The following is a 144,179-nucleotide window of genomic DNA, read 5'->3' on the forward strand; positions in this document are numbered from 1 at the left end:
CTGTAATTGATCCCATGGCTGTTGGTGATATTTTCCACTCCTGTCCTTGCTGAAGGGTATGGACACTAGCACTACCTACAAATTTGCTATTGATCATAATCACAGAACATAGTAAAATGATTACAGGCATACTCTTTCCTCTGTAGGGTAAAATCTGATGTCCACTTAGCAATCCGGGCAGCCAAAACAACAGCACGTTTTTGCTTATCAATTCAAAGGCAGGAGGAGCGAAAAATCACCAAGGAGGAGTCATTCTATTAAAAAGGCAACATTCCTCCCTATGGGAGGAAAACATCTGGGCCAGTCAAACAATCGAGAAGAGCACAGGAGCAATAATTGTGGGTCATGAGGGTAATAAGTTTGCAAGTGGTGCCAGACTCATTTGGAGAACAGAGCCACAAACTAAAGACCTTTCTGTGTCTTAAGGTACAATGTGATTTGTCTCATTAGGCTCTAGGCTTACCGAAGACATTCACTTGTCCATCGTTCCCACGATTCCCTTCTGAAACAGAGCTTCATGTTCTGTGTCTATCCCTCCACTGTCTCCTGGAAGTACACACTGACTCGCATTTCAGTTCTGCCAGTGAAAATTTGACCTGTGATATATCCCACCTCATACCTAATGTGGACAATATCCAGATGAATATCTGACTCTGAAACTGAGACAGAAATGAAGACTTCTGAGGGTTAGGGGAGGGAATTAAATATGACTTATATTTGCGAAGGATGTGGGTTATGGGAAAATGCTTTGTACTATCTGTGCTGCCCTCAAAATCCCTATATTGAAACCACAGGCTTCCTTATGCCGCTGCTTGGACGTGCTGCATCTGGGGCATAATTACGTCATCAGTCTATAACACTAATGTCTTAGCTATGGTTTCTATTGCTATGAAGAAACACCCTGACCATGGCAACTCACAAAGGAAAGCACTTATTAGGGCTGCCTTACAGTTCAGAGGTTTAGTTCATTGTCATCATTGAGAAACATGGTGAGACACAGGCAGACATGGTGCTGGAAAAGCAGCTAAGATCCAGATAGGCAAACAGCAGGAAGAGAGTGAGACACTGGGCCTGGTTTGAGTATCAAAGTCCAACCCCACACTTCCTCCAACAAGGCCACACCTCCTAATACTGCCTTTCCCTACTGGTTTATGGGAGCCAGTTTTTTTATCCAATCCACCAGGCTCTAAGAAGAGACTTGAAATGTTCTCCCCACAAAGTGAGAACACAGCAAGATGGAAGGAGTAAAAGAACTTTCATAAGCAATGAAAAGAAGTCATAATTCATTACTGGTTTAACATTTTGATTCTGTTGTAAAAAAGAATGAGCATTGCTAACAAAATACCACTCAGTACTGGAGTTCAGTACTTTCTTACGCAATGTGTGGCAGGCTGGGTTGGAACTCACGACTACTAGTTCTGAAAACAATCTGCTCTTGCAAATACATAGCCTCATGTCAACGGTCTATGCTTGCCAGGCCAGAGAATGAACACAACGGTTATAAAACGGAAGCTTTTTTCATGGGACAAAACCGGTCTCGCTGAACATAATGGACAATGAGGACTACTGAGAACTGAAGAACAATGGCAATGGGTTCTTGATCCTATTGCATGTAATGGCTTTGTGGGAGCCCAGGTAGTTTGGATGCTCACCTTAATAGACCTGGATGGAGGTGGGTGGTCCTTGGACCTCCCACAGGGCAGAGAAACCTGCTTACTCTTTGGGCTGAGGAGGAAGGAAGACTTGATTGGGGGAGGGGGAGGGAATGGGAGGTGGTGGCGGGGAAGAGGCAGAAATCTTTAATAATTAAATTAATTAATTAATAAAAAAAATTTAAAAAAAAAAACGGAAGCTTTTATTAGTTGGGTTTCTTACTGTTCAGACAACTTTCTCTCTACCTTTTAAAGATACCTGTATCTCTGACAAAGGTCTTCAGCATCTTCTCAGACCAGATGGCAGCAGCAGATAATGGATTACCCCAGATGGCAGAAGCAGATGATGGGATAAAACACACACATACACGCTCTCTATCACTTTATAAATACTTTATAAATAGGACACAAGTAGAAGGTCAATCTGTGTCTTGATCAGCATGAAGCAAAAGTTAACTTTGATGATACTGAGGTAGTATGTAGAATTAATGCTAAACACCCAACACCATGAAAGGGTAGTGGATGGTCACTGGCTACAGAAACAATAAGAGCTTCTTAATACTAAAGAGTCTTGTAAGTTCACAGTCAGCGTTTACTTCTCTGCCTCCTCCACCTCCAGTGAGAAGAGACTTGATCAAAGTCTGCTAAGTCCACAGAGCTGGGGCTCGACCTGACTAGAGTGAGAAGGAATGAAAAAGGGGCAGACACACAGAGAAGGGATCATAGGGTGGGCTATACTTGCTCTGGGGGAGCAGCAGCAACTATAACATAATCTAGACCCTCAGCACGTTTATCATGTATAACAGACGGAGGGGATGGCTAGGAAGGCTTTAGCATTAACTTTCGCCTCACCCTGGGGGAAGGCTTTGCTACTCTCATGGGTCTGAGACACTGGGATCCGTGACACGGTGGTGCCCATGTTAAACAATACACATTCGCTGGGAGTATGTCTTCCAATCTTGATATATTCGCTCAAGGCTTCCTTGACTTCCACAAAAGCTTGCCTGGAACTTTGTGTTCCATCACGGTGGGTACACAGTAAGGGTTGACATAACCTATAGAGACTAAATCAGTGCACACTGTATATGTCTATGTATATGGATGGATGTCCCACATCCTAATACTCCTCTTAGCTAGGAGATCAATGGCCAATAAAAAACATAATTGAGCAGAGGAGATCTTCTGATTCCTGCTAAGATGAAACTGGAACAACAATCACAGTCAAGATTATAGTACTGACGAATCATGAACAATTACAAATTTTTCTTCAGAAGTTTACTATGGGTATACAGAAATACCCATAGTTGGGCTTATTATTACTTACAGTTCAGTAAAGACAAGAGAATTTGATCAATCCACACGAATGCATCAATATAGATGTTAATACCACCACAGAAAAATAAGCGATGGAAAATTTGAATTGCAAAAACATTAAGTAGTTACAAATACACCATTTCTTGTATTAAAAAAATAGAAACCGTATCCCTCTGTATCTTGGGGCTTGTTCCCGGAACCACTCTCCCTCAAAAAGTCCCAGATACTCAAATCACTCACAGATGGCACAGTATTTGCATATAGCCTCGTCAGTGCCTCCCACTTTGAGCACCTCCTATCTCATGCTATGTCAACAGTACATCTGCAACAGGTGTACTGTACTATTTAGGGGACGATGAGAGAAGGCCTGCACCACTCAGAACAAATATTTCTTTAAATTATATCCTATTCATAGTTGGCTGAATCTAGATAAAGAACAAGTACCTAGAAAAAGAAGGCTGACTACATTAAAATTAAGTAAAAGCAGGTATGGTAGTGCACACCTACAATCTCAGTTCTCCAGTAACTGATGCAGGAGGACCTTAAGTTCTTGGCCAGTCTGTGGGCATGTAGGACACACCCTGTTCTAGGCTCTGTTTCCTTCTTCCATTTTTATGTTCTCAACCAACTTTGGTTGGGGTGTTATGAATTCAATTCATGAAACACACAAGTCAGAATTAGCATTATTCCTCCAGAATGAGCCCAATCAGCATCTAGATATATCTTCCCCTTTACATCTACCATTTATATGAATAAACTGAACATGATTATGCTGCTATGGATATGCAAAATAGCACCAAGCTGGAAATCAGCTAATCGCCTATTAATCATCTAAACTATTAAAAACATTTACTTTAGCATTTGATTCTAGTAGTTAAAAGCAAAAGTACTCATCTCATACAAAGACCATCTTTCTAATATTTAAGTTAAAAAGTAAGTAGGTCACTAGAACCCTGAGTTATGTACATACAGATAAACAGTATGGAATATGGGGTTGTCAAGATGGCTCAAGACTGTAAAGAGCTCGTCACTAAATCAGACAACCAGAGTTTGACACCCTGGGCCTACAGGGTGGAAGGAAAGAATCAACTCCTAAAGTTTCTCTGACTTCCACGCATGCTACCTCAACACAAAATAAAACGCAATAAAGTATATACAGTATTATAACTCTTGTTATGTGGCATGGCTTAAAGATTTACTATCATGGAATAAAATAAACAATTGTATTTCCCTAAACATTACCAACTATGCTCCAAAATAAAACTCAGAGCAACTAAAATGTGTGTGTACTCTGATGAAATTATACATAGCAACCAAAGGCGGCACTAAGTACAAGAGCTTCACCATTAGAAAAGGCATTCTCTAATCTCTCATCCCAGAGATGGCATAACTCCGCAGAAATTCAAAACCTCAGAAATTTGTCAATCTCAGTTGCCAAGTCTTTTTAATAAGAAAAATGAAGTGCTGACCTCCATCTAAGACTGAATTACCTCTTAAGAGGTTACAATTCTATGAAAAATACAGAAATATCAGCCAGCAACCATAAATCATGAATGAGGCAAATGAGGTAAACGGAATGCATTATTCATATCCTATACGTGAGCATCAAATTTTAATTCCGCCAAATACAAAGGATGCAGAAAGCCAACACTCATCCCTTTCCAGGTGATAACAACCTTCCCCCACTTAGGCCAATGTATCTGAGCACTGAGTGCAGTGCCCAGACTGTCACTCAATATTGAAATCTTCCATAGCATGCAGAGGAGGCAGGAGGAGCAGGTACCCAAGGCCATCCTTAGCTACACGCAGAACTCAAGGTGAACCGGAACTACATGACATAACACACTGGCTCAAGAAAAAAAAATAAATTTAAAAAGTAGAAGCTCCATTTTCTCCAATTGCATGGCTTCTTTTATGATCCCTCCTTCCTGTTGCTTGAAGAAGGTTGTTTAAATTAGTAACACCCATTGAACAGCAAGTGAATTGCCTCTTGTTTCTGACGGAGAGGTAGAGAAGGAACAACAGTGATGTTCTCATCATGAGCAGAGCAGCAACACAGAAAAACTAACCTCACACACTGAAGGGTATCGGAAAAGCAAGACTGGTAATAGAAAAAGAACCATTCACTGCTCTTCGGCTACTGTAGTTTTCCAATACTTGGCTGAAAAGCAGACAGACAGAGTGTGCAAACAGCAATCTCCTGGCCGCTTGCCTTGTTTCCCCGCCAGAAAGATATGCAATAAAGGCTTGAACAGAACTGTCAGTTGTATTATCGCAAACCAAAACCAACTGTCTCTCCAGCCGCACTCTCTGACTACGAAGACTAGTGTGGTGCTGAGGGGTCCGTCTGGAATGCGGCTGAGGATGTCCACAGTGATGAGTATGTTACTGTCTCTGTGGCCGACATCTAAGGGAAGCTGCTTGCCTCTTTTAGTACTTTCTTGACTATGTGCTGTTGAGTTTGATTGGATTCAATCAAACTGGAGACTTCTATTGCTGAGTTGTGTGATTTTTTTTTTCCCAGCACCGTATTTCACAGAAAATGAACCTGGTAAGACTGGCTTCTGACAGCTAATGACAACTAATGATGTTTCTGTATCAGAATTGTTTCCCATTGCGATGGAATATAAAGGCCAGTACTTTAGCATAGACAAAAGGCACTTTCAGTTTGTCACAAAGCATAAGTCAACATAGGGCTAATCTTGGAGACTCCAGAGAGAATGTGAGTCTCACATGCAAGCTTGCTGTGTATTCAAGAAAGAGCAGACATGCAGGAACCTCAGGCGCACCAAAACAACCACTAAGAAAGTTAACTCACAGCCATGGATGTGACTTAGTTGGGAGAATACATGCTCAGTGTTAAAAGCCCGAAGTCTGCGTCTCAACACTATATAAACTGGACCTGGTGCTATACATCTGTCATTTCAGCAACTGGGAGGTGGAGAAAGAATAGGAGCTCAAGGTTATCCTCAGGTTATATAGCAATCTGGAAGTCAACCTGAGATGCATGAGATCCTTGCATGAGTAGAAAAGAAAAGGAGGAAAAGGAAAAAGAAAAAAAATAAAAGAAAGTTGAATTAAAATATAAACCATTGAGAAGCTATGGAAAATAACACCAATAGGGTAAAAGTGGTATGGCAAAATTATGCAATTTACACACAGGTTCCTACAGTATTCCCATTCTTAAAATCCATTCTGTGAGATCTTTTCAACCCTTATAACTTTTAAAACTGTATTTATGAAACTTCAACTCAGAAATCCCTCAGACATAACCGCTTTAATCAGTACAGTTGAGCCAACAAACAGCACATCTGATTATTTACTTATGCCTGATTCACCTTGAAAAGACACCACCACAAAAACTTTATTAAAATAGAGCTAAAAATGCTCTTAGAATGTATTGCATTTATTTATTTGTGTGTATATATAGGTGAGGGTGGAGGCACATATGGATCAGGGGACCACTTAGGAGACTTTCCTCTATCCACCCTAAGGGCGCTAGGTTTACAACTCACAAACTAATAGACTTGGAGGCAAGCACCATTAACCCATGGAGCTATCTTACCAGCTCCTAAAATGCTTTTCGCAATGTAAAAGTAAACCATCGGCACAAAACCAAGCTCCTATTTATTTCATTAAATACAAGCCTGAAGTGTTAAGTAGACAGAGCAATCTCAAGAAATTATAGTTTCAACTTCCAAAATATCGTATTGGTGCTTTGACAAGTCAAACAAGGTTTTAAAGGATTTTTTTTTTAATTCTTGATGAGGAGGGGGTGACAATTTAGGAATACAAAATAAGTAAATCCCAAAACTCACAAGCATATTTGGAAATTCTGAATCCCTAAGGCAGCTGTAAACAGTTTGTCTCTAAGAGTTCGTAGCTTAAAGGAATGTGAGTATCACATTTGGACCGAATCTGTGGAAGCCCCCCCGCAATGTTACACAGTCGTTTCGTGTTTCCATAGTCCAGTCCTCACATTACCAGTACTGTCAGTAGCTAGCAAGGCTCCCTCCTGCGCATTGCTCTTAACTGGTCCATTCTGCACGGCTAAGTTCAGCCCGTAAGATTTCTGCTGACTTTCAAGATCAGCTGCAGTTGGCTTCCTTGGCGTCTCCTTCTTACTACTTGTTGAAACAGGCTTTTCAACATTCCGGCTGCTTTTGGGAAGTGTGCTGCAAGCATCACTGCTGTCTTGTTGCGGTGGGTTGTACTGTCTCTCTCTATAGGCTAAATAAGCCCTCCGACTCCTCGAGTGTCCTTCATTGTTTCCTGACCGGCTCTTAGGTAAGCCATTCTGCATACTTCCTTCCACGCTCGTTGGGACGTCGTAGGCGTACTCTCGCAGGACTGTGAGTCTGCTGGCCCGGTGTCCTTTACTTCGGTTTTTATGGTGGCGGTTTGGGTGCATGTTTGTTCGAAACTGCACGTCTAAAGGAGCCACATGCATTTTAATGTCATTATCCATCGAGTGTTCTGTCAGACTGTTATCCAGCTGGGGTGCGGCATTCACAGGTAAGGCATTGCTGTGGTACTGCGCTGCGGCAGCCTGCAAGTTCGTTAGTTTGCAGCCCTGGGAAGAGTTTTTGAAGCTGGATGCACTTTTGTTGGTGCATGAAGACTCTGCACTGCTATTGGTGCACTTGGGTGCCTCTCCATTAGGACCGCTTGAGTTGGGGGGCTGGACGTTGACTTGCACTGAGTATGAGCTCCGCCCTGGGCAGCACATCATGATCCAGGCAAGTCTCACATCCTCCCTGTTGACGCAATGGTGCACCATGATAAAGGCACTGAAGCTTAAACACGTGGCTCCAAAAAAGAAGCTGAAAACCAAGTCCAAAGGGTAATACAAAGAAACAGCCATGGCCCCAAACATCCACAAGGCCACATACAAGAGCAAAGTAAGGCTGGCTCCCAAAAGCTGAGCCTGAAAACTGTGCTCATTTTCCAACGTGGATGTCGAGATGAGAGACAAAGACATGGAGTCCTGATGATTTAGTTCACCATTTTCGTTGGCTGCCAATCTCTGCTGCTCCTCTGTGGGCTCCTTGAGCTCATATTTGCGCTCAGGGTGTCTTTTTAACTGAATAAATATGCTGAGAAAGTACATACAGTTTACAAAAGTAATGAAACTGGCAGGTCCATAGAAGGCTCCCAGGGACGGTTCCCAGGCCATCCAGCAACTAGGAGAGAACATGGGGAATGAGTTTAGACACTCTGTATTTCAAGGCACTTAGGAGCTGCCACCAACTGCGGTGCCTACAAACTGCTCAAGAAGCAGTGGGCTCGGGCGTACAGAGAACACAGTACTCACTAGGGTGCACCAGGCCGGCTGCCGTAGTTCTTGATGTTCGCTGCTGCTGTGATGCCACACACTATGATGGGGATCCCTCCACCAATCAGGTAGAACCTAGGAGGGACAGTGGCTCATTATCCTGTCTATAAGGCACACAAACTTAGTACGACATCGAAACACTTCACAGGTCATTCTGTGGAGGCTAATGTTCCTCTCATTCCAGGAACACACTGCAACAACTTTCAGTAATTGCTTTTTTAAGTGACCTCCCTTTTGACATTTTTGTTCTGCCATGCTTTTTTTGTTGACTTGTTTCTTTTGCAAAAAGGCTCTAAGCTGAAGAAAGCTGGTCAGCTGCTGCCCCCCTGTGGCCACACAGAAGAACACTTGGGTCTAGGTAAGGCTTTAGCTGGTACTATTTTCAGGGAAAGAGGCTTCCACTAAATTCAGTTGCTGAACCAAAAATGTGAGTCTATGCCACGGCAACTTTTAAGAGTCACACACATAAAATATGGCGATGTGTTAGAGCTTGGTTCGTGCTCAACCAGATCTCTACCACAAACTGAGAATAGGGAGGGCATCAGGACCCCAGAAGCTTCCAGAGTACAAAAGCCTGTCTCTTTCCCCATGGAGCAAACAGTTGAAAATAAAAACAAGAAAAGGTGGAGAGAACACTCTTTTGATAAAGAGTCTGTCTTCTAAGTAGAAGAGGCTACGTTTGATCCCTGGCACGCATGTAAAAGCTGAGCATGGTGGCACACACTTCTAATTCCCATGCTGTTGAGTTGGAAGCAGAGATCCAGATCCCTTGGTATCCTGGCAAGTTAGTGTAGCCTTATTCCTGAGGATGACACTCACAGCTGTCCTCTGGCCTCTACACACACCGACACGCACACTCAAACATATAAACACAATCATAAATTAGTTTCGTTTAAGGAACTGTGGTAGATAGGCACCGATAATCCTGCCAAGGAAAGCTTTGTTAGTTGCTAGGGCATCTGAAGTCTCCAACCCACTAAAAAGGCTTTGCTGTTCCAGGTCGAGATCACCCAAGACAGCCAGAAGCCTGTATTACCCGTTCCTGAAAAGCTGCTCTAAATCATGAGTGGCCCACATGAAAAGCCTGTCTGAAACATTTTCTTCATCATACTCAGTTACAAGTATCTCAAATAGGACGCCAGTTTGCTGAAGTCACGAGCTGCCCTGGAAGTCTGGAACTATGCCTTCCACGTTTCATTTACAGTGAATGCCAAGAACTGTGGCCCTCCTATTCTTGCCACACCAATTCCCACCGGCTTTCCTTGAAAACAGTCTTCCTTTTGCATTTGCTTTGCCTCACTACCCGCCCTGCAATGTCCTGTTAACAGTCCCTCACTTGCAGCTATGGGTCTTCAGGCCTTCTTCACTGTCTCTTCTGCTCTGCTTATACACATGCTCAAGTGTCTCCATCTTCTGTCTCTTCCTGCCTGAACTACTTTCTACTGTCTTTCTCTGTCACACCCATGGACGCAGGTACCATCACATGCTTCATTTCCTGCTTACAGTGATGCACCAGCTGCCCCTGCATGCAGCAGCACCGCGATGCACCAGCTGACCCTCCGTGCAGCAGCACTGTAATGCACCAGCTGCCCCTGCATGCAGCAGCACCGCGATGCACCAGCTGACCCTCCGTGCAGCAGCACTGTGATGCACCAACTGATCCTCCGTGCAGCAGCACTGTGATGCACCAACTGATCCTCCGTGCAGCAGCACTGTGATGCACCAGCTGCCCTTGCATGCAGCCTTAACTAAGCCCAAGACTCAGAGCCAGGGGAGCAAGCAGCAGCCTTCCATGCAGGAAGCAGAGGGAATGCTTGTTGGCCATTGCAGGGGCAGGGTGTCCTAGGGTTTGGATCTCATGGTGCTTTTCCTTAAAGCTTCATGCTTTTCTTAGAACCCAGCGGAAGACCGGCAGAGGATGGGATTTGCCGGACTCTCACTCAGCAAAGTCAACATTCTTCACACAATGACAGGTACCTGTTCTCATCCTTTGGTGACTCTGCAGGCTGACTGAGCAAACTGATAGGCTCTGGAGTTATCTAACCTGCCTGGTGTTTTCTTCCATTTCTTCCCCAGCCCACCCAGTGAAAACAGATGCGGCCCAGGATCACTACACTTCTAACTCCTCCCTAGACCTTGTTCACTATCAGGGCTTCGCTGCCAGCAGCAAGTGGAGATGAACTGGGTTGAGTACTGGTAAGCCTCCCTTATGCTTACTCCCATACCCACCACAGCTACTTTTCCTGCAGCATTTGCAGCTGAAGGAAATGCCACCTGCAGAGATGGCCAACTCACCGGAGCCATCCAGACTCCTTCAACTTTCTGACCCTCACAGTGTTCAGTCCAACCCCAACTCATCGCCAGTCCCATAGAAGCTGCCTCACACATCTGGCTCACACTCCCTGGCTTCAGCCCTCTCAGGGCCAACCCCAGTGACTCATTGACATTCCTATTTTCAAGCATCCCAATTTATACTCCACACTCATGCCACACTGTGGTAAAATGACACCGTAAGGCCACCTCCTGAGCTAAAGATTTCCTGCAGCCATCCATATTTTAACATGACTTATTCACCATGAAGCTCTTTGCTCTGTATTGCAACAATCCATCCCTGGAAGAGGCAGGCATCAGATGCATGACATCCTCAAGAATATACAAAACTCATAAAGTTTACACAACTTACACAACTCAGGGGTAAGATCCCTGAGGTACGACAGGCAGTAAGGGATCCCTAAAGCAGAGCGAACTCTCCAGTAAGTAGCCGCCTGCCAGTTCCACATGAATTCAATCACGTAGCTTTCCAATGCTGGGGAGGGACAGTTGTGACACTGCTATCCAAGTCACCCACGCTCATGCACGTAAATCTAACAAATGCACTAGTTCCCCCAGGATGGACTTAAGTCATTTATTTGGTTTCTCACTAACTTCTATCTGATGTAAATTAAAAAAAAAAAAAAAGACTCACTAGGACAATTAACCTCAAAGCCCCCCACCAGACTACTACCGCCCGAATTCCTGCTCCTGCAGGCCACAGACTCTAGGCTCAGCAATCTATAGGTCTCGGCTTCCTCTGTTATTTACAGGAGACCTCTACCACTATATTAACCCCAAAGCCAGGCTCATGCTAGTGGCTCGGCATGTGCCCTCCTCCCACACGAGTGGCTTTTCTTTGTATGTGCAATTCTCTACTTTCAAGAGGCCTAAGCGGATATTCCACCATCCACAGCCAGTTCTGCAGACTCAGGGGCAGGGGGTGTTGTCAGCCTTCTGTGAACCCACTCACTGCTGATAGTTTTGCTCACCTAGCACCATCAATCCATTCACAACTCTTCTTATTATAATGGGCAGGAAGGATATATAACTCCAAACTCATTTTGTCTTTTGTAAGGGAGAAGAAATTAATTCTTGAGATTAAAATCAATGACACATGACCTCAAAAAATTCAAAAAGCTAATATTCCACAGAACTGACAATAGAGCTAATCCCACCTCTGTGCTCTGCAAGCAACCCACAGTGGAGACGTAGATACTGATAACACTCACGGCCAGTCAGTCCGGCTTATAAGTCCTTCCTTTGACCCCTAAAAGCCACACCAATGGTTCTTGCTGTTACAACTTACGATTGTGCTTCAACTAAAGCAAACACAATACTTAATGAACACTTGAGATACAACAAAAGTTCAGGATACCTGAGCATTGGTCGTGGAGGAGCAGGTGGCTCATCAGGATCCTGGCATCTCTTAGCTTTCTTAGTGACTTGTTTATAGATGTTTCTAGCAGTGACTCCAACCCACAACACCGTGGCAAGGGTAGAATAATGAAGAATGATCCCAACCTATAAGGAAGATTGGATGACATATGAAAATTAAAAGGAGAACTGTTTTCTCAAGTCTGATTAAAAAGCATATGAAGGTATATTGTAATCGACTCCTCTTCATGCTCACAAAGAAATTAAGGCTGTTAACAGATAATGCAATTTATCAGTTCATCTTTTAACCATTACAGAAAGAAGGAGCCGAGAAGACGGAGGCAACAGGAACACAATAGCACATAGTATGTTCTTGAAAAAGATACCTGGCTCTGACTGGGAGCCAGGAATTCACCAACAAACAGCACTGGAGACCGAATGGGCACAAAGCCCAGGGCACAGTGGGCACCTGACAGTGTAACTGCAGTGTAGCACATGACACGGATTAAACTCATTTGCTAGTGATGACAGGAAGTATGCTGATCACATGACCTGTTGCATCACCTCTTGCTGAGGATGAAATTCTAGATCATGATGAAAGGGGACACAAGGCTTGGAACATTTTTTTTTTTAAGAAAAAAAAAACACTCTATATCACCAGAGCAAGGACATAGAACGTTTTCTTTTATGGGATGGGAGTAGGGTGCCAGACTAAGACTCAATCTGTAACCCAGAGTGGCCTATATAACTCACTATGTAACCCATATTAGTCTTGAACTTGCAGCAATCCTCCTGGCTCAGCTTTCAGAGTGCTAGATTTATAAACATGACATCATGGCTAGCTTTCTTAACTAATGACTTGTTATCTTTTCCAATGGTTGTTGTTCTTGCTTCTTTGCTTCTTTTGGAGACAGGATGTCAAGATCTCCAGGCTAACTTCAGCATCACTGTGAGGTGGAAGATGACTGTGAACTCCTACAACCCCCTCGACCTCCTGGGTTCCAAAGCACACGGCGTTTCACCACACATGGTTTTACTGAATCCCGGACCAGTACTTTCCTTCCCACTGTTACTACAGGTAAAGTTCTAGAACTGGAAAACATCAAGAAAAATCTAAACCACGCTGACACTGCCAAACCCACCCAGGTCAGCAACAAAAGAACAAGAGCTGATCTGCAGCTAAATCCCAGGAGCACAAAAGTCCAAATGGCTCTTAACCAGGAGAGTCTCTGCCCAGAATAAACCCTGCAGACTGGAAGTGCCAGGACAGGGCATCCCGATGAGCTGAATTAGAAAAGTCAGAAGTCATGGAGATCTCCGAGGGACAGAAATAGCTCCTTGGTTCCCATCAGTTTTGCTGACTTGTTAGGAAAGCCAAGTTCATAGATTAAAAATGACATACCCCTTTGTGCCACCCGAAGTCACACTAAGCACCTTAAGTAAAAATAGCATAAGTAAATTTGCTGCATAGAAACCAGTATATTCAAGGGGAATCACTGAGCTTTTACTCAAAATGATAGGGTTTTTTATTGCTGGAAAAGCAAAACTGTTAAATACAGTAAGTGGTAAACATTTCAAAACAGGGGCAAGGCAGAAACTTCTTCTAAGGAGAAAAAAAGAAAGAGTCTCTGTTTTCTATAGCAATTCTAAATTTCTACAAAAGTGTTCGTTCTTCAGAATAACTTACACTAAAACAATTATGAAAAGAGAAACTCCTGGCTGTGTGGTACTTTTCATTCAACACTTGGGCAGTGCATAAAATACAATCCAAATACTTCAGAGCCGGGAAATTTTCTAAGCAGCTTAGAAAGAAGTAATCCACAGGGCTCATTAAAAGTAACATGTCATTACTGAAGAACATTACCTTGGACCAGAGAGAAACACTACTGTGAAAGTTTGAGGACCAAGTTTAGATCTCCAGAACCCAAAAGAAAGCTGGGTGGGCACGGCAGTCACCTGTGCTCCCAGCACTCAGGAGATAGGTGATCCATAGAATAAGCGAGTTAGATGGACCAAGGAGCCATGTCAGGGAGCTTCAGGCTCTGAGAGAGACCCTATCTTAATAATAATAATAATAATAAGTAAAACAGGAAGACAATATCAACTTTGCGCCTCTTCACACAGGGGGACAATGTTCACACACACAAGCAATTTTGGAGGGGGTGGAGAAGAACAGTTATTTCCATACTACATATGGGTATAAAAGTATGAGCCTCAGGGCTGGAAGCTGAATACTGCTCTTGCACAGGAACCAGGGTCTCTTCCCGGCACCCACGTTGAGTGGTTGATTCACAACTGTCTATAACTCAGTTTTAGGGGACCCAAAAACTCTGGCCCCTGTGGGCATCAGCCTCATACGCACATTCCCCGAAACACACATCCATGCAGACACATAATTCAAAATGTAGTTAAATCTTACATAAGAAGGAGAGGAGTAAGCCCCACTTACGGTACTTATGTAGTAATATATACACTGAAATACGTAAGCCGCTTTTTAAACTAAGTTACTGTAGCATACAGTGTAGCAGACACAAAAATCACCACTATGATGAATATAACCATATGTGAACAGGCAGAAATTAAAAAAAACAGCTTCTGGGCTGTGGTGTACACCTTTAATTCAAGTGGATCTCTGGGAGTTTGAAGCCAGTCTGGTCTCCAGAGGGAGTTCCAGGATAGAAATTACACAGAGCAACCCTGTCTTGAAGAACAACAACAACAAAGAAAAAAAGAAAAAGAAAAAGGAAGGAAGAATGAAAGAAAGGATAAAATAGAATAAAATAAATAGCTTCCAGTAGTGATAGTCATATGGCCACAAATAAATTTCTGTAAGCTATCTGACTTATGGCTCCTGGCATCACTTTGAGGTCAGCATTACTAACCTGAAGCGGCAGGAACAAGGTCCCCTGAAGCCAACAGGCTCTTCACACTAGGTCTACAATGCCCCAGGCCTTAGCAGAGCACAGTAATGGAGGTGGGGAGATCAGATCAAACGATTCGGCATTTAGTTAGGCTCTGCTGTGACACACCTCTAGTGAGTGATCTGGGGCACTTTATTTCTATACAATTTGGTTTGCACACTTACATAACAGGCAGAAAAAGCCTCCTAGGGTTAATAGAAAAGTTAAAGACACAGGTGCAAGTAGACAGCTCTTCCTGTTTCCTGATTAGATTTTCCCTTCTGGCTCTCCCAGGCCAGCACAGCACTTCTCCAGATAACAGATATAAAAGGACACTGGAAAAGGGCAGCTGGCACTGTATTTGTAGATAATCATGGAACAGTAGAACAACCAAACAAGGTCCATCCCTTAACACAAAGCTAAGAAAACCAAAGGCAGAAAATGAACAAGCAAGCAATGACCCAGTGGTACATGGTGAACTAGAACACAGATTCCTCTCAACTCTAGGACAACCTCCCTCTTTGCTTCCTCCAGCTCATTCTGAAAATCAGTAAAAGGCAGCAGAAAACTGGAACTGATCTAGGAAGCCAGCAGCTGGCACTTCTAAGACTCTCTACTAATCTCTGTGGGACAGAATTGTAGGCACCACCATCCCACGGGTAAAGAGGGAAAAAAGAGCTGCGTAAATTATGTGCATATGCAAAACGACACCTAAAAATGAACACATGAGGGCTCAGTGACTGGGTGGTTGGTCCACTCTGAGACTGTCAGGTAAGTCCAAAGGAAAATGGCTAACTGGGATACCTTTAGCATCCTCAAGGCCATGCTGGCCTGTTGGCATTCTCAGTGCCACAGCTACCTGCGGCTCTTCTCACCTGATCCTCTACTCTAAGCTTCTCCAGCTGGTGAGCATCCCGTCCCCCATCTTCTTATTCCTATATAACCCAGTCACCTCTGCCAAGAGCTCTCCTAGTGCTCTCTTTAGTCTCCCTCTCTTGGCTGCCTGCGCTGGCACGCTCTTCCTCTTCCCCTCCCACGCTCCCCTTCTCTCTCTCCTCACCTCTCCTGGCCAAGCACAGTCTGTGGCCATGCTCAGTATTCTTTCTCTCTCTCCTTTGGACTTTTCCTTCATATCTACAGTAAAAACCCTCTCCTCAACCACACCTTGGAGGAGTCATGCTCTTAGTTTATACATCTGGTGCCCAAACACTCAGTTTATACAGAGACAGGGTCTCACTGTGCTGGCCTGGAGCTCACTGCAGACTAGCTTGGCCTTGAACTCAAGAGACTTATTCACCTCTCCTTCCCAGGCGCTTAGATGGAAGGCATGCCTAGCAGGATTTTAGAGTTGGAAGAACATAAGGGCCATGCTAATTCAGCCAGCCTGACCCATATTTTACAAGAGAAATACAGAAGCCTCAGCTAGGGTGAGAGACTAGTACCAGTGGATGAGGCAGGCACAGAACGACTCCCTCCCCACCAGGACCTGAACTCTCACCCTGTTCTGCACTCCTCACGCTCCTCCCAGACCAATCAACGGAATCCTGTTACAATGCAAGAGTAAGCAAGGAGCCTTGAGTCATGAGTCCCAGACAAATGCTGCCTCGACTGCTATACACTGAAAGCGTTCTTTATAAACCTTTAACTGGAGCATTTGTTCTGAGGTAAGTCCATGCAATCCCTCTCATTTTCATTGTAGAGAGATAGTAAAACACCATTTGGTCATTTTTACAATGGTCTCTTCCTATTCATTTCCTTAATGAATAAATTAACGTGTCTGCTTCAGGAAACCAAGAAGCACTTGGGGATGAAACTGAGGATAGTTGAATCAATGTGTGTGGCCAGTTCTACTTACAGGAAATATGCTCCACAAGGCCGGGGGCTTAATTTCTATCCTCTAACACAGGCTGCTGCTTCTTCTTCTTCTTCTTCTTTGTTTTTTAAAGTAATTGTAGAGCACCTACTATGGGTCAGATCCTAGATAAATGTGGACGAACCAAACTGATACAATTCTCACCTAGGGGAAAGTTAAGAATCCAGTGGCAGCTTAGAGCCCAGAGAAAAGAGAACGTCATTAGGCACTGTAGGATTATAGCAAGCCCTGATCATGGGACATGAGGGACAGTATCTCTAAAACTGTTACTGACAGTGCCTTCCATGTAAGCCAGAAGCAGTGGCATGAATAGGGAAGGAGCAAGAACAAAGAAGCTGTCTTCTGTCTGTGCACTGTGCTGATCCCAGGCTGATTACCCGAAAATACGCTTTCAAGGGCAGAGGAATGGCTGACACAAACACATCACACCGCCAAGATGTGACTGTGTCAACAACACAGGCAGCAGCACTCGAAACACTTACTGAGAAGTCAGTACAAGACTGCTGCCAGCACTAAAACTCAGACACAGAGTCTTCGCGGCAATTCTTACAAACACTCAAATACCGTAAGCTAGTTCTCAGGAATGCCATGATGGATTGATCACCCACAGGCCATAACACAACATGACTGGACCAAGCATGGCCTCTGTCTGTGTTAATCAATTTGTTCATCATGTAATAATCATCCAAAAGTCCACCAGTAAGATGAAATGCAGACTTGACACCAACCCGATCTAACCACATAACCCCCATTCAAGGTACCATCACCCCCCCTCTGTTCTTACTCTTCCATTTTCTTCCAGCTGCCTATCCTTGTTGAAAGTAGGTTACATTTATCATTTTTATCATAATAAGAAGAGCTATCAGTGTGGATATGAATTCTCAGCCTGTTTTTACCTAAGCCTCGCTGGCTGTGTTCTTCGCTATTCACTGCAGGCCTAAGTTTCCCACTGTCTGTGACAGGCACTCATTCAGTTCCTCCAAGGCTCCTGCTACTGAATATAACACTCCATGAATATTCATGCCCATGTGTATACTCCCACCCACATGAGCAAGGTCATTAAACCTAAGGTGAAACTGCAGGCTCCAGTGGTTTGCAAACCTTTTTCCTTCCCAAGGTAAAGCCTCACAGGTTATGTCTACTCACATTCGAACCAACAGCGTACGCAGGATCCTAGGATCCCCATGTCCATCAGTCATACCTGTGGATTAGATGTATGCTCTCGGACTGAGAGCAGAGAGAAGGAGCAGGCAGGACATGGCCAGAGCTATCTGGGAGATAAGAGAGTATAGCAAAGGTGGGGGAGGAAAACCTTGCCTTTATCAATGGGGCAGAGGAACTGAAATAACCTGGGGGAGGTGACCAGGGCCAGGAGGCATGCATGGGGGCTTGGAAGTGTCTAACAGTTACTTGTGAATAAGGACTGAAGGGTCTAGAGACCAGCATGGGCTGGATATGCCACCTTATATATATGTCATTGTTGAACCGTGTGTCCCTTCTGCCAGAGACAAGGAAAATGATTCCTTTTGGCAGCCGGGAAACTGTTTCGTAAGTTCCTGAGGAATGCTGGCTTTTATCTAACCACGAGAAGTCCTTCTAGTCCATCTTGAGCTGATTTTTCTGGACATATGTCCTTCTTGAGACTTAACCTACTCATCTCCAATGCCATGCCCACACAGCTGCCATGCCCACACAGCTGTCATGCTGGTACAGAAAGCTCCATATTCAATGTTTGCTCTTACAGAGATGCCTTGGTCATGATGGTTTTTTTGAGGGGGAGGGCTGGCCTTGAACTCACAGAGATCTGCCTGCCTCTACCTCCTAAGTGCTAGCATTAAAGGTGTGAGCTGCTATGCCCAACTAGTCATACTGTCTTAAGACAGTAATAAGAAAGTGACCAAGACATCATGTCTGCATACTGGCATGAGATTGTGGTACATTAAGGTCATCCTTAGTCTTTCCTAAACTTTCATGCCATTTCTAGTAATATGTGTGTGAATTATTTTTGTTTTTTAACATATACAGTCACATCACCCAACAATTCAATTATCACCTCAGTTTTCAGGTAATAAAATAGACAGACGCACTGACTATGGGAATCAGGATTTCAAACTGATATTTATATTCTATGTTCACTGCAGCTTTACAATAGCCAAAAGGGTAGAAACGGTTCCTAAGTGCTTATAATGAATACAAAAAGGTCCTAAAATGGAATATTATTCGACAATAATAAAGAAGGAAACTGTATGATATTCAACAACATAAACTTTAAGGACATTATACAGTGGTAGCACGTTCCATAACCCTGGTAGTCAAAGACCATGAAGCGAGAGAAGGGAGGGATGACTGCTAGCTTTTGGAGCAACAAGAACACAGGAGCCGCTGTTGGGTGGGTACAGAAGGGACACTCCCAGAGTTACACAAAACAGGAAGTTTCCAACAGAAGACAGAAGATGCAGGGGTAGTACTGTAGTACAGCACACCTGTGGACTATGCACTGGGGGCAGATTTCACATGCTGTGTTTTATGTCGCAATTTCAAAACAGGCCAACAAACTGCCTCCACAACACAGTCAACAAGTGGTAGAACTGAGATGCAAATCCACATAGTCTGACTCGCCATTATTCTTAGGTAAGCAATGTACAAATAAAGAAATAAAACTATATTATGTCCTATTCCTATGTGGAGGAGAATAAGGTAACAATACCATACCCGAAGGCAAGAGGTAACAATTTAAATGCAAGAGTTGACTACTTAATTCTTTACATTTACCAAACCTAATGGGTTTCTTTGTGTTGCCCAATTCCTCTTGTTTTCATCAGTGGATTAAGCTATTTAAAATCTACAGTCAGAAAAAAAATGCCATTTATCTTTCTTACTCAAAGGGACTTTATAAACTTTTAAATGAACCATTAAGCACTGCAAAGGGTTTGACAGATAACAGGCAATTGCCAAGGACAGAAACAAGCTTTTAGAGCTAGTCATTAGGCTGGGAATAGGTACTCAAAACCTCAAGAACCTCAGTAGATTGCTTAGTGGGCAGACATTAGGCTGGGCTGCAGGTAAAGGGAAGTCTCCAGGGAAACAAGTTTTTTGTTTTACAGTTAATGAAAGTTATTTTCTAGAATCATATTTTTCCACCCTAAAACCTTTCAAGTTTGACTTACTGCTTGACAGACACTGGCATTTCTGGTCTGGGTTATTCCTCCCACGAAGACCACACAGGTCAGGAAAATATGAAAACACAAGTTCACGAGCATGTGCCAGCTCTTGAGACTGATCCGAATCAAGCTGTTGGGAAAGAGAGGAAGGTGAACAGTGGGTCTGTGGCGCTGGCAGCAGGGTTCTGACAGCACCGGGAGGTTAAGTCCAGCTGCACAACAGGGAATATGGAAACACCTTAAATTTAAAAACCTTACTTACGGAACATGTACTATAAATACACATACACACAAACAATATGAGGACCCATTTAACTTAACACTGTTTCTTAACGTTCAGCTTTATGTATTAAAAAGACACTATGGGATCACAGCGCCTACTAAAGCTATGCAAATTCTCCCCCGCTGGAAGATGGACAACTGGCACTGATACTGTCTCAGAAGACTGGATCATGTGCTCGGCTCTGTGGAGACGTCTGCAGTGTGCCCACGGGTTTGCGTCCTGACAGAGGAGGCTAGCACACACAGCCTAAATGCCCAACGCCTTTCCTCCTGGCCTTTTGTAATGAAATGTTGAAGTCTTTCTTTCTTTTTCCTTTCTTTTTTTTTTTTTTAATACAACAAAATCACCTTTTGTTTCCAAAGCAAATGTCAAGAAATGCCAGGCATGTCCAGCTTAAATAGGAAAATACGTTCTAGCAGAATCTTTTGTGAAGCGAGTTTCCTGTTTCACAAATCCTTTTAGTTCATTACTTCCAATCAGAAAGTAAGTTTCCATAGCCGTGCCGCCAATTAACAGAATCCCAATCCTCTGCTAAAATGTCACCAACTTTCTTAAAAGTGCCATCTTTAAAGCTATCACAGCATCGCAAAAGCTGTCAAAGACAAGTGCAGACAGTCTACGACCTAGAGACCCCTGCAGGGACCGTACAGATGACAGATCCACTCTCCTTCAGGCCCTCCTGGAGTAACCTGGAGCAACCTGCACCCGCCACTCCAACAACATGCCTCTATTTTCTTTCGGGTACCCCTGCAAACTGGAAAGGGGACCATGTCTTCAACAGAGGAGAGTGCGAATGAGAAAATTCCTCAGAAGAGCTCTGGAGTCCCAGATTTCACATCCCAGATGGGCATGGAATGAAGACTTGTGTGCAGTCTATGGTAAGTATCCTTACTTTGTAAGGGTACCATTGACGCCACAATACAGCCCCCCCATCCAAGTGCACAGATCTGCAATGGTCAGGCACACTGTCTTACCTGTGGTGGTACATGTAACTGATGATAACGGCCAGGAGACATAAGAGGAGAATGATAGCCGTAGTATAAATCACAGGATGCAGGAGACTGGCTGCTGGGGTGTACAGTTCTGACCCTGTCAGATCCTACGGGGACAAAAACAGTTTACAGACTGTTATGGATATTTAGCTACTAGAAGTTTCCTGAATGTCTGAAATATGTCATTGGCTAAAACCTCTGGTCCTGACATCTGTCTCTGTGTATCAATCCAAGGATGAATGTCCCTTGCTATACTTTTTTATTTTCCTTAGAAAGGAAGAATTCATCTAGGTTCTCAGTTTCTGAGGACAAGAGTCCATCGTGGCTGGGAAGGCATGGCATGGCCATAGGAGCAGGCATCTGGCAGATCACACTTCCTCCACACACAGGAAGCAGAGAAAACCAGTACGAAGTGAGGCAAGGATATAAGTGCTCAGTGCCTGCCCCAGTGACGACCCCCTCCACCAATGCTCTACCTCCTAAAAGTTTTATACCTTCCAAACAATGCCATCAACAAGGTACCCAGGGATCAAATACATAAACTTAGGAAGCCACTTCTCATTCAAACCATCATGCCATCTATGGTTCATATCATATGGACTTGTGATGTTCAGCCAGTCACCAGAACCTAAGCCTCGTTTCTGTGCTTAAAAAAACAGGACAAATACCGCATACACTAAGTAACCTCTGGTAACTAACCGAAAGAATACACAATGGTATCCCATAATTTTTTTTTTTTTTTTTTTTTTTGAGACGATTTCTCTGTAGCTTTGGTGCCTGTCCCGGAACTAGCTCTTGTAGACCAGGTTGGCCTCGAACTCACAGAGATCCGCCTGCCTCTGTCTCCCGAGTGCTGGGATTAAAGGCGTGCGCCAGCACCTCCCGGCGGGATTTTAATGACGCTTTTATTATGAAACACATTAACCAGCTTCCTGAAACAGTGACCAAAACAGCTACGATAAATCGTCTTACAAAGAGAAAAGTTTTCTCTGTCTAATGATTTCAGCACTAACCACTTGCTTCTCTATTGGGTCTAGGGTAGCATATCATAGTAGAATTACTCAGTAGATAAAAGATGCTTGCCTAATGTGGGCTAGGGTACAAAGGGGACATGAGGATCCTAACGTCCTTCACAGGGGCCCTTCAGTCACATATTGGTCTCCCTGCTCCAACCCACTCTTCACCAGTTCTTCCATCTAGAGTGGACAAGCTACTAACCCAAACCCTACAAGGCAGACCTTTGGGGGACAGTTGTCTACACTGTGCTTTTGTCATTTATTCTCTTAAGAGTTCATACATGTATACAATGTATCCTGATCATATTCACACCCTACTCCTGTCTATCAAACTCCCCCACCCACCGTCTTCACCAACACAGTTCTTTCCCAAGTTTATATCCTTTAAAAGAATAACCTGCGGAGTCCAACAGTCATGTTCAACACTGGACTATGTCCTTACTAGTGCTCCACTGTGAGCAGGGTCCCACAGGAGGTGATGGCATAAAAGTATAGACTCCACCCTCCTTAATGCCTTTCACCACTTAAAACTCTCACAGTCACCAGCTGAGGCAACATGGCAGATGACAGTGTCTCCAAACCAACAAAAACATCAGATATTAGGTTCAAGTTCCAAAAAAACAAACAGACCAGATACAATGCAAGATGTGGTTTCTGCCCTTGCAGGTCATACCCATGGGGGGCGGGGGATGGGAACAGAGTCAGTCACCAATGGCAGCAAGCCACTTCACACACACACACACAGACACACACACGTGTCTCAAGCATAATACGGACACTCTTTTGCTCATAAAGAACAGGCATCGTAACCCTGCCTCCCTCAGACAAGACACCTACACCCTTGATTGTATGCCACAGGGGTCAATCTGTAGACCCCCCAGGTCTCCCTATTATATTCTCCTTCAACAATGATTCCTGGGGGTACGAAATGGTGGCTGGATGTAGGAAGGAGTTAATAGTAATGTATCCATAAACCAGAAAGCTCTTGATAATATCTAAAGGAAGAAAAGCTATATGGAAAAGGATGGGACAGTGGACAAATACACAAGACAAGTGGACAGTATCCTCAACAGAGCAGGAAGGGAAGGGGCATCACCAGCAGAGCATTGGGGGTTACCCTCAACAGAGCAGGAAGTAGAGGAGTGAGCATCTTCAGCAGAGCAGGGAGCAAAGGCGGGGACACCCTGAATAGGGCAGGGAGAGAAACAGAAAATTCTCTACAGATGAAGTGGAAACTAAGAATAGGAAGCTGTAGCTTTAACAAGACAGTATCAGATCATCTTAAACCCAAAATCTTAACGACAGAAAAGTTAATGCCATCAAACAAACCAGCTAATGGGAAGCTACAGGGGAAACAAAGGAAACTGAGTTCCAACCTTAGAATTCACTGCACCATGATAAGCTCCTGCAGGCGACTCTTCCATTTACCTGACATCCATGAACTGGAGGCTCACCACAGACAGGCACAGTGCTGAGCAGATATGCAGCCAAAAGAGAGCAGTCACTGGCCTCAGAGCACACGGGGTGAAATTGGTACACAGAAGGAAACAGACAGACGCATCGCCAGTTCCTGGCCTCAGAGCACACGGGGTGAACTTGGTACACAGAAGGAAACAGAGGCCTCACCGATTAGCCTACAGTGTACCCTTGTAAGGGGCCCACAATATGGGTCTACAGAGTATGAACTCAAGAATGATGCCCAGTGAGAGGGAGAATCTTTAAAGCATGGGTAATGAACATCAGTTAGATGCCCTGAGGAACAGACATGACCGCCGCTCAGTTTATAGGAGAAGTAGCCATACTGGCATAGAAGTTAAGAGCTGGGGATAGAATTTCAGTATCTTGACAGCCACCACACTCTGTTCAGGCACTAGTGGCTTCTGGATCTACTGAGCAACTGTAGGAATTGGGGCTGTTTTCTCCTATAAGACAGAGAGACACCATCATCTCACAGGGCACAGGGATGGACTGAAGAAGGATACGCAAAGACACCTCTTACAGTCCTGGGCAGAGCATGATACACGGTCACAGAAGCAGGATAATAGCTACAGAATCTCAAAGCACCAAATTTTGCTCACAAAAGAAAACTGAGGAACAGCGAATGCTAGAACCTCTGCTCCACCACGGTAGATGCTGCTCAGGGACCTGTCCAAATGCAAAGAAAATCCAGTGGATAGGAAACCCAGAAGAATGTTCAGAGGGCAAACAGTAGATATGTCAGGATCTGCAGGGTGTGCTGTGGGAACTTACTAACTATTCAACACAGAATCATCCGCACCATAAAATCACCCTTAGATTTTCAACATTTATGGGGAAGGCAGAGGAAAGCAGCTTGCTGGACTAAGTATTATTAGATAATATAAGAACCAGAGGCCACTGAAAAGGTTAGGTTAGTAGGAGAGGGGAAAAGCTAAAGATCAACAAGCAAAAGAGAAATACGAGTGAAGTTATTATGAATTACATGTTATAATAATACAGATTATAAAATAAAAATATGCTTATTACAATGTATAAAACCAGCACTAGGAGGAGAAAAAGCAAAACTATCATTCCTGTTAGTAACACTGTTACAGAGGACTGAAACCCTTGAGCTTGGATCAATACTATTTCCATGTGTGATATGCCCACCCCTAACCACCATGGTTGCTACTCCAGCATGTACAAGCCCCATGTTTTTTTCTCCCACCTTTCTAACATGCTGTGCCCTGGGCAAGAAGTGACTGGGCTCACATTCCACACTCGGCAAGCATGGCACTGCTTTGCGCATCTGCTCTCTCGCCCATCATTACATTGGAAAAGGTTCTCTCTGTGTGTAGCACAGCTGTGTGCAGCCCATGGAGAACTGTTATACTGATAATGGGCATTTGGTTACTGAGTGGAAGTTGATCTTGACGAATCGTATGTTTACTTTTGATTGGCTATACATTCTCAGGAGTGGAGACCAGGACTGTAAACCATTCCCTTACTCAGCTTCAGTACTAACGTCCACAGCTGACCAATCATTGCTACCAGTTTCATTTCAGTTGTTGGGATGTTTCTCAGTTGCTCCTCGTCCTCTTAACCGTTGGTATCAGCAGTCTTTGCTGGTAGTGGTTTCACTCAGTCTGTGTCTTACACCACAGGGCTCTAGTGCTCACTTATACTCTGGTGACTGAGATCTTGAGCCTGTGTATGGATTCTTACGGACAGCTGGTGAAGGCAGAGCCCAGCCTGAGTGTGCCTGGGCATTATGAAAGGAACAAGGAAGTGGCACTGGTCCTTACAAATAGAACCATCGTTTTCAACCTTCCTAATGCTGCAACCATTTAATACAGTTCCTCGTGTTGGCATGACCCCTCACCACACAATTATTTTCATTACTATTTCGTAACTGTCATTTTACTACTGTTATGAATCACACTGTAAATATCTGATATGCAGGACATGTGACATGAGACCCCTGTGAAAGGGTCATTCAATCCCCAAAGGGGTCATGACCCACAGGTTGAGAACCAATGACCTAGATGATGCCAGTAACAAAAGCATAGCAGGTTTAGTGAGCACTTTGCCCTCGCAACTATTATTGAATGAGCTACTAATGTCCTACCTAGTGTCTACTCATATTTGCTCTTATTGCCCAGCGCTCCTTTGATTCTTTCTAACCCCACTGGCTAGTTCTGACATCAACCCAGCAATCCTAACTTCCGCTGATTTTCGCCCCTCAGGCTCTGGACAGCTTCTCTATAACTAAGTGTACCAGGCTGATGAAAACCAACCAGGCTATCATCTACTCTAGACAGAGCAGCAAAAACATGTCTGCATCTCACTCTTTAAAGCACAGTTCTCAAACGGGATCATAAAAAGGAAGCACATGGCTTATCTCCCAAGACAGAAGGGCACTGAGACTTCCCGTAAGGACAGAAGAGGACAGCATGGAAGAAAGGCAGGATGGCATTTATGACTCAATGAAAGTTTACAAGAAAACAAGCAACTTCGAGGCATTACCTCTGTCTTAACTGATATTACTGTAGGAGAGGCCCAATTTTCTGTTGTAGTTCAGATAATGGACCCAAAGGCTTCATACATGCTAAATAAGCGCTCAGAGATATGCCTACAGCCTTAAGCGGGTCTGATTCTATTACATGCCTGTAGGATGGATGAAGATGCAACTCTGAATTTTCCACCCTCTACTGTAACTTTACAACTTTGTCAGCAATCCATGATGCGCTTCCATTTTCTGCCTCTAGGTGGCAGTTACATCTCATAAAACAAGATACCAGAAAATAGGGGGAAAGATCTTAGCAGTCTTTGAAAAACTGTGTTTTACATTTTCTAAAAGATTAAAAGTCTGAAAGATAAAAGAATAGCTTATTCCTTCTAGAAAAGGATTATACTAATTTAAATAGTTTAGAAGAACAGTTAGGAAGTTCAAAAATAGAAGCTTTCAACTCGTATTGGATTAAACAAAAACAAAGGTTTCACATAGTGCAGTATCACAGTGAAGCTTAAAAATGCAGTATTTTTTGTGTTTCACTTATTTTGCTCAACTTCTGATTAGTACTATATACATTTCAGACAACCTTGTATTTCCTGCTGTTTCTCCTTCAAACGTTATCCTCAAGATGTGAGTGGAAGAAAAAAAATTTTAAGCCCAAACCAGTCAAAATGCAGAATTGTGGAACCAAGTCTCAACTGACACACCTACCACACAACTCTTGCTACCAGGGCTCTGGGATCATCAAGGAAGAAGAGATGGAAAAGATTTTAAGAGTCAAAGGAACAGGGAGCTTGCTGGGAGATTGTGTGTCTTGGCAATGTCAGAAGCTCCACCCACAAAGTCTCACTACCATTGAGGCCCAAACATGAGCTGAACCAGGAGGTCACAGCAACTAATGTGAAGGGGAAGGAAAGGCACCAAGTCCCAACCTGACGCACAAACTGCAGGCAACTACGAAATGCTGCAAGGTGGAGAAATAATTTTCTCCAGAAGAGCATACCAATAGGTTGGCTATCGAGTACCAAATGGTCAGTCCTTAAAACAAACACACAAGTAACACTATACAGCCTGAGCAGGTTGTATTTCTGTATTTAGAAGCGTGTATGCATGCAGACATACACAAATAACAATAATTAAGGGAAAAGAAGTTGCAAATTTGAAAGAAAGCAGGAAGAGGTATATGAAAGCATTTGAAGGAATGATATGATTGCATTAAAATCTAAAAAAAAAAAAATGGGAGTTGTCTCAAACTTTAATTAATGCCAGTCCAGGGGATGGGGGATTACTTTTTACTTAGGTATCTTGCATGCATATGGGCGGGGGGAGTTGAATGCCATATGGCATGAGTAGGGGTCAAAGGATAACTGGAGCCAGTTCTCTTCTTCCACCATGTATGAGTTCCTAAGCTTGGCAACAGTCACTTTATCCACTGAGCCAGACCAAAAGCCCGCTACTGCTTTAAGTAAAAGACAGTTACAAAACAGTGAAATGTGAACTTACAGAAACCAGACACCACATGAAGAAAATCATTAGCTAACAACACTAACTTAAAGCAAAAAAGGATAAATATAATAATAATAAAAGTTGGTTCTAAAGATACACACCCAACCACCATCAAAGGTCCCAAGAGTAGGCACGCTGGAGTATGGGTATGTTGGATATGGTTCAAGTGCACTGTTACAGCTGTGTGCAAAGACTCATGTGCCACTGACAATCCTATCCATCTTGCTGCCTCCTCTGCCAGAGAACCAGGACAGGCATTAGAACAAAGTAGAAGAAGGAAAATTAAGGAAACATTGAGGAAGATTATTATAATCTGGGCTTGCCCTAAGATCATTTCTAGAGATAATTGGTACCATACTAAAAAAAATTCAGCAAATATAAAATAAACCATGTTTCAAGATCACTTATACTTGGATAAAACACTGTCTAGATACCAGATTCACAGTTGAAGCTAAATAAAACAGGGAAGCCTTGTTCATTTCTGAGCTATGTCTCTCAGACCGGCAGTGATTCCTGTCTGCTCTATACACACAACCAAGATGTTAGCACCATGTAACAACTGCGAAACAGTCAGCTATAGCAGCAACTAAGAGGAGTCATTTCAGCGTGATATGCTCAGGAGGGAGAAGACCGAAGCAAGCACCTCGGCTTTTAAGAGACCTGATCCCATGCATTAAGAGAAATTAACTTTACAACTAACGGGCAACAGCAATAGTGAATAGTGGGCAGAATAGGGCTGACTGCCAAGCAAAGAGAAGACCCTGATTTGATACCGTTCATGCAGTCACAAAAGTCATTACCATTCAGTCCAATGTTCGTCCTCATCTCAAAAGGTCAGCACTATTGGTGTGTGGTCAGAAAGCCAGGAATAGGAAAAGCAGTACAGCGATCTTTTGATACCCACAGTGCGTCCTATGGCAAATGAATTGCCCTAAGTCGAACACGTTGAACTGCATAAACAAACCCAAGGTATCTCCATATTTTGAGGTCTGAGCCTAGCTAATCTGATTCCTTACAGGGTTCACCAGCACACACCCCAAAAAACACGGTCTCGTTCATTTCACTTGGTAGTAACTCAATTTCCCTTGAAATCCAGAATCACCTCTCCCATAATTAACGGGAGCCATTTATGTTAAGTTAAAAAGTAAATTCTACATCTGAGCTTAATTATGCATAGAGAACCATTAGAATATTTAGTATTTATGCATCAAGCTAACAACGGCCACACCATTAGCACAGCGTAGTTGCCCAGGGAGCCGCACTGAATGGTGGTGATGTTCTCATCCGAGTAGAGTATACAGCACCCGTCTGACTTCCAGCCTCCTTGTCCGTTCAGCAAATCAAAGTCCCACTGCGCGGCAACAGCATCTGCTCCATGCGCGATTCGTCGCAGCGTCACATTAACAGGGATGTGCTGGGTATCCACAGTCATGCCATCTGGAGAAAATGGGGAAGCACGGTATTTCTCAAACCAGCTTCATAAACAATTAGATGCCAACTTACACACCGATGGGCACTCTGCAAGATCTTTTCTCACCAGTGACTCGTTAAAACAACAGAGAACAAAAATAAGCTTTTTAAAGGAAGAGCAACCAATAAAGCCATGGTGCCCCGCCACTGTCGGTGACCATCTGCCACACAGACCTATTTTTGTGAGGATCACAGGGGTCACGACTGTCCGCCGCTTGCCATCATCGGCCAACTTGGTGGAGTTTCCAGTGGCTGGAAAAAGCTTCCCGTTGCGGAACGCAATGAGTTGAAGCTTATAGAGCGAGTCATCGGTTGCTCTGACTTCTCGCTTTTGTTTTGATGAGAAAAGGGAAGAAGGAAGCTGAATAGAGGCCTCCATGATGGTATTCTGAGAAAAAAAAGACAAAAAACAAAACCATGGTTCAGCATATTAATATATCAAAACCTAAACGATGTCAGGTAGCTGTGAAAATGTTCAAGTTATATGCTAAACATTCTAAAGGTGTATATAAAAAATTAACATTTAAAACAACTGGCAAGTTCAACAACAACGAAAAAAGTCTGAGCAACATAGTATGGCTTAGAACAAAAATATAATACACAGAAAAATCCAAGGAATTCATCCAAGCGTTTAAGGATAAGAAAATTGCTAATTTTCCTATGACAGCACACACAGCCCCAGCAGAGAGCATTAAACAGACCAAGGATTTCAGAGGCCACTCACCTTTACAATGGTCAAGAGCAATTAGGAGGGACAAACACAGCCAGGTTCACACAACAAAAGAACAGAATTTTAGAAACAAAATAGGCGTTTACATTCAACACATTCTTATTTCAGCGTCCGTTTCCTCGAGACTAAGGAAACCAGTGCTCGGTAAAACAGAAGAAGCCCAAAGTGCTGGTGGCCGTAGAACGCATCCGTATTTCTTCACACTTGATCTCAGCCAAAGAGCAAAGCAGCAACCCTTTCTGTGTTTGCTGCACATTTTAAGTTGCTCAACAAAAACAATGAGATCTATACATTCAAGAGCTAACAGTTAACTAACTTGAAAATATTTACTAATTGGAGAATTTATCACAAAGTCATTTTCTTGGCCGACAACCACGCTTCACTCAAAGCCAATCTTCAGGGCACCACACGATTTTTTTTCTTGAAGGACAGAGGTAACTCTTATTTTACTTTAATAACACGTTGGTTCTGAGCTATCTAGAGAAGACTGTACCAGATCCTAAGTCCCCACATAATTGTCCTGCCATGCTTGAAGCAACACGAGCTCCACAGCAGGAGTCCTCTGGCCTCCACACTCCTCATGCTGGGCAAACAGGGCCCTAGCTACCATGCCCCGCAATTCTGTTGCCTGGCAAACTCTTGAATCTATCCATTCGTCTTGCTATTAACAAGGTAATTCTGTTGACAATGGGAAAGGCACATGGCTAGAGGCCAAGAGAAAGACTTTACACAAGGTTGGAGCATCATGCTCTTTGGTGGCAGTCTTTCGGCTAGCCTTCCTAGGTGCTTTCCCCTCTTCTGGACAGCGTGCACACCTGTGTCACACAACTAAAGCAGGCAGCTTCCACACATGCCTCACCCTCTGCTCATTAGCGAGACAGGAAGGAATTGGGGCTGCAAATAACATTATTCATTTTTTATCACCTATGGACTACTTCCTGTCACTTTCATTCACTGAAAATAGCTCACTGTTAATACATTTAACAAAGTCAACATGGCAAGTTTACTGAAAAAGAAACTTTCAAGGTTCTACTGAAGCAAATGACTGACTTTATAATGGCTTAAGTGCTCTGCTTACAATGAAGGCACAGCCGATATCTGACAATCATCTGTTGGGTGTTATTTGAGAAATTTACATATTGCTCTAAAATTAAAGATATCATGAAAAATATCTGTGAGAATTATTGTCTAAGAAAAACCATGGAAAGATTTCCACTGCTCTTAAAACTATAGGATGAAACAAATCCCCTCCCCCAGAGCTCAGGGAATCCCACCGAGGAGAGGAAGCAGAAAGAGTATGAGAGCCTGAGGGGACAGAGGACACCAAGAGATCAAGGCCATCTAAATCAACGGAGCAAGGCTCACAGGAGCTCAGAGAGAACAACATGGGTCTGCACTGGGTCCTCTGCAGAATTATTTTAACTATTAGCTTAATATTTTTATGGGACTCCTAAGCTTGAGAGGGGTCTCTGACTCTTGTGTCTGCTCTTGGGAGTCTCTTCGTCCTGTTGGGATGTCCTGACCAACTTCCATATGATGGTTGTTATCTCTTAGGAATCTGTTCTTTTCTAATGAGAGAAAGAAAGTTGACTTGGGGGTTGAAGGAGCTGGGAGGTGTAGAGGGAGGGGTAACCATAATCAGGATATATTGTATGAGAAAAGAACCTATGTTCAATAAAGGGAAAAAATGAAAAAATGTAAGATGACATAAAACAAAGTTTACTATAAATCCACTTATTTATTAACCTAGTAAATTTCTATAAAATACATAAATTTATCTTGAGTCTATAAGAAGGTACCTAAAGATGAAAATCAAAATATCAATAAACTAAAAGTTTATAATCCTACATGATGAACATCTATTCAAAGTAAATAATTATAAAATTCATAAAGTAATCTTACTAAAGAACTCATATTATTTGAAAGTATATAGAGCTATCCAGGAAGGTATTAGTAACAATAAACCAAACTGAATTTTAAAACATCAGAACTAACATTTCCTAAAGGAAAGTTGAAAGGGGGAAATGAAATACCTTGAAATTAAGGTGAAAAAAGTCCAATCCGAAGCTTGTAAAACTAATCAAAAACAATAAACAAAAAGTCCATAGCAAGAACTACAGACCCAGGGCCATTACATACTCAGAGCTGCTAAACTCCCTCTCAAGCCCAATAAAGAATATTACCGAATAATTATCACAGGTTCCCTGGGATGAGAGAGAGAACCCTGGGGTGCTGATAAGATGGATTACAGTCATATCAATAATGTCCAGCATTTATAGTAAGGATGTAAAACGATGCTGGCCTGCTTTAAAAGCAGTGCTGCTCACTACTGTTAAGAAGGCTGTAAATCTAATTTTAGAAATCACTGAAGAACATTTAGTTTGTTACATTTCTCATGACTGTACCTTTTGTCTGCTGGCCTGAAGGCAGGAAGCACAGTTCATAATTTCAATTAATCATGTGTGGGTTTTAAAAATGTGTGGATTACAGTAACGAGGAAGATAATACACATACAAATTACAGCTAATAAACCAGAAATGTCTCTTAAGAAGCTTTGAGAAGTGCACAATTTTGGCTTCTAGTTATCATTGTTGGAAGATCCTTACAGAGGACAGAGGCAAACGTGTTTTAGGTGGCTGCTTCATGCTCGGGAGACAAAGTAACACTGCTCACTTTCTTCCAACTTCTGCATCTCAACTTCTGAACATAACCAGTGACCTCTATAAAAAAAAAAAAAGATGGCCATGGCGGAGCTCCACAGCCTGCAGAGCTGGGTGTTATGGTTCTTTTTCCTCTAGGAGTGGGAGGACAGTGGTCAGGGACCAGGAAGAAAGAAAGTGGTGACTTAACAATAAGACAGAACCTCATGTTGTAATATCTGTAGTTCCGTTTTCACTATTAATTTTAATACAAAAACAGGTAAAACATATGAAAGGCATGCTATCATGTGCCTTTTGATATCAAGAGGCATGACAGACATTAACTCAAACATGAAAGCACTTTGGATGGATGTCAGCATCTCATGAGAGAATACTGGCATCATCCAGGAGTAAAATTCAAATTTTAAGTAATAACAAATTTTCCTAATGTTTATAAAATTCTAACACTAAAATCAGAGTGAGTCAAAACCACTGAATTAAAAACAATGAAAATACCAATTTACTCATGCATGCCTCCCTATTTACACATGTAACTGCAAAATGGCATGTCCTAACATATTTTCCTTCTGTGGATAACTGGGGGGTAAGGGGTGCCTTTAGAACTCAAATTGACTTTAACCATTCAATGGTTATTAAAGAATAGGTTACTTTGTGCTGGGCCCCATGTAGAACCCAAGGGTATCATGTCCTTGCTTTCAAACACTCAAAATTTAGAATAAGCGAGAGGGGACAGCTGCCCCGACTAAGAAGCAACAATAAAACTAACACTGAGAAAGTACTGTTGTGAATGCCAACATATTTACCCCCTTTGATCTTTTCAAAACCTTTCCAGTTTGGTACCATGTCATAAGCCCCTGTCAACAGCATGGAACTGACAGTCGGAGAGGCTAAGACACTGACCTTCATTTATGCAGCTGGTCAGCAGGGAACAAGAAGACAAACCCGGGCTACCTAGCTGCAGAGACCACCTTCTTAAATACGGTGCATGACCTCTGAGAACCAGCTCACTATCAGAAGTCTGCCAACTACTCCAGCAAACGAACAAAGCAGCTGGGTAATTCTGTCTGAAGAAAGAAATGCAGTCTGCACGGAACTCCAGGGGGAGGCCCAGCGTGTTCTCCAGGCAGGGAAGAGCTAAGCACACAACAAAGAGCTGAATCAAGGTAGGAAAAATGGAGGAGCCTGATGCTGGTGTGGGAAATGGGGAGGTCTTTTGCAGGGATAAAGACCCGGTATCTGAGATGAGAGAAATGAAGGATGTTCAAGGAAAACTGGGCTTCTGTTCAGTTATAAAGAGTCAACACTTAGTTACAGTGCAGCTAACTCAAAACACTGACTTCTAGCATCCCTCAGTAGGTTATTGGGAATGAACTCTGATCCAGCATATGAACAAATCTAGATTATGGTAACAACAGCAAAAGGGACCAGTGGGGAAGGTAGGTAATACAACAGCCTTGGGTGTAACATATAGCAGTGAATATCAGGCACCTGGAACTCTTATCCTGAAGCCCACTGGGGCCAGGCTTCAAATTCAACCTAGAGAAGCTAATCTGCCTGACATGATGATTCTTGTAGCCCCCACACATAACCATGACAACAAGCAGTGAGTACTGTCATCAAAGCGTGATGGGGAGAAACCAAAACCCAGGTAGGATATGAGTAAACTGGTAGACAGTGTTAGTTGAGACCTCTTGCAGGTGACATTTGGTCTCGGTTTTAACGTGTCATCAGGAGCTGGAAAGGTGGGAAGCGGCAAGGAATTCCAGCAGAAGCATTAGCCTAAGTCTGGACTCAAAGAGGTCAAGTGATTCAGAAACAAACCGAGGGAAGTTTGTTATCCCTAGACAGAGAGGAGAAGCAGTAACAAAGGATATAAAACGGGAGAGCTGAGGGCAAAGGCACAAGTCAATGGCAGACTCGTCCAGAGAGTTGCTGTTCTTATATGGGGTGCATAAGGTCAATTTTGCACTGGGGTAGATTTGGGGGTAACAGCACATAGACATCACAGGCACTGACACCAGCCACTCGAAACAGACAGGTCTACATGAGGCGCCCAACAGAAACATCGCAGGGCCAGGTGGCATTCAAGAGTGGTGGCAGCAGCTACATGGCTGAAAAGCATCTCAAAACCGCATTAACTAGCAGGACAAAGATGGTCCACATGATCAGTGTTCAGTAGCCCAGATAAGCGAAGGACGTTAAGGACTGTGCAATGGTCTTGTAAATACAGGCAGCTCTTAAAACTTAGGATGACTTTCTCACTTATGAATTTTGACAAAGATATATACTTGGCATCAACCATTCCTTGGCCTTTGGTCTAGTAATTGGTAGTGCCATGCCTTCTTGTAACACTGGGAGGCAGCAGCAAGCACACGTCCCCACGGGCCATAATGTCACACATGACATCCAGACCACACAGCATCATGTGCTGTTCATCTATAATATACAGTAATTCAAGCAAATCCCTACATTCTCCACAGCACTATTTGAAGCAAAAATCGTATTATCAGGACAAGTCCACACTATAAGCCAGGAGAATCTGCATGGGAAGACAAAATCTAGCTTGGGTGAGGGCAAGCACGGATGTACCACACACACACAAAAAAAAAAAATTACAAGAAGCAAACAAGTCAAACAGACATCTTCTGCTAATGCTAAGTAAAGGTATCTTTTTTCAGGTTCAATTCATGTGTTAGTCTGCCCACACTAAAGAGGGATGCAATCAATGATAAGGAGTCTAGTTAGTATATTAAAAGCACTTTTAAAACTATGAATAGAAGGAGTAAAACAACTGCCCAGAATAAATGTTTTGGGAAAAGAGAATCCTGTGTTTCAGTGAAAAGCTGAAGTGCATTTCTCACTACTGACATCCAACCATCTAATTCTGGATCGTGAAAAGCATGTTCCTTCCTGCTCTCTTCACCGGAACCACCCATGAAATGGAAATAATGACACGGAGTGCCTTGTTCTCTAGCCACAGGATGATCTTAAAGGAGAATGGTCTGAAAGGGGCAGATCACAGTATTCACCTGAAGCCCTCACTGCTAGCTGCGAACACTCCCTTGACACAGGCTGTGAAGCTGAGGATATGTAGGGTGACATCATTTCTCTCCCTTTCTATCAACTGTAAGACATCAATTAAGTCCTTCTCAGAAACACATGCCTGTCTCTCATGGGCTCTACCTACTGCTGTCTCAAAATCTCTTTACAGTCTCTTTTTTAGCCAATAAAAGATGTGGTAAGGTAAGTGGAGGTACACTTGCAGGTGGCAGGCTGGGGTAACACATACTATCATCAAGCCAAGAGTAACAGATTAATCTGGCCAGTTTTCCTCTGAGCACACCATATGGAGTAAATGCATGGCACCATCAGAAGTTCTTGCCCATTTCAAATTCTGTTGGACAGCTACAGTATTTCCAGTGTATTTGCTTTCCTTACGAAGGGCGCCAGGGTAAACCATGAGGAAGTACATTAATGATCCATTCTCTGACTGGCCACATATCAGGAACCTTCCTACCACAGCGCCTCTGTGATTGAGGTTTTTTTTTTTTTTTTTTTTTTTTTTTTGCAGGCATTAAAAACTCTTTCCCACGTCATTTAGAGAAAGACAGAAACAAGACTCCCTGTAACTAAAAAGTCACAGAGAACACAACGGAGCGAAGAGAGAGACACGTGGGTTCATCAAGGGCCGCTACTCTGCCTCTAGAGTTCTTTGCTTCGATGTAGCTGAAGCAAACTCCGAAAGTCAGGAACTAAGCTTTTCTTTTTACTACTCAAACAACAACAAAGCACTTTTAAAACATATACATATCACAGATTTGGATTTTTGAAAAATACATGTCATATATTTGCACTTCTTTGCCTAAAATTTTGACATACATCATGACTGACTAAACAGCCTGCTTCAAGGCTGACTTCTGTAGATACGTAGTAAGCACATTGCCAGGATCCCACAATAATTCTAAGGCTGTATGGAAATGCTTTAATGCTTTAAAATAAAAAAGGAAAACCTTTATGTGATAAAAAAGATTCCAATATGTAGTATTACTAAATCTGCCATGGCAATCAGAAAAACAGTAGTTTTTGATATTTCCACATGGCGAAAGGGAGGAGGAAGGCAGAAATGTATAGGGCCAGTGAAGTCTTCTAGTTCTACTCCTGTCTAAGTTTCCTTTAAAACAGCGACACAATATTCCGAATATTCTCACCACCACCCCCTAAAAATAAAACAAAACAAGCCCTTTAAGGAGATTTCTGTGTAAAGGCAAAGACTGTGATTAAATCTAAGCACAGCCAATTTTAAACAAGCAGTGAGCACAGCGCACCTTCAGTGCCAGGCTTGAGAACGTGCTGGAAACATTGCACTTGAAGCTCAGCTGCTTGTCCAGGTTTCCATCAGGGTCCCGCCGTCCGTAATCAGAGAGGCCTGTGCGGTCAGAGGCAGCCACTTTCTGGAACACCGAGCAGGTCATCCCTGTGAAGCCAGCAGCCTTGATGACGTAAGCTTCCAGAGCAATATTTGGCGAATACTGCAAAAGTCAATCAAATAAGCGTTGGAAGGTTTAGAATAAGGGGGATTTCAAAGATTTCACGCAAACACTTTCTCTGTCTGTTTCTCTCTGTTTCTGTCACTAACAGATACACAATACATACTCACAGATGCACACTCTCTCACACACACAAACATACAATATGTACTCTCTCACAGATACACATACACACACACTCTCACACAGAAGTCTCTTCACAGACACACAATGCACACTCTCAGACACACACACTCCCACAAAGACACACAATACACACTGTCTCTCATACCCACTCATACACAACACACATTCACAGACATTACATGCAGACACTCTCGCACAGACACATAATACACACTCTTACAGACCCACACATGCATGCAGACATACACACTCATGAATGCATACACAGACACACACACACACACACAACACATACTCTCAAACACACATGCATGCATGCATACAGGCACACACACACAACACACTCTCTCAGACTCAGACTCCCCACACACACACACTTAACATTCACACATGTTAAAGAAGAGGAGGAGAACACTGAATCTGGAAGAAAAGTGGGAGAGGCAGGTATAGAAAGGGTTGAAGGGAAAAAGAGGGAATTATGTAATATTCAATTATATCAAAATGTAAAAATAAAAATAACCTGAGAACAGGCACTATCGTTCAGTTATAGAGCATTTGCCTAGTACACACAATGCCAGGTCTGAAACTCAGCATTACAGATAAAATGAAATAAAGTAATAAAACAATAGTAATAAAACGATTTTAAAAAATATTAGAGCTAACAACTAAAAATAGAAGATTTTTACTTAGGCAATGAGCTGTGAAATTAAAAAGGGGGGAGCTCTCAACGGCTCTTAGTAACTACGGGAAGAAGAGAAGGGACACTAGTGACAGGCTACCCACAACGCCTCTTCATGAGAACACGCAGGCTGTCTACGCTTTATTCACAGAAAGAAAAGTAAAGCAGATGCTGATCCAAATGGCAGGAAATAAACAGAGTCAAAAAGGAAGTTAGGTCAGAATAATTGCCTAAAGCAGATGGCACCTGCTGACCCTCCAGCTTTAAAGGACACCACGTCTGTACCCAGGAGGACCCCCAGCATGACTCCCATCCACCACCCAGGCCAGGGAGGGCACAGGACAAGAAAAGGTGACAAGCGGGATGACTCGCCTTGCCGTCAGGATAATTATGTCTGCACATCTCTTGTTTCATACACTAACCCTGTGAAATCAGCATTAATAACATAACAAATATACTCCAAATTATTGCTGGGTCACAACATACAAAAATCCAATACAGCTGCTGGTAAGTCTCACCCACCACCGCTGATACATGAATCTTCCTATGAGGAATAACAAAGCTGTCCTTCTACAGACTCTCTTCTTGGTATTCTGGGAACATACCATCTTATTAGTTTATTTCCTAGAGTTTCAGATACCCAAGGCCAACCACTGTCTTGAAGCATTAAATGGAAACTTCCGGAAATAAACAACTCGTAAGTTATAAATAGCTTTCTTCACTGTTATAATTGTTCTACCTTACGACGAGGTGTTATTATCAGTCTCTTACTGTGCCTGATTTAGAAGCTGAGCTTCAAAGGTATGAACACAGAAGACAGCATACACAGTGCTCTTGACTCTCCATGGCTTCAGGCATGCACTGGGGTCTTAGAATACTTTCCCAGGGCTAAGGGACGCAGCTGTGTGAGTAGATGTGTAACTCGGGGAGCCCGTTTTACATGCTGAAACGGCCTGCACTCATGCACCACCACGTCTATTATACCCTTCTCTGGCACCAGAACCTGTGAGGTTTAGCTGAGTAATAAGTAAGGCTGTAAGACGGGACCAGGTGGAAGCAGCTGGGGAGGCTACTGATTGACAAGTCATTCTCAAGTCAGGCCACGCATCTAAAGAGCCAAACTGGCTCTCTGCTCCTCCCTGTTCTAGAGACAGCCGCTTCTTTTCGTGCAGTGCCAGCCTCATTCCAGAGACACGATGGTGAAGGTCGGAGTGAACGGATTTGGCCGTATTGGACGCCTGGTTACCAGGGCTGCCTTCACTTCTGGCAAAGTGGAGGTTGTTGCCATCAATGACCCTTTCATCGACCTCAACTACATGGTCTACATGTTCCAGTATGACTCCACCCATGGCAAGTTCAAAGACACAGTTAAGGCTGAGAATGGGAAGCTTGTCATCAACGGGAAGGCCATCACCATCTTCCAGGAACGAGATCCCGCCAACATCAAATGGGGGGATGCTGGCGCCAAGTATGTTGTGGAGTCGACCGGTGTCTTCACCACCATGGAGAAGGCTGGGGCCCACTTGAAGGGTGGGGCCAAAAGGGTTATCATCTCCGCCCCTTCTGCCGATGCCCCCATGTTTGTGATGGGTGTGAACCATGACAAGTATGACAATTCCCTCAAGATTGTCAGCAACGCTTCCTGCACCACCAACTGCTTAGCCCCCTTGGCCAAGGTCATCCATGACAACTTTGGCATTGTGGAAGGACTCATAACCACAGTCCATGCCATCACGGCCACCCAGAAGACTGTGGATGGCCCATGTGGGAAGCTGTGGCGAGATGGCCGTGGCGCTGCCCAGAACATCATCCCTGCGTCCACTGGCGCTGCCAAGGCTGTGGGCAAAGTCATCCCAGAGCTGAACGGGAAGCTCACGGGCATGACCTTCCGTGTTCCTACCCCCAGTGTGTCCGTCGTTGATCTGACATGCCGCCTGGAGAAAGCTGCCAAGTATGACGACATCAAGAAGGTGGTGAAGCAGGCATCCGAGGGCCCACTAAAGGGCATCCTGGGCTACACTGAGGACCAGGTTGTCTCCTGTGACTTTAACAGTGACTCCCACTCTTCCACCTTCGATGCTGGGGCTGGCATTGCTCTCAATGACAACTTTGTAAAGCTCATTTCCTGGTACGACAATGAATTTGGCTACAGCAACAGAGTGGTGGACCTCATGGCCTACATGGCCTCCAAGGAGTAAGAAGCCCACCCTGGACCACCCATCCCAGCAAGGACACAGCAAGAGAGAGGCCCTCGGCTGCTGAGCAGTCCCTGTCCTAACTAACCCTTGACACTGAGCATCTCCCTCACAGTTTCCATCCCAGACCCCCAGAATAGCAGGAGGGGCTTAGGGAGCCCTACTCTCTTGAATACCATCAATAAAGTTCATTGCACCCCTAAAAAAAAAAGAGCCAAACTACCGTGAACTTGCCTTGGAGACAGTAGCTACATTAGGCCTCTCTTAATTATTCAGAAAAGAAATTCTAATCTTAATGGAGCTAAAGATGTAATAATGTACAGCAAAAATCAAAATGGGTTCAGGAAAATGTTCACAAAAAATGAGACACGGGTCAAAGTATGGAGCACTCGACTTCACTGTAATGGTGAGGAGCTGAAACCCGTGAATCAGATCAGAAGACGACAGCTAAGGAAATAACACATTTGTTCATCACATTTTTAGAACATAAATAAGCGATACACAAGGAAATTTACAAGTTCAATTTAGCATGAACATAATTTAATACTGTTTAACAGATTATTACATCGTGCCAGTAGCTTTCCAAGTGTTGGAGAACATCCCAGAACTTGAAGACTAAACCCTAGGCAAGCTATCAGGCAATCTCCCAAAGCATCCTTAGGAGCTCAGAACTTAGTCTCACCTTGGATGGACATTGGTGACATGTCAGTAAAGCCTTAAAAACATTTGTGTTTGTCGTAGAATTCGTTTCAGTGGACAGACAGTGATAGTCATTCAAATTACATAATACAGAAGCATTTCCCAGTTACTGAAAAAACAGACTAAGATTACTCAGAAGCAAAATTAACTTCTCAAACACTTCAGAGGAAGATATTCTGTGCTAAACAGCAACACCATGCTGAGGTAGAGAGACGAGGCCCCTCGAGGTTAGAACGGACATAATCAAATCCTCCCTGGGCCTAGGACAAGGTTGCACTTACTGTGGAGTACACGTGAGCCCCACTGGCCAGGCGGTGTGTGGCAATGCGCTGCAGGCACTGCACAATTCGACTGCAGGCTTTGGCTTCCCTCTGCGCCAGCCACAGGACCCGCTCATCTGCCAACATGATGTTGCTCGCCACATCAACCATCACATCCCCGAGCTGTTGAGCAGACCAGAAAGAAGAGAAAGGTGTTAAAAGGCAGAGCAAGCTGCTGAATAGACTCAAAATAAAAAATAAATAAAATAGACAGACAGACAGATAGATAAATGAAATATAAAGAAATAAATTAAAGGGTGATATTGGCATATTGTCGAAATGTGCTGCAAGAAAGCCCCACTTGCTTCTCATTAAAGCCCTCAGATATGAACAGCACGTTCAATTACGGTCATTTGGTTAATATTTAGCTCAAAACAGTACTTAAGTAGCCACTACATCACTAGTGACAAGACTGCTGTGCAGCATCTCAGAGGGAAAGAAAGGCAATTAGATTAATTAAGGAGGAGATGTGACACTGTCACAGACAGACTTCAGCTCATCACGTAGAAAACCATTATGAACACTTCCTGTGTGTTAGCTTAAACGCTTATTAAATGCATACAACCTAAAACATCTCTTCTACCTCCTGGCAAGTTCAATATACCACTCATGTCCACCACTGCGAGTACCCAACGTGGACTTTGCGCTCTGAAGCATGTACACGTACGACTTCCCCCTCTGGGAAGGAACTCCTTTATACATCCCAACTCAAAGGGCACCGAGAAGCCCAAAGCCATGCGACCAATGATCCAAGGAGGCGCTCACTTCTCTGCCACTCCTTCCTCGCGTCTCATTTACTCTGCTATTTGCTCACTTGCCCCTCACAGGCATCTGCATAAGGCAAAGCCAGGAACAGGTCACTTGCTTACTGGTTACTGCGTTACTGCAGCAAGTTACCCCAGGAAAAGCACTGGGCAGCCTCATGGCTAGGGAGACCCACTGAAGTCAAAGGTTCATGAGAAGGACATCGTGGCAGAGGACAGGAAAAAGAAAAAAAGAAAAAAGCAATTCCAGAGGCTGGAGCAGAGTTTGCAAGCCCGCTGGTCCTCACGCCACAAAGCAAGCATCAAAGGCCTTAAGCTGGAATGCCGAACCAGAAAGCCGGGCTCTTTTAGCACACGACTTCTGATCATCCCAGAAGATCCCAGCTAAGGCCCTCAACCTGATCTGCACCCAATACGCTGCACAACAAATACGCGTAAGATGGCTGTGGGGGATTAGGAAGAGGTCCAGCCCACCCGCCCCACCATGGTCCACTTTACAAAGAAAATAGGCCAATGGAAATGCACCAGATCCCAGCTCTATGACCTTGGGGCAGTAAATCTCAGTGAATCCACGTGAACAGACCTCTCAGGCCAAAGGAAGAGGCAACAACAGACGTGTATCTTCTCAACAGTAAGCACCGAGTTCCAGAATTACCAGGCTCCTGAAAACAACCCTGGCTCATGGCAAGGACACAAACTATGTGGGCTTTTTCTATCATTCTTTTATTCTTCTGAAAAATAAATTTAAAAAATCCCCAATGGAGGCCTGATTCCTGAAACAGAAAGCTTTGTGCTGTGGAGGGGGGCAAAAGAGAGCACTTGGTATTTTTGTGTTATCCTGCCTTTTAATTCTTTAACTGGAAGGAAAGCAAACCTGATCAAGACCCCTAGACTGTATCATTTTGAGGGCTCATCATGGACTTCTTTGGGGACCACCAACTCATCAAAATGCTCCTTCACTTACACAACAATGCACAATCACCAAAAGTCTGTCTTCTGCTCTGATCAGCGACACCAGTAACGTTTTCCTAGGGCCTTTTAAATACAGCCTCCGCTAAAGTGCCTGTCTGCTGCTCCTCCATCTTGGACCCTTCATCACTTTGAAGCAGCTAAGAGCTGTCTTCACCCACAAATGCCCTAATCGCAGTTAGGGTGATTTCTAAGAGGGTGGGAATAAAAGACTCGCTGGTAAGCAGACAGACAGGGAGAAGGGCCATGGCTAGGGTACAAAAGTGGTAAATTTCCAAGATGGGCAACCTCTTTCTCACCCTCCTGACTGCAGATAAAAGCCAGGCAGCTTAAGGCAAAGGCTTTATAGGCTTTTGTGCCCCACTAGCAGCCCCCACCACCCTCACCTCCCATCCCCCGCTAATGGAATGACTCAACCAGTTCAAGGGCAACTAAGGATACGTCACAGAAAAATAAGTTCTGAGCCGATCAACCACCGTAACTTTCTTCAACTAATCAACCCTAAATTAGGGAGGCCACCTCTTGAGAGGTTATAAAACCCCCAGGTCTCAAATCTGACTGCATTTTCAGCTTTTGACCCATGTATCTGTTGCATGTTGTGTTTCCTAATAAAATGCCTTTCTTCAACTGCTAAAAAAAAAAGAAAAAAGAAAGAAAGAAAGAAAGGAAGGAAGGAAGGAAGGAAGGAAGGAAGGAAGGAAGAAAGAAAGAAAGAAAGAAAGAAAGAAAGAAAGAAAGAAAGAAAGAAAGGAAAGCAGAGGCACTTTGCATATCTGTTTTCAGATATCAAGACTTAATGCCTCAAATACAACCCTAGTTCTAATTATTAAAATACCTAACTTTGTATTGCACTTACCACAGAGCACCACAGTGGTGGCCCAATTTTAATTCCCTTCCATCGGGGAACTAACAAGTGTGTTACTCACGTTTTTAGTCCCCATACAAGGCTCAGTAGAACTGCCAATGGCTATCAGTGGTCATTTACTCCATGGTTCAATGTTCATTAGTGGTGTTCACTTGCATTATCACTGAATAAACACTGACTGACCGTGACTCACTACCCTGAGGAATGGAGACAGCACTAGAAGAATCACGCATGCCCCATTTTCAAGCTTGTAACGCAGGAAAAAAAACAAGCATGGGATTCTTCCCATTGAGATCACTACAATGAAGGATTAAGCAGAGTAAAAATATTATGGAAAATAATGAAATATAAACAGACCATTCCATTTCAACTGACTCACACATTCTCTAGGACTGTATCTCCTTAATGTAAAGCATTAACAGGGTCAGCTGGCAGAATAATTAGGATTGGAACAGGCATAGTGGTGCACAATTACAAGCGAAGCACTTGGAGGCTAAGGCAGAGGATTCTGTGCACCCAGAAGCAGGGTAGGAACAACCTGGGCAACAGAGTGAGATCTGATGTCAAATGGAAATGAAGGAAAAGAAAGAAAAGGAGGAAGAAGAGGAGGGAAAGGAGGAACAAGAGGAAGATGGGGAACAGGAAAAAAAGTTAGAGAGGCAAGGAAGCAGGAGGAAAAAGTAGGGGAGGGGAGGGAAGGCCAAGAAGGGAGAGAGTAAGGGGGAAAGCAGGACGAGAAAGAGCATGAGCAGACAGCCACTAATTTCATTCATCTGGTTTGTATAATTTCATTCATCTGGTTTCATGTGAAACATGGGAATACCCTGTCTTACACTTTCCTACTAACAACAGGTACTATGGCAGCCAGGGTCCTTATTTCTCAGTTCATGAAGGTGGCTACTGACTCTACATGCACCTTTTTCTGCACCTGTGAATCAGACACTGACAGAAATAGACTAATGAACTCCATGTTTAAATGCAAATTAAGAATGGCTGGAATAATGCTTTTTAATAGTCTTTAATTCTGGCTTGCTGTTACTTCAGGATTTTAAGCAAAAACATAACAGGCAGTGTGATGAAGTTCTCAGATATGCTCAGAGACCACCAGAATTGAATTGTTTTTGATTATAAAAACCTCAGAGATATTGCACACAAAAGCATTGATTGCATTTAGGACAAAACCACTATGAGCTACTACAGACTAACACGATGATAATGAGATGTATTTAGTAGGGTTTTTGTTGTTTTTTTTTCTGACTTAAACACATGAACTTTCTGAGGATCTGATATGAGGCCTGCCAGACTTGTCACCCATCCTGAAAACCTATGATTACGACACGAACAAAGAACACTTGCTCTGGCCCTCCAGATAATGCCAGCGTCGGACAGGAACTCGTGCTAAGCACTGTAAAGGGGGAAATTACCTTCCAAGAGGCACAGAGCAAACAAGAGTGACGGCTTCAGCTGAGAATGAGCAAGCTTTCTCATTATCCCGTACCGAATGGCTAAGAACTCAGGAAAAAGATCTGTCACCAAAATATTTCCTGCAGCAGATAACCACAAAATGCCCCATGCTTCTATGGTTCCGTTATGAAAAGACTTCAGAATTTGTCACCACAGCAGGAAAAGCTACACTAGATAAAAAAGAATTCCTGAAACCTGACACATATGTTAAAAGCAAAACAAAATTTCAGCCTGCGTTAAGCAGCATGAAGTTTCTCCTTGGGCTCATTCCCTCGTAGGCCACTCCAGTCAGGAAAGGGTCAGAAGGAAAGGGTTCTCCTCACACTCACCTATCGCGCTGAACTCAGAGGACCGACCAGGAACTCTATCAAAGACAAAACACAGACCACATGTCTGGTGGCAGTAAGGACTCAGAGCTAATTCCGGCGACACTATATTGAGTGAGTGGTGTGTGTGTGTGTGTGTGTACTCCTGAGTGCACAGGCGTCAGAGCTCAACCACAGGTGGTGTTCCTCAGGTTCGTCAACCAACTCCTGGGTTGTTTTTCATTGCTTTGGCTCTTGTTTTTGAGCCAGACTTTCCATTAGCCCAGAACACACCACTTAGACAAAGCTGATGGTACCCCAACAAATCCCAGGGACCTCAACCTGCATCAGCTTTCAAAGTACTAGGATTATAAACACCCTTCAGGCTAAAAAAAACAACAATAAATAAACCCACCATAAGTTTTAGGGGCTGACCTCAGGTCCTCATGCTTATAATGAGAAGCATTTTACTCTTTATTTGGGCATGACCATACTACCATGTGTGTCTTTCTGTGTGTGTGTGTGTGTGTGTATAGGAGGGAGGGAGGAGAGAGAGAGAGAGAGAGAGAGAGAGAGAGAGAGAGAGAGAGAGAGAGAGAGAGAGAGAAGAACTTCTCAGAGCTGCCTCATGACTTCTGCTATGGAGATCCAGGATCCAACTTGGGTTTTCAGGCTTAGCAGCAGCCTTCATCACCTACTAAACCATTCTGCCAGTTCTAAAGTTTCTTTTATCTTAGAAAAATTATGTACAAAACACGTTAAGTTAGATTTTAAATAATACATCACTGAGGAAGGGGAGGATGCTAGGAGGGGGAAAAGTGGGAGAGAAAACTAAATGCACACATAGGCCGTATAAACAAGATTGATGATTGAAAACCGTCCAAGTTAGGTGAGAGGGTAAGACAGGAGTTAACTAACGATAACGTCCTCAAGACTCCCTACGGTTTCCAATAAAATGTTCACAGGAGCCTAACCTCTAAGCGATAAAGCTCCCAGGAACAACATAATGCACAAGTTGAGAACACGGCAGCAGTTCTCAGAGCCTAGACTGAAGAAGGAAGGCATTTGCAGCAGATTCCCAGAACCCAACCCAGGATGACAATACACAGAGCCCGGGCAGGGGCAGGACTGGCAGGACAAGGACAGCAATCTGCATTAAGAACCCAGCAGATGCCTCCTCCAGGAGGCTCACGCCACAGGAACTGGGTCTTTGAAGTAAGACTCAGCAAAGGAAATGAGAAACAATGAAACAAAGGTATCCAGAGCCACAAGAATGGATGTGATTACACCCCTTTGAGTGCAGCTGAACAAATGGGCAACTACGGATGCATGGAAGTGTGCTGAGTGCACTCACAGGAGCCTGGCCCTGGGTGTGATCCTGCTCATACAGTCAGCTGGAGCACAGCAAGGGACTCTAATGCCAAGCGAAACCTGCTCTTTACGAACCTTTTCATCACTGGACACAGTAAGTACTGGCTTCATAAGAAAAATTCTTCCAGTAGTATGGAACACACACTTACACTCAGGCAGACAACACTGGGTGCCTTTCCATGACCACCAAATGTACCTTTTAGGTCTGTCGGAGTGATATCTTTCAAGTAGTTATGCTGGTACAATGTTCCTGGCTCGGACTGGTAGAAATCAACCATCTTTATAAGGAGGAATCACCTCAAAATATATTAGCTATGTACAGAAGCATGTGGGTATACCCACTGCAAAGACCTTGCTGAATAACTGAGAAATTCACTTACCTGCTTGTCCATCTTAGGTATGTGCATCTCAGAGTATCTTAGCATAATCTAATGCAGCAGTTGGTGCGGGAGAATTGTGTGTATTCTGTCAATCATGTTTTAAATAAATGCTGATTGGCCAGGCAGGAAGTATAGGCAGGAAAACCAGACAGGAAGTAAAAATGATACAATGAGAACAGGAGAATTCTGGAAAGGAGGAAACTGATTCCTTCCATTCCTGCCCAGACCACCCAAGCAGCAGGATGTGATCTGCCCCACTGAAAAAGGTACTGAGCCACATGGCTAACATAGATCAAAAAAATGGGTTAATCAAGATGTGAAGTTAGCCAGTGAGAGGCCAGAGCTAATGGGCCAATCAGCTTATAATTTATGGAGACCTATGTGTGATTTTCTTTGGGGCCAAACAGTTGTGGGGTACTGGGCAGGACAAAAACCCCAACAACAAACAGGACCCTCCATGTTACAAGCAGTAATTAACTTAAAACACAGTCCTTAACTCCCACGATTTCTATTCACTACACTAATGAAAAGTGAAAGGCAATGGCTACACTACCCGAAGGATCACACGGGATGACAGACACTACATCACAGGGGATATATTTATACTTTTAGGATTCAAACAGGAGTCTATTTTTTCGTTTTGATTTCTAATAAGTTGACATCACATCTTTTTAGCGAATACTATAAACTTTACTATATTATCCAGACATAGCCTCCAAGCTAAGTGTTCGGAGAAGTAACTGAAGCCCGGCAGAGTTTTAGAAAGGGCATCCTTAGATTGGGAGCTGACAGAAAGAACGTCAGGAAGTCAGACCCATGGCGCTGTCTAATAAATAAATGCCTTCTGAGATGAGAAAATTTCATAATCCTGTAAAACCAGACCCAAGCTTTGAGACCACTACACAACATCATTTCCCCTGAATTCTTGTACCTGTGTATAGAAACTCTGTAGGCTGAACGGGACCGATGCCATCCTAATTTCAGGAATGAAAAAGGCCATGGTAACTATTACGTAGTTACCCAACAAGATGCTGCCACCTGCGACATGGAGGTAAGACTATTCATCACAAGCACCAGGCAACAGTTATTTAATCCATGGTGCCATTTACTGTTGTCTACAAGAAGGTTATATTTATGATTACTGCTGTCTGTCTACACTATCCGAGTGTGAGTGTGTGCCCTAGTGTGTGTGTGGGGGGGGGGGCAGTCTTCAGCTGTTTCTCCCTCCTTCCGCCTGGTTTTGGGTTCCAGGTATCAACTTGGTTTGCAATGCCAGCAGTTTCACCTGCTGAGCCATCTCATGGGCCTGCGCGTTGCTCTTTCCAGGGTGAGTACAGAAAAGCAGTTCTGCACATTTGCGTACAGCACAGGAGGAATACAGTTATCATGTTGCAGTGCTCACATTCCAGACGCCACTGTAAATTATTGTGCTAACTCGAAGCACTCCACTTTCAGGAAGCAGGAGCAATCATGAGGGCAGCTACCCTGTGATTATCAGCACCAGCAGAGAGTAAGAGCACCAGTCAGAACCCAAGCAGTTTCTTCCAGGGTTAGCAAAATTTCCCCCAGCGGGAAGCGGCCCTTGCCAAAAGCACGGGAAAGTTTGTTTGAAAACCAGGGTCCATGAGTTCAGACAGCCACGCTGCAACAGTCTCAGTCTCCAGCAAACCTGCCTGTTACCCGAGTTCCATTTATATACACATACCATTTCCCCTCCTTCACTAACTATACCCTACCAAGTAAACACCAAATCTCCTAGGGATGAAGTCACAACTTACTAGCTGCATCCAAGAATAGAAAATGCTAAGAGAAACAAAAAGGAAAATCCTTGCAATGAACCTGGGGTGTCATCCATAAAGAAATATACAGACTCTGTTTAGCTAGCAAGTTCCCTGCGGTTACACAAGTTAGGACGAGGCTGGAAGTGAAGGAGGTAATGCAAAACACACTTCTAGATCCTTCGTGAGGACTCCCACCACCTGTGTACAGCTCAGCCCCAGCTTAACTGTGTGCACTGATATGCCATTTCATTTTCAAGAGGCTTCAGTTCACACTCGGCCTAAGCTCTTTCTGCCCGCCTTCAAATCCATCTTAGTTAAATGGCTGTATCTCAGGAGAAACAGCATAAATACTTCTTAAAGAGCTCAAAACCACAATTTAAGCAAACTTTATTTTTGCCTCAATAATTAAATAACATTTTATTTGCTGCTCTGGAAATCTGGGTTTTCCCCCCCTAAGGAATGCTATGCTAGCAAACTTACTATAGTTTTAATGTGTCCTATTTAAATACACACCTTCTCAAAAATTATTCTTTCCTTGAACTGACTCATACAAGTTGTATATGTCTACAGGTACCACGGCATTTCCTGTGTGTACACAGAAGTTCCTCGGCAGCCCTCATTTCTGGTACACAAGGAAAACAATGGGGCAGTTCCAAACAAGGTCCAGTTGACTAAAACAAAAAGAGGGGCATATGGCTGCGTAGACAATGGGAATTCCAGACGCTACAAGAAGAATCTGGCTAACACGCAAGATGGTGGAGGCTGCATTCCCACTTCCTCTGCTATTTATGGCTCCTCAGTGTATAAGAGCTAACAGCTCCCCTCCATCTCCCAGATACACAGGTCCTAATCACTACTGGCACATGAGATCCTCAAGGGCAAGTCTGGAAATCAAAAAGTGTATGGAGTTCAAATACAGAAAACATAAACCAACCTTAAAAAGAAGCACCCAGCTAGCTCTCTCTCATCAGAGCTTAACACTGGCTGAAATGCACACTGCAAGTCTGAACTTAGGAACATACCTCTTTTGATTTTTCCTCTTTGGTAAATCTTCCAAACTTTTCTATCATTTCAGCCACAAATATAACATCCATTTTGTCAGAAAAGTTGGCCGCCTCCACCGTGTAAGCCAGCAGCTGGCGAGCTGTCGCTATGGCATTTGTAAGATTGAGGGGCATCTATGGCAAAAGACAAAGAACTGTACATAAGGACTAACGTTGATATCATTAACTGTCCTGCAAAATCTTCCAAGGAATTAAAACCAATAGATGTCTCAAATGATTTTTTAAATTCAAAAGACATATTTTTGACAAAAAGAAAAACAAAAAAATTAAACTCAGACATAAAGTAATACCTATAGACACACTAGGCTAACATACAGCACTATCGACCCTTTGCTTAGCCAGATAAAACACAAACCTCCTCCCCCTCCCCCGAGTTGTCCAGAAAAGCCATTCGCAGCTCTCCAGCTGCGAGTGGTGCATAAAGCAGGAGCCACTTCTGTAGTCCTGATCTCTCTGTTCTCGGCCGGGGGTGTCTTTCAGCTAATTTACTGACTGATACTCTGAGAGCAGAAAAGGTAAGCTGGAACTGAGGAGCAGAGAAAACACCTAACACAGACACCACATCCTGGCCAGGGGAGGTTAAAGGGGACACGCAGAAGCGGTGGAAATGAGGCCAGCCGAGAACTCTAGGCGATCCCTTCTGACAGAGGGCTTATGGAAATATATAACAAGAAACCCAGATATGTCTGGGACTCTGACTGGTCGAGCAGTAGTAGGGAAAAGATGGGTTACCACAGAATACCCTGGTCCCAAAGATATAAAAGAATGTACACCTAACACTCACTATGTGGCATTTAAAAAATACTGTATTTCAGGGGCTGGAGAGATGGCTCAGAGGTTAAGAGCATTGCCTGCTCTTCCAAAGGTTCTGAGTTCAATTCCCAGCAACCACATGGTGGCTCACAACCATCTGTAATGAGGTCTGGTGCCCTCTTCTGGCCTGCAGACATACACACAGACAGACTATTGTATACATAATAAATAAATAAATGAATAAATAAATAAATATTTTGAAAAGATACTGTATTTCATCAACAACCCAGGTGAACCAGAATGTCCAATAGTTACCTGATTGAACATATACAGAACTCGGGTGACGTCATTTGCATACTGGCAGCGAGAATAATCATCATCTGCCCAAAAGCCCCCTCTGTCACATCTGCGCCATGCCTTCCGTTCATCCTGTGTGTTTCCCGGGTAGATCCCACTGCCATGAATGTTCCGGCTACACTGAAGATAAGCTGTGATGCCTGCCAGCGTCCTGGGCCATCTACACAGGTGGAAACAAAACCGTCTAAGAAAACCTAGGATGGCAGAGGTTAACAAGGATGGTAATGGCACAGAGGGGGGAAAAAGACTGAGACATGAATATGATAGCAGAGAAAAATCACAAAGAAAAAAACTCCTGGGAGAGTAAAGATCACAATACTTATTAAAGTTACTACAGAACCATTTATTCAGTCTATCACCTGAGAGTATTTTGATAGCATAACACAGTAAAATAATTTTTCTAAAATAAAAATCTAAATGCCACTAGCAATGTTCAAGGTAATTATATCACAGCCATGTATCACATTCTATTCCTGTTTAATCAATGTTATTATATCTTTGGAATTATAGAACAAATATGATAAGATTCTTGCTCAATAAAAACAGAATTTGGCCTTTTGGACAAGGAAATGTGAAGAGAGAAGATGCCATCACAGGTCCTTCAGGACAACCCTGAGGAAACACTATTTGCACAACTGACCCTATCCATGGCTGCTTTGGCCACGAGAGGGGTGAACTCCTGTGATCTGTTGAACGAAGTGTGACTGGCTGTGGCTACATTGCAGGCTTAGCTGAAGCTCTGCTTCCCTCCTACAGTCTGGGAAGTTTGGGCTGTGCTAAACAGAGAGACTAAAGACCAGCACTCAACAGCAGGCTTGGTGCTAGTCTCAGAGGGGTGTTCCCGGGTGGAAACACAGCACGATGGGTACCGGTTGCCTTCTGAGTCTACTGGAGAAGTCACTGTGTGTGCTTTACCCACGGATTCCCGCAGAACCTGCCTATCCCTTATCATTAAGCTCCGACTATTTCTACACAGAGATCCTATACTAAGGTTTCACATACAAGACCTTGTAGTGAATTTCTGACACCTCCATCACAGTATTCAATAGAATTTATCAGTAAAAAGTTACTCTGCCAGGAGTCATTCCAACCTGGTGCATCGCCTGTCAGAGCTGGGAGAAAGCTTTGTATCTGAACTGTTCTTTTTTCTCAAATCGAAAATGAAGTTGTGCATACTTAATACAAATTATAACTGATGTGTAGCAGCGGAACTGCTGAGAGATCACTCATGTCAACATAGAAACCATGATCAAAAACTCCATAAACAAATCAAGCAACAACCAAACGACTTTAACGCAGCGGTGGTTTAATGCTACAATACCTTAAGGAGAATCAGAAGATACATAATTCATTAATCAATTAAGCATGGAATACACTCAAGAATTGAATGAAAGACAAAACCCAACATAAATGGAAAACACGATTACTTGATAAAAGACGTTGAACGTCACAAAATTAACAAATGTAGCACTTTACACTTTCAAGTACTAAATATAAGCATAGATAGAGCGCAATGCTCGTGAAAGACTTATTCGGTGGCATTAATGAATGCTCACACACACACACACACACACACACACACGTATTTATCAAGTTTTACTACTGAGGATGAGCAACCAATTATGTGTTTGAGAACGCAAAGCTCTGGAGCAAACCAGCCTTTCCCAGTGTTTTCCATGCCACTGACCTGAAATCACCTTTGTTGTTCACAACCCTCTCTGGTGGACAGTACTGGGCAGAGCTTTCTAATACCACAATATCAACAGTTCTTGTGTTATTTCCACGTTTGGTCTGAACATGACAGCCCCAATTTCCAGTAGACCCAGCCTGAATATTTGAAATGGTTAGGGCACTGCAGAAAAAAAAGGAAAAAAAAATTGTTAAAAAGAGAAAAACATTAGTGTCCTACAGATAAAGCAGAGCCACGAGAGGAGCAGGAACAGAGCACAATGGTTCATTACACAAAGGGATTCCAGAAGCACGATGGGACATAGACCAGCCAGCCCAGAGGTGGAAACACTGTTGGAAGTCACACCTTTTCAAAATTCCAAACAAGATATTCATGAAAAAAGGACCATTATGAAGAGGTTTTTTAAAAATAAATATGTAAGGAGACACAGCTGGAGAGATGGCACTCAAATAGTTAAGAGCACTTGCTCACAAACCAACTGTAACTCCCGGTATCAGATGGTCTAATGACCTCTTCTGATCTCCAAGGGTACTGCATGCACAATGTGAACATATGTACATGGAGGCAAAGCACTCACACACATATCAATCAATCAATCAATCAATCAATCAATCAATCAATGTGTTTAGCAGAAAATACTGTGTCAAAAAAGATTATGCAGAAAAACAAGTCAATCAGTAGGTAAAGGTGAGTGCACCATGCTGGGTGACTTTAGTTTGAGTCCCAGAACCCATATGTAGCAAGAGAGAATCAAATTGCTGCAAAGTCTTCTGACCTCTACATGCATAGTGTGACATTCATGCAAGAATACATGTGCATATGCTGAATAAATGTAAGTCTCAGAAACGATTAGTAAATGGCCAATTAATGATTCCTAAAGAAGTATCTATGGGAAGCCATGCTTCTCCTTAGAGCTGTATGTCTCCATAATGGTCAGTAAATTTCATTCTCAATATGAAATCATAATTCTCTAATATAAACCTATTAATTAAAGACCAAGTGTCAAAGCCTTCAATTAACCTCCTTTCCTCTATATGATCCACCATACTTTACTGCTATGTAGACACAAATGAAAAGAAATAATTAGATATAAAGCATGTATCATCTTAATTAACTTATCAAATTATGTATGTCTGGAAGTGAATACACATTTATCTGGTCTCCTAAATCATCAAGGGCTAGCTAGCATTCCAATAAAGACTCTGAGGCACTGTTATATTCTGAATCATCAAAGAAAATGAATATTAGCTTCCCTAAGTTAAGAAACAAGTCAACAGCTGTAATAAATATTTTAATGATGAGTGACATAAAAAGGAAAATGCTTTATTAAATAATCATCAAATTCAAAGATATTCTATGTTGTGCAGATATACTGAACTAGGATGAAATACACAGAAACTGTGGTGATAAAAACTTTACATAATCCAGGTTGCAAGATCAGCTCAAACGCCTTCACTATGACACTCCTTTACTATGTACCTAATCCTCAGAAAGAAAATGTCTGGTAGTTCAAACCGGTAGGACAAATGTCAAAACTGAGCATAGTCAACCACAGTGGCAAACCCCTGTAATTCCAACACAGAGTAGCTGAGACAGGAGCATCACAAGGCCAGCCTAAGCTCACAAAAACAACAAAAATATCCTAGTATCTACATGCTAATAAATTAATAGTTTGGCCACTTGAAACACAGTTTAAAAAATAAAATTAAAACTTAAACAAAAAATTAAAATTTTAACTTATCTTTAAATAAACACTAAGATTCCACAGGGGATGTGACTGCCTGTCAGCCACTCTGAAAATAATTATATCTCAGAGACTAATTAGGCAAAAGACACTCTTTTCTTCTGTGATTTTGACACAGTACTCACTGGATCACAACAGCCTAAAGGCCCACCATCTCAAAACATGGTACCATCAAAAGGGACATGACACATTTTGATGAAGACACAGTGCTGTACTAACAGCTGGCACCCTGTGGTATCCAACAAATGCCACTGCCTCAGAGGACTAATGTGCGTCCTGGTGTAGGTGGTACCTTTCTGGGAATCACGAAACTATATACTATGCCAAAGTTTTTGTGGATAATTTGTAACAATGCTTTCAATGTCTAAAAGCATCCACTGGATTAAAAGTCCCAGGAATCTTCCAGACAGCAGGTCTGGAAACAGGAGATTCAAGAAGAAAACAGCAGCTTGAGTTTCATCTTGTAGGAAAACTACAACAATCAAGTCTTACAGATGAAGGATGGTTGACATCAAGAGACCTATAAGGAAGCTTCAGCCTCACCCTCTTCAACAGCCATGTGTTTCCTTTCTCTACACACCCTGGGGTAAAGGATGCTCCATCTTCATATGAAACACTGTCATGTCAGTCAAGTGTTTCTACCAAGAAAAATGTTAGGCCAAGTAGTTTCTCTTAGAATTAATGTTTTGTGCTGCTGTAAAAGAGATTTATACATACTTTAAGCATAATGTTGGAAACAAATTTATAAAGTAAATCCACTTTAGTCATACAACTTAGACTTTTAAATTAACCAAAGCTCTTTGTATATAGAAGAATCTATTATGTTTAAAGTTTTGTTGTTGTGGTGTGTCAATTATTGCTTATTTATACGATAAACTCCCTAAGAGTGTGTAATTAGATGAGTTTTGACATATGTATATGCCTGTGTAATTATCACCACAGTAAAGACAGTATAACAATGAATACATCATTTCTTACAATTAACAACACCCCTAATAAGGAGTTCAGAAGCTAAGGTCGAGCCCATATTAAGCTTCTTCCTGCAGTCAGCAGCCGCAGCTCTGAACACATTAATGAAGTGTAAGTATGTGGATTCTGTACTAGGATGCATAAAAAATAAGCAAAAGCAGCCAGAAACTAAAGACAATGTGATGGAGGAAGAAGGGATTGGCAATGGGAAATAACTTGGGCAGTATTAATGGCTTTGGCCCAAGGCTCCTCTAACACCAGAAATACACAACTTTTGGAGCCTGAAAAATTAGAATACCAGAGTAAAAGTAAAAGTTCAGATGTCTTAGACAGGGAATATATTCAAGGGCTATGGATGGAGCTCTGTGAAGAGCATTTTCCTAGCATGTGTGCAGTCATGCGTTTAAACCCCAGTGACACCTGCACTCAACATGCATTTCAGTCACCACCTCCAGAGACACAGAGCCAGAAGTGGGAGGTTAGCCAAGCTAACTGTCCAGCCAAATAAAAATTTCATTCTCCTAAGAGGAATATAACAGAACCAGAAGAATGGAGTCATGGAATATGTTCCATGACGAGACTGTAAATATTTTAGATTCTGCGAGCTAAGAAGCAATACAAACATGATATTCCATAAATGCTTACATAATCATTTGAAATGTGACTGCTGAAAAATGTCAATTCTCGGTGGGCCCAGAGTAAGCCGCAATTTGAATGCTTTATCAATATTTTCTTCATCACACATTTATAATAAAGTCAGCGGTTTAACCCAACATGATTACTGTACAAATACTTTTTAAAACTATATTCATGGTGTAGGAGTCCCTTCTGTTTGTGTGTTGCTTTCATTGGTGGGTTAACGAATAAAGAAAACTGACTTGGCCTAGTTGATAGGGCGGAACTTAGGTAAGTGGAGAAGACAGAACTGAATTCCGGTTGAAAGAAATCAAGAGTCACAGAGAAGTCATGGATCCTCCGCCTCAGACAGACGCTGGTTAGAATCTTGCCGGTAAGCCACAGCCATGTGGTGATACACCGATTAATAGAAATGGGTTAAACTGAGATGTGAGAGTTAGACAATAAGAGGCTAGAGATAATGGGCCAGGCAGTGATTTAATTAATACAATTTCTGTGTTTTTATTTCAGGTGTAAGCTACCCGGGCAACCGGGATGAACAAGCAGGCCCTCATCCTTACAACATATTCAAAAAAAAAAAGTAGTCAGGAGTGATGACCCCTCCCCATGCAAGATGACTCATCTACTGGAGCTGGAGAGCAAGAGTGCAGAAGCATCTATTCTAAACATTAGAAGACATAAAATGAAAATATGCTTCCAGGAAAGAGGTACAGGTTTTCAAAGAAGAAACTGTAAAATAAAAAAATGCATTCCTAAAATTCCCAGAGTTGATTTTAGGTTCCAAGAATCCCCTTTCTCAGCAAGTTTCTCGCAGCATCCTTGTCTTGGCTGTGTGGAATCTGCAGCTTACTCTAGCAAAAACTCCAGCCAAACTCTAGGCAGGCAAGTAGGCAGTGAGCAAGCCAAGGAGAGAGAACAAAGAGGATCTCTCACTCCCAGGACTCCCGAGTGATAGTACACACAATTTTAAACTGTTTTTATACTGTATTGAGTTCATTCAGACTAACAAGCCATGGGGCTGACAGCTCAGAATTATACTCTTACACTAACAGTAAGTAGGTGGGAAGATAAAGTATCTTAAAACATAGCATTAATCAGAGGATGAAGTAGTGGAAGTGTGGTGATTCCTCAAAGAGAAATAAAAGTTTAGCAGCAGAAATGGTTAGCAATTAGGTTTGGCACTAAAAGTTTACATTTTCCTCTTAAAACTTTAAAGAAAAAGACTTCAACTTTAAGTGTTTCTCTTTTATATTCAGCTTTTTCTTCCAAAACCGGATGAGGAGATGGTTAATTAATTTCCAGTTAAGCACTGCAACTCCCAAAGGGCAACAAACCCAGGCACACTGTACCTCGCAATCAAGGAGCAGTTGTGAATCATGTTTTTCTCCACAAAGATCCCTTGAGACTCATCAGTCTCGACGATGCGCCCATCCTGATACCACAGCACTTGCATGTCCTGGTCTATGTACGACGCCATGCACTGGAAAGGCAGGCTGTCTCCTTCAAACACAACCTGGCGATGAGATGGAGTCATGTAGAAAGATGGCAGTTCAAGGGGAGGATCTAGAGACAGAGAAACAAAGAACGGAGTGAAAGAAAGCTAAAGCAATTCACGCACTGCCTTTGGAAGCTACAGATGCTCTGTGGAAACCGACAGAAACAGAAGCACAAACATTCCTCAGGACCAGCAGTCTAATGCTAGTACCAAGGTGACTACTGAATCAAATCATAGCAATGTGCTCCCAGGGTCCCAGGGTCATGCATGTCCTGGAAACTTGGTACCCAGTACAGCAATATATAAGATGATGAGTCTCCTGGGAGGGTATTAGGGCACTAGAGGTTCCGCCCTCGGAAACTGGTCTCCTGGATCGAGTTGATGAGAATGAGTTAGTATAGCAGCCAGAGCCTGACTCCTAACAGTGTGGCCTTCTGTTTGAGATGTCATCTACTCCCATCATGATGCCATTATCATGAGGCCTTCATCATAAGCCAAAACCAAAGAAGCATGATCTTGACCCTCGATCCAAAACTGAACTAGTAAATGAACCTCTCTTATTTAGAATGTTACTCAATTTTGCATATTTTGTTATAACAGAAACAAAGTAACACAAATAGATCACAAATGGGAACAAAGCTGAAAATGAAACCATCTGACATTCATTTCCAGTATTCAGAACCCCTCCTTTCCAGGGACGTCCTTAGTACCACCGGACAAACACAGAAGCAAAGAAGGAGGCCAAATCATAAAGTGCTGAGATCTAGAGACTGGAGCTGGGGGAGAATAAGTGCTTCTGGCTATCATTTTAAGACACATTTTTGAAGATCATATTTCCTTGGATTCAAATGCTTTCTTCTGCCTATAAAGTTATGCACATAGTAGAAAATTTTAAAACATTTAAAGAAAAATTTTAAAAAATAAGTCCCTTATTTCAATCACTGTTTAAAAAGATTACAATTCCTTCCAGTGTCAGAAAAAGGGATTTTACATATATATGTAAAAAAAAGTATACAAATACTACTGATTCATTAAAGACCTTAAAATACTTAGTTCATTAATCTAACACAATTCGGCTGTCAGCGGTAATGTGTGGAAATCAAAATTAAAAATATGCGAAAATATATACAAAGAAATTAATCACTGTGTTATTAATGAAGTGGGGAATTATTAACAAGCTAAAAATGCAGCTGGCAGGAAGCAGTTACATGACAGTTACGGCTCCATAGTACTATCAGCAGCGGGCTCTGCGTTATTCAAAGAAGTAAGCGTACGCTATTTTAACTTTCAGAAAGTTATCTTTAGGAATATGATGACTTTTTTTTTTTTTTTACAAAATACAGGAAAAGGTACAGAAGTAAAACACTAAGCTCACAACACCAGCTGTTCGTGAACAGCATGAAAGCAGACATGCAGTTTGTTCTCTCTGAGTTTTCTCTTTCACATTTAGAGAACATATCTTGACTGTAAAATGACAATACTATTGGTAATAAAGAGAAAGGGGAAAAAGACGAGATCATTTATTTCATGTCCATCATTTGTCACATTCAGTTCCTATTGTGCATTTTATCATTTCACACACAATAATTGTTCTGTTTCTCTCATGTCTGCAGACACCTGCAAAAATATGACTTTTCCAATAATTGCATGTTACACACTGAACAGATATGCCCAAAGTCATTCAACTATTTCTTTATTATTATGAACTTCAGCATATATATATATATTCCTTTAATTTCACCCTAAGATATAGATACATACTGCTGAACTGTAGTTCAAAGGTCACATTGTGTGACTAAGGGTGTGACAGTTAGGACACTGGCCTGCCATGTGCAAGGCTGAGTTTGATCCCCAACACAACAAAACACAAACTACAAACCACAACCACAAAGGCTCTGATGGATCCCCACTCCTACCAACAAACACTGTGAAAGCATCCTGTGCCTGGATTCCTCTCACTGAGTTCTCCATTTGCCTACTGTAGAACACATGAGCACCCTGCTACTATCTGAAATGGGTTCTCCTGAAGCAAGCTGTTCAGAACCAAGAACAGCTACCGTGGAGGCCAATGGAAGAACTGTTTTCTCATCTGGCTAGACTAATCACTGGTTTACACTGAGATTAATTGTTGTGCTGAGATTCTGTCCGAAGAACTTCAGAGTCTGTCAAGAAAAACATAGTAGCAAATCAAACATAGTAAAGGCTCCTCAGTTTGGTTTCTCCCTTACCGCATGTTAACAGCTCCTGCTTCACCCCCGTGACTGGCTGGGCCTGCAGTGACTTAGGATAAACACACCTGGTGTCCCGCACAGTGATGTTCCTCTCCTTTACCCAGCGATGCATCCACAGTATATTACAGTCACACAGAAGATACTCAGTCTGGAATTCTCTGTAATGCACAGATTAGGACAACAGTGAACAGCATCATGTAGCAGCTGGGCTCTGTACTGGTTCCATTGTGTTGTAACAGTTGATCGTCTTTGTGTAAAGCACAGGTGCAGCCTGTCAACTGGTTATAGTCCATTTCCAACGCCCTCTTATCCAGCACTCCAATACCTCCCACGATCCTAGGACCACTTATGATCGAAGTTGAAATAAGTCAACAGAATGGCATACTCGTCAGGACTCCTGCTTATCCCTGTTCTATGCACCAAGTCTCCCGACCCTGAGACCCTTCTTCCGACCAGGTCCTAACCCACCCTATCAAGCCCTTTCCTTTTACTGTAAAACACTTGATAATAATTTGGGATCTTCACAAATATTACCACATCACTGCCATGTTCTTGGCCTAAATGCTGCCAATTCTACTGCTAATACTGGCAATGAAATAGGAACATAAAGGACTAAAGGACCATTCTGTGGTTACATCCTGGACATCTGAGCAGACTGTAAGCTCTTAGGTGGGGACCACTTTATGGCACTCTTCTACTATGCACTGGGTGACTCTACATAGAAAGCAAGACGAACAATACTTTAAAATCAATATGAATACAAACAGAGACCATGAATTTAACAGAACACTCTAATTTGGCCTTGCCAAAAGATTAAGTTATCAACCCATTAATGTGACATTCCTTTCACTAAACAATGACTAGCCCTATGATGCACAGGATGATGACTCTAGCTAATAAAACTAACTGTGGAGATTATCCCTGCCACCATGGCATATCTAATAGAAGCAACAAAGCATCAGTACGAACTCAACCCTATGGAACGTGAATCTTAAAATAAGTCAACAAAGAGCATAGATGAGCACTCTTCTAATACACAGGTTGCTAGCACATGGGGTCATCTCATAATTTTAGCCAAAACATCAGGAGAGGAGGATACAGCGCAGCACAAAAACAATGAATTTTAAAATATTTTCAAAAGAATGGCTTGATGTATTTCTAATCATAAATTCTGCCATGTAAAAACACTGCCAATGTCTCCCATTTCCTTGATGAAATTACTTCCCAGATTCTTATAACTAAGGTTCAAAAGCAAGGTTATCCTTTGCCATCTTATTTTATGTCAAGGGTGTGGCTTGGTGGTAGGGCGCTTGCCTGCATGTGCAAAGGCCTAGGTTTAATTGCCAGCACTGGGGTTAGGGGCCAACATATACTGAACAGAGGCATCTGGTAAAGAAAGAGTTCCCTGTAAAATGACTCAACCCAATAAATTATACATAATGACAATGTGATGAACAGTTTAACTGTGATTCTAACAAAAATCAGTATAATTTATAGGTTGAAATAGAATAATGATTATCTGGAAACAGAGTTAATTTTCAAACATGATTCCTTTGCAGCCTCTATTTGCGACAGACAAAATAATCTATATAATTACAGAGAACTGTGTGAATGTAATCTTACGTGGAGGGACTTCTCAATAAACATTCCTAGCAATATCAGTAACAAGCTGGACATTTAATGTGGAGCAGAAATTACGGGACAGAATTAGATCCTTTATGTATAATGTCGTCCCTGAATGAGTCTTTTAGGAGGAATGAATGGGCTATATTTTAGGCATTTAATTAATCAACAACAAAAACTTCTGGATCTGAAAATTAAGTCATGAGAAACAACTGCCACCAGTTCATTCATTTTTACTACAGTTGGGAGGGACACATTCTCAGGAGATGGTCATCTTGGTTTGAAAAATCCCTGAGATTTACCTCATGAGCTTCAGGTCAGACGCTGGCTCCCGTAAAAGCAAAAGTTTTGAAAATTTGCGAGACATTTCTCATGAAACCTCTTAAGCTACAAACCCATTGTCTGGTTTTTTTTTCCCCCAACACTGAATATAAATTAAATACAACAAAGAATTCTTACTTACAAAGACCGCAATGAGCCGAGATAATCAAAAGTTCCTTGAGACAGTGAAGTAAACAAATTCCCTGAAAGGTTTCTAGGGGAAACGAGGAAATAGGTTCACTTTTTAAAATACTTAGCAAACACATCACTTACTATTTGATATTGTCTCGAATATCCTATGATATGAACAAAAAGTAATAAGGAATTCATGAAAGTTGCTTGAATTCTTATACAGAAGAGGGGATGTATAAATACCTCTGTGAGACTGGAGAACAGTCGTCTTCAGTGTACACTACACAATGTACTAAGCAAAAGCTTTAAAAACACCTTAATGCTAAGTAAGATTCTTCTACCCAGTATCAGGAAAACCTAATATTCCTTATGGATTCCCCACTAGAATGCCTGCTCCAATGTTCACTTGAGATCATTCAGAAAAGAAACAAACGTTGAAAGAGTAGCCTTTGTGGTCAGCAGCAACCAACCACACACCAAGACTGAAGAGATGTGGGCAGAGTAATAAGCCCTGGAGCTGGGAGGACTCGGTGCACAGGGCAACTAGGACCTCAGATGAGGTCTATCCCCTCTCTTGGCCTGCTGCCAGCCAAATGCTGCACAGGGCAAACTGAGTAAACTCAACAGCAGGAGTGTTAAAGTGTGAATGGGCTGAGCGCTGGCTGCCTGATGGCATGCTCAGGAACTGGAGTAAAGACGACACATGTCTCTTTTGGGGGAGTGCTTCTGGCAGGTAGAGGTAAAAAATAGGCACCCCATGTTTCTTTAACCTTTGTTTGTTTGTTTAATATAGGGTATTTCCATGCATAGGAAAGTATTTTACTTAAAATTTGACAAGTTACGGATATGGCACACAGGTAAAAAGAACAATATGATATTAACTTGTACTGCTGTAATCGTCAAGTTAAAAAGAAAGAAAATGGGCACTCAATATTGGTGCTAAATCTTCAGGATAGACAGAACATACTCCGTGGGTTCCTAACATAAAAGAAGCATGGCAGTCTCTGGAAAACCTGGCAGCATCATTCAAAAACCAGGAGATCTGTTCTGTGTACCAGAGACAGATAAATTGAGATTATCTGAGAAGGGGAGATGGGGCAGAACGGAACACAGAAAGGGCACAGGACAGAAGTGTGGGGGTTGTGAAAAGGCCAAGCTCTCCTCTGAGGTATGGACTGAATCCTAGTGTGGGAGGGAGTGCCACCTGTGGAGAGAGGGCAGAAAACGATGGGGGGGTCACTGACACCCACACAAGGGGTTCCTGGGTTGGGATGGAGTCCTGCTATCATACAAGCACTAACACTCAGAATCAGTACACAATGGTCTCCAGGGAGATGGCAGGACTGGTGTGGTAAGATGATATATTATAAGTCCTTAATCTGAAAATCTGAAATCCAACATGCCCCAAAATATTTGAGCTCCATGACAACAGCATGGAAAATTTTAGATCATGAAACTTGTGTTTCATGCAACTGAGCATTTAAAATATTGTGTAAGATTATCTCCAGGCTCTGATTAGGGGGTGATTATGAAAGAGAAAAAATTCCGCATTTCCATTTGCATCTCACATGCAAAGTATGTCCTTGTGCACAGAAGATCTCCTCAAGTAGGAAACACTCTGGTCCTAAGCGTGTCTGCTAAGGGATTCTCAACCCATCTTCTGAGCATACCACATCCCATGACCCGGTAGTAAGCTTCCTATCTCTGTGGCTTCTACAAGGCCTAAAGTTGCTACTTAATTAACATGCCACTGATGTTCAGAAACTCCTCGGTACCTACTGGTTCAAATATCTTAAATTTTCATAGAGTAGAAAAGGTACTTACAGCCGAACCAGATTGGTGAGTCCTCGGAAAATGTCTGCGTTCAGACAACCTATTCGGTTGTTTGTCAGGTCCCTAAGGGAAGGGGGAAGGGATGATTTTATTTAGTTCTCTTAATTAATATAGCTCTGATAGATTCCGATTCGGGTCAAGAATATTAACTCCCTTCTCTTCTGCATCCCCCCTCCCCCCCACGTGAGATACAAACAGCACTCCAGAAAATGGTTCTTGGTTTACCTTCCTTCGGGCACACACACACACAGGATGCTATTTAATTATATTTCAATCACTTACCCTATGAAATTATTCAAGACAACACAGGAGTAGTAAAACAAGACCCACTCTATCTTATTATGTGCTAGAACTCCTGAGATGCCCTGCAGAGTCAGTCAAGGGAGAGGGCTCAGGACGTAGTCCAATCATCAAATCGCATTAACAAATATGACTTTTATAACCCCATCCTTAGATACTCAGACACTCTAAGTAGAATGATGAGGAGAAACACTAACTTAGCTTTGACCTCACAAATCTGTCATTCACTCTCAAGCCAGATGATTTTAACAACATCTGGATGTTTTTAAAATTCCTAGGGTAACAGCCCAGCCATTCTGCCAGCCCACCCTAATGCCTAATGACTCCTAATACCTGCCGCCCTCGAAATATTTCCTCTGATAAATCTATGAAGTGTCCTCCTTTTTATGTATGCATACTTATTAACTATTATTTATGACGATGTGGGGGAGCAAGAATAAGCACAAAGCACACAAGTGACACAGCATCATGTGGAGGTTGACGTACAACTTTCGGGAGGCGGTTCTCTCCTTCCAGGCTGTGTCCGTGGATGAAACTCACATAAGGCTTGCCCGACAAGGGCTTTGCCTGTGGAGCCCTCTCACTGGCCCTGTGAAACTCTAGCTAATACTTGTATTGCTTCTGTGCTCTCTTACTGAAATTCACACCTGGAACAAGGAACACGTTGGAGTTTCCATTTAACCAGGGTGCCAGTGAAAACTGTGTAGAAAGGCAATTTCAAACTTTTCCCTGGCCTGGCTGGCACGCCTTTCAATCTAACTCTGGGGGAAAAAAAAAAACCTGTGATGAATCATTCCTTTTATCAGTTTTACACTTTGAGTAACTGAATTCACTTAGAATATTATGGAGAAATTAGAAACTTCTGTAAACCAAAATCTCAAAAATACTCTTCTATTTCTTCTAAAGTCCACATGATTTTCCAACACAAACAACATCCTTTGCTACACTTTGAGTTACACTATAAAAAGGGGGGGGAGGGTAGAGTGCTCATTTCCAAACAAATGCTGCTAAATTCACAAAACACATGCATTTGACTATAAATTCAAAGCACAGAGCAAGAAACCTGGGTCCCTCCTCCGTGAGTTTGCCCCTATGTATTTCAAGGCCACCCTAAGTTATCCAGCAGAACAGGATGTTTTAGTTCTGGTTTCCCTCTTTTATGGATAAAGTAACCTTAAGCCACACAAACCTTGCTCTCGGCTTGGGTAGCTCAAGCTCCTTACAATCTTAAAGCCAAGCATTTAATCATGTGGGATTTTTTAAAGTGGATTTTCCTTTTATTTCTAGGTTTTGCAGTTTAAGAAAATGAGGTATCATCTTGTGGGCTGTTGCTTGAACAAGCATGTTTCGGTCCTATTCATTATCCTAGCTCACTTCTTCTGAGCTTTAAGTGATGTAATTACCACTGACTATGGGAAACAATTTCATTATAGCTTCACCTACTTAAATGGAACTTAGGTATTGATAATGAGTTTTCATTTCGATTGAGAATCAGCTTAAATTCGTTGAGAAAGCAAATAAGACAGTGTGAATGGGTTCGAGTTTCAACTACTCCTGGTAGTTTATCTTTCAAAAGCTACTTAATCTTCCTGACTCCAATTATCTATAACTACAGACCAAAGCATGAAGACTGACAAACACTTTGTGTGGCCACTGAAATGAATGACCTGAAGCTTTGCAAGAAAGAGAGTCTGGGTCTATTAAAAAAAAAAAAAAAAAAAAAAAAAAAACTAGCAGCCGTTAACTACTAACTACAGGGCTATCTTTCCATCCCACTAAGTCCCACGTAGGACTCCTTCAGCTGCAAGCTGTACGCCGTAAGCGCAATTACAAGTCAGCTGCTTGGAATTAAGAATGTATTTGCTGGCAGGAAGAAGACTGTAAATGGCAATTACCTTCCAAGTCAGGAACACCAGAAGAGCACTTACTGTGCAAAGCAATGCAAGCAGGCTAAGGCAGAACCCTGCACAATTACCAGCAATTAACTTAAACGCTACTGAACAAGATTATTAAACTTTTAGATGGAGGTACTTGAGACATTATTTAGGATAAGGAACTAAAGCAGGAGCCAGAGGTTTGCTGAAAACGTTGTCACCGAACTGTCTTTTACTGACAGCCTACTTCCTCTGGCCCGTATCTTGGCATGGAGGTGTTATAAGCATTGACCTTTCTGCTACCCATACGGCTGTGAAGACAGTGTGGACCACACGGGAACACAGAGAACGAGTGACGGCAATAGAAGGAAGAAGTCGGAGGGAAAACATGAACTGTAAGCATCAGTTACTGGGAAGGATGATTAAAACAATCTTGGCCCAGATCCAGTTCCTGATGGGACAGGGCTTATCAGGGCTTATCATTAATTCTTCATTTATCTAACTACGCACAGACTCAAGAGTCCATTTCCTTCATCCTGCTTCTTCTCCAAAAATAGTATCATTCCTTCTTGAAGAGGCTCAGTGAACCAGAGTAATAACAAGTCGCTGTCTTTGCCCACACTGTATAGCACATGCACGTTAACAAATCTAATTTTCTCTCTTTGGTCAGTATTTTGTCATCAAAGTCCAGACAGGGCACTTAGGAGGTCAGTCCTCCAGCCCAGCCCACCTTCTCACTCACATTGAGAGGTTGTGAGCTGTTCCAGAGAAGTGGGCGTGTGTACGTAGCCAGTGCGCAGTAGCTGTCTTTACAGGGAACAGGGTGGAGGATGGTCTACGTGCCTTTAGTGCAGGTACCTTCCAATGTGAGAAACTAGCAGGAGGTGAGCTTTCAGAGCAATAAAACAGACTCTTTAGGCTTCGAAGTAAAAACACACAAGGAAATGGCAAGCCATTACCCCATTAATGGAAAGCCTGGATTTCTGGGATTCAAAAGATGTACAGTTTGAATCCTGCAGTCATAGCCCGAGGATTGCCTCCACAGTAGTTACGGCTACAGTGCTGACATGATAATGCGTTTGTTAGTGTAAGGGAGGCACCCAACGCATACTGATGGAACACTTAAATCCTCTCTGTTCTGCCGGGGACCTGGCCAGATGAGCCTCTTTTGTCAAGCTGGAGTTCACTGCTAACAATAAAAGGGATGGTTCAGACTCCCAAGCAAGCAATTCAAAACTCACAATCTCTTCAGCGACGACAGTCCCCAGAAGGCACCAGGGGCTATCCTGCTAATCAGGTTGTTCCGGAGGTCCCTGCGAAAGGTAGAGAGTCAAATGGTCAACGCCTCATGAAATATTTCAGCATACACTTACCTGCCACAGACACAACCACCAGTGTGGGAGGAAACCACAGCAAAGGTGTGTAAGCCAAGATCTCCCCAGCAGTGAATGACAAAATGTGAATGCAAATTTGAGACCTCTGACCTCAAAGCTTTCTGTTTCATCAACAAGAGCAGAGGTCACAAGAGGTCCAGGGTCCTAATAGCACTCAGAGTTCCATCAGTTCTAACCACACCTATTGTCCTTCCCTTTCGCCATGTTTATGTATGCATGGTGTGCATTATTTGCAAGCATGCGAGCAGACACGGGGGTGCAAGTGCATGTGTGCCTGCATCTGTAAGCCAAGCTCGATGTCATAAATCGTCCTCAACAGCACTTCCTCCTTATTCTATAAGCAAGGGTCTTGTAAATGTTTGTCTTACTTGACAGCTTACTCTGGGGATCTCCTGTCTCAGCCTCCCCAGACTGGAAGCCCAGGCAGGCTGTCGTGCCTCATATGGATTATATTCGGGGTGAACCAAACTCTGGCCCTCCCTCCCTCTTCCTTTTTTTTTTTTTTTTTTTAAATATTAGGTAGTACAGGAGCTGGAGAGATGGCTCAGTGGTTAAGAGCACTGTCTGTTCTTCCAGAGGTTCTGAGTTCAATTCCCAGCAACCACATGATGGCTCACAACCATCTGTAATGAGATCTAGCGCCCTCTTCTGGCGTGCGGGCATACATGGAGGCAGAATGTTGTATACATAATAAATAAATCTTAAAAAAAAAAAAATATTAGGTAGTACTGTCAGTCCTGTGGTTTTCTCCAGTAAGGACTGTTCTCTCTACCCCTTTGTCTAGGAGGAGTGTATCAGCAAAGTCTTGTTTCATCAGACTCAGCCTTCTCGGTCATCCAGAAAATTTCAGGATGTGTAGAACGAAGTCAGATTTTTTTGTTTATTTGTTTTGTTTTGTTTTTTGAGACACGGTTTCTCTGTAGCTTTAGAGCTTATCCTGGAACTAGCTCTTGTAGATCCGGCTGGCATCGAACTCACAGAGATCTGCCTGCCTCTGCCTCCCAAGTGCTGGGATTAAAGGCGTGTGCCACCACCGCCCAGCAGCCCTCCCTCTTCCAAAGGTAGCATTTTAACCACTAAGTCAGTGTTCCAGGACCACACACACATTATGTCTGCAATTTCTTCCTTACTTTGGTTATTAAGCACATCGGTAGTTGGGCTTATCACAAACATCATTAAATCAAATGTTTTCAAAATAGTATTTTTAAAATACGTACTCTGAAATTCGTGTGACTTGCTTTGTTTTCCCTCCCTGGGATTCTATACTGAAGTTCTCCATAAACTGAGGTTATAAATAAACACATTATAATAGCCCAGAGCAAAGACAGAAGAAGCCTGTATCTCCTGTCATCTTAATCTCCTTCTCAAGCAGACGAATATCTCCGTGCCAGTTACTGGACGATAGGAGGGAAGCAGTGAGTTCCACAGCCATGTCTCCCTACCCATGAGAAGGTCAGGCCTCTGAAGATGGATAATCCAAGTATGAACTAGACCTCTGTAGAAAGGCCAGTACTTTCGATAATTTCCTAGTATCATGTTCCTTCCAGTAAGAAGCCCACCCAGATGCCCTAAGTAAGCCTGTGTGTCAGGACCAACACATAGCCTTGTCCACTGAGTGTCCTCTGGTCATCTGTCAGCAAGACAGAGGGCAACAAACAGAAAGTCTTCCCCCCAAGTCCATCTCAATGATAACAACCTTGCCCCTACAGAGCTATTCTTGAATCTCCTGTGCCTCCTGTTTTCACACATGGCTTGGCCACATGCACACTGATGACCAAACAACAGAGATGTGCTAGATGAATGTTCACCAAGTCAGAATGACAGGTTATTGATTCCAGAGTCCCTTCCAGTTCACTCGGGATGTGAAAGGCCATCCTGAAAATGGATCCTGAAATTTGACAATACCCACTCCTACAACATGGAGTTACCCTGCACCGTGCATATCTAAGAACTATAGTTCTACCAAGGACAGTTGAACCCATGGTCAGGAAGTCTCTAAGACTCAGACACAGTCATCTGGTAGCCTTCTCAAACCCACTTCAGCTCAGAAATCACCAGAATCCCTTTTCTACTTATGTTCAAGAAAAGACTCCAGAGAATAAGTCTCACCAGTTGATCAGTGTCCTGGGTTTTTGTCCGTCCCATCTGACCATCTGAGAGGCACACTCCACAGCACTGCTCTCCTAGCTAATGAAAACTGCTGAGCAGTCTGACTCACACATGCTTTTCTTCTTCTCTTCTGAAAGCTTATTCTAATTGCCAACGCAGCCAAAATGCAATACAGGGGCTGCATTCTGGAAAGATTTCCTGAGAAAATTCTCTCTCTCTCTCTCTCTCTCTCTCTCTCTCTCTCTCTCTCTCTCTCTCCCTCTCTCCCTCTCTCCCTCTCTTTCTCTCTCCCCCCCGTCCCTCCCTCTCCCTCTCTCCCCCCTCCCTCCCTCTCCCTCTTTCCCTCCTCTCTCTCTCTCTCTCTCTCTCTCTCTCTCTCTCTCTTTCTCTCTCTCTCCCCCCCGTCCCTCCCTCCCTCTCCCTCTCCCCCCCCCCCGCCACACACACACACATTAAATCTGATAGGCTGGTCTCTGCTCACCATGGCAGAAGTCATTCATTCAGGTACTGTGAGCTAGTAGCTAGGGGCAGGACTTCCTCCTTCTCTGCTTCATATCTACCATGATATGAGATGCTTTCTCATACCCATCCAATGCTCATGTGGACTGAAAGGGGGCAAAAGGGATCCTTGCTCCTCATAAAGCCTCACACACAAAGATGAAGAAAATTTGGTCAAGTTCTTGATGTCAGGATTTAAGCACACCCTTCATGAAGCAGGAATTCATAAAAAGGAACTAAGTAAATTTACATGTAAAGCAATTGAAAAATTGATAACCAAACACACCATGAAGCTGGTTATCATTAAATCAGAGTGCTGGAGGGAAGATTCTTTCAGCCTCCCTGCATGTTTGAAAATGAAGTTGAAAAATAAATTATTGTATACGACAATAATGTTTCAAATCACTCAGGTCCTGTGCAACCCCTGTGGCATTATGTGACATAGACTTTTAAACACAGTTTGCACTGTATATTGAGCAGACTTTTCAAACAGTGTATCTATCTCCTCAGCTATTCTCCATTGCAGGTGATCTTCCTGAGCAGAGTCTTGATCGTGTCTCTCTGTTAAAACCTCCAAAAGTTCCCATTACTCAAGAGGGAGGAAAACATGCAAATTCTTTAAAGAGCCCTGATCCCTGAGACGTGGCCCTTGCCCATCTTTCCTATGACCCCTTCCTTCACGCTCCTGCATTCAAGCCTTCCCATCTTCATGTACTGTGGTCACATTTTGCAACATGTCTAGAAAGGACCATTTTCACATTAGACATGTAAGTCAGTGACAAGAAGCTTCTCTGGCACACTACAGGCACTGGTTTCTATCCCTAACATCAAGTCCCGTAGGACCAGGGACTTGTAAGACAGACAGACAGACCATGGTCTACTATGGCCTCGGGAAATGGGATAATCTACAGAGAGTAGGTTGGTGGACAGATAAATGGAATAAACAATAACCAAAGCTAAGAGACAAAATTACATGAGCAACCCTTAACTTTACAGATACTTCAGGCAACTATGGGAGTCAGAAAATCAGCCAGCCATCAAGCCAGACAAGGTGAAGAACATGGCATCTCACACAACATGAACACTTGTTGGAAACAACAGTGTCATGATGTCCATCAGTGACATCCATGTGATAACTTCTAATGTATACATGGTGTACTGCCATATTCCAATGGTAATGTAGGGCAGCAAACTGTTAATCATTATTAAATTGCTGAATATGGGCAAACTGCTGATTTGAGAGGGAACATGGTCCTTTTCATGCTTCAGAAGTATGCAGGCTTGGGCTGGAGAGATGGCTCAGAGGTTAAGAGCATTGCCTGCTCTTCCAAAGGTCCTGAGTTCAATTCCCAGCAAACACATGGTGGCTCACAACCATCTGTAATGGGGTCTAGTGCCCTCTTCTGGCCTGCAGGCATATACACAGACAGAATATTGTATACATAATAAATAAATAAATATTAAAAAAAGAAGTATGCAGGCTTTCATAATAAAATTCCCTTTGTCCCAACTTTCTTAAATGCATCAGATCTTAACAGGAGGCACATACATCAGAAGCCTCGCCTTTCCAGGTCCTGCCTCCCACTCTCGCACTGCACACCTCAAGGAAGGAGAGTTTCAGAGTAAACAACTCTGATTTCTACTTATTTTGAATAAACAAAACAAACAAAATCTCTGCAAATAGAAATATACAACAGCAGCCCTACTTTTATAAAGCATAAGTTTTTCTTCTCAGAGTCTAAGCAGCTTCTACACGAGGAACCAAGCAGCTCATAAATCTGTGGTCAGTGATAAACTGTGTGTGTTTCTACAAAATACCTCGCATGAGTAACTGAGTACTATAATATGATTTAAAGATACATTTTTTCTTAAACAATAAAAATTCTTGACATATTATATAATATTTAATAATAGCCATATTAATCAGACACTGCCAAAAGATATTTATAGTCAGACCCTCTCATTTAGTATTTCTCTCCCGAACAATACAAAGTGTGTCTAGTACACAGTACACAGTAGTCCAACTTCAGGATGCAGGGCTAAACCACACACACACACACACACACACACACACCAAAAAAAAAAAAATACCTAAAAAGAAGCCTTTTTTAAGTGCCTAGTCTCATGAGGGAATGTCCTCCCTCAGGCTTATGTGTGTGGACACTTGGTCTCCAGCTAGTGGCACTGTTTTGAGAGGCTGCAAAACCCCTCTACAGGTTGGGGCATAGCTGGCTGAGATGTGTCATTCACAACTGGATTTTCAGGGTTACAGCCAGTCTGCTTCAGATGGAACTTCCTGTCAGCCATCACTATGTGACTGATCACGGACAAGCTCAGCTCACGCAGCCTCCAGCAGCTGTCCCTGCCTCTCAGCCTGTCCTAGCTACCATGATGTCCCTGCCTCAGCGAACGGTACCTCTGGGACTGTAAGCCAAAAGAAATCTCTCGACTCTCTCCTCGGCGGCAACAGAAGAATCAGTGCAGTGGCCTGAATGAGAAATGTCTTCCACAGGCATCTGAGCACTCAGTCCTCAGTTGGTGGTACTGTGTGTGTGTGTGTGTGTGTGTGTGTGTGTGTAGGGGGAGTTAGGTAGTGTGGCTTTGCTGAACTGCTGAAGAACTATGACATCAGAGTGCTTTGAGAGCAAAGAGCCCCACCAACTTCCAGGCTGTCCTCTCTGCTCCATGCTTAAGGTTGCAGATGTGAGCTGTCAGCTTCCCGTTCCAGGGGCTACGCTGTCCTCTGGCCGCCAAGCTTCTCAGTCACAGCCGACTCTTATCCATACGAAACCAGCGACCTAAAGAAACTCCTCTCTAGGCTGCCTTGATCATGGTGTTTTACCATGGCAACCAAAGGGCGAAAGCACCGACGTCTTTAGGAATGAATACATAAAATAAGGAATGAGGTACCTTTAAATGCAAGCAGCCCAAGCCTCACCTCAGCTGGGTATGGCAATGCACACCTGTCATCCCAGCACTCAGAAGGCAGGGGGCTCTTGGCCAAGTTCAAGGCCAGGACTACAAACTAAGTCCCCATCTCTAATGTAGTAATAATAATAAAACTATCATCGCACATTAAAGGAAATGGAGAAGCCGAGCAGATGTGGCTAGCTCCATATACCTCTCAGAGCCACCATCCCCCACAGGGAAATGCATGTTCCTCATTCATGACATGGTATCCCCGGTGCCCAAATTCCTCTGGGCACAACTACAAGAAAGAGAACCAAGGAACAAGCACTGTATTCTTGTATCTCCTTAGAAGCCAAGAGCTCTTTCTCCAAGGCACCTATTCAGTTAGGGGCTAGAGAGACTCTGGCGTCAGCTGAAACCAGATGGCAAGTTATTCTAGTGGTCCCAAAGTAACACACGACATTGATTTAAGAATTGGGAATGAATCACACTGATCAGTAGGAAACTTAAGAGTTTCCCTAGAGTCTGGCTTGTGTATACATGTATTTTTTTTGTCTCACAAAAGCATGGTGGTATTTTGGGATTCAGGTATAAATAGGCCCCTGGTTAAAACATTTAACTCATCTTAATACCCACAATGGCAACTCAATTTGTTTCAACTATATATAGAGATTTATTATCACAAAAGGCAGAAAATACAGTCAAAGACAAAGGAAATTAAAATGATGTGGACGAAAAGCATACGTCACAGTGCAACACAGAGTACTAGCCATGGTGACTACATTGTTTATGGTGCACATGAACAATCACATGAAGCCAGGCAGAGTGTTTCTCTATACGACAGACACCACCAAAAAACCGCAAGGGCCTGTATCCCTTCCGTTAACCACACGAATTTCTCCAATTATCAGCTCAGCAAATACTAAATGCCTCGCATTGTGCTGCATGCTGGGATATCTGCCAACAACACTGTTTTCCAAGGAAGAAGGGTCAATGGGAAGATGTTGCCTTCTCCATTCTAATACTGACTGCTGTGGATTCAGCGCTGTCTCCCCACCGCTGAGAGTTACTCCTCACCCGCTCTCTGACGCCCTGGTCCTAGCAAGCGCAGGTTCCTTCGTTCCTCCTGACAGTAAGGAAATTCCTTCCCTCAAACCCCAGGCACATCTCCACTCAGTCAAACTTATCCAAACACCCATTGCTGAAACAACCACAGAATGTGTACGAAGGACGAGTTGGCACAGTCAGGTCTGGAATTGAGGATACAGCCAGCATCCGCAAGACTCATGGATTGTGAGGACTATGCCAGGAATACGTCAACAGAAACAGTAGAAGAATGTAAGCACTATAAGTCCTGAAGGGCCAAGAAAGATTTTATGGGTGTGTGTGTGTGTATGTGTGTGTGGTGTGTCCCTGCATATTCACATGCTTGTACACGTATGCATAAAGTATGCATATACTTATGTATATGGAATGCTGCATATAATGGATATTGATAATTATATACACATAACCGAACTTAAAAATGTAGTAAAATGAAAAGAACAAAGCCATGAACAAAAGGACACAGAACTCTAGATGGTATATGCTGAAGCAACCTTAGCAACCTAAGCAATCAAAAGCCATGGAGTTTGACTGTGGAAGCCACTGGATGAATGGGGAAGGGAAAACTGGGAAGAGAAGGTCAGAATATCAGGAAGAGCCAAAAGAATTGAGAAAATAAGGCTAGGCTTTAACTTCCCATAAAAAACTGTGCATGCACGGTGTGGCTCCCTTATGTACTTTTAAGTTTTATTGTAAATGAGTGTGTACCAGGTCAGTTTTAAACAGGATCCTTTAACACCGTTCAGAACACAAGCAAACAGCATATCTATTTCCCCAAATCTACCAAAATGAGTGCCTGTGCTACATCAGCTCAAGAGAAAACTTCTAAGAACACATGACCATGTTCCACGATACTGACGGAAACACCAGTTTACTTAGGCAATCCCCCTTGATACGCTTGTACTCTGTTTTACGTCTAAGACACACGTCGTATTAGGAGGCATCATTTGAAAACATCACCCCTGTTCAGCTGGCAAGTGGTCAGCAGACTGTGGTCCATGGCTTGTCTAGTAAACAGCTTTATTGGAAGAGATCTGCATGAGCTCCTTCATTACCCCCGTGCTGTCGTGTACAACACATCAGTAAGTACTGACTCATTGCTGTCTAGATTGCTTTACCACTTCACGGGCACAGTGCAGACACTGTGATCCAACGGAGAGCCCACAGAGGCTAACTGGAATTACTGTCTGGCTATTCCCAGAAAGCGTACTGACCTCGGACTATGTGATTGCTTCTCTTTGAAATGTCACTTCCTGAAGTTCAACATAATAAAATGTTGGGAATTTTTTTTTTAAAAAAATTGTTGGGAGTTCCTTCGGCAGGCTTACAATGAAAATACATTAATTACATAAAATAAGAAACGACCATGAGAGAATACTCACAATCTTTCGAGGAGACTTAACCCAGAAAACGAACCATTCTTCAGCTCGGATATCTTGTTGTTGCTCAGAATCCTAAAAATGACAAGAAAAAAATAAATAAATATGTGACTTGTCTAAGCACACACCATCAGTATCAAAGGAACTGAGCTCATTTTGATTAGATGTAATAGAAGAAATTCTCAGACATCGTTAACCAGAATTTCTTTTTTTTTTCTTTTTCTTTTTCTTTTTTTTTTTTTTTTTTTTGGTTTTTCGAGACAAGGTTTCTCTGTGGTTTTGGAGCCTGTCCTGGAACTAGCTCTTGTAGACCAGGCTGGTCTCGAACTCACAGAGATCCGCCTGCCTCTGCCTCCCAAGTGCTGGGATTAAAGGCGTGCGCCACCACTGCCCTAACCAGAATTTCTTAGGCAGTACGGAACAAGGTAGGTTCTCTCCCAAAGAGCTTCCAGGTCTTGTCCCATCTTATGTCAATCTTGTCACACTTCGGTGAAAATGAAAAGGGGAACAAAACTGAACAGACAATAACGACAGAATCAATATAGGGTAGAGTTGGTCAACTTAGGAACTTAAATACCTGTTACAACTAGAAACGTAATAGAAAACATGACATGAGATCCCAAAATTACCTATCTTACAAAGAAATATATTAGAAAACCCATGCTGAACATGCTAGATCTCACCTGTAGTGTGAAGTATGCAGATATACTATCTATGTGTGTGAATGCCTGCTTTGCCTGAGCGCTCACTGTCCCAGTAGCTGCGCCATCATGGCTAACCTTACATGCCACGAGATTGTTCACCAAAGGACAAAATAAAAACAAAAAACCTGCTTTCAAAGAGCCACAGATGGGCGGCGTCCCTGATAGAACTCCCCATAAAAAGAGACTGTACGTATTTTATGCTCCTTCCTTTAGTAGTCTAGAATTTTCTACAGTGTTCAGCACCTGAACGCTGGTTTCCAGAAACAAACTGAAGACGCTACAGTATCTGGTTCAAGAGGGTGATCAAGATGAGAAGAAAATGAGAAATTTGAGTCAAGAACTCAGCACACTGGAGGCAGTGTGGCAGTGCATGCCTTTAATCCCAGCACTTGGGAAGCAGAGCCAGATGGATCTCTGTGAGTTTGAGGCCAGCCTGGTCTACAAGAGTTAGTTCCAGGACAGCTTAGGGCTGTTACACAGAGAAAACCAATCTCGGGGTGGGGCGGGGGAGGAAGAAGAAGAACAACAACAACTAGGTAAACTGCCAGATGACGTTAGCAATCAGCAATCAGATCTTGAAGATTTATTTTCACTTTTATGCATAATTGTGTCAGTGTGTACACACTGCATACGTGCAAGTGCCCTGGGAGGCCAGGAGGCGGCGATCACGGAGCTAGAGTTCACAGGCAGTGTAAACCCCCGAAACTGCTGCTGGGAACCGAACTCAGGTCCTCTGCATGAGCACTCTTAACTGGGGAGCCACATTTCAGCTCCATCAGCCAGATTTTGAACCCAAGCAATGTCTTCTCTGCCCATATTCCTCAACATGCAACAAAGTTGGCCGAAGCCACACAAGTGTCATTGAGGGCAGAAAACTGCATCTCACATGGTGTTGCCTCTCAGGAACAGCATTTGCAACAGGCAGAAGAGTCATTATGTGTAGACGTGAAGACTAATGGGGTACTCTGGAAAGCAAGACTGCAAGTATGCATCTCTGTATATTATAAATTAATTGATAAAGCAAGTAAAAAAAATAGCCAGCTGTTATCTAACCTTCTTTGGATATGTCAGATTTGTAAAAGGAAGAAGAAAAAGACAGGGAGAGAAGGAGGGCGGGAAAGAGAAAGGGAGAGATCCCAGCCCTGGGACAAATACAGCAGACAGAGCAGCTACTGTGACACGCTTAAGAGCACCAGGTCAAGCCTGCCCCACTCAGGCCACAGCTCTAGCACTTTCTAGTTACCTTGGTCTCCTGCAAGAGTTTCCTAACTCCAAAGCATAAGGACAGGCTCACAACACTACCAGGGAATTTTAAAAGGCATGGCACACCCAGTGAGCAGCCATTAAGATACAGGATTCATTTGCCCGAATCTGAAGTATAGGCACCCTTCTCAGTTCACTTTGTACCTTGCGATCAAAGTATCCCATTAGGTAGCCTTCTGTCCGACTCCAAGGCATCACTGAAGCAAAGACAAAGTCCAAATATTAGGACTGGAAAAAATGAGGTGCAAAACATTCTAACTAAAATACAATAGTGTTTTCTTCAGTGAAAATGATAAAGTTCTTAAAAAGAAAGGTAGTTGACTCAGGCAAGGAAAACCTGACTCACACATATGGCCCCAAAGTCCCTGTGCCAACAGGCTTCTCCAACAACCAGGTAGTTCAGAGCAAGAACCCCAATCCTTATCACTGGACATCCAGAGTCTCAGCCCACAGTCACCAAATATAGCATAGAGTACAAGACCAAGTGCATCCTGACACCATAATCTCAATGTGATGCATATAACGAACAAATATGCTCAAGGCTACCAAAGGGCCACGAGCAGGGGACAAATACAACTCAACAAAGCAGTTTAGACATGCAGTAAAGCTGCCACCTGAGGGCAAGGAAATGATCACATCAATTAAGAGCAAACAACAAACTTAATACCACAGACAGAAAAAAATCTAGATGTAGCCAAAAACAAGAAAAATAGCAAAGACCCAGAAGGCATGCATGGGCACATGGTTAGTTATCTCAGTGACAAGGCTGTCATTCTCTTCTCTTTGACTATTTATACTCAATAGTAAAAATTCTGAAATATCTACAGGGAGACTCTTACTTTCATGGTTTCTCACTCTCCCTCCTGGTGGTAAACATATGAAAGAATCTTAAGTATTTTTTGCTGTAAACTGAGTTAATTTTGAGTATATGTACAGTCTCAGAAGTAAAAGCTAAAAGAAATGCTGAGTGCTTTGAGATTCAGAGTCCTGTTTATTTGTTTGTTTGTTTAGCTAAAGCAATGCTCATACAGTGACTGACATTGTGACCTTAACATGCACCAAAAGAAGTAGAGAGAACAATCAGGTTCGGAGCCCAGGCATTAACAGAAACTCTACCAAGATGACTGGGGCTGTGCCAGCCACTTCACTCTCTAATAGCCTTCGATATCCTTAACACTAAAAAAGCGGATATTGAGTCAAAATGATTACCGAAATCCCTCCTGCTTCTTTTACTTTCCATACTGATTTATGTTCTAATAGGCAAAGCTGCTTAGTTTGACCGTGGCTAAGAATATGTAAGCAATAACCCCAAAATAAGGGGGAAAATACACACTCCACCCAGCTCTAGATGCCATTTCTGAGTGAAGAAAGATACCGAGATATGGAAGAAACTTGCCCAGAACTGGTGGCCACTGACTGGCTCTGCCTGTGATGTGGAATAGCTTCAGCAATGGGACTGTCATTTCCTCAGTCATAAAGGCTTTACCGCAATAAATGATAGGTTTTATTGAGGAAAGTAAAAAGGAAGACATTTCATCACACTTAAAAAGTTATAACTGTAACCTTAAAATATAGTTTACAACCTTGAGTTAATATATTCCGTCTACACATTACTGGATGTGTTTAAGGATTTTGTGCAGGAAAACAGGATCGGAAAGAATAAATCTACTCTGCAGACAGCTTTTATACTCAATTTTGAAATGGGGGGCTGTGGAACCAGCAGGTGCTTAGTATCATATATCACGATGAACCTAAAACCCATTCATAATCAATATTTTTCGCTGACACCTTTGAAATTTCAAACTCGGCCAGAGTTATAGAGCTTCTATAGACCCGTTCCTGTTCTACATTAATGATGGAAACAAGACACAATCTACAGACAATGAGCAGAATGTTGTTCAGCATCCACCTCTTCAGTTCAGAAACTAGATGGAGGAGTCTGATAGCCACTGCCGTTGCGCACAAGGCCAAGTTAGCGCCCTATATCATCTACACTCAGGTATAAAAGAAGAACCAGACAGACTTTAAATCAAAAGCAGAAGGAATGAGAGGGATTAGATGTCCTCAGATGATTGCTACTATTAGACATAAAATGGATCAGACCCTGAATGGGAACTGCTCCCTGAAAGGCAAGAGTAGTCACAATATAATTTCCTTTGCCAAAGGAACTTGCAAACACACTTCCAGAGCACTATTGACCTCAGGAACATAGTGTGGGATCCTGGCTGCTAGCGGGGAAATCCAGGTTAGCAATCCAATGGGGTTAGGGAAGGGCACTGAATGGGGATCGTCATGCTTAATTTTAATTGTCAACTTGACCCAACCCAGAATCACATGAGAAGAGCATCTCAGCGAGGTTGGTCTGTGGGCATGTCTGTAGGCGGTTTGTCTTAAGTTGACCGATGTGGGAAGACCCTGCCCACTGAGCATGCTGATCTGGATGAGAGTGGATGAATCAAACTGAGCACAAGCGGGCATGCAGGCACTTTTCTTGTTCTTCTCTAGCTACTTGAAGTTCCTACCTTGACTTTGCTGTGACAATAGAACTCTAACCGGGAAGTATGCGTTGCAGCAAGACCCTTCTTCCTCTAAATTGCATTGTGTCAGAGTGTTTCATCCCAGCACCTGAAATGAAGCTAGGACAGATAGAATGGGATGGCAGATGGGTTTACCTGTTATCTGGAAAGGGACCTCTTAGGACCAAAGTGAAGATATATTTGTGCAGATGTAATTAAGGACCTAGAAATAAGACCATTCAGAATAACAGCAGGCCCAAATCCAGTGAGAGGTGTCATAAGACCAGAAAAATGCAGACAGGGCCACAGGAAGATGAAATCAGAGTGCAAATCAGAGAATCCATAACAGAAAAATGAGCAAAGACTGAACAGACAACTCGGTACATGTAAAAATGAGAGCAAACACATAACATATAAAAAAGGATCATTTATGAGGTGGTTGAGAAAAAAATGATTGCTCATGTGAGGCCAGGAGGTCAAGGACAAATGTCTCCTTAAAAGGACCCATGTCTCCTTAAAACAAAAAAAAAAAAGAAGAAGAAGAAAACAACAAAAGTTCATTACTTTATTGGCGAATGTGCATCCTCAATCAGAAGAAAATATAGACTTAATCAAGATACTATAAAGCACTTATTACCATGGGAAAATATAACCTATTATGGAGGAAACAATCGCTCACATTTTTACAATGCATCAACCGAACCACTGTGGCAGGGAAACGTACCAATGAAAACACTTTGATTGCTTCTTAGAAAACCCATCCTACACAGATGCATGCACTTAGGTAAAATATATGACATGCTACATGTCACATAACTATATGAATATGGCAAAATTATTGTAAAAGCTAATGGCTAAATATTACTATGTTATGTAATATTACCAATAATGGGCTCTTTTTTTACCTGCCTACCAAATTAGTATTGACAATCAAGTACTACAGATTCTAGGAAATAAAACTCCCTCGAGAGTCACACAGATCAAGGCACAGGAGCTCGGGATGTAGGTTACTTGACAGAATGCTTGCCTGTCACTCACAAAGTTCTAGGTTCAAGAACTGACACCACATAAACTAGATAGGGTGGGACAAGCCTGCAATCCAAGGGCTTGGGAGGAACAGTCAAGAGGAACACACGTGCAAAGTCACCTAATGCAAAGCGTTTGGAGGCGGGGGGGAGGGGGGGTAAGGCATATATTCACACAGTAAGCTTCCATGCATTGACAAGTCTAATTTACTCTTGTAATACAAGGTATAGTACAAATTGATACTCATCAAGTTTATTATGTAGAATAACGTATGCCCTTCCTACAACCTTTCCCATAGTGTAATGAAAGGAAAGCAGGCTTAGAGCCTGGTGAGTCATTCGTCTCTTTTGGCATACACCCAAAACCTTTATGGCCAACTGCCCTCAGCTAAAGTCAGGAATGAAACTCCTTAGAAATGAATGGCAGAGCTTTGGGGTTTTTTGTTGTTGTTGTTGCTGCTGCTACTGTTTTGGTTTGTTTGTTTGCTTGTTTGTTTTTCTGCTGAGGAAACCGTAAGCCTAACATTGCTCAACACTCTGTCTAGTCCAGAGCCCATTATACCCAGCTGAGCCCTTTGTTCACCATGGGTCCACTGGATTAGATGAATCCATCCATTCACTTCTGCAGAAAGGTGTTCCAGGTTACAGTATGTTTTGGTTTGCCATTACTCCGCTCACTGAACATACAACTCGTAAAGTGCAGCCACGGTAAGATCTATACGATGCGTGTATTTTTTCTTGTTTGACCATTACTGGTAAATCTCACAGAGAGAAAGACAAACCACACTGGAGAACATCTACCCCTCAAGTGGATTTCCTCATCATTCCTGAAAACCTCAGGACAAAGATCGTACCAAAGCCTCCAAAACGGTAATAAAAATCTGTGTGACTAGTTAGGCAGTAGGCGGTTCGTTCACACTGGCGATCCTACCCACCAGCTGAGATCAGATGCTAATGCCATCATCAGTACAGAACGTGTCATCTGCGGCCACTGCGGTGCTGCGTGTCCCCTCTCACTAAGTCATCCAGCAGGGTAGCTGTTGGCAGAAAGGGCCCAGCTGCAGGCCTGGAGAGAATCTTTCTCCTTTTCAGTTTTCTGAAGGTGCTCATTCTGTAAGCAGAGCCCAGTCCGTGGGCTGAGAACCGTAGCATAGAATTCCAGCCATCTGCCCAGCACACAATGTCCCCTGGGCAGTCCCCACACTGACAACTTGTGCTGGGCCAGTCAAAACCAGCTCATAGCTGTAGGGAAAGTAAAGGTGTCGCCTACCCTGTGTCCTTCTTGCCTCTGCTTTCAGATATGCTCAACTTGGACCCTCACCACCTCCTGTTTTCCTTCATTTTTCTTTTTCAGTCATTTTTCCCCAGTAAATCATCTTGTACTTCAACCTCCATCCTGGCCTGCGGTTCCCAGAAGGCTCACATGGCAAGGTGCTCACAACAGCTGTTCCATAATAAATGAAATGAAAATATAGCTAGGTTTAAGTTTCTCTGTTCACGGATCCTTCCCTGAGGACCACAAGACACGGAGTAGGTAATTTACTGGCCTCTAGTGGTACAGAGAAGTATAAATCTAGACCCCTCTCCTTCCTCTGGGAAGCTCTGGGGAGTTTTCTGAAAATCTACCCGATAATGTGTGGTTGTCTTCTTCTACTCCTCCAGTATGCTACGATGCCTGTCCATGCTGGTGCCCTCCTAACATTAGCAGACAGAAACCTCCAGCTGCTAGGGAAGGAAGACGCCATGAGTTTATCAGGAAGTGCTGTCGTGGGCCCACGTACAATCTGGGGTTGAATTTTAAGTCTAGATCTTCAATTATGGTTTTATGTTCATACATCAAGGTCCCATTACGAAGCAGCACTGAAGTTAGAAGCTGTACAACAGAAGACAGGACAGTCGGTGTGCGTGAGAACGAACGACACCACTCTCAGAATTTTGCAAGTTAGACAGGCTGGGTGAATCCATTCCTATGCCACGAAAAACTACAAAGCCACGGCTCTCGTAAGCCGTCGTCTAATCGTGCTATAAAAGAAATACTGACGTTTCTAGAAACTAGATTCGATTGAGGGTGTGGGAGGAATGAGGAACAGTAAGGTTGATAAACTAAACAAACGTTTAAAAACACTTCAGAGCCATCCAAATTGTATTTCATATTTTCATGACTGAAGATACTCTTACAAACTCGTTTTTAGCTGGGCATGGTGGTGCACACCTTTAATTCACCACTCCGAAGGCAGAGGCAAGTGAATCTCTGTGAGTTTAGGGCCAGCCTGGTCTACAAAGTAAGTTCCAGGAAAATTAAGGCTGTTACACAGAAAAACCCTACCTCGAAGAAACAAACAAACAAACAAACAAACAAAACCTCATGATTGAAATCCCTGTTACATGTACAGTGGAATAAACAGATTTTCTTCTGACTTCCACAAGTGCATCATGGATCACAAGTATACACCACTGTATACACACAGACACTGACACTCAAAAAGCAAACTAAAATGCAATTTTTGAATCCTCAGAATTAATGACACAGGCAGTGTATGCCACAATAATTAAAGTAACAGGCATTCATTTAAAACAAAAGAACGAGAAAGCACTGATTAAAAAAAGGGTAATATGTAAGAGAAAAGCCAGGTAATATTGGATTAAAACTTTTAAGCGACTTCTACCCAAACCCTGTGCTCCTGAACCTCGTTCTAAGCTATTTCTAAACCACAGCTGGGAAGGCGTATGTTAAAATGATCTATGCAAACCCTGGATGGTTGTGACTTGGGACCCTGGATGAGAGGGATGGGGGTTGGCAGAGGTGTTAAAGACGTGGTACCATTGTGGTGTGGAGAGAGAAACCTCCATATTTAGAGAAGCCAGCTCTTGAGAGAAATAAATAATCTCTCCAGGCCCCAGGGCATTTGCGATTCTGTCTCAGCCTTAGCTGATACTCACTCCTTAGCCCCGCCCTCCAGTTCTTACTCCGGCTTCACAACTTCCATCTTAATCCTTCCGCTTTGAATTTGCAAATAAATCCTCTGCTCAATTTTCCAGACCACTAATTTTCCACATCCTGACTGCTTCTCTTCTGCCCTTCAGCGCATCCACTGACCCCTGAACAGGCTCCTTCACGTCTCAATCCCACGACTAACTACTCACAACTCCCTTCTCATCCTTTCCCACGAACTATTCTTGCCCTATGGAGCTGCTATTCTTTTGGATCTGAAATACAAACCAGAATTCTCCCGTGTTAACATTTCATCAATGCTTACAAAAGACTGGTTCGTTGCTGGCTCACAGTGTTGATTTTTTTCTCAAATGTCTAATGACCCTGTTCCGCCCAAATCTGTGGGTTCCCATGAAAGCCAACAAAGGAGACCGAGTCCCATATGTAAAATCAAAGAGCCTTTATTTTAATCAAGTTTGCAAACTCGGTCTCTCTGCCAAGTCCAACGTATTAGAATATCCGGAGAGCCCCGAGTTCAATTAGAATTGAGTTTTTATAGTAGTAAAGGTGTGTGTGTGGGGGGAGTCTCTGAGGTTCAGGACCCCTGATTGGCTGACATTTGTCTAGGGGTGTCCTGGTGAAATGCTGGCAGGTGTTTCTATTTACAGTGCTTGAAATGCCAGGAATTTTCTTTTAATGGTCTGTTCTTGGGTGGGGGTCCGGTAATCTGGGCCTGCCAGGTCAGCCTAAACTATTGAGACTCCATTTAAATTTGTCGAAATTTATCGATGGCCAGAGTCCCAAGTAATAATGGTTGGAGGAAGTAAAGAACTTCCTTTCTGCCTAGACTTAGATTATCACGGCTGGCTCTCACAACCCTTTCTGTTGTTCGCTGGACTGATCAATACTGAGGGGCAGCAGAAGGGTTTCATTAGCATATATGAAAATAAGGGTAGACGGAGACAGCAAAGCTCCCCGTATGCCAAGTTTGAGAAGTCTAGTAATTTTGGGGGCGGAGACACAAGATCTGTGGGGCTCAACGACTTCCTGCTGCAGTCTCCCATTCTGTTCAGGCTTGGCAAATCACCAGACAGTCAGAGACCAAGCAAAATGGTCCTGTAGCTGAGGCAAACTCAGATCACCATCTCCTCCTCCAGGCTCAGCGGTTCAGCTGAACAGAGCATCTGTTTCAAGGTCATTAGTTCCTGGCTGGGCACTCACATTACCCATTTCTGCTGCCACTCCCTATAGCTGCAGTTCTTGGGACTCTTCCAGGATGCTGTTGAGAAAATTCATTTTTCTAGTGAGTCGGCACGTTCTCTCATGGGTGGCAAGTCCCCTGCTCTGGCGTCTTCCCTTCAATCTCATCTATCTGCCATATTTACTCCAGAGTCCCCAGCGCTCCAGGGCCGCAGGAGCACCTCTCCCAGTTTTCAGCCCTGTTTGAGTTTCTGCTATCATTTTCAACAGGATTTTGGACAGGACAGAAGTGAGAGGGAACAAAAAGGAAATTTCAAACATCCTTTTTCTTAACAGAATTATTACTTTAATCAAAAGATTGCCGTGTAGACCAAAGTTAAGGTCCAGAAATTCTATGGAAACAATATGAAACAATATGGTGTCCCTGAATATAAGAATTCACTCACTCTGTACCATGGGCATGGTGCTGGGGGCTACCCCATCACCAAAACGGATCACATGACCAGCTGAGGAGACCAATGTGACACTGTTTTCTGACTGTGCACTAACAAATATGTTGTTTAGGGTCCTGCTTACAGTCCCAGCCTTGACCCTAACAGTTACTGAGCAGGTAACACCACGACAGAAGGCAAACTCTGGCACATAACCTACCTGGTTTGAACTTTAATACCAAGATCTGGCTTCATCGTTCTGCACAAGGTTCTTAACTTCGGCTACTGAAAATCTCATCTATAAACTATTCTAGGTACTGAGGAAAGAAACTGAAAATTGTTAGCGAACATATAAGTAAACACGTGACATGGCACTTAAAGCAGGCCATTAGTACTACTTCATAAGATTCGAGCACATCACAACATCCAGGCAACAGCCAGCCTAGCAGGAGGAGTTTCCATTCTGCAGTGCCCACTGATAACTGCCTACCATGCTGCCTTCCATGAGGTCTGCTACACCTGCTCAGTCACACCAGCCTTGGCCAGCTGTTACACTGTCGAGGCTCATCTTTCCCAGTTTTAGGGTAGTCTTGTACAGGCAATAGGCGGTGGTACCCTGTAACAACTAAGGATTGTGGGGTGTACACATAGGCAATATTACCACTGACAAGATAGCCAGAGACAGAACAAAAGTGCAACTCAGCAGCCTGCCAATGAACTCTCTGACCAAGCATGCTCAGAAACCTCTACCAACCCAAACAGAAGACACCCTAATTTCTTAAGCTGGTCATCTCAGATTTACTTATCCATGATGTGGAATTTCCCTCTGTATGCTGTGAATACTATTGGTTAATAAAGAAACTGTCTTGGGCCTGCGCAGGGAATAGAGGTAGGTGGGGGAAACTAAACTGAATGCTGGGAGAAAGGAGGCAGAGGCAGAGAGAAGCCAGGTAGCCCTGCAGGAGATAGACTCTGGAACATTTCTCAGTAAGCCACAGCCACATGGCGATACACAGATTAATAGCAATGGGTTAAATTAATATATAAAAGTTAGCCAATAAGAAGCTAGACCTAATGGGCCAAGCAGTGATTTAATTAATACAGCTTCTGTGTGATTATTTTGGTTCTGGGTGGCCGGGACAAAAAAGCAGCCCCCTCACTACATATCTAAGAAATGTATTTTACAGAGCAGCCTGTAGAACTTAGCTACGTTCTCAAAGCCGTACACAACACTCAACTTCAATCTGCTCAAAGTGAACAATTACATAAAATGAGACAGCAAGTCAAAGACAGCATGGAACACATGATTACAGAGTCTGAAGATTAAAAGGTGCCTCTAATAACCATACGAACATAACCAACATCACCTGGGTACACAGTAAACCCTGACTCTCCAAATGGCTCATTAAATAACCTTTCAAGTTCCCAGGCATTTTTCTCTGAGATCCAACACTTAAAATAATACATTAAGGTCTGATTCTTCCTCATTTGCTTTCAATGCTTTATTTAACAATTTCATAAATAAAAGGTAAAAAAACATATTTTTCAGCCTTAGCAATAAACACTGTGAGTGTTTTATAAGTGAGTTTACATAGAGTTACACAAATTTTAGTTGATTAAGAAAATCTAAAAGGTTTTTAACGCCATACTAGACATCTTTCAACAACGTCTAAAAATGAAAAACTGTTTATTAAACAACACTCCATCATGTCTTACAAACACATTAGCTCCTTGAGCAAAGGACACCCATTCTTCAAGATGTCGGCACATCAGAGAGAATGCTAGAAACATGATATTTATGAATACAATAAAAGCACGTTTATTTGGCATTTTAATCAAACAGAAAGCTTTCCACTGGGGCTACAATGAGGTTCTTAAGAACTCAGAGCTTTGTTTTTTCAGCTGAAAATTTTGATGATATATTGATTACTCATTAGCTCAGATTATATCTTAGCAACTACTCTGGGCTGGGTGACACCAAGGAGAGAAAAGCAGACCTCAAGGACTAATAAATAAACACACACACACATACACACAGTCCAGGTATTAAGCACTATGAGAAGCTGGTCCAACACGAATACAGACTTTCAAAGATGACTGAAAATAAGTTTATTAGAACACACTTCTGAACTATATACCCTAGGTCACGCCCTCTCCCATTCCAGAAGGTAGGAAGTTCCGGGAGAGCCCGAAGAGCAAGATCCTTGTAGCCCAGCAAAGGTTGCCACCAACAGTTCCCAGCTCTGCGGGTCAGAAGTGCAGGCAGGGAGTGGTTGGGTCCTGTATCAGGTAGAACCGCCACAGGAGGACAGGGCAGCAAAGGCATAGAAGATTCAGGGCTCACACAAGGGTGAGGAAAAGGGGCGGCCACTGAAGTGGCACAGGTAGCTGTACTCACAGGGTTCAGCTGCAATGTTCAGGAGAAGGGGAACTTAGAAGGCCACAGAAGACAAGTGTGCTTTCCTAGTGCCCACATTCCCAGGACAACATACACAAGAGCCACACTTAGCCTTACACTTCCTGTTGCCTGGAGAGCTGGTGGGACCCACAAGAGCCATCCTGAAACTCTACAGCGGGGTTCACCAAACCGGCACAAGTGCCAAGTCCTTTAAAATTTAACAAAGACGCAAGAGATGGAAAATAAATTTTACAGAATTTTTTTTTAATTTCACAAGTTTTGAGTGACAAGCTCAAAACATAGAAACAACAGAGGGAGATTTTCTTTATAGAACTCCCCACAGATGCTCTCCTCAACCAAACTCTAGTCAGGTGACTCAGGACCCTCCTCTTCAGAAGGCCTCAACCTTTGGCTCTGTGGCATGGAGTCCCGTTTAACAATGATTTCGTTAAGTTAGACCCCCTCCCCCTTCTCTTGCTATCTGATGGAATTTCTCATTTCCCTGACGTCCCTCCTGACAGCAGATCACCTGGAAGAATCCTGTTAGGTCAGTTTTGCAACAGTCTCTCCCTTCATGTCTCCACTTAGTAATTTTCCGTCCAATGACCCTCTGCCCCAACCTCCTTGGCAAGCCATCCCCATTCGCCAGTATTATATTAGGAGTGCAGCCCAGGGTCTTGGCCCAGCTACCATCCATCAAAACGGTCACGAGTAGAGTCTCTGCTCTCATTTTAACAAAGGTCATAAACACTTTTCTCTTTAACTCACTAGTGAACGAAAAGAAGAATGCCGTTTCCTTTTTTGAAGGAGAGAAGATAAAATTTCCCCAGCTGAAGTTCTGATCATCAAATCCATTTCAAATGTAAAACCCCCTTATGCACTCCCAGGCTGTACAACAGGAAGAACAAGAATGTGTTGGCCCTCGCTCTTGAGAATGTATAGCTCGCAGGAAACAAAAGCTGTCAAGAAGCCTCACACACAAATTCCCTCCAAGGCTCGTCCCACACTGCGGCTTTATAGCAGTAACCAAGCAAAAGGCATTGGTGTGTGGGGAGCAAACACAGGGACATAAAATTAGCTTCCTGTGAAGAGGCCTATCAGAAGGAAAAAGCCATATGCATCCAGCCTTTGTCCTCTCGTTTTCTTTAGCCTCGTTCTATTAAGAGGGAGGAGAGGGAGGGAAAGATGGAGAGTAAAAGTCAGGAGAAAGGGGGGAGGTGAGGGATGGATGAACGAGTGGGAATGAGTATCGGATAGAAGCAGGTTTTCAACCACAGACCCAGAGCCAGGCATATGCCCCTAAACACAGTTGAACTTTTAGGGAAGAGGATGCTAAATGATATCTAGTGGAGGATTAAAGCTTAGCCCAAAACAGCCTCAGTACCTACTGAACCCACCTTGACCTGAAAAGAAACTCTAACTAAAGAGTACACATACCACTGACCAAGCAACTTAGCATTTGGCCAATCAGAGCAGATTAACTTCCTATCAGTGAGAAGGCTGAAAGTTGCAGTACCTAAGACAAATGCCAAAACAAGCCAGTCAGGCTGTTTCTGTGGTCGATTCCTCCCACTGGCTACAGAGATAACCTGTACACATGCTGGGGGGAGGGGGGGTGAAGAGAGTGCCTATACTAAACCATTTTCAGCTCCTGTGCTGACCTACAGTTCTAGAAACTTCCCTACAGAAGCAACCTTATAGAAGCAAACTTTAAGCTAACTCATCTCAAGGGCTTTTTGGTTTGTTACAAAACATAGTTTAATACAATAGTTTTTAAACATGACTGAAACCCACAGCTCCCTCAGAGAACTCAATATACATGCACATCGATTTTTCCTCATTCAGGTACTTGGTGATGAAGATTTATTGAGTGTCGACTACATGCTTGAGAGCATTAGAGATGCTGGGGGAAAGAAATCAAAATAAAATTCCAGTCTTCACGAAGTTTATATACTAGTGGGCAGGGGTACACAACCAAATCAGCAAAATAGTAATGTCCTGGCTGGTGAAAAAAAAAAGAAGAAGAAGAAAAAGGAAAAAGAAAAGAAAAAATCTACAGGGAAAATACGATATAAAAAACACCACAGATATTAAGCTCTAGCTAAGATGAAGAGACCATCTTGAATGATAAGTGACAATTCTCACTGAAGAGTGGTTTGTTTTTAAGTAATTTTTATTACAGTAGCAGTGGCTGTGTACATGAAGAATAGGGAAAGGAGACCACAGTTCTTACGTACAGACAGCTGGGTTCACGCCTTCACAAAGGCCTGACACTGTCTACCACATACACAGGCGGGCGTGGGCTCCGTAGACGCAGATCCCATCGCAGCTACCTGGGATGCCAGAGATTTCTGCTACCGACTCCACCTTTCCAGTTCAGTCTATTTTCATATCCAGTCCACAATCAAATTCCTATGTATCTCAGAAAGATCTTTCACAGATCTTTGTCTAAATAAGTACCTAAGACCACACCTATTTGTAAATGTGTCACTAGCAACATAACACAGTCTAACCCTGTTTTGTTTGATGAACAAAAACTAAGAAAGGAATAACAGCTCATGGCTGAGACGACAGGATCAGGAGGCTAGCCTGAGGTACACAGGGAGTTCCAGGACAGCCTGCTCTATAGAGTAAAGACCTGTCTCAAAGGCAAACATCATCACCATCAATAGAGACACTGTGGGAGATCCTCGGTGCCTTGTTAGTCCCAAATACTACATCCCGATGCATGCAAGACTGTCTCTGTCAAAGATAGAGGTTCCCAACCCTTTTGTACCTTGAGCTACTCCAGCAGTGGGATGAAGCATCAGGACCTGAAAGGCAGAGCCTTGTAATCTATTGAACAAGCCTCCCTGGGGATTTGGATGTGCACTTAAATGTAGGAACCTGCTAAAAAGCACATGCTCTATCATTCAACTGCAAAGGACACAACTTACACACTCTGTCCTAAATGAAACTGGCACAAACTACTACCAGCTGTTAGCAGAGCTTTTGTGACTTGTTTGTCACTATTGTGACTTGTTTTGTTAGGAGACTAAAGACAGGTCTCGGGAGAGGCTTGATGGATAAGGTACTTACCATGCAAGCCTGAAGTCCTGAGTTCAAATCCCCAGTGTCTGCATGAAGCCAGTTGTGGTGGCACACATCAATAATCCCAGCCCTCATACAGAATATTGGAGGAAGAGATGGGAGACTGACTCCTTGGAAGCCCACAGCCAGCTAGTCTGTATGCAGGGGTGAACAATGAAGAAATCCTCACAAACAAGGAGAAAGGCACAGACCCAAACCCAAGGCTGCCCTCTGACCTCTGCACATTTGCCATGACACAAGTTCCTGAATTCACATTCACACATTCACACACACATACACACGGGCAGAGGGGGGATCATATAGTCAAAATACTAAATTCTAAGCAAACACTCATTTCATTTTTAATTTACAGGATTATTTTTAATTATTAGCTAGTAAGACTATTCTATGAGTAAAAGATTAAAAACTATAAATAGAGCCAATTCATTATTTTGAAAGTGAGTAAGAAAGGACCAATTACTCATCTTGTTTGTCCTGGATAAAGTAAGGAAGGGAAGTCAGCTCAGCAGTTGAGAGTATGAATGCTCACTGTTCTTGAAGAGCATACAGGACAGTTCCCAGCACCCATGGGACGCACACCTATATACGTAAATAAAAATAATAAAAATGCATTGTAAAAGAAGTAGCTTTAAGGAAACCAAGTGATAGATCAGGGGAAGCTCCTCTGACAAACACACATGAGCTAAGAAATGAATGGGAATGACGAAAAGAGAGGATGATAACAAGAGCGAAGCTACAGACATCTTCCGAGGACAGATTTAGGGGCGATAGGGCCAAAACCTGCTAAAAAAGCATTGAAATAAAGTACTGCGTACTCCTCGACATAGGCACATGGGTCACCGCTTGCCAGCCTCACACTGGACTCTGAGAGCTACACGGTCACCTCACAGACTCAGCTCACACTGCTGAAGGTCAGTCTGTCCTGTCACTCTTAAGACAGGCTCCGGATGCCAATTGCCTAAGCTCAAATTGGGTTCTACATCTTGGTGGCTGGGTGACCTCGGAACCTTTTCCTTCCTCAGGCACGAACCAGGCCTCCCCATAATAACGACCGCATTAGGGAACTGTGACAGTAACTCCAACATTCCCGAACATCCCACAGGACCTGGCAGAGTCAGCAAAATTATGTTATAGTTAGCCTTGTTTTTGATGGCTTGCTAGTCATTCTTTCTCATTTAGGTTCCCCCAATGCAGTTCCCAAAGATCTGTGATTGCTAATTAGAGTCGCTCCTAATCAGAGTCTTAGGAAAGACTACATAAGAAAAGAAGACTGATTCAAACTGGGCTGTTGTTTTTTGCTTGGTTGTTGTTTGTTCTATTTTTGAGGAGGGGTTGCTATTTTTGGCTTCTGGGGTTTAGTTTGCCCCGTTTTCTTTTCTGAGACAAGGTTTCATGCATCCCAGGCTGGCAGAGAGCTCAGTACTACAAAGCAGAGGATGACCTCGAATTTCTGATCCATCCCTATTTCCCAAATGCTGGGATCACAGGCAGGCACCACCATAGCAGATACATGCACCGCTGGAAACTGAACCCAGGACCTTCTGCGTGCTGGGCAAGCACTCCACCAATTGAAGAACCCTGTCAGGAATCAACATTTAGACCATGATAGAGCCCACTACTCTGTACAGAGCATAAATAATTACACTGGTTTTAAAAAAAAAAAAAAAGAGGGAAGGGGGAAGGGGAACCATCTTTTGAGGGTTTGAGAGAAAGCTCAATTGGATAAACACTTGTGAGGTAAGTGTGAGATGTGATGCAGCAAGAGTAAGGCCAGTGCTGAGGAGGCGGAGTCAGGAGAATTCCTGTGGGAACTGGGCGGGGGGGGGGGGGGGGGGGGGGGGGCGGGCATTTACTACCTAACAAAAACACCTGTGATTCCTATACTGATGGATGCCCACACATTCACCAAGAGCTCAGAAATTGAAACAAGCAAAGCAGCCTGGGCTACTCATGGAGCTGGAACTTAAAAATATGTGTTCCTGTGGCAAAGGAAGAAACGGGGATATATCAGGGTTCACATACTAAACAGGCTTCGCAAGTACTCAAGTCTTAAAGACGGGAACCCTGAGACAGGAAAGAGATCCAGTTAACAGAGAAGCAGAGTTCAAGGTCCCGATGTGGGGATTAGCCCAAGGGAAGGAGGGCAGGTCTCAACTGGCAAGTGAGGGGCAATTAGAGCAGCTAAGAGCAGTGAATAAAGACAGGGAAGGAACCAGGCAGGCCAGACGCCAATCACAGCACCCCCACCCTGCCCAGATTTCCCTGGCTGCCTCTGCCAAGACAGCCCCCGCGCTTACTGTGTGAATACCATCTAATGATGGAACGAATCCATCCCTTCTAATAAAACTACTGGGGCTTCATTAACGTCTATGCCTTTAAAAAACACCTCAGTGATCTTGTCAGGTTTGATTTGGTTTTGTGAGCTATGGAAATTCATAGAAACCTGGCATTTAAAGAGCTCGTAAGGACAATCTAGCTCACAACCTCACTTCCCTGTTAGATTAGGAAGTGAAGGCCAGCGTAGTTGTAATGAGCTAAGGGCCACCATCCACACTTGGCAAAGCCCATGCGAGTTCCCTGAAACCAGTCTGCTGTTATTTCCTCTGCTTCCTCCTTTCTTGTGTCATTATTAAACAGGGATCTTGGAGCTCAGAACCATGGGAAGCCTGGACCTCCCCGAAAACTTCGGCAGAGTGACAAAAGCTGGTTCTACATCGGAAGAAGACAAAGGGAAGCTGTGCCCCCCCTCTGATGGTCTTAGTTGTCCCGGGTGTGCAAGGCAGCTGTGTTTGCGGAGTCATTTGTGATCCCAGGAGGAAACAGTCTCAGAATGCAGATGAGCAGAGCTCTACCGAAGCAGAACTGTCCTGGTCATTCCCACAGCTACTGCCAACAGAGCAAAATGGGATAATAATAAACTTCTTCCCTTCAACTGCCATTAGGAACCTAAGTGCTAAGGGCTGTCTCTCAGTTCCTGTCTCCCCATCCGTCAGCCATCTCTAAGGAACCCACACACACCCATTCAGTGTACACCAGTCTCTTTGTCAACCCCTATACAGACTCACACCCAACCCTACTGGCAAATGGTCGCTTTTATGGTATAGCAATAGTCAGAACTGTCGGCCTACAGTTACAGAGAAGGCCGAAAGGCCAGGCTCTGCAACCTGCAGCCTATAAAACTGGGGAGGAAGCGCCTCAGCCGGAATACCTGGAAAACACAGATGCTCCCTTTCGTGGAAATCTGACAGAGCCTGGAATCTGCTGCTTGGGATGTGCCGAGCACAGTAGCTACTACCCAACAAGTATCACGATGTCAGTGATCTCTAGAACCTGGAAATCAGCCAAGGATGCTGAGGTTCTAAAACCAAGGCGCTCCAAACACACCTTATGCTCCCTAAGCCCTGGCAGCTCAAGCCCAAACCAATTTGAGAAGAAAAACCATTCGATCCTTTCAGGTGATGAATGTTCTGTGTCCACCACGGGACTACAGGTGCCCAGGGAAACATTGTTTCTCTGGTTGTGGGACATCAGTGTGCCTGATACTTCTAGATCCAGGCTGGGACTTACGCCCACACTGCTGACTCCCACACCTGATGCTCAGCAACTAGAGCCCTGACTTTGGGACAAATCGCACCAGAGAATCCCCTGGTTCTCCAGCCTGCACGCTGGACTGCGCTCCTTATAGACTCTACAACCAAATGAGCCAGCTGTTGTAACGTCATTTCCATCCTTCATTCCCTCTCTCCATCTGCATCCTACAGTTCCTCTTTCTCCAAAGAACCCTACTGGCCCCGTGCATGAGCTGACTCAACTGTGGTTATTTCAATAATGAAAGCTACAGATCTCAAAAAGAACTCATACAATGGTAAGGGGTGTTTTCTGAAATCCTATCCTTACAAAAAAAGTGAGGGCAGGATCTTTCATTTTACTCTCCTCCCCTTCAATAACCCAACAAAAACTAAACTCATCCCTGAAAAATAAACTGAGTCATTCCAGAACATAACAGCAGGGCATAACAGGACCAATGCACAGGAACTCTTTCTCTGGGGAATTGCAAACCAGTGTCTATCCTCTAGCACAAACCAATGTGCTAGCCCATCAAAAGACATCTTGGGGAACCAATAAGTTTATCTGGCTTATTTACAAAATGTACATGAAGGGTTACTTATAGGCGTATGGGTGACCCCAAAGCTGCCACACCACTTCACCCTATGACAGATGATAACTTCCTTACAGCTGCAGAGTACCCGCCCTCCTTCGTTTAGCTTTTCACCCTTTATACTATACTCTAGCACCTCCAAAGACCATGCGCAATTAGGACAGAACCGTATCCAAATAGCAGCGGGGACAGGATGGGAGCTGTCAAAATCTCAGGTGAGAATGCAATGATTCCTTTTTTCCTAGTCTTTCCTTCTCTGAGCAAAAACCAACAGTGAACAGACCTCTAAGAAGTGAGCACAGCAGCTCTGATGAAGATGGTGGTTGTCAGGCCAAGGGGATAGGGCTCCCTAACACACATGCTTCATAAACCAATGTAAAACAGAAACCCAAGAGCATGAAAACCACTGAGCCAGCCATGCTATCCCACCTCCGTCCAGGAAGAGAGGAGCCTCCTTTTCCACCCACTGCAGGTCCTGGGTCCCCCACACCCTTCTCAGCTGCCACCCCCTGCTCACCCTCCCTAGGCACTAGGGCTGAGAATGGAAGAGCTCCCTATTTCTTCTCCCACAGCTGCTGCACACATCAACAGCAAAACGTCCGAATCTAAAAGATGTCATCATCACTAAAACACTAAACAATGCAAACGTGAACACAGGGAAATAAGATTATACAATTTTTTAGATAAATAAAAGGAAGTATTAAAGTTCTTCACAGACATGAGTATGGTACAGAATTGCTAACTTCTAGCTGAGTTGATGGATAAGTTTTTCCTTTTTTAAAAAAAATATTTATTTATTATGTATACAATAATCTGTCTGCATGTATGTTTGCAGGCCAGAAGAGGGCACCAGACCTCATAACAGATGGTTGTGAGCCACCATGTGGTTGCTGGGAATTGAACTCAGGACCTTTGGAAGAGCAAGCAATGATCTTAACCACTGAGCCATCTCTCCAGCTCCTTTCCTTTTTTTTTTTAACCTAGTTCAGATACCTCTTTCGAGGCCCTGAGTTCAGTCACAATAGCATGGGTAAATACTGACTGGAAGGATCTAGAATCGCATGAGACAAAGCTCTGAGCCACGTGTCAGAGGGTTTCTAGGCTGGAATAACTGAGGAGTGTAGAAGCATCCTACTGCGGGGCAGCCCCATTCCACTGACGAGGGTCCATGACAGAGTACATACACCAGTGTTCATCTACTTGCTGACTAGATGCAATGCGACCAGCCACCTCAAGCTCCTGCCACCATGCCTTCCCCGCTATGACGGACTGTACCTTCAAACTGTGAGCCAGAACACACCCTTCCTTCAATATATTACAGCTCTGTCACGGATTTTGTCAAAAAAGTGTAACTAATACACCCCATTACCACAAAAAGGGGGGCACTCAAGCAATTTTTCCTCCAGAGAGTCCTTAAAAATCAAATCTAAGAGAAGAGTTTACTAGGGTTTTCTGTTTATTTGTTTAAGCAAGAAATAATTTACAATAATCTGGAATAAAACAGTCTATATTTCTCGGAGGTTCACACCACATGATACCTACCCCTCTGCCTCAAAGGCCATTATCCTTCTTGTGTTTATCTTGGCAGTGAAACCAGCAGACTGCTTCTAGGGGCTTTCTAGCCCAAACCACACGAGATGAAAGGGTGGATTCAGTTGCTAAAATTCAGTAATACAGGAGAGTGATATCAAATGTTGGCATCAGACTACAGGACCAGAATGAGAAGGGAAATGCTGTGGGGCTGCCAGAAGCTTTATTCTCAGCAGCCCGAGTGCGCACAGGGGGCAGAAACTAGTGAGCAACTGGCCAAGACAGGAGGAGGACTGGAGGAAACAGAGAGCATGAGGTCCAAGGAGCCTAGCAATGGGGCAAAGTGGGCGTGCAGCAGGGTGCTACAGAGGACATTTGGGAAGCTTAGAAGAGAGGAGCAAGGATGTACCAGGGTATGCAAAGCACACCTTCACAAACTATTCAAGAAGTTGGGAGAGGAAAGATAAGGCATGCTTCCCAGATGGTAGGAAGCAACTGGAATAGGAAACAGAACTGTGTGGCTAGGAGAGACAGGCACTGCACCGTCAGATAAAGAATTAGGGAGGGAAAGTTGGACTCTCACTTGGAGAGTTTGTATGTGTGTGTTTATTTTAAAAACTTCCAGTCAAGTGTATTAGGAGGCTCAGGCTGGATGTTTTCCTTTTTTAACATTGATTTTTGTTTGTCATTCTCTAAGCCCAAGCTCTCCTTTCACAGCCCAGCCTAAGAATTCTAATGTGCTTGCAGTGGGAGCTTGGAATCTGCATTGCACCCTGTTTAAAAGCCAGTTGCTCATCTTACCTTGTGCCCACTTCCTACCTGCCTGCCTGCTGTTTGCTTGTGTTATGTTATGGGACTTGCCATATTTTTGTGGAATGCCCACATTTGCTGTCCTCACGCGCTGACCACACTATGGGTTCCTGTTGGTCACACTGGTCTCTGGGTCAGGTTCAGGCACAGAAGCATTCAGTGTTTCTCTTTATAGAGGGATCCCATTTCCCTGATCTTCTCAAGTTGGATGGGGAGGCGTCTCTCCCTATTCTTCAGTGAAATGGAATGAATCTGTGGTAGCTGAGCCTTAGAATATTCACGGCCGACAGTGTATGGATAGATAGATAGATAGATAGATAGATAGATAGATAGATAGATAGATAGATAGATAGTAGGAGGGTCTTCTATCTATCTGTTGCTTTCATTGGTTAATTAATAAAGAAAACTGCTTGCCGCTCCTTTTACATATATATACATGTATATATATGTATATATATATATAGAGAGAGAGAGAGAGGATGGATAGATACACTCTCACATGACTACATACACATATCACTAGCAAGAGATGGCATATGTTGTAGATACATAATAGATATATCACCCTATGTAATAACATAAATTATGGGATACATGGACATTGACAATGATTGGCTCACAAATAGAATGGTGTTATTTTTAAGAATACAAACAGCATCATGAAGCACGAACTTTTGGAGAATGCACGTGTAAGAGCTAGAACATGACACCTCCGAAGCTCGGGGTACTTGAGGAAGGAGAACAGGATCACTGGGGAGAGCCTCGAAGCTCTCTTTACTAATCCCAAGGGCGCATCCATCTGTGCTTACTGAGGCACTCTTTGATATACTTTTCACTGTATTTTTCTATTTAATACTTAATGAAAATCATTTAAAAACAGGTAAGAATAACAGAAAAAAACATCTTCACCACTGCCCTGTGATCTCTTTTCGCCTTTTTCATAAGAAGTCGGGAAAAAACTACACAGTCAAGAAGGCTCTTTAAGTCTTATCTTGATGGGAAAGGAATCGGCTTACTTAGCCTCCGAATCAAGCATGCCTAAAGAAGGGAAACATTGACACCGGTGTTAGAGACCCTTCATTATCATTCCACGGAAAGGCTGCTCAGAGTTTCTTTCAGTTAAATCCAAGGGGGAATTATACTGAAACATAGGCCAGCACTAGAGTCCTCTTACTTGTCCGTCCCTGCAGCAGATAAGTGCTCCCGACAGATGGAACAGAGCAGCCCCGGACAGTAGTTCGGAAGGGGCCAGCCACACAGTGGAATTACACATCCCAGATGAGAAATATCTCCGTATCGTGTGCTGATGGAATTCTCATATGTATGTACGTACGTGTGTCTGTATGTATACCAATCACATTCAACGCATGTCCGTGGGAGGGTAGGCGGTGGTATCTTGGAGGAAACACCCCAGGAACCTTCCATTCCCTCCAACACCATGCTTGGCCTCCTTGGAAAAACATCAGTCCGCAAACACAATTTCAACAAGTGGGCAGGGCAGCACTTTCACATACAGAGCTAACAAGCTAAAGGTTTTTCTCCTCTGTGAGTTCAAGGGTAGCCTGGTCTACAAAGGGAGTGCCGGGACAGCCAGGAAGCAGGGGCTACAGAGAGAAACCCTGTCTCAAAAAAAAAAAAAAAAAAAAGGAAGAAAGAAAGAGAAAGAAAGAAATCTTGCTATGATGATATTGTCACTGGATAAAACCCTAAATGAGATCAATAAAAGTTCTTAACAGACTGTCAGGGTAGTAATTCAGCCTTCCTTGGACAGAATCCATAATTCGGCAGACCTGCCATGTTCTACCCCCACACCTGTGACGAACATTCTGGAAAAATATGACAAATGTAGAAATATTATGGAATTTAATCTTAGGAAGGCAAAAACATGAGAAGGAACACAAAGAAGAGCAGATGTAAGATTTGTGTTTTATTTAAATTAAGAAGCAAGAACGCCAGCGAAGTGAGCTGATAAGAAGCTAACAACTGGCACAGGCCTGAGAGCTGAGCTGATCTGCGGCCGAGCAAGGGAGTCTCATGCTCTGCAGTCTCAGGCCGTGTCCACAGCACACCTGCCAACTGTGAGATCAGCCACACAAGGAGGTCTGCAGGAATGCCTCTCGCAGGCCAGCCAAAGCAGCAAGGAAGCGATGCAACAGGAATGACTCCTACTCTCTCTCCCCATCCCTCTTCTGAAGAAGTAACTTCTGCCTCTCTCTCCCCTGCCACTCTCTCTGTCTCTCTCCTTTCCTTTTCCCCTTTCCCCCTTCCTTTTCCCCTCCATAATCCACTAAATAAACACTATACCCCCCCACCAAAAAACACCTATTAGAAAATGTTCAGAGAAGTTAACCATATCCAAATGACTCTTCCATACATAAAGTTATATTAAATAAAGCAAATTGAGAACTAAATTATCTCTCTCTTTTTTTCTTTTATCAGACCAGTCATTTATCTCTTTTGTTTTTCTTTTAGAGCCTGAGGAAAATCCAAGTAAGATCAGACCTCAGCCCTGCAGAGAACCTTCCCGCTCCTGCTACCCAGAGTGTCATCTTCCTTCTCCTCCTGTCTGCTGCAAGAGGCTACAAGCCCATCTGAGCCGTGCCTCCCCCCACACAGAGAGTACTGTCCAAAGCCCAGAATTGGTTTGCCACGTCTTCTTCTCTGGCGGTGTTCTCTGCAGTGCGGATCCCAGTTTTCACACTGCTTGAGTTCATCTAGCGACTCTCTGTTCACACTGTGGTTGCTTTCGGAAGATTCCAGTGACTCATCTTCTTGACTCCTGCTCTGAGAAGGTTCACACATGGAAATCGGACCTTGAGTAATGCCGGGAACCAAACTCTAGTTTTAAATCTCGTGGAAACGAGTAAAGGGACCGTGAGCAGGGACCCTTTCTGTTTTGTTGCCCATCCAAAATCAAACACACAGCAGGCCCTCAAGGGCCAGTGGGACAAATGTTGGCAGTTGTCAGGCCTTTCAAGTCCATTCACTCATGTCCACAGCGCATCTCTAGCACCACCCTGCCCTCGCCCACCAACCTAACAGGAAATCCAGTGTCAGACACCATGCCTGGCTCTGCAAACAATTCTCGAGTCTCCTATGAACAAGGCCCCAGCCTGCAACTCTCTAACTTTCCCAGCAATGTCTCTTAATTTCATCCCTCTTTTCTGCACCGAAAACAGCGCACCCCCCTCCCCTCTCCTCTCCCCTTCCCATCTCCTCTCCCAGCTGCCCTCAATTTGTTTCTAAACTCTTTCTTCCATCTTCCTTTGTTGCAGCAGAGGACAGCTGGTAGCCACAATTAACCCTTAAGGTTACCGGGATACCTTACAATGTGTTTTTAATCGCAGGTGACATTGGAATCAATGAAAATCACTACTGTCTGGTGCCCCATCCCTGAAGAACTGCATCCAAACACAGGCCTCTGCTCCAGGTATGGGAATATTTAATGCTCCTGGGTGCTGCGTATAAAATTTTCAACAGCACACACCCATCAGGCTTCAGGAAAGTGGAGACAACACATGCCTTCTACGCCATACTTCACCACCGTGTGCGTGTGCGTGTGTGTGTGTGTGTGTGTGTGTGTGAATATCTGGTGTGAAAATCCTGGAGAGACTCCACGAATAATGGCACGACTAAGTGCTCCAAGTTGGAGACACTTGGGGCCACAGCGAGGCTTTGTGCCCAGGAGATGGGCGAGAAAGAGAAGAAGACAACACAGTCATGGTCAGTGGAACAAATGAATTCATCACTGGGCCCCCTCAGCAAAGTCCTGCCTAGACCTGTCTTATGACCCTCCCTTTGGAACCCTTACTCCCTCTAACATATCTAAAGCCCCATAAACCATCTCTGTAGTCTGCTCTGTCTCAGCAGAATGTGGGCATGTGGGAGAGCATGAGTTAACTGACATCCTGAGGATCTCTACCCTTGGTCACTGCCTGAGGTACTTCAAGAGTTCTTTTTATATTTTTTTTATTTGTATCTTGCTTCTTCTATCTCTTATTTGTTTTTAAAGCCCATCTTTACAGGCTCCTGGGGACAGATGCAGTGACAACACTGGAACAAACATCTCCAAACTTTCCCAGGTCCTTTGTGCCTGGACCTGGCATACCGCCAAACCCACCAACTGCTCTCCTGTATTCCTGATGCTGAAGTACTCCAAGCAGGCAAGAAGAAACAAGATTTGGGGGTGGGGTTATGCAAAACCTTGACATCATATCAGACAAACTTAAGCGAGGCATTCAAGGACCAGAAATGCCTACTTCTGCCCCTCATACTGAACTGTTCCTGTAAAGCAGTCCTTGTAGGAATGCAGGTCGCTATATAAGATCGAGTAGGCTGAGTGTAACTCTAGAGGCACCTACGACAGCCATTTCTGAATCATGGGTCCCACAGCTATGCATTACTGGCCAGACCAAAATAAACAAATGCTCTCAGTTGTTGTAACAGTGCGAAAGCCTGAATTCACATCCTTCTTTCAACCTCCACGCTTCCTGATTTTCCACCGTTCACTCCTGAATCTTTGTTGACAATATGCTTGCCAATAAAGAACACTTACTGTGTGAGAGAGGTCTCTTTCGAATCCTTCCCTTCAAGGCTCTGTGCAAGGCTATCCAGGATCATGGACAGTGTGGGACAGAACAAATCTCAGTGCTCCAGGGTGTGGTTAGCCCGAACCAGGCCTTGGGAGTAGCGAGAGGGGACAGGAGGAAAAAGGAAGGAGAAAAAGGCAGAGAAGACAAAAACAAAGTGACCTAAGACCAAACCAAGAGTCAGTAAGCAAAGACTTCCCAGAAGCTGAGCCAGACTGTGGAGGACCCAAAATTTCCCAGAGCACAGATTCCAAGCCAAGGATGAAAGTTGAGCTCTAGAGAAAGCTAAACACAAACTCTGCTCCAGGGACAATGAGAGGCACAAAGTCTAGACAGAAACTACAGAGTAAAAACGGACAGGGCTCCCTCCTGCTGACACCCTCTGACTTTTCACTGGGACAGACTCTGTCTAGCAAAGAGGCACACCCAGTAGATCAGAGCCACCATAACAGCAAGAAGACACCTGCAGGGAGAAACCCTAACTGTGCTGCATGTAGGGCCACCAGACTGGAGGCAAGATCTTGAATTCAAAGAAGGCAACCTTACCTGGTGGCTACTTGGGATCACTGCAGGTTAACTAAAAGAGAGAGGGGCTGCTCGACAAAACACCCTCATTTCTGTGACTATACTTCCTGCCTCGCCTGCAACCTGCTACCCAACTGGATAGAGCAAGCCTGCTGGTTGATTCCTTCTGGATCTGAGTCCCATCATCAGACAGAACTGGACAGGAATCCACCCTGCTGACTACTAGGCAATTCCCAGTGGCTTCCCTTTCTGAAAGGATTCTCCTTTCCCCACTCTTTTCACCTTCCTCCTCCAACCTCCTTCCTTCACCTATGCTTTCCGAGGACACAGAAGCGATGGAGGAGACCCCCTCGCTGTACCTACAGCTGTCTGCCTTCTTGCTCCATTTTCCTGGTTACACCTTGTCTCTTACCACTCTGTTGCCAAATAAGCCACACTCCACTTACGCTCAGCTCCATCTATCTCCCCTTCCATCGCCAATTCTCCTCTTGGCCACTGTCTCCAATCCTATTCAGTGTGCTCCCAAATTCCCCAGAAAACTCAAATCATTTAAGACCAGCACACCCTCCTGCTTACTTCACCCCAAACTCCTGCCTTGTCCCCTTGTCCGTATGCTGGTTCTATCTCCCACAATCCCTACTGCCTTCAAGCCTCCAATCCTGGCTGGCGTCTTTCACTTGTGTTGTATGGACGCTGCCCTTGAAGGGCTTTCAAACCTTCATCTGTCAAAGATTAGTCCTGGTCTGTCTGCGCATGACCTCTGGGCACCTCATCACCAAGCAGCTTCTGCCACCATGAAATATAAACTTTTGGGGGCTCTCATGGTTACTTTTCTCTTTGTTCCATCAGCCCCAGTGGTTCCTCCAGGAGGGTGGTCTCCTTTCCAATCTCCACTGGTTCCAACAGCCCCCAGTTTCTGCCTACGACTCCCTCCTCCTTCCCATCTCTTTCCTAACTACTCCAACAAGGCAGGTCCGTGAAATACAGGGTGTGTGAAAGCCAGTGTCCCCAATCTATCGCTACACTAATGACCCAACACAAGATGTCCCTTTCAACGGGGCTGGCAACCAGTGTTTCTTCTTATGCCTAGCATGTTCTCTGTCCTCCAATCGAATCTTTCCCTTCCTTGAGGTCAAACTCATGTCCTTACTTCTTCCAGGAAAAAAAAAATTTTCCCAGTGACTCCATAACTACCCAGAATTCTCCCTCATTTTAAGTCTCCAAAAACATGGGGAAAGCCTGCAATGTGGGACCTACTGCAGAATTAATTACAGGCATTCTCTAATTGTACCTTAATGCCGCCTATTCCTACCATCCTGTCCTTTCTCTCTAACAATGGTTAAGTTCCAGAATACTGGGCCACACCGAGATATCTAAATAATTACCAATTGACAGGAAACAAGCATGACGTTTTATATAATAAAAACTCAAACTCATACACTATTTTCATTTATCAAACAACCTAAGAGAAAACTAGACTTCAAGCCTAAGTGACAATCTCTAATCTATGTATTTTCCTAGAATCACTATCATGGCAAATGTGGAAAAGCATGGCTAAACCTGCAAAACACTCAACCAATGAAGTTCTCATAACTTTTAAAACAATTGAATATTTCATATACAACATAGGAAGGTAGTAAATAATGTGTTTCCTGCAAAACTATTAAGTACAGGTAATTTTTGTTCAACTTATATGTAATACTCGGAAATGCAATTTAATTCCTTTACAAAGGCCTGTAAGAGAACCTGGGAATAAGCATGATAAAGTCAAAGATTTTTGCTCAACTTCTTTTGATAAATACAGCTCTGCAAAACCCTATCTCAAACAAACAAAAAATACAGCCCTGGAAGTGAGAGCTGTTCACACACATAGTTAGAAGGTCAGCTACATCATCCAGCTTCAGGGATGTCAAGTTCCTCACCAAGTAGGAAACTAGCCTCTGTCTTTGTCATCCTCGCAATCCAAACCAATTAAATTTCCTCTCTGCAGCAACATGACAACTCTCTGAAAACCTTTGGCCACACACACTTGGGGCCTAGAAACTAAATCAAAGAGCTCATCTTCCAATTTCTCCTTCTTGTGGGCATCCAAGCAATGGGCATTTGCTCCTAACGTTCCATTGCCACCAACTGCACAGCATCTTAACTGGGTACTGCCTTCTGGGAGTGCTGGCACGGTGAAGCACACTGACTCCAACCCCCTCTTTGGCTCTCTGTGTCAACTATTTTCTTCAGTGGTCTTCATTTTCCCAGGATTGGCTCAAGACCTTCAGAGCCTGGCTCACAGCGAGCACCAAGGCTGTGGCCTTCCTCTGGGTCATGTGTGCTAGATGTGTATCCAATAGTAAAACATTTCCCATACTGCTTGGAGCTTTACTCGGAAACTTTTCTCCAAATACCTGTACATCCCTCAAGAAGAATGGTTGTTTGTTTCCGCAGTGATGAAAATCAGCCTCAGAACGCTGTGTGAGCTAGGCCCATGATGCTCAACCACTGACCGACACCCCACCCCCTCTCTTATTTTTATTTCTATGCTATAATGAGATACTTGGCGATTCCCCAAAGATATCTGTCCAGGTCTGCTACCTTTGTAACTTTATTTGGAAAACAGGTCTTTGCTGAGAGAGAGAGAGAGAGAGAGAGAGAGAGAGAGAGAGAGAGAGAGCCATCTATGGCACAAAGACACAAGGGAAGATGGCCAGGTAAATGAGGAGGCCAGAATTCTCCAGTCATAAACTGAAGGGCAGCAGATGAAAAAAGAATCAAGGAAGTCTGTCCTGAAGTTTGTGAAGCTAACATCTTGGTTTTGGGCTTTGGTCTCCTGAACTGAGGGAAAATAAGTTTATTATTTCAAGGAGTCAGGTGTGTAGTAATCTATAGCAGCCTTAAGAAAGAAAAAAAACAGGCAATCCTAACTCCCACACAACATCGTCCACCAAGCTGCAGCTCAAAGCAATAAGCACTGATCTTGAAAGATGGAGAGAAACATCTCAACTGCAGGGCAAGAATCTTGGACAAGGACCCAGACACCAAATCACTATGGGAACTTGGATCTGCCAGTTACCCACAGTTCTTTTGATAGCTTGCCTAGCAAAATAAAATAAGTAGCCTCCTAAGGCCTTCTTGCGGGCCTGAAATACCCTACCATGCTCAGCATCAGCCTAACCTAACCGTAATTACTTCCTCCTAGTCACCTAAGTTTATTCATTTTATTTTCATCTAAACAGTTTCAGACAGAAAAAGGGACCAAAATGATATGTCAAAGGCCTTACTACACTCTACAAATCTATTACAACTTGGAATAGGCTAAAAAGTGACTTTCTACAATATCGCCAATTTTTTTCAACAATTTACATGCAGTTGATCCATTTCAGAAAAACTGAACATAAAAGGAATCAAGCTGAGTGTCACTCACTGGCCAGCATTTGAAGGTTTATCAGTCATAACATTTATGGTTTAAGTCATAACATGGGTACACAGTCACAAGTGACTTCTCCAAAACGGGGCCTTTCTCCACCCGTCTCAGACTGTAATTAAGGAACCAACACTTTTCACTTCAAAGCATCTGGTCAAAAACTAAATGAATACAACTCCTGCCACTACCAAATGGCAAAGACAACAAGGACTGGTTGCGTCAATGAGAGTCCAACACAACAAAGACTACTTTACCCATTTTTATAAACCGGGGTCAACAGAAACACATGTCGTTTCTCGTGTTAAATGTCTCCTTATTGGAAAAAAAATAAAGAAAAGAAAGAAAAAAGGAAAGTAGAAGAGAATGAAAACGAGCCAACAAAGGAGTTGATGATGCTATTTGAAACCACCCCACCACATATCCTTCTGTTGAGCTGGGCTAAATTAAAAATACCACTTTTAAGTGGTTTCATAGATCACACATGCCTCTGCCTTCATGTGTGCCTAGTGGCAGCCTTGGTTCTTTTTTAAGAAACCAACCAAAACAACACAGAGGAACACGAAGCCCAGGGACTCATATTTCAGTCTGACAAAATATCCATTTGAAACACTCTGACTTAAACTTTTCCAAACCAATTTTCATCTCTCACAGAAAACAGAATCTACAGTCATTGGGCCAACGCTTCAGCCCAATTGGCACAAAGAACTACGTTTCCAAGACTAAACTTTTTCCTTCCAGGTGGAAACCTACCGCGAAAACCCAAAGTCCCTCCATCCTCTGGAGGGTCTGGAGAGCTCTCTCAGCAAACAGCTTTCAAACCCGAAGTTCCTGGTTTTCCAGTGTGAGCTCTCAGACTTGAGTATGGGGCTGAAATGGACTTGAACAACTTTATCTTGCATTTTTCAGACATTAGTAACTTTACTTCAGAAGTTGTTCTTAAATAGCACTAAAGCTAAGGCAGAAAACTGCAACGTCTCCGAATGGGTTTGGGGACCACAAAGAGCCACCCTAATCCCAAGTGTCCAGCAAACTCTACCTCAGGTGCAACCTCATTTTCAAGAACACTTCTGAGCACACATGGTGTTTCCTGGAAGCCCCAAGCCAGGATGAATGAGCTTTAACTGCACAGACTTAGTGTTTATTTGCATCCTCACGTGGTACTCGGCAACCGGAGCGGCGCAAAAGCAGAGATGGCATGGGGCGCGCCCAGGAACCCCGAAAACTTTTCTTTGCAAAGTAGCAGAGGCGGTTGGTATGGCAATCGGCCACCCTGGTCCCCCACGCTAAGCTTAAGGGCTTTCCCAGCACCATCCCCTGCCCGCCGCTGCGCGCACACAAAGGAGCATGGATACAGGGGAGACCCCCACCCCGAACCCGTTCGGCGCACCTCCCCATCCCTCCGGAAAGGGCCAGGGGGCGACCTGCGTTACTTACAGGGTGACCGTGCGGTTGGGCAGCGTGTCCGGGGGCAGGACCTGCGCGAGCTCCAGGCTGCTGCACACCACCTTGCCCTCGGCGCCGGCCGCCCTGCCGGTACCCCGGGCCCGACCGTCGTGCTTACAGCCCGCTGGCAGCGCCGCGACCCCGCGCTCTCCTCCTGTACACAGCAGGGCGAGCAGCGCCAGCGGCAGCAGCAGCGGCGGCTCCATGCCGCTGGCCGGGCCTGCGAGCCGAGCGGCGTGGGGCACCGGCCTAGCGGAAGAAGGCGGGATGAGCCGGGCCCGGCGGTGGCCCGATCCTCCCGGCGGCCCGAGGACCGATCCTGCTCCGCAACGACATACTCCTTTGTCCGCGGCCGCGCTCGCCCTCCGCGGAGACGCGGGGTCAGGGCCGCCGGGGCGCAGCTCGCTGCTCGACCCGCGGGAGCACCGCCTCCTCCCGACCGGCTCCTCCCCGCGGGGCCGCTCCACCCACACCAGCCCCGCGCGCTCCCCAAGCCGCGGGCGACCCGACCCCGACCCCGGCACGCCCCCAGGTCCTGGCCGGAACTCCTGCACTGGGCGGAAGAAAGTTCTAGACTAGTCCCAGTTCCAGCCGCCCTGCGGCTCTGCTCCACGTTTCCCGGCTCCGCCGCCTTTCAAACAAAGCCGCCCTGTGCGCCCCGAGAGCCCTAGCCCGAGGGGGTGAAGTTCCTTCCTCCAACCTGAGGAGGAGAAAGCCTGAAACCGATCATTCCGAAGAAAGGCGATGTTGGAAAGTTTCATCTGCCCCTTTATCTGCCAGAGCAAAAAAAAAAAAAACAAAACAAAAAACAGGTTTCTTTCCAATAAACTGAACTCGGAAGTTGTCCCTGGCCTGCAGCGCCAGGCTATGGTCCAGATGAGGATGTATGGGGACCTTTAGACTGAAATTTCTGAGGCCACAGATAGCTCAGATGTTAACCAGTTGGAGCAGTAATGAAGCAGCCAAGAAGCTGAATTCATTATTCATGCCCGCGACCACAGACCCCACCCTAACATTTGTAAGACCCAGGCTCACCTACCCTATCTTTAAATTTTATAGACACTATACAAGCCAACAAAATGAGTTTTAGTCTCCCTTGAGAAACAGACTTCCTTAACAACCAGGAAAGGCAATTTGGTATACAGAAATCTCATGTACTTTGGAGTTCTACCCTGTAACATATAAGTCAGAGAACATGTTATCACACACAGCCCTTGGCCTGTTCACCCCTTGCTGACTTTGCTTCCTGTGCCAGCTCCACTCAACAACAGGAGTGCGTGGCACGTGTGTGGATGCCTGGACCCGTTCAGTCTGTTCCTTCCGACAGAAGTGAACATTCCAGCTGTTTGGTCCTACATTGAGAAAATTGAAGAGGAGGGCATTTTTTAAACTTGGCCCCCCCAAAAAAAATTTTTTGCCAAGATCATGTCCCAGAAATACTTATTTGGCTTTCTCAATAGTAAATATCCTAAGTGTATTTGCCATACACTTAGATAAGTGTGAATAGTGCATCAGTTGACTCTTCTTGAAGACTGAGCTATCTAATATCTAAGCCCAATAGTGCCTAGAGTATACTAAAACACTCAATGGTGATAGAATTATTCTGGATCTGTGATGTAGGAGACCCTCTGTGTATTGCTTGTATTGGTTAATGAATAAAGAACCTGCCTTGGCCTGATAGGACAGAATTTAGGTAGGCAGAGAACACAGAACTGAATTCTGGGAAGAAGAAAGCAGAGTCAGAGGGACTCCATGGATCGGCGGCCTGAGGTAGGTAGACATGCTGAAACTTTTCTGGTAGGACATGACCTCGTGGTGACACACAGATTAATAGAAATGGGTTCAATCAAAATGTGTTAGCCAATAAGAGGCTAGAGCTAATGGGGCAAGCAGTGATTTAATTAACACAATTTCTGTGTGGTTATTTCGGGGCTAAGCTAGCTGGGCGGCTGGGACAAACAAGCAGTCTCCTTACAACAGATCTGGAACTTGAAGTATGCCAGGGGAAAGAAAGCTCCAGACCTGGTGGTAGCCCTGTATGGCTACATAGACCTTGAACTCTATCTACCATTCTGTAGGAAGTACTTTTTATTTCACTCTTACTAAACTCAACTTTAAACGCTACGATACACGTGTTGAACAGCACAGATCTGCACCTATAATGGACAGGAAAAGCAGGCTATTACAGCCACAGTTAAGTAGCTTTAATGCTATAACTGACTTTAGACTCAAACTGATATTCTCTGTTAAGATGAGGTTGGTCATGTTTCTGTAGAACTTACTTGAAGATGATGATTCCCTCACAGAAGTGACATCAACACTGTCATCATCACCTGTTCTCCCCATAAAGATAAAATCTTCCCATAATAATTTGGAAGCTTTTAATTGCCGTGTTGCTGTTGCTACAGCTATAGACAGGCCTGTGAATCTAGACTGTAAGAAGATTTTGATACCTATCACAGAGGTGAATGTGTTTGACTCTTCTGAGATGTACTTAGCATAAACCTTCAGTTTGGTGTCTTCTTTGTACACTTCACTACAGTTGAAAACATTAAAGTGTGAAATTACCAGAAAACGGGTTGTCACACATGAGACCATTGACTCCAAAGACAAACATGGAGGAAATGTTTTTTTTAAATATGGATATGATATATTCTTGCAAGGAAGTCATTCAGAGCATTTTTTAAAAATAGCTCATTTACTCATTCTATCAAGGTATCTCTTTCATTGCTCCCCCCCCCCATATCTCCCCCAGAGGGACTTACCCCATCTGAGGAATGGATGGGGGACAGGAAACACAAGGCAGAAGAAGGGGAGGGAGGTGGAACTGGGGTTGGTACATAAATAATAACTCATCTAGCTGAGCAGTACAAGGGCATGCCTGTAATCCCAATAGTCTGGAAGCAGAGGCAGGCAAATCTCTGTGAGTTTGAGGCTAGCGTGGTCTACAGAGTGAGTTCCAGGACACTCAAAATTAAACAGAGGAACCCTGTCTCAAAATAACAAACAAACAAAAACCTCATTTAAAACATCAGAAACTGGAGCAGGCTTTAGAAATTCCCAAAACCACCTAGCAGTGGTTGAGCATTCTGGGGGCTAAGGCAGGAGGATCTCTGAGCTTGAAGCTAGCCTGGTCTACAGTGAGTTCCAGGACAGCCAGGGGTACACAGAGAAACCCTGTCTCAGGAGGAGGCTGGGTAAGAAAAGAACAAAAAAGGAGAGAGAGAGAGAAAGAGAAGTTCACAACCTTGGAATATGCAGAGCCTCTTGTTCTTTAGAAGCCCCAAGGACCTGGGGGAAGTTCTTTGTAACTACAGAGGTCTCAGAGGGTAACACGGTCTGAGCTTTATACAGTCTCTTGCCCCTCAGTCACACCAAAACCTAAACTTGAATTAAGCTACTGTCACCCTGAGAGCTTCTTGCCAGACAGGTCCAGTGACAGCTAATCCCGCCTCGGGCCTCAAGCACTGGCAACATTTGAAAATTGTAGGGTTTCATGGGCCCTTTCTGAGTTCTCACTGTGTCTGTGACTGTCCCTTTGTAGCAAGGCCTACGGAAACTGAGATATTACATGGTAACCATAGAAATACACACACCGGCCAGTATCACATCGACTGTTGCCTCAAGGACAGTATGTGGGCCACATTCCAACACTTCAGTCTAGAGGATCTTGTTTCGTAAGGCTTGTGAGAGATAGCAAAGATGCCTTGTTCTTCATTTAAAAAACAAACAAACAACAACAACAACAAAAAAAAAACTACGGTGTATGTCTGCATGGATATGTGTAATAAAAATGTTTATTATCTGTGTTCACAGATAATATATCCATCTAAATCTATTACTAACAATTTCTTCTACATATCTGCCCTCTCTACCAGATGACAAGCTTCTAGAAGGTTTTCTTACTCCGATTTTCAAATCCCTCACTCCCGTTTCTGTTCCCACAATTATGTGCCTCTAGAAGCTGGATTATTCAGAACCAGTCTAGGAGATTCTGTTGGTTTAGGTCAACTTGGACCATGGTTTCCTTTTGTATTCATTTTGCATGTGTGCATGTTCGCTCTCCCTGCTACAGTTTCAGCCCCACGATGCTCCCTATTTACTGCCTATGGATTTCACCCTAGGTTGCTGCCAAAAAGCCAATCTCAAGCTTTTCAGGCAAATTGCTTATCCAGCCATCCTCACTACAACGGGTGGCATGTGACCTATCAAAAGGAATCAACCATTATGTTGTTCAATATGGTATATAAATTTAAGTTTGCAAAATTTAAGCTAAAAGTTTGACAAGGTTTTAACCAAAAATTCTATTTCCTAGTCCCTCGGGCCAGTATTTCATAGCCACTTATCACTGATGAATACCTTTGTGGACTATGCAGACCTTATAGTAGTTCCAGAAACTTCTTTGTGTTTTTATTTAAAAAGAGACTAGAGGCTGGAGAGATGGCTCATGGGTTAAGAACAGTGGCTGCTATTCCAGAGGACTGTGGCCTGATTCCCAGAACATACCTGGAGACTCACAACTATATGGAATTCCAATCACAGGGGCTCTAACGCCCCCTTCTGGTTACCTTAGGCACTGCATGCAGGCAAAATATACATATAATAAATAAATAAATGAATAAATACACTTAAAAATAAAAATACAGAATATTAGAAGGCTAATAAGAAGTCTCAAAATGTCAGCTGTATGCATTTGTTAAGCGGTGGGGGAAAGAAGGAGAGAAAAGGAAGCTAATAATTCATCTTTCTCTCACAACTTCCAGTTTCCCGCTTCTGGACATGGTCTTATGAGAACATGCTACCTCAACATGAAACATGTGTTTTATGATCAGAAAACAAAAAAACTCAAGGAAAACTTCAAAATCATAGAAGAATGTTGAAAGACAGAAGACATTCAGCTCGCTGAAACTGTGGTTGAACTCTCAATCAAGCCTCTGGACTTCTTTCTCTCAAAGGTGCATATCCTCGAGTTTACATCACCACTGTTAGTACTTCCTACTGCCTAGGGTGTTCCAGCACACAGAAGGAACTCAGAAGCATTTGTTAATTCACATCATTTAAATTTTACTCATTTTTATGTTTCACGCATCTGCTGCCATTGCTCAACCACATTGGCTAGAGCATAAGATTTATTGAGTTAAGCATTTTGCATGGCCAGGCACAAATTCCCAGGTCATGTCAGCTAACATGAGATGATCGAAGTTCATGCTCCTAGGGTCAGATGGAAATGTGTAATGTCATGGTCAAATTTACAGCAGGAAGGAACAGCAGTGGTCAGCACTTGAAGCATCTCTCTAACACCCTTAGTCAGCCTTGCTAATAAACAGACATTCTCAGTTTTTTGTGTGTGTGTGTGTCCTTGAATGTTTGTCAGTTAATTGTGACAGCTGTGGTTTTTTTATTTTTAGTATTTTCATAACACGCTAGAATGTGTGCTTGGTCATTACCCGGGACCCAGCTGGATCAGTAGTACTATCTCAGATATCCTGCCGGCTTGGGCCCCTGTTCTGGCTCACCTGTTGGGAGACACAGTGACCTTCAGCGGGTCACCATTACTTACCTTTAGGAATGAGTGCTTAAACAGGCACAGGGTTTAAAATCTGACTTTTGTCCTGATGAACCATGAATTCATTGTTTGTGTGCAGCAGCCAGACTCATTGGAATGTATCTTTGTGACAGCAAAATACTCTCTTTGGGTGACCAAATATTTCTCTGAAATGATATTTTCCTTCCCCACTGCAGTGTAATTATTATCATTTATAAATACAAAAGGAAAATATGAGGGAACATTTAAGCAGCCCTGCCATATGATGAGTTACTTTGATAGAACAGCAGCTACCAAGAATTTTTATGGCCAGATAGGCTAGCACCATTCATGGGCCCAAAAGGCTCAGTATATACTCATATCTCATGGTTGTTTAATATTTAAAAACACAATACAGTGTGATGAGATGGTCCAGCAGTGTCTTAGTTAGGGTGGTGAAAACATAGCATGACCACTTCAATTCTTATGAAGAAAAAAATTAAATTGGGGCTGGTAAACAAAGCTGAAAATAGGCAGACATGGTACTGGAGAAGGAGCTGAGAATTCTACGTCTTGATGCACAGGCACCAGGAAGTGAACTGAGATGCACTTCCTCTAACAACGCAACACCTACTCCAACAAGGCCACACTTCCTAAAGTGCCACTCCCTGATTCTAGGGGGCCCATTTCTATTCAAACCACCACAAGCAGTTAAGAGCACTTGCTACTCTTCCAAAAGATGGGAGTTCAGTTGCTAGCACCAACATCAAGGAACAAAGATCCTCTCAAACTCTCATCCAGAGACTGTGCCACCCTCTTCTGGACTCTGCAAGCATCTGCATGCACATATGGTGTAGAACAATGTTTTTGTGCACTGTAAACATTGGTTAATAAAGACCTGACTGGTCAATGACTAGGCAGAATTTTCAGAGCAGAGAGAACGCTGGGAAGAAAAAGGGCAGAATCTCTAGAGTCATGAGGAGATGCGGAAGAAGAAGATGTGAACATGCAGTACTAAGATTAGGTACCAAGCCATGTGGTAGAACATAGATAAAAATATGGGTTAATTTAAGTTGTAAAAGTTAGTTAGTAACAAGGCTAAGCTATCAGCTGAACATTTATAATTAATATTAAGTCTCTGGTTATTTGGGAGCTGTTGGCAGAACAGAGCTGACCCGTGATCCCAACAAAAACCTCGGCCTACACACATGTGTATGCCTATATACACATTTCTTACATGCACACATAAAGATAAAAAACCAAAGAATTGGAAAAAAAACAAAGGGGCACAAGTTGAAAAAGAATAACTACATCTCAATATTAAGTTACAATATCATAGACACTGTCTGGATTAACTCATGTGTTTGTACTTCCGTCTTTGAACTCAGACACATCAATGTGCCCTACTGATGAGTGTGACTTTAAGGCTCAGGTCTGAGATCAAAGAGCAAAGCGAGCTGACAGACACAAGAAACTAAGGATCACTTGTTCTCCTGGACAGATGGGGGCAGTGATTACTGACCATAGTTACAACCAGACCAAAAACCCAGTAATGGGCTGAAGACTGTGCCTGTGCTTTTTGAGCACAGCACATGTGTGTCCAGACTAGCTGATTATATTAGAAGTCACTGATTAAGTCAATAAATACTGAGTGCTTCAAATGCCCACTGTACATACAGTGGGCCATGAATAGTGGGCGTCTCCTGGGCCTTCCAATTCTTTTTTGTGTATAAATACTTTTCTCTTACATTCTATCACTTTTATCTGCTTACGACATCTACTTTACTTTCCCAGGTCTGCCAAGTCTCACATCTACTTGCTCATAGACTTACTGTTTTTCCCTCTCTCATCTCCCACATCTTTTCTAGAATATAAGTAAATATCCTCAACTATTACTCAAGATACATAACAGACAGTACAATATAGAACGATAGTCTACTACAGAAATACCATGACTTTTCCAAAGCAGTATTTCCTGCATGTCTGTGTCCCAAATATATCACAACTTGTCTGTACTGCCCATCTGCATTATCTACATGTAACGTCAGTCCTACATGCAAATCATAGTGTTTAACATCTATCAGCAGACAAATAACTATTAATGGAAGACTCAGTAGCAGATTTAGCAAATATGGAAGTCCACCTAAATCTTTCTTTTCAATAATAGCTCCCTCAGGGTCAGTTTATGTGATGAAAATCCTTTTGTTGAGTCAAACAGAATGAGAAGGTGTGTTTGAAAATATCCCTTTGTCAACAAAGTAATTACTACTTTGATTTGGCCTCTGATCCAGAATGTTAACCACTAAGCATCCTGTTTTTTGGAGCACACACGACAATTAGTTATTAGATTTTATTTTTGGTTTAGCTATTGGACTGGAGATCAGACCCAGTTTTTGTCAATGGACTATACCCATATCCTATTTTTCCCATGTTCTTTTATCACTTAGAGACCTCAAACATTACTATATCACAAGAAGTTTGTGGAAAGACTCTTCAAAACATTATAATTTAGATTCATTATATCACATACGACACAAAACATCTCTAATACGTCTTGATGTTAATATTTCACTTGCCTATAAGTTAATAAATTTAGATGCATTTTTATTTAAATATGTGTGTTTTATGTAAATCCAGAACTGTTAAAATATACAGGAAATACAAAAGTACACAGAACACTGATTTTGAAATTGAGAATCAGATTACTCTATTGACTGCATCCTTAGCTGGGTTGCCGTGGGAAATTGTGTATTTTGGTAACAAGTTTTCTTCTTATATTGGGAGGACTGGTTTAAATTTAAGTTAATCTAACATTGAAAGCACACAGCACATGGCTTGCCCACAGTGGATGGCTCAAAATGCAAGTAGACCTGGAATCTGGCCCTTTCCTCATTCCAGATGAAGAAAGCTGAAGCCTACAGAAATTAAATGAATGTGTCCAAAGTTCTTGTTTCTTGAAAAGCCTGAAGCAGATATCTGGGGAAGCTTTGCAGCTGTAATTTTTCTCCCTTTAAACTTATAATCAGGCTTTCCTTTACACCTGATCAAACCCTGACTTACAAAGATCACTGACTCAAGATCTGCAGCACTGAAGGATACTGATAACCCCTGCCTTCTGGTCATGATAGAAAGGCAAAGTAATGCCGGGATGAAATCACTGGGAAAAACTTCTGTGTAATGATAGCATGTCATCACTGCAAATTATGAAAATATTTTATCTTTAATAGCACTATAATTAGGCATATCAGCTCCTTTCATCACTCACTCTCTTACCTGCTATGGAATAATTACCCCGCATAGTATTAAGACTAGCCCTCCGCTAGCAAAGCAAAGCAGAGAACCGAGGCTATCGAAAGGAAGATTTCACAGAAAGCAAGCCCGTGTTCTCCATGTTTACAGTTCTATCTGTGCAGCTCATTGCCCCGATTGCCCTCATTATTTTAGTTAAAATACCCACCACTACACAGATTAATAAACATGTACGCTAAGTTTGGTTCCATGTAACTGAGATGCTTTGAACATACAGTGCATGAGGGGGAAAACCTATGTCATTTATTAATTTATTATTGGACTAGATGGTGGTAGGCATTCCAAAAGTGATTTTATTCATTATTTTTCTGTTGCTGGGCTAAAATGCCCCAACAAAAACAACTTAAGGAAATACAGTTTATGCTGATTCACAATTCCAGAGGGATAAAGTCAATCATAGTAGAAAAGGCCTGGTGATGGTTAGGGAACGCATGGTGACAATGGTAGGAGCTGCCTGATCGATCACATCTTCATCCACACAGAAGGAGCAGAAAGAGAGACTAGGAAGGGAGGGACGGTTATAGACTCACAAAGCCCACCTCTGAGGTTCCATAACCTCACCAAACAGCCCCACCCACTGGACACCAAGTGTTCAAACTCGTGAGCTTCTGGGGAACGTTTCTCATTCAAACCACAACAGAAGTCTATAAGAAATTGTTGAATCATGAAACAAGAGAATGAATACTATTTCTCTACTCATTAACATGTCATTTCACGACTACCAAATGTCCACAATTAAATATGTCCCTGATAGCTTAAGCAAAACTTTTGTTTAATGAATTGGACTCCCAGCCCGGTTGAGTGTGCCTTGGAACTTGTCACTCTTCTGAGAATGCTTCAACTGACTGCTGCTGCTGCTGCTAGATAAAATGATAAAACTCACAGTAGTCTGACTCCATAGCCAGCCCCAATCAGGAAAATTACTCATGTATTTGAAAGCTGTTTGGCAGTAAAAGCCCTGTATATTAAATTCTAAATCCACTTAATTAACTCCTCTAATCTTCATTAAATAAAGCTCAGTCCACTTTGATGGAAATATGTAATAAAACCACCCTCGCTGGCAACTCATCTGGTAATGTGTTAAGTCTTGAGCAGATTCTGCCTAGGGCTCTGTCCAGCACTCTGACTCAGATCTGTACCTTAGTCTGGTTCCATAGTCAGCTAGGAAGAGCTGCCTTTATCTTCGTTTTCTTTGTGTATTCAAGCCCTCCATTCTGTGTTGTAACAAAACCCTAAAAGGAAGAGAAATGAAGTCAGAGTCCTCACTGTAGCAAGTCCAAATACTATCAAAACTCTTCCAATATCAACTCAAGCAATGTCAATAAAAGCAACACAAACATAGTTTGCAACTAGTTCAAACTCGAAAAGAAAGATATTGGTCCATGTCAGTAGCTTCAGGCATAGCTGAATCCAGAAGAGTTTGAACAATGCTCCCTTCTCTTTCTTGTTTCAGTGTTACCTTTGTTCTCAAGGAAGAATTCATCACCAGTAAAGGGGCAGCCGTTTCCCCACACAGTGTCCTCACATTCTAAAATTCCCTCGCAAGGTAAAAATAAAAACAAAGCAGAAATGCACACTCTAACAAGATGATAAGGGTCATGGCTGATCTGTTTTAAGATGCACATGCCTGAAAAGGGAAAGTATAGACTGGGTTAAATGTGAGCTTGCTGGAACGGGGGCAGGCTGCAGGGAGAAAAGGTTCTTCAAAGAGATACATGATGGTAAAAGAAAACAAAACAAAATTGTCTGCCATCCTGCTCTCATTCCTCTTAGCTAGCATGTGACATGGACAAAACAACAGGAAGAAGAAAAAAATGCCAACGTGGTTAAATCTGGATAAAGAAGATACAGGTGAGCTTTAATTTGTGTTTTAAAAAACAATTATTTCCTTTTTAACATGGACATAGACTATGAATATTATTTTAAGTATTACATTTAATTTTACTTATTTTTAGGACTAATGATTTTTTTGTGTGTGTCCAGAGTCTACCATGAGCAAACTATTCTTTCAAAGAGTGCTTAGAGGGCGGGAGTATAACTCTGGGGTAGAGTATTTGCCTTATTTGTGCAAAGCCCTCAGTTCAGTCCTCAGCTGAGAGTTGAGAACAAATTAAAAGAAGGAAACCCTTGCATGTATACATATACACACATATTTTTATGTGATTTCTGGGTGTATGAATAAGTGGGTCTCTATGTCTATATCACTTCATGTGCTTTTTCTTGAGCTTTTTTGCTTACGTTTGTTTATTTTAAACTATATCCTTATGTTTTCATTTTGTTCTATTTTATTATTATCCCTGAGATGCATGTTTGTTTTCTAATGAGAGATAGAAAAGTGGTGAATTTAGATGAGAAGGTAACTAAAGAAAGACTGGAAAGAGTGGAGAGTGGGGAAACCATAATCAGGATATGCTATGTGAGAAAAAAAGGTTATTTTCACTAAAAAGCATAAAAGAAAATAATGTCTAGCTCTTTATATGTTTACTTTTTAAAGAAAGATTGATTTTACTTTTTAATCAAAAGACATATTGATTTTTAAATAGGCAAAACATGAACAATTGTGAGTACATTTTTCAACTTCCTGGCATCAATAGACGGCAAATGATCCAGAGTAGGTTCTGTTTCAGTTGTCCCTTGAAGGAGTCCTCTTCATTGTGAGGAGTTATAAATATAAGCAATGAAGGTACCCAAGTGGTGTGGGAAGTCCTTCTGCATGTGCGTTGCTTTTTTTGCTTAATGAATAAAGAAGCTGTTTTGGTCAGTGCCTTAGCAGAATAGTGCTAGGCAGGGGAAAACTAAACTGAATACTGGGAGAAAGAACATGGAGTCAGTAAGATGCCATGCAGCCACCAGAGGAGACAGATGCAAGGCCACAAGCCTCATGGAAAATATAAAATAATGGAAATTGGTTAACCAAAGACATAAGAGCTAGCTAACAATACACTTACATGATTGGCCAAGCAGCGATTTAATTAATACAGTGTTCTGTGTGGTTATTTCAGGGCTGAACAGTCGGATACAAACAAGCTGCCTCCTACAACATATTGGCACAACAACATGGTTGACTATATCCATGTAAAACCTGAGAAAACTTGGAAAGCAATTCTACACTCTAAAAAACAAAGTTTAGCTGCAGTTTTCTTTCAGATGGGCTTTGCTTGCTGGCAGCATGCTGCAGCTCCTTTAAGAGAGGTCAAAAAAAAAAAAACTCACATGGTTTCAAAACAGCAGCAAAAACTGCTCTGGTTCTTTCAGGAGGCTAAGCATTTGAATGGCATTTGTGGGCCTGGATGCTTGTACGCCCATTTGGGTTGGGAGGAAAGTAGCTGAGACCATGCCCATGGCTGCTCCCCACTTGGGCAGACAGTGGAATCAGGTTTACTAGGTGTGCACAAATGGGAGAGCTTGGTGGGTTCCTACCAGCATACCCAGAGATATTTACAGGTTGCACAGTGTGCTGCATGGCATATTTAGCTATTACTCAGATAAAAAGGGTTTATGTGCTACATAATTGTAATTGTAACTCTTGCTTGATATCTGTTTTGTTATATGTAATTTTACTATGATAAATTAAAACCTTCCCTTTTATTTAAAGAGAAAAGAGGAAATGGTGTGGGAAGTCCTTCTGTATATCTGTGGATTTATTAGTTAATGATTAAGGAAGTTGTTTTGGCCAGTGGCTTCACAGAATAGAGCTAGGTGCAGAAAACTAAACTGAATGCTGGGAGAAAGAAGGTAGAGTCAGTGAGATGCCATGGAGCCACTAGAGGAGAAAGATACAAGACACAAGGCAGAACTTTGCTAGTAGGCCACAAGCTCCGTGGCCTATTATAAAATAATAGAAATGAATTAATTTAAGAGATAAGAATGAGCTAGAAATATGTATAAGCTAATAGGCCAAGCAGTGTTGTAATCAATACAGTTTCTGTGTGATTATTTCAGGAGTCTGGGCAGTCGGGAATGAACAAGCAGCCTTTGACAACATCTATTACCTTATAAGAGTCTGTTCTTTTTTTTTCTAATGGGTTTACTAAAACTACTTCTTGGATTTTTTGGTCAATCAGGTAACTGGATGGAGTTTACATGGGATAAGAGAGGATTCTCAGAAGTAAAGGGCCACTCTGAAGGCCAAGACCCCTCTGAGACTCAGTTGTTTTATAGCTCTGAAGACCTCATTTGTCTTTAGGTCATTCTATTGGAAGTAAGAGTCCTTTCAAATTAAGTCCAAGAAGAGGAAACAGCCTGTGGATCTTTAATATAACTGAAAATACACCAGAACATGGAAACACGAAAGAAGACCAGAATATTGAAACAAAACCTGAAAGAGCTATCCAGTGAGTTCTGTAATATGCACACATGTGAGACTAAGCAGGAACTTGGTTTGGTTATTTTGTTTATTTTTGTTATTATAATTATTATAAAGAGTGTTCTGGACTATCAGCTGGTGGTAGGGCATATCTTTAATCTTAGCATCAGGAGGAAAAGACAGGCAGATCTCTGAGTTCAAGAGCAAGTCCAGTCTACAGAGTGAGTTTCAGGATAGCCAAGACTACTCAGAGGAACTCTGTCTTGAAAAATAAAAAAATAAAGGAATGTTTTGGAAAACAAAAGAATATAATGCACAAGGACCTGTGCCCTTTTCCATTACACACACACACACGAACATCTACATATATGAATATGCAGATACCCTACATATACACGCATGCACACATACAGTACACATGTGTACACATATGCACATATGAATACACATATGCACACAGTACACAGATGTACCATGTTTCCGCACATACACATGCATATGTGCACACATGAATACACATATTCAGACAATACACAGATGTGCCATGTTTCCGCACATACACATGCATGTGTGCACACATGAATACACATATTCAGACAATACACAGATGTGCCATGTTTCCGCACATACACATGCATGTGTGCACACATGAATACACATATTCAGACAATACACAGGTGTGCCATGTTTCCACACATACACATGCTTGTGTGCACATCTGAATATACACATGCAGACACATATACTACATACACACATGTAGCATGTACATACACATACACCATGCACAGAGAGGCATACATATATCTTAACAACACTTGGAAACCATTGAAGGTTGTAAGGCAGGAAAAGTTACATGGTATGTGCTTCTTTGGACTCAGGAATGAGATTATTGAGGGAAAGGGAACTGTACAAGGGTGTATTTTTGGAGTGGTTAGGAACTTGTAGCTACAGTTTAAAAATTTGGAAAATCTAAAGTAGGAAAGTGGGGATGAAGATGGAAAAAAGTGGATACAGCTGAATCCTGTAGTATTTTAGAAATCCACAGGCTCATTTTTGCGGTTGAGTGGAGGGAATGAGGGACAAGAAGGCATTTAGTGTCTTGATTTGCTTGAGTGATTGATGACAACATTCTCTTAGCAAAGACCCCTGGAGGAAGACCAGTTTTCATAGGAGGATTATGCCAAGACATGCTGAACCTCAAATTCATTTCCAAGCCAGTGGCTATACTTGCAAGGCAGCAGCGGGAAGAGTCTGAAGTTTCCAGTACAAGCTGGAGAACTATTTGTTCTTTTAAATTGGAGTACAAAACTTTTATTTGAAGTCACAGGTGTAGATGAGGTTTTTAAGCAGAGAAATTAAAAGAGAAAGCAAAATCAAGTAGCTAGTTTCTACCCTGGTCTGGAAACTATTGGAAGAGGAGAAGGTGAAAACAAGAGAAGGATTTGGCAGCAAAGAAAGGTAGAGAAAGTCGAGAATGAAGCCCAAGTGTAGCATTCCACAGTTAATGATGAGACAGGAACACAGGCTTAATCCCTGCAGTCATCTGATTTTTCCTGGCTTTTGCCAGTTCGTGGTATCTCTTGGTGACAAAGAAGATTCAAAAAGCAAAAAACAAAAACCAAAACAAAACACCTTTGTTTACCAGGAATAAAAATACGTTTTAAATTAACCATTCTCAGATTGCCTTTAGGAGGAGCCAGACACCAGATAAAACTGCAGAGGGACTATTGAGATCAGGTTGTGTTCTACTCTGGGTTACTCCAGTATTGTGTAAAATAAAGTGGGATTTTCAGCTGTGCACTGCCCTAGGAGACCACATGTTACACGCAGCTTCTGGCTCCATTTCAGAGAAAAGAATGACTATAGGCCCTAGGTGGGCCCAGAGACTTCACCATCTGCCTGGCACTACCTCTCCAGTACAGGCTGAAAAATGACTTATTCCTGGGAGGAGAACAGGAGCCACCCGGTAAGTTTATTGAAGTGAGTTAAGACTTCGGGCACACATGGGCATATTATAATCACTTCAGAGAAAACAGTCCAAGAACTTATCAGACACACCAGGGAGAGCAAAGGGTGTGACTCCTTCATCTAGACGCCACAAAGTGATGAACACCTAAAACTTCAATAGCATGGCCTCATGCCAGCTTATCACCGGGTGCCCGCTGTGGGCCTCAAGGACTGAGAACTCCCAAACTCATTTTGGTCCTCTGCCATTAAAGCAGCCACCTGCTATTCTGGACCTGACTTGAGCCCTATTTCCTGCTCCAGTCTTCACCTCCCTGTTGGGCTCTGTAACTTCAGTCTCAAACCATTCCCAGGTGCTCCATCATCAACTCCCTTGCTGCACTGTTCATTGTCTTATGCACCCAGACTCTTTCTGCAGTCACTTCTGAAACCTCTTAAACACCACTGCAGCCTCCTTTTTAAATTGTATCCATTCTGCAATCCACATTTAATATATATATGTATATTCACCATGGGCTATGTGAAGGGTGATATGAATTAATCTTAGTAATTAAGATGGAAGTAAAGAACTTGCACTCTCCTCAGCCAGGCTACCAAGACAGGTAGATTTTAAGTCAGATCTTAGCTGTTGAAAAGGCCAATACTCATGGATTTATTGTTATTCAACAAATTCTAACATTGTAGAAAGACACAAATGAGTTCCTCTCTGTTTCTGGCATATCATGCTCAGGTGAGGAACAAATAATGCTAATATCAAAAGTATGTAACTACCCTCATCTATGCCACACCCAGCCACTCTCCCTCCTTCCCAAACTTTCTGCACACTATCTTGCACATGTTAGCATACGCTTCTGCAATTGGTGGCACCACCTTCAGCGAGCCTGCTGCTGAGTTACCTAACACCATGAGATTTCCGCTGAGTCCCCTTCAGTTCCTTGCCATTCAATGGAGTTCTTGAAAGAAAAGGCTAAAAATTCATCCTATGGTGTGCTTCTCAAGATTCAAGTCACAATGGAAGAATATCCTATCCACCAGTCTTTGAACTGGGGCCAACCTTTGTCCATCTGTGTCTCTCAAACTTCTAGGCTGGCCTTTTTGTAAACATTGCCTGAAGCAAAACTTTATTCTTTGGACCGGCGGTATGGAAATGGGGAGGAACAGGTAAAAGGATTAGGACTGACTTTCCAAGGGAGTTGCCTTTGTCTCATGGATTATACAGCAGGAATCAGCAAACATTTTGTACAAAGAATAGGCGGTAATTATGGGAGCCTTTGTTGCTGTATGGTCTCAGTTGCAACTACTATGGTAAAACCACTGGGAAAGAGTGTATGAATGAATCACTGAATCTCAGGTCCAGTTATACTTAGTTTACAGACTCCAAAATTGTACTTTCATATAATTCTGACATAAAATTATATTGCTATTCTTATTTTTAAATTCTGTTTATTATTAATACTACTTTTAGTAGCAGCAGCAGCAGTAACAGTACTGTAGGAATGCACTTGTCAGGGGGAGGGCACATAATAGAGCATGCATAAAGAAGTCAGGGAACGATTCTCAAGAGTCAGTTTTCTCCTTCCACTGTGAGATCCGGGGATAAAAACCAAGTCTTCAGGTTTGTAAGAGAAAAGGCTTTATTCCAATGAGCCATCTGGTCTACCCAGTGTTATTCTTATTTTGACTCCTTTCTTGCATGTCAACAGGCAAATGACAGCTGAGCTATTGGGCTCGGTATAAATGGATAGATAGTAGGCTGACCATCAGCTCAGGGGTTCACTTGAGCTATCACCACCTGCTGGACTACCCCAATAACTAATTTTGGAAGTTAAATTCCAGTTGTTCAAAATGAAAATTTTAAACTTTATGGGATAGAAATACCGGCAAATACTGGAGTCTGGTCCCACCAATGTTCTAATTTAAGGCATTTCTAGTGGCGAGTACCATCCAGGGATGGCCATTTGCTTGAGGGTGATAAGACATAACGGTGACAGTTCAGATAAGGCTCCCAACTGCAAATTCTCACAACTCAGGCTGAAGCTGAATCAGAACTGTTGTCAGTAGAGATGCTGTCAGTCAATCTGGGTTGCAAAAACTAGCACGAAGCTGTGATTGTTGCCGCAGATGTCTGAAATGTAATTATAAGCACTTAGAACCACTTTGAGAGAGAATTGAACACATGAAGTTCTTCTTTTGGTATCAGCCTGCAAAATCAATATGAATTTTAGAATTGCACATTGAATGCTGAGGAGCCCTTAGCCTGAAATGACCTTGAACCAATATTATCTAGTCAGCCACATTCCTGTACAACTTTTTTATTTTTTATTTCTACGGTTGTTTCATTCTGTGGATTTGTCCCAGGCTGTTTGCCATGTATTTAAGTAAAGAGCTCTTGCAAATTCCTTTTGACTGATTTACACTCAAAATGGTCTGATGCCTGCCTTTCAGAAAATCAACATTATTTCCCCACAGAATGCATTCTTTATATAAAACCAATTTGTTCTGATGACCTGGGATCAATTCGTTCCCTATTTCATATTTTCATTATTTTCTTTTCTTGAAATGCGGGTTAAAGAGGAATCTTCTACAAAGTAATTCCAGTACATCATCACAATTTGTAGTCTCAGACCTCAAACTAGTAGATTCCTGAAGCTCAAAAAAACTCCCTGACTGACAAGGTGGCATCCCAAGAGAACTCGTTCTCATTCTCAGCAACCCCATGCTTTCTCTTGCTCAGTTTTTTAAAAAGATTTTAGTATGGAATATGTGTGGTGTAATTAAGTTTAAAAACATGTACACTAAATCCCAGTGTCTCATAGTCACCTGTATTTCCCCACTTATACTGGTTTGGATGAGATCAGCCACAGTGGAGCAAATCACAACCCTCCAGGGAATAGCAGAAGGGAAAGAAGCTGCCATCCCACTGAGAGAAGCTAAGCTTGGGAGTTGAATGGATGGTTTTAAGGTAAATCAGAGTGAGTGTTTATCAGAGTTGATGGAGCAGATATCAATAGCAGCATCAGGCATGGTAGCACATGACTGTGACCTTGCACACTGAATGCTGGAGCAGGAGGTGTCTTACAAATCTGGGATTAGGCATAGACCCATAATGATTAACAGGCCAGCCAGGGCTATATAGCAAGACATTGTCTTAGGTGGGGCAGTAGGGAGGGGTAGGCATTAGAAGCCCATTGCTGCCCAAGGAAGGGTTATATTTTTTCTTTTTTCGGGGGTGGGATGGGGTGGAGTGGAAACAGGGTCTCTGTGTAGCATTCACCGTCCTGGTACTCACACTGTAGACCAGGCTGACTTCAAATTCGCAGAGATCCACTTACCTCTGTCTCCTTGGAGATTAAAGTGCTGGGATTAAAAGAATGTATCATCATTGCCCAGTTTTTATTTTCAAAAATGACCTTAAAGACTGGTAAAATGGCTTATTAAGAACAGCTATTTGCCACCAAGCTTGACAACATGAGTTCAACACTCTGGAACCCACATAATGGAAAGAGAGAACGAAATCATACAAGTTGTCCTCTGACCTCCACGTAAGTACCTTGGCGGGCTCATGCCAACTCCACAGTGAATAAACCTGAAAATATACATGCAAGAAACATTAGGAAGACTAAGCAGGTAACATTTAGCACTATAAAAGCATATATGCACGTAGTAACAATGAAAATGAAGTCATGCGTTTAATAGAAAGCAAGGAGGGGTATATTGTAGGCTTTGGAGGGAAAAACCAGGAAAGAAGAAATGCTGTGATTTTATTATAATCTCTAAAATAAAATTAAAAAAATAATGCCAAGTTAAACAAAAGGGATCCCAAGCAAATAGGCAGACCCCTTAGAGTCACAAAACTTCCCTAAGTGACAGACACACTGTAATCTCCCCCTCAACCAACACACCTTCCTCAATGACACACCTCCTTCAATTGACACACCTCCCCTTGCTCTTCCTGCATAAGAAATTCCGCTGCAGACATCTGAGGGAAAGCAACTGCTGGACACCTGAGGCTGTGAAGCTAATTGGAAACAGACTGAGTTTTATTCGCTCAAATGGGCTTCGGAGATATACAGATGGCTGCGAGTCCCCTCCTCATCCTTTGCCTAAACTCAGTCCACAGCATCTGTACAGTGTCCATTCTATACAATAGCAAAGGAAATTTAAAGGACTTCCCCACAACTATCCATGAAGATATCTCAAGACTCCATATGGAGTCAATAAGCTCAATTTCTGTTCTCCCAGAAAGATAATCCTGGCAGGCTTTGAGAGTGTAAAAACTCATGCCGTTTCCTGTTGGCTCTCTCTGTTCTATGCTTGCAGTTTGAACATGTGAGATCTCTTCATTTCCTGTTCCAGCTTCCACGCCTCCACTCTACCAACATGGATGTGTATCCCTCTTGAACCGTAAGTCAAAAGAAACTCTTCTCTAAGTTGTGTTTGATCATGGTGTTTTATCACAGAACTATAAGCAGAGAAGTAACTAATAAAATTATTGTGATGTTGAGTCTGTCCCTGCTTTCAGGTCTGCTAAGTCTAGAGTACAGACAGCTTTTAACTGCATGTACCTTGTTACAACAGTACTCTCCTCTGTTTAAGGTCAAATTAAATGTTATTGGTGAAAGATTATACTATCTATTGCTAGAATCAAATGTCTCACAAAGATTGTGAGATAGGGCTGGCTTAGATGTAAGATATAGTTAGCCTCAATGTAAATAATTTTTATTTGGGAAAATGGATGCATGCCTTTTTCAGTATAAACTGTGATGTCTAATTTCATAAAAGCTTGAAAATTTTTGTAATAGAAAATAGAAAATAAATATCTGTGGATTTAGTTTAGAAGATGCTCCTTATGTTCATAGTTATTAGTTGTCACACTGGCTCATTCAAAAGTCAAATCTGGTATCGTCAATACTGTTTAAAGAATTTTTAATTATTTGAAGTTAATTCAGAATCTCTAGGAAGAAAAGTATGCATATATATGTATGTATACGTATATATATATATATATATATACACACACACACACATATAAGACAGAGAGAGGGAGAGAAAGGAGGGGGGCAGGTATATTACTTAAACTTTTGTGTCATTATGACCAAACTTCCAAGGAAAAAATTAAAGAAAGAAATTATATAGATACATTTGTATCCTGATTTTTTAAAAAATTTGTTAGTACTGTGTAACCTAGTGACCTTAAGCAACTAAGTCACTTAGCTACCAGCTACCTCACTTGTGAAATGGGGAATTAAGATAATGCTTCATGTGGTTGTTGCAACGAGTATGTAGGCTACTGCCTGTGAGAAACTTAAATCTGTATGGCTGAAGTATCAATGAACATTAGGACATTCATTAATTAGCCAATAATGTACATTTCACCATTTTCTTTATCAGAACACAGTAGGAGACTCTAACATTTAAGAAACTAAGACTCAACCCTAAGTTGGTCATAAGAGCAACATAGGGACCAGATTGTGATAGAATCAGAATACCAAGCTTTTTTGTTGATAAAACCAAGCTGGTTATTAAAACCAAGTTGGGTGTCCTTCCCCTGTAATCAGATTGGTGAATACTCTATCATCATAGAGTTTTCATCCAGTAACCGTGGAAACAGATGCAAAGATCCACAATCAAGCAAAAGGCCAAGCTCTGTAAATCCAGTTGAAGAGAGGGAGGAGGGAACACATGATCAAGAGAAGTCAAGATCATGATGGAGAAATCTACAGAGACAGCTGAACCAAGCTCATGGGAACTCATGAACTCTAAACCAACAGCTGTGGAATCTCCACAGTACCAAAGTCAGCCTTCTGTATGTGAGGGACAGTGGTGAAGCTTGGACTATCTGCGGGGTCCCTGGTAGTAGGACCAGGATCTATCCCTGGCACAGGAGATAGTTTGTTGAACCCCATTCCCTGTGGTGGGATGCTATGTTCAGCCTTAATATAGAGAGGAGGGGTTTGGTCCTGCCCGAACTTAATGTGCCAGACTTTGTTGACTCCCCACAGACGCTCTTACCCATAGGGAAGAGTGGATGAGGTATAGGCTGGGGTGGGTACGTGAGGTAGGACGGGAGTAAAGACGGGAGGGAAAACTGTGGTTGAAATGTAAAATGAAATAAAAATAAATAAATAAATATTAAAACAAAAAGAAACTAAGTTGGGTTTAATCTACCTCCAGAGGCTGTGGTATAGTAGTTTTACCTACACCATCACAGGCAGTGTGCTGGATAGTTTTAAGTCAACTTGACACACTGCAAAGTCATCTTGAGGAGGAAACCTCAAGAGAATACCTTCCTAAGATCAGGCTGAAGGAAAGCCTATAGGGCATTTTTCTAATTAGTGATTGATGGAGAAGGGCTCAGTCCATTGTGGGTAGTGCCATCCCTGGACTGGTGGTTATGGGTTCTATAAGAAAGCAGGCTGAGCAAGCCATGTGGAGAAAGCCAGTAAGCAGCACCCCTCCGTGCTCTGCATTAGCTTCTGTCTCCAGGGTGCTGCCCTGCTTGAATATATGTCCTGATGTTCTTTGATGATTGTTTTAGGGTTTCTATTACTCTGAAGAGACACTGTGACCATGGCACCTCTTATAAAGGAAAGTATTTAATTGAGCTGATTTACAATTTCAGCAATTTAGCCCATTATCATCATGGCAGCACTCATGATGCTGGAGAGGCAGCTGAGAGTTCGATATTCATATCCTCAGGCAAGAGGCAAGGAGAGTGAACAACTGGGCATGATTTGAGCTCTGAAACCTCAAAGCCCATCTCCAGTGACACATTTCCTTTTAAAAGGCCACAACTACTCCAATCAAAGTTCACACCTTCCAATCCTTTCAAATAATACCATTTCCTATGAACCTATGCGGTTCACTTTCATTCAAACTACCACAGTGAAGAACTGTGATGTTGAAATATAAGAAAAATAAACCCTTTCATCCCCAAGTTGTTTTTGTCATGGGGTTTTATCACAGTAATACTAAGACAGGCAGTATTGGACAACCAAGTACCAACCCCCGGCAGTAGTCAAACCTGTCCTGATAAGTTGTCTGCTTTGCTGAAGCCATCATAAGAATTTTTGCAATTAGCAGGTTCTGAAAGAGTCACGAAGAAGGTCTGAGCTGGACAGACTCCCTTACTTCTATATCCACCAATAAATTTAATAGAAGAAATTAGAAGATGGGCCAATAATGAAGTCTTTCTCCAAGGAATACAGAGTTACAGACATGGAGTATTTTCACTGACTCACACCACTAAGTCATATATGTTATGGAAATGGTCCAAAGGGGCTTTGCTTTGCTTTTTACTTTGATTTGTTCATGAGATCTTTATAAGTGGGAGAGATAGTTAGCTATTAAGAGCTTTTTCTTCCCTTGTAGAGGACAGTGTGCCATCCATCTAGGAAATCTGATGTCCTCTTCTGGCCCCCAGACACATTAATGTAACACACACACACACACACACACATAGACATACATACATACACACATACATACACACACACAAACACACACACATGCACTCACACATAAAAAAGAAAACTTCTATTCAAAATCATTTTTTGTTTGTTTGTTTTTCAAGACAGACTTTCTCTGTATAACATCCATGACTGTCCTGGAACTAGCTCTTGTAGACCAGGCTGGCCTCACAAGGATTTACCTCTCTCTTCTCTCGAGTGTTGGGATTGAAGGCATCTGTCACCACTGCCTGGCTCTCTTCAAAATCATTTTGAAGCAATCATGAGCAAATACTAAAGAGAGAAAGAGAAGACAGGATAGGAAGGAGAGGGAAAGAGAGAGGAGAGAGAATGTTTTCCATAATGTCAATCAGTAAGAAGATGGAAGAGCCTGAATTCCAATCTATCCTCAGCTTCCTAACTCTGATATTTAGAGGGCCTCATCTTCCAGATCTGCTTTTTATGGACATAAAAAGCAAAAAGAGCAATTTTAAAGTAACAGCAGTGCACACACGTTCTGTTCTGCCCTTGGGTTATAGGCACTTTACTGATGCATATATTAATTATGTTATACATTGCTGTGACAAATCTTGACAAAGGCAGCTTAAGAAAGGAAGAGAATGTTCAGGATGAACACACCGTCTCTCACGGAGTGGAAGCCATATGTGCAGGAACATGAGGAACATACGGGCCATACATGCCTGTCATGTGGCAGCCAAATCAAAAAGAAGAGTGATGAATCCTAATGTTTCCTTCACTTCTGTTTTTTCATGTAGTCTAGGGCCTTAGCTCAGGGATAGGTGCTACTTAGGATGGGTCGTCCAACCTCAGTTAGTCTATTCAAGATGATCCCTCAGAGACTTGCCCAGAGATTTGTCTCCAGTATGATTGTAGAGTCTGTCATGTTGACGGCCGGCGTAAACCATCACAGGGCAGAACCATTGCTTCATTTCCTAGGTGTTTATAGTATGTTTCTAAAATTCAGTGTTGAATGTTGGTTATGTCTATCCCTTTAAAACATTATATACTTCATATCATGTAAAAAGAACTGGCATAAGGCTGCTTCAAGTTTCTGGCTTCTACACCATTCTTCATCCTAAATAACAGTGCTGAGATTCCATCTACAAAATCCCCCAGCTTCTGAGGATGTAATTTGCTTGGTGTTGGAGACTTAAATTCACTTAAAGTGGTTCTGTGCCTTTTTTTATTATCTTTTCCACTATCTTGAGTCAGAATCCCTTTTTAAAAATTGGCCCCCTTTTAACTTGAAGGAAACCAAATAGAAATATTTTAGTGTGCTGTCACCTTTTAGCATTATACTACATAGGCTCGTGCACGCACACACGCGCGCGCACACACAGATGCACACATAGTACACATGTACACACAGAGATGTACAAATAACACACAAACATGTCCATACACAGAGAGAGGGATAAAAATGAGAAAGAGTGTGTGTCACTTGGCTATGCATGGGCACAAAAGAGCAGTCTCTCCCTTGAAAAACGTCATTCTGTCCTCTTGCATGCTTTCAGATACTCTTACGTATTTGTTTTTGCGTTCCTGATGAATCTTGGTTACTAATGCATTTTTGCACTAAATTTCCGACCCAAATTCTAACCTAAAAACATTGCATCACTGAACTGATGCAGCAATGATTCCATGTGGGGCAATATGCCTCAACCTTTCTATCTGGTTTCAATTTATGGTACCCATACTGTAGGACAATTTCAAACAAATGATTAGCTTCCATAAAACAATGAGTAAGGTTTAATAACATCTTGATAAAACGCTATCCCCTTAAACAGATATAGCTATATAGTCAGAACTTCTTTTAAAATACCAAGATTGTCTTGCACCATTTGTTTTTATGCTTTTAATTCTGTTGCTTTCTGAACTATTACAAATTGTCTTAATGCTAAATCTGTTTTGCTAGAAACGCTACTTTTAGCAGAGAGGCGTTATCCAAATTTTGGTGCACTTTAGGGAATTCAGCTTGGATTGCCCTTCAAGAACAGAATTGATGCTACTGACCCACCATTAGTAGGGCACAAAATCTGAGTTATTTCCCCTGTGTGGGTGATGGATTGTGCCGCCCCAGCTCCTGGCACTCCATTGCCCATTACCCACTGTGACTAATCACATGCATTTGCAAGATGATTAGCCAAGGTTAGGGGTACAGTCTGTGATTATGGAAGAGATTTTTTTCTTTATGTGAAAAATTACTAGTTTATAATAGCACTGAATTATAATTTTGCTCTGTCTCCTAACCAATGGTGGGCTGCTAATGGTAATTCATGTTCCTGCGGTTGCTTGTGTTATGTTCTGCATAGTTTCTGAGTCAAATCCTGCCCCATCCTCATTTCCCCCAAGAAATGTTTACAGCTGTCACATGTACCGGTTCTACTGCCAAAGGACAACAAACACATTCATATATTTGGTGTATATTTCCTGTGCGTTTATTGTATGTTGATTTTTTTGTTCTGATGCTGGGAATACCATCAGCATACCCAGAAGTCCTTTCTTTCCTGGAGTATTCATTTTGGTAGAGGATGGAAGGACAGATAGAAACATACAAGTGAAGGCATTGGTAAGATGTGGTAAGTGGGGAAAGAAAGTAGAAGGGAAGCTAGATAGTACAATGAACAAATGATTGTTGCTTTCTATATGGTGGCCAGTGAAGGCCTGGCTGATAAGGAGACCTACGAGCAAAGTCTAAAGAGGGAAGAACAAACTGCATGTGTCTTAGTTACTTTTCTATTGCTATAATAAAATTCCATGACTAAGGCAACATAGAGAAGAAACTTTTTTGAGCATGTGGTTCCAGAGCAACAAAAATCCACGATAGTGGGAAAAGGCACTGTGGCCTTCCTGAGGGCTCATATCTCAATCTCAGGAAGGAAGAAAAGAGAGAACTAGAAATGGTGCAAATCATTTAAATCTCAAAGCTAATCTCCAGTGACATACTTCCTTCAGTAAGGCAACACTTTCTAAGCCTATCCAAATAGGGCCACCAACTTGAGTTGGGACCACATATTCAATGCCCAAGAATTTGGGGGCATCTCCTTTGGACTACTGCAATGTGAGTGTCTGGAGAAAGCATCAGTGGAATGCAGGAACCCTGAATGATGGGGCGGGGGTATGTGCTTGTGTTCCAGAATTATCAAAAGGCTATTTTGAAGCAAAGACTCACAAAAGATCAAGTCAGAGAGCAAACAGGAAGGGTGATCATATAGGACCACATTGATATTTAAGTATCTTGGCTTTTACTGCAGTGAAATTGAAAAGAATTGCATAATTGTTGGTGGCAGAGTGGCTTAATCTGCCTTTGAGAGCAGTGAATTCGGCTGATTTTTAAGGTTAGATTTTAAGTAATGTATTAGGCATCTATTTGTGTGTAAGAAGTAGCCTCACAATACAATCACTTAAAATAACACATCTATCATATAGTTTCTCTGCATCAGGAATTGAGTATATATTTTCTGGGTCCATTTCTTCACCCTCTTTACAAAGCTATATTAAGGCACTGAGGCAGTAGCTCTGTGGTAGATTGCTTAAATAGCGTGTGTGAGGCTGAGTTTGATCACTGGCATCAAAATAACAAACAGAGTGGCATCAAGGTATCGGTAGGGACTCCACAGCACGTAATCTCAGGTTGATACTATCTCTAAACAAAACAAAACCCAACAAAATATGTACAGGAGGTTACTTATACCTTTTACCACATAAAGAGATAGCAAGATGGTGCGCCATCTATGAGAAAATGAGTCCCCACCAGGCACCCAATCTGAAAACACCTGACTGTTTGATCCTCAAATTGTTAGCCTTTGGTCATTTATAAACTACCTCAAAGATGATATTTATAGCAGCCAAAAAGGACCAAGGCAACAATTGAGATTTTGTCCCCATCAAAGACAATTCTCTACCTTAAGTAGATAGGTTCAATGCCTCATAGACTCAAGCATGTGGAGAATGAAGAAAGTAAAATGGGACCTTGGAGCAGGAGTTTGCAGGAAGAAAGTTTGGCTACCTTGGTTACCTTGGCTGATCTAGCACATCTCACATTTGCTCTCAGTTCTCAGGCAGAATAAATCAGGAATGCAATATCCCAACAAAAGGGGAATGTCTGCAACAGGACATGGTACGTTTGCATTGTTTTCAGTGATTCCAGTGATGTCTAGGATACAACAACCAGGACAAAGTGCTTTCAGCTGTGGTGTCAAACAAGCATTCACAGAAAAGTCTCCATCTATCAGGGCATCTTGCCTTGGCCCTAGACTACTAATTGGGTTTGCTGGGGATCTTAAGCATCTGCTTATTCTTGTTGCTGACGCATGTCTGTGAGTTAAATATGCTTTGCCTGGTATGTTGTCTGTCTGACTCAGTGGATGTATACTTTGGCAACTGAGTTTATACATAACTTCCATTTAGAAGTAGGAAGTTTTGGAGCGTCTCCTGGCTTCTTCTAGTCAGTATTGCCCTGGAATCTTCATCACCCAAAGGCAAAAGCGGGTCTATATTAATTCATGGTGGAAAATTTGAAATTACAGAGAACTCTTAAAATATTTCCAAGACAATTCTTTCTTCAAAGATAAGATAACTCCTCTTTTTTCCCCTTGTGTGTTGGCCTAGTTTTGTTTAGGACAAGGATCATTGTCATTTAGTAACAGTTCCTAGAATGCATTTCCCAGCAGCAGTAGCGGCAGCAGCGGCAGGAGCAGCAGCGTATTCTTTTTTTTCTTTATCTCTTCTTCTGACCAATTTCACTCATTAATTTCATCATCAAAAATGTTTTTGATATATTTGTGTGTATGTGGCATGTATAGGTGATATGATCTTTATCTATACAGATATGTGCATACACACACACACACACACACACACACACACACACACTGGAATTACAGTCATGCATGACCATATCTGGCCAACTTTATAGTATAAAACTCAGATACTCTCTCTATGGTTCCTGACCATGTTTTAACTGTTCTTGGAGAGTCTTGACTTGAAGGCCTACAGAGACAAGAATGGACTCACGTTCAGGTCCAAGAACTTACTCACTTGATTCAGTTCATGACTTCATCATGTTCCCAGGTGAAGGCCGGGACCCCTCACTGCTTGATGGCCAATATTTAGGAACTACAGTTAGTAGGAATTTATATTTATTAAAAGATTGGTATTTGGAAGATGGAAGAGTATCGAACAAAAACTTCTGGAGAAACTCATTTAAAAGACTTTTTTTTTTTTAGGGAGGAAAATACACAGAGTGACTACATTAATCATTTTCTCATTGATGCAGTGAAACATCTAACAAAAGTAATTTAAGGAAAGAAAAGTTTAATTTGGCTGATAGTTTGGAGGTATGGTCTATTATGGTAGGGAAGTCCTGCTGGTAGGAGCATAATGAAGCTGGTCACATTGTATCTACAGGCAGGAAGCCAACTCACTTTTTGATGTCAAAAGCATAGGATGCTTCTTAGGAGTTTCTGTTCTCTAGTACTCTGAGTAATAATGATAGTGACAAAAACTCTTGAACGGTTTATAAATATTATATCTAATCACTGCAATAACCCCAACAAGGATATGTGATAGCACACATTGTAAGAAGATCAATATAATCAGAACGTATGAATTCCAATGTGAAGCTCTTTAGCTTCCATTCTCAATGGCTGCTCTAACTGTACAGAAATTCATTGAGTTGTATAGACTTGGGGTCTCACAAACTTCCTTGTGCAATTTTTAATTTCAACTTTTTAATAATAAAGTTTAATTTTAAAAATATCACTTAATTAATAGAAAAAAAGATGTGTGAAATACTGAGTTTGGAAAAATAAGAAGCGGTATGTTCACCAGAATAAGTTTTGTTCTGCAAATTCAACTTAGTATTTTCTGTACTAAGAAAAGCTAGCTCAGGGGGGGAAAAGTGCTTGCACCGCAAATGTGGTGACTAGAGTTTGACCCCTGGAACTTAAGGTGGAGGGAGTGATCAAACACCTGCAGGTTGCTCTCTGACTGTCACCCCTCCCATCCTTCTCTCTCTCTCTCTCTCTCTCTCTCTCTCTCTCTCTCTCTCTCTCTCTCACACACACACACACACACACACACAAAGAGTAAAATAAATCATTTTGTTAAAAAGGGGAACCTGGTGATTTAGAATCAATCTCTTATCTCAGGCCTCAGAAAGACACTTTAACAGCTGGTGACTTCCTTTACATCTGCAGATTATTTTCCTTCTGAAGGACAGATACATTCTCTTCTCAAAGTTTCTCCTTAGTGCGCAGCTTCTTAAAATAATCAGCTCAAAATAACACTCATGCAAAAGGAAGATATGGAATTCAGATTCTGGTCCCTATAGTCGTATTTCAGGATTTTCTATTCTGGTCCCCTGCAGTCCTGTTTTGGGATATTTTATTTTGGTCCCTGATACTTTCTAATTTGTTTTGTTTTCAAATCTGCAAAGGGGCTAACCTTACCTCACTGTCACCATCTTATTTTTAGGAATGGTAATTATGTAACATGGATCTAGTCTTGGCTACTTTATTAGTAACACTTTACTATTACAAAGGCTTTTTATGGTAGAAAGTAGTTACAGTGATGACATGCTAGAACAAATTGTTGATGGTAAGGAAATTTTCCTTAAGTTTATCACACATGCACCAACCATGAAGTAATAGTCATTAAAAAATTGACTTGTTGTAATTAAGACAGTAAGAACAATGGGAAGATTTGTACTTCACATGCAAATTTCTTTTATTATTCTACTTTCAAGTAATTTATATTTATTGTGTGCAACATGGTATCTTGAAGTATATGCATTATAAAATGACCACAGCTGGCCAATGAGCCTCTGTTATACCTTATATAGTTTCTTATGTGCTGTGGTGAATACATTTCAAGCTCCCCTCAAAATTCCTCAAGAATATTTTTATTAACTATAATCACCTTAGTTTATAATTGATCTTTGGTTTTTGCTTGCCTGTGTTTTTTCCCTTTTCTATCTCTCTAAATTCTCCTACCTTAACCATGCCAGTTTCTAGTAGCTGTCATTCTGTCTATGGGTAGGATCATGTGATAGATGTTTATGTGTGTGCTTGCCCCTTTCTACCTAGCACAGTGTCCACCAGTGCTATCTACGTCATAGCAAATGGCAGGATCTCCTTAAGACTGAAAAGCATTCTACTGAGGAAGTATTCACATTTGCTTTACCCACACGTGGCTGATTCTATATCTTGGCCATTGTGAACAATGCTACATTAAACACAATAGTGCAGAATTCTCTTGGCTACCTTGCTTTCACTTCCACCATAGGACATATGTAGTAGGAGGAGCAGCGGGCTGTCTTCCACCACCCGGCTAGCTTATACCCGAAATAACCACACAGAAACTGTATTCATTCAAGTACTACCTGGTCCATTATCTCCAGCCCCTTATTGGCTAACTCTCACATATTAGTTTAACCCATCTCCATTAATGTGTATTACCACTTGACTGTGGTTTACCGGCATGTGTCTAACCAGCATCCGTCTCAGGCAGGAGAACCATGGAGTTTTTGCCACACTGCCCTTCTTCCCGGAATTCTGTTCTGTCTTCCCTGCCTACCTGAGTTCCGCCCTATCAACTAGGCCAAGGTAGTTTCTTTAATAACCAATGAAAGCAACACAAATACAGAAGGGCCTCCTACACCAGACATAAACCTAGTGGTGGGATTGCTGGAGCCTGTAGTAGTTCTACTTCAAACTGTTTAATGCCCAGGCTACTTTTATAATGGCTTTACTAATTTATATTTCCATCAAGAGTGCAAAAATTATCTCCATATTCTAATACCACTATCTTTTGACTTTTCCATAATAGTCATTTTAACAGGTTGGGGGTACCATGTTATACCTCTTTTCGTGTGCTTACTGGCTGTTGTTGTTCATCTTCTTAAACAAGTCTATGCAGGTGCTATGCAATTTTCTTAATTAGGTGGCTGGCTTCGTTCTCTTACTCCTGAGCTTGAGTTTTTATATGTTTTATAATTACATGATTTAGATACATGTTTAGATATTTAGACAAAACTTGCAAACTGATCTACAGTTTACAAAATTTTCCTTTCATTCTGCATTTTGACTTTTGAGTTTCTTGATTCTTCTATTTTCTCTATAGAAGACTCATCTTTCTAAACCTCCTTGGAGTTTCTATTTTTTTTTTTTTGTAAGCCAGTATTGGTAAGTTTTCTGTGCTTAGGCATTTCCTCTACTTTTTTAAGATAGCCATCTTATTGATGTATAATTGCTGATAATCCCTTAGGATCTGGTATTTCTGTTGCATCATTTTAGTGTGTACTTTAATCATTTCTGATTTTATTTAAATTTTCTCTTTGACTCTCTGTGTATTTCTACTTTTCTCCTCTTTTTTGTCTTAAGCCATCTAAATTTGTATTAACTTTATGAATTATTCTAAAATCCAACCCTTATTCTTAATTGATTTTTTAAAATTAATTTTTGAATATCTACTATTAGTTCTACCGGGTAATTTTATTTCCTTCCTTTTATTGACTTTTGTTTATTTTCTTCTTTTCCTGGTTACTGAAGATATAACAGCATGTTGTTTAATGGAGGTTTTTGTCCTTTTCATTTGTATAAATAAACTTCCCCTTCACAACAACTTTTTTCTCTTTTCTTTCCTTTTTTTTGTATATTTTTATTGATTTTTTGGGAATTTCACATCATGCATCCCAATCACCCTCATTTCCCAATCCTTCCCCATGTTTGCCTCTTCCTTCCTTGTGACCTCACCCAAAAAAATTAAAATTAAAAGCAAACAAACAAACCCAGCTTTTGTTATCCACACACTCACAGGAGTGTGGCCAAATTCTCAGTGGCCTGCCCCTCAAGTAGAACTGAGTCCTTCCCCTCCTGAATCCCCACAAGAATCCATCAATTGTGGTGAGCCAAGCTCAGCATCCTTACCCTGCTTTTTAAAGGTTTTCTTCTATGGCTTTCTGTTTAAGTTGTTACTCTTCATTTGGTGGTGGGGGAGGGTGGTGGTGGTGGAATGGGTATAGGGATTGTCATAGAAACGTGCTATGCCCCCCAACTGTGCCTGCAATCATGAATACCACTGCCGCAAAAATAGCTTCCTTGATCTTTACAGTCAGTGGGAGCTTGGTTCATGGACTTCCACATGTTTTCTGATGACAGAACAAACCCCGACTGCAGTAAGATCCAGACAAAGCCCTAGGAGACAGTCCAAACCATAGATATCAGCTTGTCCTCAGGTAGCAGCACAGGCCACTCACATCACTATATTCCCTGAAGGCAGCACGGCTCATGAACATCAACATGGCTTCAGGCTACAGCACAGATCATGGACACCTACATGGCCTTCGGTGGTAACATGGGCCATGGACATCAATGCAGACGTTGGCCGCAGTTGAATCCTGGACACAGACATGGCCCTCAGTAGCAGCATGGATCCAGACATCACCAGGTCCTCAGGTGGCAGCACAGTCCACTCACATCAGTATGGCCTTCAGATTCAATTTCCAGCACACAACTGTCTGTAACTCTAGTTCCAGAGGATCTGGCATCCTTACACAGATATAAATGCAGGCAAAACATCAATGCATATAAAAAAACTGTGTCTCATAGCTTTTGATGTGTTGTGGTTTTATTTCATTTGTTTGTAGCATATTTTAAATTTCCTCTTTAATTTCTTTACCTACCAGGTTCCTGGTATTTCTGTGGTGTATTGGCTAATTTCCATGTATTTATGTATTGTCTAAAGTATCTCTACTTAATGGTGTATACCTTATTGTGGTAAAGGAAGATACTTAGCAGTCTTTGAGTATTCAGTTTGAAGAATATCCTATGGAATTGATAAGAATCTGTATTCCTTCCTGTTAGTTATAGGTTTGGAGCCATTGAGTTTAGAGTTTAGTTTAAGCCTAAAAGACTTTTGTTTATTTTCTATCCAAATGATCTGTCCATTGCTGAAAGTGACATGTTGATATTCTCTGCTATAACTATATTGTGCTCTTTCTTATCATATAAATTAATATTTGATTGGTATATTTATGTTCTTCAATGTTGAGTGTATACATATTCTTACTGAATTGACTCATTCTTTATTATGTAACACAATGACTTCTAGATCTTTTTCTCAAAAATTTTACTTTAAAATATCTATTTTATCTGCTACAAATATAAGCAATAAATACAATTCTTTTTGTACTCCTTTGTTTTTACATTCATTGCAATTGTAATGGATTAAATAAAAATGTTGTGGATCCCTGAGTGGCTGCAGCAGCAAAAATGCTGCAGGTCCCCAAGGGGCGGCAGTGGTCCACAAGTCCCAAGCAGGGAGCCACATGGTGAGTGAGAGACATCAACGGGGCATCGAGTCCCATGAGGAGAGACAGACAGATGGGCACACCATGAGACCATGCTGCAGGTCTCTGAAGGTGGCTGGTCTCGGGCAGGAAGCCACTCGGTGGGCGAGAGACACAGACATGGATAGGGTGAGGTTGGATATTTATTTAGTAGGTTATGGAGGGGAAAAGGGAGAAGGGAGAAGATCAAAGAGAGAGAGAGAAACAGAAGGGAGAAGGGTAGAAGTGGGGAGAATGGAGTAAGGCAGAAACTGCCTCTTTGGGGGAGAGTTGGAAAAAGGAAGGAACCCAGACTGGAAGCTAAAGATTAGCTTGCCTAGGCAGACTGGGAGGGAGTGGGCATGGCTTGTCTCTTAAAGGGACAGGAGAGATCATCACAGTAATACTCTTTTTTTTTTTCCTATTTATGTGTGTTCTCTCAAACAAGGAGTCTCTTATGGGTAGCATATATCGCTGAGTCTTTTTAAAAATTTCAAGCCATTTTGCCAATATAGAACTTTTGATCAAAGAATTTAATCTATTTGCATTCAAAGTCATTATCAATAAATAAATAGTTAATACTTACATTTATTAATAGTTTTTAAATACAGTATTTAAATACACTTTGTTTTTCTCACTCTGTCTCTTATTTTGGTGTGTGTGGTCAAGTGATTTTTCTCTAGTGGAATGTTATTTACTTATTTAATATTAATACTATTATTTATGTTTATTTTTAATGTTTTTTTTTTAACAGAAACCCACAATGTGTCCAGGCTAGCCTTGAACTCAGTATATATCCCAGGTCTCTTTGGGTTTTCTTGCTGTGAGAAGACACCATGACCATTGGACAGTTTCAGAGGTTTAGTACATTAGTTTCATGGCAGAAAGTATGGCAGTGTGCAGGCAGACATGGTGCTAGAGAAGGAGTTAAGAGTTCCATATCTTGATACACAGACAGCAAAATGAGACTGTGTCACACTGGACAAAGCTTAAGCATATCAAACCTCAAAGCCCACATCACAGTGACACACTTCCTCCAACAAGGCCACACTTCCTATTAGTGGCCCTCCCTGTGTGCCAAGTATTCAAACACATGAGGCTATGGGGGCCATTCATATTCAAACCAGTACACCAGGCCAGCCTCAAACACATGGAAATTCTCTGGAATCAGCCTCCCTAGTGCTATGATTACAGGGATGTACCATCATGCCCAACTTTGGTTTCATTTTAATTTTTTTCTTTTTTGACAGGGTTCCTCTATATAACAGCCTCGGCTGTTTGGGGACTTAGAAAGATCTGCCTGCCTGCCTGCCTCTGCCTCCCAAGTGCTGGGATCAAAGATGTGCACCACCACATCTGACTGCTTTTTATTTCTTTTTTTCCTTAAATTTTAATATATATTTATTTTTAAAACGACCTCTTCTCATTTTACATACCGATCCCAGTTCCAACTTTTTTTCCCTCCTCCTGCTCCCCCATCTCCATCCCACTCAGTTCCCTCAGCTATTCTTCAGAGAGGGTAAGTAAGGCTACCCATGGGGAGTCAACAAAGTCTAGCACATCACTTTGAGGCAGGACCAAAGCACTCCCCCCATATTTACACCGAGCAAGGTGTCCCTCCAAAGAGAATATGCTCCAAAAAGGCAGTTCCAAGCACTAGGGATAAATCCTGGTACCACTCCCAGTGGCCCCGCAGACTGCCCAGGCCAGACAATTGTCACCCACATTCAGAAGGCGTAGTTTAGTCCTATACAAGTTCCCCCCTCCATCAGTCCAGGAGCAGTGAGCTCCTACAATCTCAGGTCAGCTGTGTCTGTGGGTTTGCCCATCATGGTTTTAACCCCTTTCTTTGCTCATATTATTGTTCCTCTCTCTCTTCAACTGGTCTCTGGAGTCTTGGCCTAGTGCTTAGCTGTGGATCTCTACAACTGCTTCCATCGGATGCTGGATGAAGGTTCTATGATGAAAATTAAGGCAGTCATCAATCTGATTGCAGGAGAAGGCCAGTTCAGGTACCCTCTCCTTGCTTAGAGTCTTAGTTGGGGTCATCCTTGTGGATTCCTGGGAATTTCCCTGGTGCCAGATTTCATGCTAACCCCACAATGGCTCTCACAATCGAGATCTCTTTCCTTGCTCTTCCTCTCTGTCCTTTCCCCATCTCGACCATCATGTTCTCTCATGTTCTCCTTTCTCCCCTTCACCCTCCCCTTCTGTTCTTCCTTCTCCCCCCTCTTCCCCACACTCTCCCATTTTTCTCAGGAGTTCTTATCTATTTCCCCTTCCCAGGGGGATCCATGTATATTCTCTTAGGGTTTTGCAGAGTGAGAGGAACACTTTCTCTTATACAGCCATTTGGGAAATCAGTATGTTGGTTTTTCAGAAAATTGAGAATCAATCTACCTCAAGACCCAGTAATATCACTCCTGGGTATATACCCAAAGGATTCACACTCATATCACAAGGACGTTTGCTTAACCGTGTTCATAGAAGCATTATTTGTAATAGCCAGAACCTGGAAACAACCTAATGCCCCTCAAATGAAGAATGGATAAAGAAAATGTGGTACATTTACACAGTGGAGTACTACTCAGTGGTAAAAAGCAATGACATCTTGCATGCAAATGGATGGAACTAGAAAAAAAAAATTATCCTGAATGAGGTAACCCAGACCCAGAAAGACAAACACAGTATGTAGTCACTCATAAGTGGATATTAGATGTAAAGCAAAGAATGACCAGCCTAAAGTCCATGATTCCAGAGAAGCTAGGAAACAAGGGAAATCCTAAGAGAAATTGTTATGCCCAGTTTGTGGGAACCCCAAAAGACCACCAGGGAGACTGATTCACTGAAATGCAAAAGCAAGGCTGCTAGGAACTTTTCAACATAGCAGTGAAAGGAGGTACCCTGCCCTTCTAGAGGGCACTATTTAAAGGCAAAAATCAGAAAAGTTACATTAGCCGGATACAGGGTGATGGGTTCAATCCTGATTGGCTTTACATTTGACTAGGAGTATCCTGGTGAAAAGCAATGGGTGTGTGCTGGCAGGTGATCCTATCTACAATGGTTGGATCATTAGGAATTTCCTTTGAATAGTCTGTTTCTGCATGGTGGCTGGGGTAGTCTCAGTTTGTGGTCTTTTTGGAACCAGCCTTAGGGTAAACTACTGAGAGATTCAGGCCTCTATTGAGCTTTTCATGGCTAAGTCCTGCAATTATGTACCCACTATTAATATTTGGTCCCCTTGAGTTTTTCAAATAACATTTTACAGGTTATTTTACTCTAATAACAAACTTTGATCATATGTACATCTACTACATTCATCCCCACCATTTGACAATTTCATTCTTGCTCTATTTTTTCTGTTTTACTCTAGTAGTAAGGGTAATAAGAAGCCATCCTTCCTAACTCTTCAATCCATTTTTTTTTTTTTTTTTTTTTTTTTTTTTTTTGGTTTTTCGAGACAGGGTTTCTCTGTGGTTTTGGAGCCTGTCCTGGAACTAGCTCTTCTAGACCAGGCTGGTCTCGAACTCACAGAGATCCGCCTGCCTCTGCCTCCCAAGTGCTGGGATTAAAGGCGTGCGCCACCACCGCCCGGCTTTTCTTGCTATTTTGCAAGTATGTTCATGTGTGTATAGTCCTTCAAACTGATGCTTTTGTGGAAAGACAACCACCAAGATAGCTCTATTCTTCTTTTCACCACAAAAACATTTACTGATTTCTTGGATAAATAAAAGGCACAGTTGGTTCTTTGCTGCCCTCCTGTGCCCCATTTTAGGATTCTTCCACAGTCTGCACTCACTTCCCAACAGC

The 144,179-nt window shown here is 42.7% G+C and overlaps 1 protein-coding gene and 1 non-coding gene across 2 annotated transcripts; both read right to left on the minus strand.

The window, feature by feature from the left end:
- Positions 1-6,307: 6,307 nt before the first annotated feature.
- Adgra3 (adhesion G protein-coupled receptor A3) lies at positions 6,308-107,887 on the minus strand. The gene is made up of 19 exons (XM_057772703.1): positions 107,455-107,887; positions 75,437-75,508; positions 67,281-67,352; positions 63,857-63,928; positions 62,043-62,114; positions 59,954-60,114; positions 57,580-57,793; positions 52,879-53,043; positions 51,150-51,351; positions 50,040-50,195; positions 41,080-41,241; positions 36,878-37,081; positions 29,337-29,550; positions 28,921-29,129; positions 21,180-21,304; positions 19,929-20,052; positions 11,990-12,135; positions 8,281-8,376; positions 6,308-8,149 (listed from the first exon to the last, which is right to left on the minus strand). The coding sequence occupies exons 1-19, from the start codon at positions 107,667-107,669 to the stop codon at positions 6,907-6,909; spliced, it is 3,924 nt and encodes a 1,307-aa protein (XP_057628686.1). The 5' UTR covers positions 107,670-107,887; the 3' UTR covers positions 6,308-6,906.
- Positions 68,147-68,274, minus strand: LOC130876644 (small Cajal body-specific RNA 4). Its single transcript, XR_009057303.1, has one exon. It is a non-coding gene; the product is annotated as a small Cajal body-specific RNA 4 (non-coding RNA).
- Positions 107,888-144,179: the final 36,292 nt, after the last annotated feature.

The sequence above is a fragment of the Chionomys nivalis genome, chromosome 6, assembly GCF_950005125.1.
Source record: "Chionomys nivalis chromosome 6, mChiNiv1.1, whole genome shotgun sequence".
Taxonomy (NCBI): Eukaryota; Metazoa; Chordata; class Mammalia; order Rodentia; family Cricetidae; genus Chionomys; species Chionomys nivalis.

Coding starts and splice junctions, on each gene's coding strand:
- Adgra3 (XM_057772703.1), bottom strand. CDS start 107,669: ATGGAGCCGCCGCTGCTGCTGCCGCTGGCGCTGCTCGCCCTGCTGTGT. Junction 53,044..57,579: donor AACTGCTCCTTGATTGCGAG/GTACAGTGTGCC, acceptor TTTTTTCTGCAG/TGCCCTAACCATTTCAAATA. Junction 12,136..19,928: donor ATGCCAGTGTCTGTCAAGCA/GTAAGTCAAACT, acceptor TCTTCCTTATAG/GTTGGGATCATTCTTCATTA.